Genomic DNA, 144,179 nt, shown 5'->3' on the forward strand with positions numbered 1-144,179 from the left:
TAAAAATCAGAAAACATTAGCAATTGTCGTGTCCCAAAATGTCAGATCTATCAAAATATAATAACTCTGTATCAACAAGATATGTAACCAATACCAGGAAATGTACGAGTTGGTTTAAGGAATCGGTGTAGCTAAAGGATAAATAATCAATATCGAACACCGGCACCGATCTGGGCCGCACACCGCAAAAAGATACAGCATGATCGCCTCCTCCTCCTCTCCAGCACACGGCGGTATGCCCGCACGACGGGCATACCGCATGTGTATGTACCCTTACATATAGGGACTAACAATGTTGTATCTTTATCTTTTACAGACACAACACAGAAGATTTTATATACAGAGAATCACATTAAAAGTAACAACACAACGGAAATGAGATGTCATCTCCCATAGCGATATCCTCCCATAAAGGTTATGAAGACCAGTGTAACCAGCCAAATCAAGATTATCCAAACTGTCTCCTAAAATCTTATGTTTCAGCTTTAAATCCCCCCTATGGAGACCGGCATTAAATACTAAGAGAGGACTAGAACGTAAGATGACCGCCAAACATTAAGAGGGAATGTCGTGTAGCACACACTGTGCAGTGAACAATCCCCTATAAAAAAGCTTAAAAGTTCTGCCCATAAACAATATGGCGGACAGAGTATGTAGATAGTCCATTGAATAGAGGAGATTATGCGCATGCGCCAACTTGTGGTGCGCGGTAGATAGCTGGGAAGTGTCCTGGTCTAAAGAAATTGAGGCTCATTTACTAAGGGCCCGCGGAGCGCATTTTCGTTGGGTTTCCCGATTATTTCAGTTTTGTGCTAAATTGCCCCAAGATTTTGGCGCACGCATCCGCGCCAAAATGCACGCGTCAGAAATCGGGCCGTCGGACAACCCGACGGATTTGAACAACGAGCGGGATTTAACAATTAGAAACGTGTCGCAAGACACGCACTTACATACATTTGGACGAAGAAGGTGAACTTGGGCAGACCTCGGCGCAGAAGCGATGTCTGCAGGAACTCGGGCGCACGATCTTAGTGAATAGCGCTGGACCCGAATCCTCGTCGGACAACGCACCGCAGGATCGCGACAGTACCTGGTAAGTAAATCTGCCCCATTATGCGCATGCGCCAAATTGTGGAGCACGATATATTGTAGGCATAGTAGGGGTGTGACGCAATTGAGGAGCTCTCATTGGCTGCCCACACTAGGATTTTTTTTCTAAATTAGCAGACATGTGGAGTGGGATCTATAGGACGCTGGGGAGCGTCTATGATCTAATAGCCGTGTATAGTGTCAGGTACAATCTCCTATTTCACAGTGTAATAGATGTCATATACATTTGATGATATCCTTAATGGAGAGTAAAACTGAACCTTTGGATGTACACATAATGATCACACGTCATTTATATTTTGGTGTAAACATAAGTATTTGATCACATGATTGTATGACATTTGTATAAAAAAAAAAATTAGCTTGCATCCTTGGATCCGAACTGTGGCTCTTGGGTGACTAGAGTACCCACTTTCTTCTTATATTTTGGTTTGCAGCTTATTTTTGTATTTTTAAGATATAGTAAGTTATTTCCAGCGTTGAAGCCTGTAGCAGAATATGGCGCCCAAATGACTGAAACGCCACTTTTTTTTACCATTTTGAAACATATAAAAAATTGAATAGAAAGTGACCAGAAGGTCGTACGAGCCCCAAAGTAGCAAAGGAAACGTCAGCTGGTCCCGGAAAAAATGACACCTTACGCAGGTCCATACACGAAGTATGAAAGCACACTGCCACTACACAGTGCATAGCGCTATTTCTCCTGGCTTCATGCAGCAGCTGATTTGTGCAGGGTTTGGAGTATGCCCATAAAAAAAATCATGGACAGTCCCTTTAAGGTATTCTGGTCACTGATTTTGCTTGAACAGATTTATTTTTGCAGACATGTGCTGACATCTGTGGGAAGGAAGCTGCTCTCAGCACTTTGCATGCAACTGCAAAGGTCAATTGTGGTGTTATAAAAAAGGTTAAATTCGTTCAGATTTTGTCGTCTGTGCAATATTATCCGCAAAAATATGCATATTATTCGATTTAGGGATAATACACATTGCTGAACTTAGTGCACCTCTGTGAGCTGTCATTTAGGGTAACTGGACATGTCACCAGTGGTGTGACAATCCGGGGCCTGGGATTGATTACAAGCTTGCACAAGCAGACTGCCTGCTCACACTGTATGCTGTTATTTAAGGGAAGAAGAGGTAGATTGCTGAGGTGTGAAAAGTACTGATTTTAATTTTTTATACGATGAGGGGCTATGTCTGCTGCTGGAAATGTTATTAATGAGATGAGGCTGCTTTACACTTTACTAATAAGGGGAGGTTGATGGTCATGTTATTAATAAGGGAAGGCTGCTGGGCATTTTATTAATGAGTGGAGGCTGCTGTTGGGGATTTTATTAATTTAGGGAGGCTGCTGGACATTTTATTAATGAGGGGAGGCTGCTGGACATTTTATTAATGAGGGGAGGCTTCTGCCGGACATTTAATCAATGTGAAGAGGCCACTGGATATTTTATTGATGAGCGGAGGCCGCAGCTTGACACTTTATTGAGTGGTACTATATCATTGAAGGGATGCTGATTTTATTAATGAGGGTAGGTCGCTGCTGGGCATTTTACTAATGAGGGGAGGCTGCAGGTTTAGAGGTTGCAGGGGGAGAGTCATTTCAGAGAACTGTATCTTCAGTTCTTTTGTATCTAGAAACATGCTTTTGGTGTCATATTAAAATATGAATTTCATCTTTCAGATCACACCCGGCTTGTGTTTCTGTGAGGTACAGAACCAGAAACAAAGACATAATAGTTAATCCAAGTTGTATATAAAGATCCAGTTCACTTATTTTACTCTAAAAATGACTCTTTTCAGGCAATACATGACTCCTCTCTCCTGATTTTCATATGAATTTATTGAGTTTATATTGAGTTTATAAGAGGCAATACTAGAAATGACATTCCATACTCTACCTAAGGGGGGTAAGCAGTTAATTGGGTTACAGTCTAGTGACAGAGTCCCTTTAAATCTCACAAGTATTTGACTACTCTGTTAGATATGTGTGATATACTACCCCCGGGCTAGAGGAAAACATGATAGATCACCTTCTGTCTTTCCTGAACACCTTAAAAGGGTTACAAAACTGGACAAAGCCTTTGAGAGGACCGCCCTCCCACAAGACCTTCTTCAAGGAATGAAATTGTGTATTTTTCTCAATGGATGATTAGGCAATTCAACTAATGAGAAAAGTTGTGCAATGTCTTTTCGTGGAATGAATTAGCAAGAAAAGTACAGTACAAATATCTGAAATTCCAAAATAAGTTCCTGTGCTGACATTGCCTATGATTATGGCAGGATTTTGTAAGAGCCCAGGGTGGTGCAAGGAGGAAAGGTTAAAGGATTCTATCCTGTGGACACATCATGGATGGTGTCTCATTACTTACCTGAATGGGGCTCAGGGGCGTAACTGTAGGGGTAGCAGACACAGTAACAGCTACTATGGGGCCCGCAGAGTCGGGGGGGGGGGGGGTCAATCAACCTGACACACTAAACAATGTAGGATGTGCACCATTATATACTGTATATATGTATATAACTGCAACTGTATGAATGTGTGTGATTGTAACTCGCATGTATAAGTGCGAAGGGGGGCCCCATTAAGAAGCCCGCTATGGCACCCTACATCTCCTAGTTACACCCCTATTGGGGTTGAACTACCAAACACCACCCCACAACAGGATAGGTGCTCTTCCTATCAAATTGAAATGTTTTCTAATAACTCTTAAATTTAAAGGATCGAGTAAGTGGATTGCAGAAGTGATGCTTTATTGGATTGGACCTTTTTTGTGGCTCCTAAAAAATTACTAAGGTGGGAAGAACGGATGAGTGAATCTATTCGCTGGTTCATAGATTCGCTACAAATCTGGCATTTTTAAGGGAATGAAACAAATCCAAATCTTTCCTGATTTGCTTCAAACTAATTTTTCAAAATAAGAGCTAGCTACTATGGGGGAAAAAAACAAAAATCTGTTTCAGAGGACTAAAGGGGGTTACATACTGATTTACTGGGAAATTAGAGACACATTGGTTCGGACTGATTCTATTTGGGCCCACACTAAAAAAAACAAAAAAAACTCCAATGAATCAAATCTTGGATGATTCACTTATCAATAGTGGACTACATAATTATAATCTTTTAATAATAATGATCTGTATTTATATAGCACCATCATATTCTGTAGATTTTGGGGAACATATACATATAAAATAAGACATTACAGAGTAATACCAGTTGTATGGAACAATAGGAGTCCTATGTATGCTTCTCATGGGATTATTGGTAGTAAAGCTAAGCGTCATGTGATACATGTTAAGAAAAGTGTAAAAATACTGTGTTAGGCTACATGCACACTGCCATGTGCCCGCCACACCGTAGCACGGTGGGCACACAGCAGCGCGGGGAGAGGAGGTGAGCGCAGCTCACCCCCGCCCCCGTCCATAGCGATATATGAGCCCATAGAAGTGTATGGGGGACGTATATCGGCCGCATATACGTCCCCCATACATGTGTGTGAATGCAGCCTTATCCAAGAAATTATTTCCTCTTGTGGGGTTTGAACTGTGTCCATGTAACCAGGTGATGATGACCTTCCAGTCACTGACACAAGGCCTTAATATTGTACCTGGGTTTATGGCCCATTACATAGACTCACGTCATACCCCACAAGAGACTCCACACCCCTGTCATCCTAGGCCACCCCCCTTATTGCCTATCATTGTGTAACATAAACTCTGATTTTATTGTCCCGGCTGGCAGGATCTGTTCTTCTTTAAGCTTCTTATGCCCTTGTTTTTAAGAAAATAAAAGGCTTTAAAAATTATGCAAATGAGCCTGAGGGGCTCCAGGCTCCATTGACACTAATGGAGCCCAGAGTCCCTCTGGCTCAGTTGCATAATTTTAAAAGCCCTTTTGTATAAACCAGGGCATAAAAAGAAGAACAGATCCTCACAGAGGGGGCACACACCAGTATGTCAGTGTGCTTAGTTTACTGTCCTTCATCCTGGTGTCCTTTAACCCCTTAGCTCTTTGCGCCGTAGCTGTACTGCGCTGGGTCCTGCTAATAGTGCTCAGCGCAGTACAGCTACAATGACAATGCCGGTTCAGCTTTGCTCAGGAGCCGGGCTGGCATCGGGGGTCGCGGGATGTCAGCGGTAAGCTGTTGCAAAGTACAACATGTCCCGCAAAAAGCAAGCCATCAACCAGCTCCGTAGCCAAAAATGTAACAATGTTATGCCACTGGAAGACGGCAATACAAAAATGATAGATTTCCCCCCACATTAGGGTTTTATTTGGCAAATTTAGTAAAACATAAGAAAAAATATTCAAGTCTGGTGTCCCCGTAATCGTATCGACCCATAGAATAAAGATAACACGATAATTAGGCTATACGGTGAACACGGGGGAAAAAAAAGTAAAAAAATCCAGTACAGAATTGATGCTTTCCTACTCCTGCCCTCAAAAACGAGTTCCTAAATTTTCAACAATAGGTGATAACAACCCCAAAATGGTAACACTGGAAAAAGCTTCTCATCCCGCAAAAAAAATGCCGTCACATGGCCCAAATAACGGAAAAGCGAAAAATTTATAGCCTACAAAAGGGGCAATGAGGAAACTAAAATCCTGGCAACTGCAGGTCCCTCCTTCCCCCCTGCGCCTCGCCGTGCCCCCATAAAACAAGTAACAGCCACATGTGGGGGGTCTCTGTACTCTGGAAACTTTCATAACAAATTGTATGGTGGGTTTTCTCTTTTTATCTTTTGCATATGTGTAAATTTTAGGGCTAAATGAAGGTATAATCGACAAAATTTGACCATTACTATGAAATTACTATGAAGATCTCAAGGGGTTAACAATCTTCCTAAAAGCGGTGTCTGATAGTTTGAGGGGTGCAGATTTTAAAATGGGTTGGTTATATAGGTGGGTTTTTTGATGTAAAATATGTAAAATTTCATTCAAAACTGTATTTATCCCCAAAATAGTCAATTCTGAAAATCCAGAAAAGTGATATTCAATTTGTAAGCCGCGCGACATCAAAATAAATTATCCAGACATTTCAAAAATGATAAAAATGTAAAGTAGACATATGGGAAATGTTATTCAGCAACTTATTTAGGTGGTAAATCTATCTGCCTGAAAACGCGGTGATTTTGAATTTCGAAAATGGCAAATTTTTCTAAAAATTCATAATTTTTTTCTTTTTTTTGTAAATAAACGCAAAACTTATCAGCCAAAAGTTACCACTAAAATGAAGTACAACATGTGGGGAAAAAACAATCTCAGAATCGCTGTGATAAGTAACAGTGTTCAAAAGTTATAGCACTTTTACACAAAAGTATTACAGAAGAATATTTGTCATGTAATGTTGATGTCTGCCATCATTCGTATTGGCATAAGGACTGGAACAACCAGAATATATCATGAGACTATTTCATTGCTAGACACACACAGGAGTTCACAGAACAGCGAGGGATCACTCTTTCTGACATAACCAGAAACACCCCATATTTTCTATATTTTCTCACATTCCTTACTGTGGATAAACTTTACTATATGAGTCGTTGCAAATTATTATTTTTTTTTTAGTTATAAAGGGATATATATGTGGCAGATAGTTCCAAAGAGATGTGATTCTTGGTGTGCAGCCGGTAGGGGCATCTTACCAGGATTGATGGGTAGGTTAGGGTTGACGGTTTCCTTGATAAGACGTCAGTATGAAAAGACTGGCTAAACATCTGCAGAGATAAGTAGGGCAAAGCTTGATGTAGGGACAGAAGGGCACAGACGGCCATTGTTCAATTGTACCAAGAAAAAGTTATTTGAGGAGGCATATTTTTCATAGAAGAATTCTCTTGCCCTTTGTGTGTAGCTTTGACTTTCGACCACAGCATTTTGTTCCTGTAGATGTTTTGTTGTTTATTGTATACAAAGATGTTATTAAAGGGAACCTGTCACCAGATTTTGACCTATCAACCGGATGACAGGTTCCTAGAGCTTACAGCAAATGGGAAAGCAAATATGTTTTTCTTTAAAAAGTCCTCTGTGGCATTGAGTAGAAAATAAAGTTTAAAAATATCCCTAACTCATTGCCAGCAAAGAATCTGAGTCAAAGGGGCGGTTCACGGGGCGTCCAGGTCATGGAGTTATCTTCTGAATTCTTTCTCTCGCATCTCGTTCCTCTGCTCCTTTACTCGACCTTTTGAACATTTCTTTCTACTCAAAATAAATGGGACTTTCTGATTGGTTTCTGGCTGTTGTAAGGTTAAAACTTGCTGACAGTTTCCCTTTAAGGAACCAGTGGACCTTGAGAGACCGATGTATTTTTTGTTGGAGACACCCTTACCAGGAATCTAACATGAATAATTCCTCTTAAGAACGTTACATATCACACCCTTAAGACAAATAAAAATATTTTAGAACATTTTTTAACAGTTAAGTATGTCACCCAGAGAAAAAAGGTTCAAGGGTGTTTCAGGAAGAGTTCACATTGACTATTAAAAAATATAAGGGTGTCCGATTTATTTTGCTTAACCCGGTATTCATCAGGTGACTGTCATGACTGGACTGAGGCTCCAAGAAAATAGTCTTTATTGCTTAATATTACACCATCAATTCTAGAGGTCAAAGGTCATAAAACGTATTACTTCTTCATTATAATGTGGGAAATTATAGCCTTTAGACACAGTCACACGGTTTAAGGGAAATTCACACTGTCCAGTCTAGCTGCTGTGTCTGGTCATAATATCTGGGGAAAATCCCCTCAAATTAAAGTAAAAAAAAATGCTTATTTTCAAGACAATAAATACAAGACAAACCTGGCCAAATACAAGGCCCTTGAGCACTTCTTGAACCAGGGCAGTGGATACATGGTGATATAGGTTAAAGGAAAGCTATCATCAGGAGTGCACTAACTGAGGTATTCCTGATGGCAGATACTAAGCTCTAGACCAGTGGTGGCGAACCTATGGCACGGGTGCCAGAGGTGGCACTCAGAGCCATTTCTGTGGGCACTCAGGCCATCACCCCAGGACAGAGTTCACTGGACAGGAACAAATCCACCAAATCTTCCTGCAGTCCCAGGCAACTTAAGAGATGCTGCTCTCAGCGCTATAAAGCGACACTTCATTGGCTGTTTGGAACTGTGGGAAAAGTGAGAAGGTGTTGACAGAACTGCATTATATTTTGGAGGTCCTCCTGCTGGACCCTTCATTCTTCCTGTACAGAGAGACCCTGGAGAGAAGCTATAATGAGAGTCTGAATTTGCCCTCCTTCTTTCAACTGTATTGGTGGCCTCAGGGGGTCGATACGATTGAGAGATGTGGAAGAACAGGTAGCAATAAGTTACTGCTTAAAATGCCTTGTTGGCACTTCATGGTAAATAAGTGGATTTTAGTTGTAGCTTGGGCACTCGGCCTCCAAAAGGTTTGCCGTCACTGCTCTAGACGGTCTCTACCTTGACTTTCAATTATAACTAACTAAAGACAGCAGATGAACTGAACAGGCTACTGAGATGAGGAGTAGTGCAGGGCGCTATGGTTACACCATTCCCCTGTAGCCTCTGAAGTTTTACCTCCATACGCAGCCCCCCAGCACTCTTTGACTATGCAGTTGCCTCCACTCATACAAAGTGACTTCTTCCTCTTTTCGGCAGTGAGACGAGTTACTGCGTATGTGTGGGCACAGCGGAAAAGCCCGAAGAGCGTGCGGGGCTACGTCTGTTGGTAAGATTTCAGAAACTACAGGGGTGTGGTGTAGTCTTAGCCACCAGCGCTTGCCCAGGCTACACCACTTCCCAGTAGCCTCTGCAGTTCATCTGCATAAACAAAAAATAAAGTTTTTAGTTAGTTATGGTTAAAAGTTTAGGTAAAGGCAGTGTAGGACTTAGTAGACAGATGGGTATTTACCATCATGAGTACCTCAGAAAGTGTATTTCTGATGGTCGGTTTCCTTTAATCAAGGGTGAGTTTGTCGAGGGGTTACATGCACATGGAGCTGGCTCTGCTCCTGATGTTACAGAAAGCAGTTGACAAATTTACTACCAAGTTGGGTGGTGAGATATTTACATTCCAGTTTTTTGTAGCATGACAGGTTAAATCCAAATAAAAATATTGAGGCACACAGTACGTTTGCATTTCTCATAGGCATCCTTGACAAAAGCTTTGGCTTTTGTCTCAGTATTGTACGGCGCCACATCGTAGGTCCTTTGCATGACATTGCGTTCTTCAGGAGTTGGTGCTGGGCAGACATTAAAGGGGTTTTCCCACAGAATAAGTTAATCCCTATCCAAAGCGTCGGTTCGGATCATGAGAACAAGGGCTCCGATGTACCCTTTCCAACCCCTTGTCGCTCCTCGAGATGAGTGGAACAGTCTTCCATCTCTATGGAGTTGACAGAGATTCCCGAATGCCATACTTGGCAACTCCATCAGCTCCGTAGAGATGAACAGCTACTTCGTCTGCTCTGCTCATCTTGGGTAGTGAAGAGGGGACTGAAGGGGGTACATCGGACCCCCCATTGTCATGTTCATTGGGGTCTCACTTGGGCCATAACATAGCCCCATGGATTTCAGCAGGACAGGAGGTCCCAAGTGCTTTTTCTTAGGGATTACATGACCCCCGGTTCCTGGTGGTGAATTACCAACTATATCAGGGCAAGTATATGGGTTGATAATATTAGGGTCTTACCTTTATTAATGTTTGCTTTAAGTGGTAATCCTTTTAAGAAGAAAAATAGGGGAAGTAGGGGGTTAAATGAAGATGCTTGTAAGAGTTCATTTACATAACAAAACATTACAGACTTATGGAAATGCCCGATCATCAAAGGAAAATGAAACCTTGAGTTAAAAACAATAACAAGATTTGACGGAAGGTTCTGGATAGCCTCACCATTTTCTAAGAAAATTCTGACAAAAATGAAACATTGGCTTATTCTCAAGGCCACACAAGGCAAGCTTGGCCAGATGTGAGTCCCTTGAAGTTTTAGATCTTTGAGGGGGTGCTTGGTGATCTCCAAAGTTGCGAAAGAGCTCACATGCAAGTGGATCCGGTCCTGATAATATAACAGTGTAAAACCCGGTCAATGAGTAATATTTATAGAATATTGAGATGCAACATTTTCATATGATAAAATCCCAAAACAATGCATTTCCTAGGAATCTCTGCTTCCTGTGCAGAAAGTGTTAAATAGCAGAAAGTCTACCACAAGGGCATCAGAGAGTTACTTGCCAATGTTTCTTAGTCACAGTAGATACAGTTGAATAAGTCCTGGATCAAGTCCAATCTGATAAATCCTTTCATACCGATCAAGATTAAAGCTAAAAAGCCCCATATGAAGTAGCCAAATGACCCACAGTAAAAAAAAACCCCTGGAATAAAAACTCCCCGGGACATCATCCTATCACCGAAATGTAGTTTACATAAGATGATGATTTTATTGTCAAGGTCTCTTCTCCTTCCCTTGTCCTAAACATGGTAAGCGAGATCCACAGTCTCCTTTCTCTTGTCTATGCCATTGAAGATGTCCCTCAATCCTCAACTCACAGAGGATGACCCCTTGTCATATTCACTAACCTAGAGGTTAAATAATTCTTGTATTAATAATAAAGAGACCTCATCTTAAAACTGAATAACCTATGTCTGTATTGAAATCTACCCGCCCACTCTAAGGCCGCATTCACACAATCGTAGGAAGACGTATGTATGGCTGCAAGCTTGATACACGGCAATGGCCGCACAGAGCGATACCGGGCCACACACACATGTCCTATCTTTTCCCCCGTTACGGCCAGTACGCTGTGCATTGCTATGGAGAGGGGAGGGGTCACCCCTCCTGCTCTCCAACGCAGCGGATGTACGTCAACCTAGCCGTAGCCGTGCAGGCATACATCAGTGTGAATTCGCTCTTAAGGGAACCTGTCAGTGGGTTTGGCCTCCAAACAGCTAGCCCTTTATGCAGCTGTAGTTTAGGGTCTCAAATCTTTCCTGTGTCACCAGTTGTGTTCCCGATATTTCCAGGCGATGGGGGTCCAGTGATCTAAGTTGGGAGTCCCGAATGTTGAGAGCAACAAAACATGACGAATAGTTTACAGCAGCACTTGCAGCAAACAGGCCTTCTGAAGGTTTGACCAAACCATCTTGTCATCCAGATCAATAAAACACGATGAAGCAGCACTCCTCAAGCAATGTGTCTTTCATCCCACCAGTGTTCAGACAGGCCATTGCTTGAGGAGTGCTGCTTCATCATATTTTATTGATCTCAATATTGAATAGTGAACCAAGGTGTATTGACCTCGGCTACGCCATGTGCAGTGTCCATGGGCCCAGAGTGGACTCCAGGCAATGGACCGCCTATGCCTTTACTACAAGAAAACTTGGAAACTTGGTCATCAACACAGGTTCCTTTTAAGCTACTTCTTAAACACCAATGTACAAAACTATAACCAAATATTCCACTTGTGGTCTGACTAGTCATGTACTTAAGGAAAAACTAAGGAGGAGATTTATCAGAGGTGTCTGAGGGCAAAATTGTTCTATTTGCCCATGACAACCAATCAGAGCAGTTTTTAAAATTAAATCTGTGCTCTGATTGGTTGCCATGAGCAACTAAAACAGTTTTGCTTTCAGACACCTCTGAAATAATCTCCCCCAACATCCTTATCATTCGCATCTATGCCTACTTGATACACCCCATTATTTTATTTGCCTTGGCAGTAGTTGAGTGGCACCGATACACCATTTTATGTTGCTCAGGTAGGTAGGTCACTCCCACCAATTTTACAGGGTCAAAACAAACCCCAAATATTGTTGTGCAAGTTGAGATACCTTCCAGTAGGCTCTTCTGGATTGTGATGTACACTATTGGTTGAAACAAACAATTATAAAAACATTTTTGGTGGGTGTTGACAGTGGGACTGCCTCATTGTGAAAGGATGATCTGAACATAGTAAAAGGGTTTTTATCCTTAATTACATGTGTGTAAGGGATAACAGAGGATCTGATTACTTAGAACTTAAGTGATTGGCAGAATGGGAGATGCAAGTTACCCCTTGCCTGCCGTATACAGATTAGAACTTGTGTGGTCAGCCACCTTAGAGTTCCTGAAGAAATCAATGGATAAATGTATTGAAAAGGTAACCTGTCACCAGCGACCTCACAAACCACAGAAGTCTTTATACAGGTTTCCTTGATGGCTCCATCCATGGGATAACAGCCGCCATTCTTCTAAAAAAGACTTTTATTGAAGCCCTGTGTTACTAAAAATCAATCCATGGAATCGGGGTACCTCCAGTATACAATCAAGTTACCGCACCTCCTAACTGCTGCTGATACAGCTATCCCTGCCCCCATCAGGAATTAAGCAGTGGAGGAAGATTTCTGTATCTGACGCTCTAAAGAGAATTCCCGAGGGAGGTGGGAGTGAGGAAGCAGATTTTTCTTCAGCAAGAGACACACAGCACACACCTCATCCCCCCTCATGAATTCTCTTTAGCAAGTCACACACAGCCAACGACTTTCTCAACTTCCTCATTCCTGTGGGGGGCTGGGTTAGCAGTGTTAGTAAGGTAGCTCTGCTGCCTCCATGATTGCATCTTTAGTACTAGAGAGCATCATTGAAAGCCTTTTTTTTTTAGAAAAAGGCTCACTCTAATCAGAGAAAGGTCTATAGACATCTAAAATGTACTATGTGTGGTTTGTGAGGGGGGGGGGGTTGTCAATGGTTACAGGTTGCCCTTTAGGTGCATTTTATCGAAAGGACAAGACAATATTGAAATGTATCCTGATCATTTATACCAGTACAGTATCAAATGCCTTGGAAAAGCTCATGTACAGAACTTCCAGTGTCTCACAAATCAATAAGATGAGTCATGAATATGATTAATATGGATCCCACCTCTGGAACCTGAACCTATTTGGAAGACGAGGGTCTGTTGACTCTTTTCCGAGTAGAATAGAGAAGATTTCTGGGAAATCTGAGTGTATGTCAGAAATGCCATACTAGAGAATACCCCTTTAAACTCCTACTCTCCTACTAAACTCCTCCTCTTTGACCCCCTTTTTGAGTATTGGCACCACATTTGCCAAGCGCAATAGCTGTAGAACAGAACATTCTCATGCAATACATTTAGGAAATGAAGCTGTGGTACTTCTGGTTTAAAGGCGGCGCTTTCCTTCTTTTTAGCTATAACAGGTGATATTGAAGGTAATCAGTTGGCAGAAATTAACATTATAAACCAGTACCAGTATGTTGTGAGGCAGAATAACACTTTTAGGTCATGTTTCTTTCATGGTGCGGTGTTGTGGCCTCATTCAGAAAATCTACTTTGAACTGAGATTCTAACTGGTTGTATAAAGTCACAAAGGGAGAGTGTTTATCACTGAAGTCAAGCTCTCCCCACCTCAGAATGTCCACTGTGCTGTGATTGACGTCATGTATCATGCTTCAGGAGAGACAGTTAGTGATGCCACCGGTTGCAGGACTGTTAATGCCATAAAAACCGAAATTCTGATGTAAGGAGAGCTTGACTTCAGTGCTAAACTCTCCTTCTCCTTGACTTTACACAACCAATTTACAACTCACTTCAAAGTAGATTTTTTTTGGATGATGCCAGCTTGCTGGGCCATGAAAGAAACATAATCTGGAAGGTGTTAGGTTGCTTGACATACTGGTATATTAGGTTTTTCTTGTTAAAGAATTTAGGCCATCGCTCCACATATGTGTCAGCATTTACAGGAAACGTGGATCTTAATCGTGTGGGTTGTTGTCCGTTCTAGTCTGTTCTGTGATGTTATCAGTAATACAGAAATGTATCGAGTCCTTGCAGCAGATTCACGTCTATGCAAACAAAGGTCAAAATTTAAGGGAAGCTGTGGGTAATTCGGGGCACTTAACTACCCACAGGTCCTTAAGAACCAGTCACCTAGTGTTCTAAATAAAAAAAAATTAAACTTACCTGTCCTAGGTGTCTAAAGTTGTGGAGCAGTGAGATCTTTGGCGCACATTTATAATAAATAATAATAATTCTTTATTTATATAGCACACACAGATTACGCAGCGCTGCACAGGCATGTCAAATTGGTCCCTGTCCCCATGGGGCTCACAATCTAAACAACCTAACAGTATGTTTTGAAGTGTGGGAGGAAACCAGAGTACCCGGAGGAAACCCACGCAAACACGGAGAGAACATACAAACTCTTTGCAGATGTTGACCTGGGTGGGATTCGAACCCAGGACCCCAGTGCTGCAAGGCAGATGTGCTACTCACTCAGCCACCGTGCCGCCCACCGGATCTATGGCGCATTTTTAGGTTCCTCCCAGATTTAAGGACAGATGTTGACCACTAGACATCTTTTCTTACACCAGGCAGCAATAATTTAGAATTTAGGTCCATAAAGACCAGTGGGTGGGCTTAGCCCCCCGATCAATTTGACAGGTTCTTCTTTTGATCTACTGCTAGAGGAACGAGGCACCCACCATATAACTAAAAGTAAGTACAGTATATTGAAATATTGGACCTTTTCTGAATATTGATTAATTATGCATGGGTAGCCTCAAACCCGTTGTCCATATGTATGGTTGGTCAAACAACCCGTTCCGTGCGCTTGCAGGATTTCCAGGATGGATCCTAAAATCTGAACTCAGAGGGGGAGATTTATCATACTCTGGTGAATGATGGCAGCCATGCCCCCACCCTTGTCCCATCGGATACACCTAGAAGCTTAGGACTCCGGTGGGCGGCAGAGCAACTGGGCAAGACTACGCCAAATCCGACCTGGCGGAAGTTCAAAATTACACAAGCACAGGATGGGAACGCTCCAAACCTGCCTACTCCACCAGTTGCAGGCATGGGCATGGAGGAGGCGTAGTGGCTACCTTAATCGCAAATTCTTTCCCTGCGCCCAGAATTTGCGATTAAGGTACCAGAGATACAACTACCCCAGAATCTTTTCGGTGCAGTGATTGGAGGTTTTGTTCCAGTAAATCTCGAAAGCGTACAGAGTGAGCTTCCCTAACCATTACAGGGGAGGACGGGTAGTTTGGCTGGACACAATACACTTTTCGGCCAGGGTGTGTTTTCTCCATACTGTTAGTGAGGGTAGCCATCATATGGGACTGTTATCAAAGAAATATTAGGTCTCCTTCAGCTTCCATGTCCTTCCAGCTGGTAATATTAGAAAGGCCTACTAAGTTCTGAGTCTGTGCCACTGCAGGATAATTGGAACTTTGCAATGAATTATTATTAAAAGACTGTGTAAATGTCCTCCACCCCTGTGACTCACTCTGCAATGTTCTTTGACCCAGGACGGACTTGGCCTAAGAAGTGTGATAGACTTTTACTGCTCTATTACAGCATTGCATCATGATAGCAGGATAGAGGATACATCATGGGGGGGGGGGGTCTGCTGCCTGGGTCAATGAGGGTCAGAGAGTAAGAGTTCTCCTTACGAAGACGTGTGGAGACTAAGGTCTTAGGACTTTTGCTTCTTTCTAAGGCCCTTACCATCAAGCATGACTTTCACGAAGCCTGCAAATGACATTATGCAGGATTAAATACAAACCAGTATATATATATCTATTCCAGAAGGAACAGATCCCCAACTGTAGATAGCGATGTTTCAATGTGGTTGCGCAATGAGAAGAGCGATGGGCCAGAACTTGTTGCGCGCCATTGATTCTACTTCCTGTCAGTCACATTTGCCCTTGAGGATCTTCTAGCCACATGATTTGGTGTTATGTGTCATAGGGCCTATTTGTCCCCAAAGAGCTCCAGCAATCCAGTCATTCTACATGGCTCCAACGCCAACCTATCCCTAAGGGACTATGAGCATCACTCAGGTATCTCCTGTACGAGTCCCAATGGAGAATTCCCCTCTTCCTGGAAGACTCATAAATCATTCAAACACACGGATAGACATTTATCTTAACCATAGCGTCACCTATGGAAAATCAGCCAAGTTCTTACAGTCCAAACCATTTAAAGGGATATTCCTATCTTGGACATACTGTTGTGGAAACCGCCTCATTCATCTTTATGGGAGTTACAGAAAGAGAAAAGTTCTCTAGACAGTTTCCTAATTTCCAAAACTTCAACTACCTGAGATTGGTCCCTATTGGGTTTGTCTCATTTTTGTTGCCATTTCCTTACAGGCAATTAGTATTTACCCATCATACACATGCTTGAAAATGCCGTGATTGAATTGGCGAAACGTCGCACTATTATGGTGGAATAAATCTTTTTTTCTACGGTAAATTCCGGAGTGCTGCTTCTCGATTGTTTACTACTGCATATTGGGGTCGGGGTCGGACCCCTTAACCCCTTCCCGACGCGCGCCGTACTAGTACGGCGCGCGCCGGGTCCCGGTGCATGGAGAGGGCTCGCGGGCCGAGCCCTCTCCATAGCCGGTAAGTCTTTGCTGCATATTGCAGCAAAGGCTTACCGGTAACACCCGCGATCGGTGCTAGCACCGATCGCGGGTGCTTTCACCGCGATCACCTCCGGCAATGCTGCCGGAGGCTTCAAAAAGATGGCGCCGCATGGGCGCCGCCATCTTGGCGCGGATCTTCGCTCCCCGATGACGTCACGGGGAGCGGTGATCCGTTGCCATGACAGCATCGGGCCTCACGAAGGCCCGAAGCTGTCTCGTTTTAACCTATTCATTACAATGTGCTATCAGCACATTGTAATGATTGAGGAGTAAAATCCCCATATACTGCCATATTGCAGTATGGCAGTATATGGTAGGATCGATCAGACAACCTAGGGTTAAAGTACCCTAGGGAGTCTGAAAAATAGTTAAAGTAAAAGTAAAAAAAAGTTTAAAAAAAAAAATTATATTAAAAAAACCTAAAAATTCAAATCACCCCCCTTTCCCTAGAACTGATATTAATATTAATAAACAGTAAAAATCATAAACACATTAGGTATCACCGCGTCCGAAAATGTCCGATCTATCAAAATATAATAACGGTTTTTCACTGCGTTTAACCCCGTAACGGAAAATAGCGTCCAAACTCAAAAATGACATTTTTTTGCCATTTTGGAAAATATAAAAAAATTAATAAAAAGTGATCAAAAGGTAGCACAGTCCTAACAATGATAGCAATGAAAACGCCATCAAAAGTCGCAAAAAATGACACCACCCACAGCTTCGTACACCAAAGTATGAAAAAGTTATTAGCGCCAGAAGATGACAAAATCAAAAAAAAAATTTTTGTACAGGAGGTTTTAATTTTTTTAAATGTATGAAAACATTATAAAACCTGTACAAATGTGGTATCCCTGTGATCGTAGCAACCCAAAGAATAAAGTAGACCTGTCATTTGGGGCACACAGTGAAAGCTGTAAAATCCAAGCCCACAAGAAAACGTTGCAAATGTGTTTTTTCACCATTTTCACTGCATTTGGAATTTTTTTCCCGCTTCCCAGTACGCGCCATGGAACATTAAATACCGTCACTACGAAGTGCAATTTGTTACGCAAAAAATAAGCCATAACAGAGCTCTTTATGTGGAAAAATAAAAAAGTTATAGATTTTTGAAGGTGGGGTGTGAAAAATGGAAGTGAAAAAACTAAAAAAGGCCAAGTCGTTAAGGGGTTAAGAAGACCTGCACCCGATTTTGTGCCTATACACGGTGCCGCTCTACATACGCTGTTTGGATTGTTACCCATCATACACGTTACTGTGTTCAGTGGTTGCCTAAGCAGCTAAAGGTTGGTGAAGAATCTCAGATCATCTGACTAGGGGACATGTGCGATGATGCAACATCAGTGCCCTATTCTCTTATGACCTTGTATCTGTACAATCTGTTACCAAAGCAAAAGTGACCGACCAAAAGATCCTTCAACTATATTGTGACATAACAAAACCAGCCTGAATGCCAGCATTGTTGTAGAGCTCTAGTCTATGCTGGATAAATCCTGCTGAGCCCTTAGTGAGTACAGGCCACTAGTTAGGAAGAATCTGGTTCCACTCATCTTCACGAGAGAAGAGGTCACTGCCTCTTACAACATCATCCCACTCTGCTTCTGCTGCTATAATCTATAGTTCTAGGATTTAGTATGTACCATAAGCACAAATATGTACATCCACTATAGCTGCATCATCTAAAAGTCACCTCCTACAACATGGACCCGCTCTTCTGCTGCTTTAAAGGGAACCCGTCGCAACATTTTCACAAATACAGCTAGCGACAGGTTCCCATAATAATTCTTTATATAGTGCCCACAGATTACGCAGCGCTGCACAAAGCATGACAAATTGGCGCCTGTCCCCAATGGGGCTCACAATCTAATCAACTAACCAGTATGTTTTGGAGTGTGGGAGGAAACCGGCGTACACGGAGGAAACCCACGCATACATGGAGATACAAACTCTTTGCAGATGTTGACCTGGGTGGGATTCGAACCCAGGACCCCAGCGTTGCAAGGCAGAAGTGCTACCCACTCAGCCACCGTGCTGCCCTAAGGGCCCTATTAACTAATTGATGCCTCAGATCCCCATAAATCAACTTTGTTATAGTAATTAATAATAATCCTTTATTTATATAGCGCACACAGATAATGCAGCGCTGCACAGAACTTGCCAAATCAGTCCCTGTCCCTAATGGGGCTCACAATCTAATCATCCTACCAGTGTGTTTTGGAGTGTGGGAGAAAACCAGAGGAAACCCACGCAAACACAGAGATCATACAAACTCTTTGCAGATGTTGAACCTGGGACTTGAAGGCTGTAATGCTAACCACTAAGCCACCATGCCACCCCTAGTACATTTTCAGCTCAGTTGGCTCTTCCCATCTACTCCTCCCCATGCCCTATGCCTCTCAGCACGTCATGTGACCAGAGTGATGTCATCTAAGGTCTTTTATCCAGTAGGATTTGCAACAGCTACCCCATGTATGTATCTGATCACATGAAATCACAGCGTGCCTCCATGAAGGATGGGAAGGAGAAGTAGTCCATGGAGGCAGCTGCGATTTCATGTGAACAGATTCATACATAGGGTAGTTGTTGCAAATCTTACTGGAAAAAGGAACTTAGATGACATCACTCTGTTACATTAGGCATTTAATGTCATGTGACCAGAGCTCTCAATGTTCCACACAGCAGCATATTTTAGCAGTGAGACCTGTCAAGTAGGCAGTGCAGTGCAAGTATAAAATTTAACATGCAGGATCAAAATTGTCATTGGACTCACCTCAGGTGAGTTGCATATATATTTAGAGCCTGAGTTTTGTAACATTGCTTCCAAGAAAATGAAACATTTAGGGATAAGGGCAATGATTTTTAATCAGTTTTTAATGAAGTATTTATTTTGGGGGGGTGAATTTAAATGTCAGGTTCTATGTAATTCTTATGAGCTATTTTGTGCTCCTTTGGACCTTTGGAAAGGTCTCTTCTTTCAGTGAGATTTACAATTGTCATAGGAAAGGTGATTGGACAAGACAGTTTTTAACCATGTATTTCTTAAGGCGTTTTACCCTCAAACGCATCAGCAGGTCTGACCACACAAAAGCTGCAAACAATATTGGATTTTGGCCCTGGAAACCCGTGTTAGTAATGGCTGGAATCTGAAAATGTATTTCTATTCCAGGATTGTTACTGGATTGGGAGCACTGAAGTTTTAGATTTTTTTTTCAGTATACTACTACTCAATCCCTCCCTCCCGAGTAACTGTTGTAGAATTTAATTAGAAGCTACAGCAGGGGGACGGTCTATACAGAAGTACACTGATCTAGCACCAGTGCACCAATTACAGTTACAATCCTGGAACATGGATGCATTCTAGGCCAGCTGCTACACAATAGGGCAGTGATAGCGAACCTTTTAGAGACTGAGTGCCCAGACTACAACCAAAATACACTCATTTATCACAAAGTGCCAATATAAGCTGTAATTTTTTTTTGTTTTCCTTTCAATCATACCAGCCACCTGAGGACACTGATGTAACTGAAAGCAGGAGGGCAAATTTGTAGTACAGGCCCCATGGGTGTACAGTCATGGGGCCAACAGGAGGACCTTCAAAGGTCATCTCTACACCTTCACGCTTTTCCTTCAGTCCCGAGCAGCCAAGAGATTCTAGGTACCAGGAATCCAAAGTTATGGCTCCTATATTCCAGGACATCTCATACAGTCTTTGCCACTGAGGTGCCTCCTGTGGGCACAAATGAGATTATGGCCTTGGCAACTCAAGGGTTAAAATAGCACTGAGATTAGTAAATCTGGACTTGCCTGGGACTGCAATTAGATTCTTTGTGAGTCACATGTTGCAGTAAAAACTGCATCACAATCAGCTTTGAGGTGGTTTTAGGTGACTTTTTGTCAATTGAACAGGTGAAAGACATGAACTGAACGAGTGAATTTGATTTTGAAGGGGAAACCTGCTCCACAAATGTCATTCACTCGTTCAGTCCATGTCTTTCACCTGTTCAATTGACAAAACTGCACCTAAAACCTCCTCAAAGCTGATTGTGATGCAGTTTTAACTGCAACGTGTGAACGCACCCCGAGTCCTGTCTGGTAAACTCTGTGCTAGGGTGGTAACTTAAGTGCCCAAAGAGAGCACTCCGAGTGCCACCTCTGGCACCCCCATGCCATAGGTTCGCCACCACTGCAATAGGGGATATCCATCAGGGTATGCCATGGAGTGATGGTAAATGCCATTTACTAGACCTCCAGGCCAAGTGAGCGTGAAGGGGGGTGTACAACCGGCAATGGATTGGGTGGAAAGTGAACGCCTGAATTGCAGTTAACAGTGCAATTCTACGCCAGGAGCGGCATGTACCTCCCAATGTATCTGGAGGGGCAGGGTTTTCATCATACGCCGGCTTACATGTATCAGCACATGAAATATGTCCACTATATGGTTACACCGGATTCTGTGTGGTTGGGAGGTTGTGTGAAACAGGAAGGTACAATCAACTGCCTGTCATTACTCAATAGAGCTGTGACCTAGAGACCACCAGATTTCACACTGTTGAATATAGGAACAAGGCCCTTTTTATAGGAAGCCCCTCCCCCTTCCTACAGGAAGCCATGTTTTCCGAGAAGGCCTCGACAAAACGGATATAAACCAAGTGACAGAACACAGATCAGCCAGAATAGTGCAAATCATCCTTTTTATTTTTGTACAGAACATACAGTCAAAAAAGCTTTTCTTTTTTTATTCTTTTAAAGCCAGACAAAAAGGCACATTAAAAATAGAGATTTTTTTTGTTGTTGTAAGTCTTTGTAATGTAACATAAGCGCAGGTCATACGTATAAATCTGTACACGACCCAGTGGAACAATGAACGAAAAAGCAAAACACATTTAAAAGAATTTACAGGTGAATAAAACAACCCTTTACCCTTAATCTTTTCTCCCCGTCGGCTTTAGGTTAAAGGTTTTTATGGACATGACTCAGCGCTACAATCATGGAAGTGTCTGTCAGCAGAACCTGAGATATCAAGCAAATGCAGATGATCTGAATACAAAATTGCACATTGTCCCTTGTGCGGTCTCTATACGATGTAAGATTTTAGAATTTTTCATATATGTATGTTTTTATCCAGCTGCAGAGCTGCGCTCACAATTTTCTGATTTGCGGTTACTGTCTACTTTACATTATACATATCCTGGCTGTGGGTTATATAGAGGAATTATGTTATTATACTCATAGCTCTATATGTTTCCCCTTACCAAGTCTATGTAGGTCTCAGATTTTTGATAGAGGTGCCTGGAGCAATGGTGTGCGTGATGGAGAACATGCATCTCAAAGTCATCCCCTGCTGTTTCAGTGTCTGGATAGAACATATTGTTCTTCATCTGCTAGTGGTCATAACATATTATAATGTGCTGTGTCATGTTATACACCTGTATCCTGCAGCAGGAAATCTATGAGGGAAGTGTCCGAAAGCGGGGGGGAGAGCAAATAAGAAGATGATAATGCGGGAGGAAGGAAATTCATGCGGCGGAAAGCAACATTCTCCAAGACCGGATATAAGAATGTAAGGAAGATTGTAATGAATCTACTCTTCCCACAGCTCAATCACTTCATCTGCATCTACAGAGATAAGTACAGACATGTACTCAGATCCTGCTCTGCACATAACAGGGACAGATGTGTCACACATGTCCCGGATGACTTATAACCTTCACCATGAACACGTCGCAAATTATACAACAAAGGTTTAAAGGATAAAGGGCATTTATAATACAGCAAAAGAAAAAAAGATCTCGTCTACATTCTGCAGGAATGAACAGCGGCTCCAATCTCCTCTACCTGCCGTGTAATGCCAGCCATATCGATTGTTTCCACAAACAGATACAAAAAGTAATAGAAATTTAAAGGGATGTCCTATAATATTAAGGCACCCAGAAAACATGATTTAACTATACTTTAGGCCAATACCTACCTGGTGTCTTTTCTAATACGGCCACAGACCTCTACAAGTTGGTTGGTGTAAGCCTTTAGTGACGTCTCCTGCAATTATCCGAAACTGGGATAACGGAGAAGCGTGTCGGTGACGTTGACCATTCCCAACTTTTTATTGAAAACTGTTCTCCTTGTACAAGTGGGATTTACCAGATTGAACCAAGAACTGCTCACCGTTGTCAGAACAAACTCGTTTTTGGGCAATCAGCCGGCGGCACAGACGCACTCTCCGTTTTTCCAGTTCAGTGTAGTGGCAGGAGACGTCACTGAGACTTACAGGCAGCTACCCTGAAGAAGTCAGTGGCCGTTTTAGGAGAAACCCTATAAGGTAGGTACATTTAGCGAGGGAAGCACCGGATACGTTGACCAATTCAGTTCTCTGGGTGAAGGCTCTATTAACGAAAAATGTCCACATGCAGAAAATGGTCAAATAAATTCAAAAACAGATCTACCACGTTGGTGGCTCCTTCATGTGACGGCCACAACCAGTCACTAGTCTTATGGGCACCTGCCGTACAAGCAAATAAGTGTAAGTGATGTGATGAGATTTGAGACACAGAGGACCCTATGGAATGGACTCATATCCCTTACTTGTAATTTGTGATGTTTTTGTTTCATCATTTATTGCAACATGTTACACAATGTTTGGAAATCAGAATTTCACAACATCCTCTTCCACTTTCGTGCCCAAAGGTTTAACATTATTCACTTTTCACATGGTAGGGAATAGCTTCCGGATCACTAGAGATCCAAGCGCTGGAAATAGGTGTCCAATTCCAGCACCTGCATGACGTGGCAGACCAACCACGCGACTACTGCTCCATTTACTGTCTATGGAGATGCCGGAGTTGGCACATGATTGACCTGCCTCTCCATTATGGGGAACAGGATTCCCTGTCGAAATTTATTCCTTACGGTGTAGAAAAACTTGAGGAAACCCCTTAAAAGGGTTTGTCCAGGCACAACTTTTTAGGGGATAAGCTTGCTGATTGATAGAGATACCAGTGGAGGAAACCCCACAGATCATGAGTGGCGGTCCATAGTACCCCAAATAAACAGCACATGCTCCATTTATATGACACTGATGGAACAAAGTTGAGTTGAGTGCATGCTCAACTACTCCCGCCCGTAAATGGAGCACCAGCAGCGTGTGCAACCTGCACCTCTATTCACAATGGACCCTTATTCTCGTGATCCATGGAGTTCCCATCACTGGTAGCCCCAACAATCAGAAAGTTATCCCCTTTCCTGTAGATATACGTAATTTTGGAAAGGCACCTCATGCATCTGGACAACCCCAAGTACATGGAATCTAAAAAGAGAAAACCTGTCATCTTCTAGTTTTTATTGTCTTGGGATAAATTCACACTGAGCGGTACTGCAATGGGAACAAACCACACTATATCTGTACAGCCAACATTTTTGCACATCGTTTTGGCAAGTTCAACACAGAATCAGGAATGGACATCCCCACCTTCTTCTCTAGTGCCCTCCCAGTGAGTGCAGACAGAATGGACATCCCCACCTTCTTCTCTAGTGCCCTCCCAGTCAGTACAGACAGACAGAAAAATAACACAATGAATAAAGTCTTTATATTGAGAGATGCAATGAGCTGCTGCTTGTCTTCAGTAACAGATAAGCATATAAGCTTAGCGCCATTTATGACCTAATTTGGACCAGAAGTTAGGAGCTGATGGCAAGGGACGTTGCGGGGGGGGGGGGGGAGGGTGTTTCGTGCTCCGTTGCACTGGAAGGCGGAAGTAACTGCAGGTCTATTGTTTAGTGCAGAAGTGAAATATGATAAAGCATCAGTCTTGTAGCATGGTCCCAAGGATCCAGGGCAGAGGTATGAGGTGTCAGCGGGTGCAGTGCAGATCAGAGTCTTTTTGAGAACAAATAGTATTATTATCCGGTTACACAATGTACAATGTGATCCCATCACAGGGTTTACCTGAAGCTTATTTTTTGTACAATCGTATCTTCAAAAGAAGCAAGATGATCTGGGATGAGGATTAGTGAGCAGGGCTGTTATATGATGGCCTCGTGTTCATCGCTGAAAGAAAAAAAAAAACAAAAAAAAACAACAAGTTACTAAGAAGATATTGCAACAGAAGGTTGACCATCCTTGCAGCATTGTCCGCATGGTGTGTGTCCACTTTATGGCTGCTATAATGTTCTGCAGAACGTTTAAAAAAGGAGAGGCGAACATTTTATGAACTAATGGTCATTTTTATACCCCCATAAGTGATGCTTTAAAATCGATTTTTGATTTGCTGCAAAATGAGAGTAGGTCCCGCTGGGGCTACCTTCTGTAGCACTTCCTACCGGATCTTGTGACTGGTTCCATTATGTTACTACCATACTATCAAAAGGTTCAACAATTAAACAGGCTACTCCTCTGATCTCACACCGACTTCTCTCTGACCCAGAACATTGGGGCCGATGTATCATGCCTTGTTATTTGCCATAAACAGCATTAAAAAAAAAAAAAAAAAGTCTCCACAGCCTGGAAATTGCAACTTTTCTACCTTTTTGGTGGGGAGTGGAACATTGGAGATGCCCATTTTACTACAACCTGTGTTAAGTCTTATAGCTACAACTGCAAGGCATGGAGGAGACTTCTTTTCCGTTGGTGGGTGCTGTGCCAGAATGATGAAACCTCTTAAGGGTGCGTCCACACGTTCAGTTTTTCAGATGCAGCTTTTGGCTTTAAAAACAGCATTTGAAAAACTGAACGTGTGGCTGCACCCTCATGGATCTGGCAGTACACATACCAGCTGCCCCAACCCTTAACACTGACCACCCAAGCGGCAGGCTTAATACTTCAGCCCCAATATTTATATCAGAATTACTCTACTGATGGACATGGACCTCCAGCATAAAGTGGAAACCCCAATAAAGTCTCTGCACCCTGCTAATGCTGTCCAAGTCTACACAGCAAAGTTACATGTAAAGACCTGGAAAATCCCTGTAATAACTTTTCACATGCAGGTCCTGCCCAGACTGGATACAGACACTACAAAGTCATCTGTTTCTGCTCTTTTCAAGTTGTAGCAGGTCTTTATTTCTTGTGAACTATCGGTCATGACTGTAAAGTGCTGTAATGATTACCATGTATCTTTACACACATCACCAGTGTTCATAGGGGAGATTCTTCAGCTTGGGAGGGAGCTCATGTGCTCACACAGTTTGCTAGAAACAATTGTGACATAACATTTACATAACGGCTATTTCCATGGAGAGCAGATATGCATCTATGAGAACCCCAGCCACCGAGGTTACAGAAGACACAACTGGTGACACGCGAGACACGCTAAACAGCAACTGCAGAGACACACGAGAAGCAGCAGAAGGTCCAGAACAGGTCCAAGCCCCACAGTTTACAGTAAATACTTGCAACATGGGGTCCTGCAGTGCATATATGCCTTTCTGCCTTCTCATTTGCATTACAATACAATTGTGTGTTATAACTTACCATGACAGAATCCTCTGTGTAGTCACAGGGGTTGGGCTTTGGTTTAGATGCATTTCAAAAAACAACATGTGACTTCTCTGGCCCCCACCTTAGTGCTCCTTATAGCTCCTCCCACTCTCACTGATGTAAGCTCACCATGCTGTTAGCTGTATGAAGAAGCAGAAGGGAGGAGATATACAGGGGCACAAAGGTGGGGGCTGAGAGCTGAGGTGTGAGTAACACAGACAAGTCACTTTTTTAAAATGCATCCAAACCAAAGCCCAACCCAATGAGTTTAAAAATTGCACCAAGAATGTTCCAAGAACGCATCATGTGACAGCACCCTAAGAATATCCTTTTATATGTACTGCAAAGCCCAGCATGCCTTCTAGACCATCACATGATAAACTCAAGAGTTTATAGCAACCATGTATTCCATGCATCTTGCCATTAGACCGCGCTCACATTATTTACTTAAAATGTGATTTGAAGTACACTATTCTGCAAATGCATATGTATTTAGTACTAAATGTTTGCTTTCAGTAAGCAGCAACACAGGCTTCAACTTGTCATTGACGAGGTCAGAGCGTTTCACGCTGGAACAATATGATCTAGACAATCAGCGGCAAGGACTGGCCATCAATGTTAAAATCCGGAAAACCACCTTTCAGACGAAGGTCACAAAACTGCAGTCCTGCACCTGTATCACCCAAACATGCAGCCTGTTCCTCGGCAAGAAACATCTAAAAACAGTCTTTCTGTGCCTGATCCTCAGGCTGCGTTCACACATGCAAAAGAAGAGAGGATTTGCCCATCTACATTGCTGTTAACATTGGTGTTTACAAAATGCAATGCAAAAACGACACATTAACATTGTGTAAACAAAATACAAGTGTGAAGGCAACATTAACCCCTTAAGGAATTTTACCTCTCAGTGACGTTATTTATTATTCCATGCCGTGTACGGGAAGTTGGAAAAAAAAATCCAAATGTAGTGAAATTGGGAAAAAAAACCCGCATATGCGTCACTTTCCTGTGGACTCAGTTTTTACAACTTTCACTGTGCGCGCCAAATAACACCTCTACTTTATTCTTTGGTGCCGTATGATAACGGTGATACAATAAAATCTGTAAAAATTTGGTATTTTAATTCATTTTCAAAATTGAAAACGAATGTGTATGAAAAAAATTTTTTCCCCATCTTCTGACGCCAATAACTTTTTCGTACTATGGTGTACGGAGCTGTGTGAGGTGTAATTTTTTGCGAAATGAGCAGACGTTTTCATTGCTACTATTTTGAGGACTGTGCGACCTTTTGATCACTTTTTATTGTGATGTATAATGGTGTAAAAGTCACGTTTCGGACATTTGTGCACTATTTCCTGTGATGTTCACCGCCGGGAATAACCATCTTTATATTTTGATGGATCTGAGACGCAGCAGTACCTAAATTGTTTGTGATCTTTACAGTTTATTATGTTTTATCAGTTCTAGGGAAAGGGGGTGATTTGAATTTTTAGGTCTATTTAGTTTTTAATTTTCTTTTACTATTTTTTTTAGATCCTTTACAGTACAATAACCCTGGTCTGATCATTCTTATCATATCCAGTAGATGGAGTTTTTACACAGTATTTATTACAATGAGCCACTGGCTCATTGTATCGAAACTGCAGATGCCATGCAGCCTCTGGTCTGACGAAGACCCAAGGCTTTCATGGCAACCAATCGCCACTCCCCCATGTTGATCCGGGGAGCGACAATCGGAACAGAATCTGCAGAGCTAATACCAGTGATTGGTGCTAGCACCGATAGCGGGTATTATCGGGGGGTATTTGTTGCAATAGACCACTGTATGAAGAATGCTCAGCCTGTGAGCCCTCTTCATACAGCACCTGCACCTCTGCGCTGTACATGTACTGTGCAAGAGGATGCACTAAAATTTTTGCAGAAGGGTAATAATGCTTCTCTTACTATTTTTAGGGGAAGAGGAGTATCAAATATTCAGTAATACAAATATATAACTCATAGGTGTATATAATCTTCTGTGCTGAAATAGAAAATTGTGTCAGTAAAGGTAACATTACACCATGCAGTAGACAAGGGGTACACAAGCCTTTTCTTCGCCTCCTCAGACTATGACTTTGTTAAACCTACAGACTATGAGTGACCCTGTCCGCTGCCCCGAACCCCTTACATGTGGCTAATGCCACCAAATACCTGTACTGTACTCACCATCTGGTGCTCCCGATGCTCATGTCCCCGCGGCTCCTCTTCTTTCTTCTCTCTGCTGTAACATCGGGCAGAGGCGCGTCCATGTGCTCTGCCTGCCGGCGCACACTATGATGTCATCAGCAGTGACAGTGCAGCATTATAGAGTGCGCCGTCCAGCATGGACGCGCTTCTGCCCGATGTTACAGCAGAGAGAAGAAAGAAGAGGAGCTGCGCTGAGCATCTGGAGCACCAGAAGGCGAGTACGTTTATATTTTTATACGACAAAGGGCTGCAGGGGGCATTTCAATACTGAAGGAGGCTGTGATCAATGCATTTTCCACCCACGGCTTGTACCCGAGTCAATACGCTTTCCCAGTTATTTGTGCCAAAATTAGGGACCTCGGCTTATACTCTGGTAGGCTTATATACAGTAACTTTGTTATTAGTCTTGTGGACACTGCATCACGTGTCCTGCTGAGCGGCCCGGCACACGCTGCAATACTGCTACTGATATTTCCCTCCTTTGCAGAACTGCAGCCTGTTCCGGACCACTAAGTCTGCAGGGGATAATTGGAGAGCGTACTCTTACGCTTGGCAATGGCTTTTGGGGGTAATGGCGCCCCATCGTGCACCTGTGGCCGCGCGCACAAACTTCCAGAGAAGTACATGAGTTGCAATTTTGAAAAGAAAACAGACAAGTTTTAAAAAAAAACCAAAAAAAAACCTGTACAGCCGCAACGTTAAAAAAAAAAAAAAAAACATAAGTAATAAGTAAAGGCTTAAAGTTCTCATGAATACACTCCTGTGGGTACAATTATGACATCAACCACATCAAAAGCTTCTGGAGAAAACCGTACTCATAAGTACAAGACACTATTGGTCGATTTAAAAAACCGTAAAATGCAGTAGATTTTCATCTAAAGTTTCTGGTTTTGAATCAGAATTTTGTCAATGACTAGGGTGCCCTCTGCTGGTGGAGAAGTAGAGCGCACACAAGATACACTAAGCAGTAATATGCACCCGCTAGTGCAAGCCTTTAACAATTTCAGTACATAGTCTGAGAATTCACTCTATTAAAAAAAGTTTTTTTTTTAGGGAATTAAAAAACATTAACATTTCTGAGATGCGAACATAACTTTGCTAAACAAACATATTTACGGCATGCGGATGGGGTGTCCATGCATATATGATCACAATAGCCATCGATGGATGAACCACTGGACCCCCTCATCAATACTCGCAAGTTCTCCCCAGTCGGTATGTGTGATACATGTTAGGAGCTCACATCAGACTGAGCACAGCGCTCAGCGTAACATCACCCAGCGACCGCTCATCTCAAGGGAGTAACAAAAAAAAAAAGATTCCTCACTGAGACATTCCCATTAATGGGGTTGTAAACTTTAAGTACATTACAGCATCAAATTATTGATATTGTAGATAAGCAGCAGTCCATGGTCATGTGATGTCACACAGGTGCACCGCTCATTAGCATCACACCGTGTTATAATGAGCCGTGCACCTGTGTGACATCACATGACCGTGTTATCAGTGTTTATCTGCAGGAAGTAAACATTGACGCTTCCTGTAGCATGACAGTAAGAAGACAACAAGCAGAGATCTTGTAAACCGTGAAGAATTGATACAGAAAGTATAATGGAAAAACTATACAACTTTTCACTACACAAAGAATCAATTATTAGCTGGATTGTGCTTAAAATGGACAACCCCTTTAAAGGCCGCCTTCTAAGCGTGTGGAGACTTGGAGCCATTGATGGGGATTCAGGGAAAATGCAAATAGGTTATCCAGGATGGATAAGGAAAACATAAGGAAAAAAAATATAAACCAATATAACCCAAGAATCAGGTTATACGTGGCGGGTACAAGTACGTTACTAGGGGTTATAATCTTATCCAGGATTACATTCCCACTGGGTTATACATCCTGTTATTATCAGACTGCACACAGGAACAGGTGAGGAGGCAGCAGCTGCCATGTAGCTTATCACCAGGGAGATGCACTACGGCCATGTTCACTCCTGCGCTGGAGGCTCAGTCCCAGATGAGCAAATAATAATAAGCAAATTATCGAATTGTAGTCTATCGGGTCTTCTGTGCGGTGCTGGGCGTCCAAGCAGAAGGGAGGCAATGGAAGAAAACGTCATCAAAGCACAATTTATATTTGAGAAAAAAAAATTAAAATCGCACTCAAACTACACAAAAAATACTAATTAAACTCAAAATGAGTCTAAGTGAACAGAAATGTTATCTTAACCCCTTCCCTCGATGCCCTTTTTATTTTCAATTTTTGCTCCCCCCTTCTTTAAAAATCCCTTTTTTAGTTTTCCGGGTACGGAGCTTTATAAGGGCTTGTTTTTATGTGTAACAAATTGTAACTTCATATTCGCTGTGTTTTCCATGCTCTATACTGTGAAGCTGGTAAGAAATTCCAAATGCAGTGAATTCGATGAAAAAAAATGTTTTTGTGCACCATTTTATTTTGGGTTCTATTTTTGCAGCTTTGGCCGGCGCCACACGTAGCGCTTTGTCTGCGCTTGCAAACACAAAGTCGCGCCCACCAGGGTGGGCCTCGGCCCGGTCGCATCGGCATTTCTATGGAAACGCCTGCGATCGGGAACGAGCCGCCGGTGTTTTGCGTTAATTTAACCCGAAAAACCGGCGGCTCGTTCCCGATCGCAGGCGTTTCCATAGAAACGCCGATGCTATCGGGCCGAGGCCCGCCCCGGTGGGCGCGACTTTGTCTGCGTTTGCAAGCACAGACAAAGCGCTATGTGTGGCGCCGGCCTTTCACTGTTCGCCCCAAAATGACCTAACCTTTTATTCTATGGGTCAGCAAATTGATATAGGTTTTACAAAAAGACCTTTTGCACGACAACAAATTTCTTCATTTTGCCATATTCTGACGCGAATAACTTTTCCATACTTTGGCGCATGGAGCTGTGCAAAGTGTCATTTTTTGCAGGACGTGACGGCGTTTATATCGATACAATTTGTAAGACCTTTGGATCACCTAATATTTTAGTTTCTTTGAGATGCAAAACTCCAAAAAAAGTGGCATATCGGACATTTAATCACCATTTTCTATTACAGGGTTCACAAAATATTGTTAGTAAAAATCGTAAACATGTTAGGCATCGCTGCGTCCTGTTCTATTTATTTTTATATCAGTTCTATGGGAGGGTGGCGATTTGAACTTTAAAAATTTTTTAAAATTATTTTTGAACACTGTTGAATACTGCCAGCAGCTTTGCCGGTAGCATGTAAAGGGTAAACACCCCTGGTCTGTGTCAGTACCAGTCGTAGGTGTTAGCTGGAACATGCAGCATACACCCAATCTGTATGGAGAGGACTCTGGTTTAGGACAAGAGGTTAAAACCTCCCACATGTAGTGTCTAGTGGTATATCCACACATACAGCAGATTTCACGGCCCCTGAAATCCTCTCCACCAAAAATAAAAGAAAAAAAATGCTGAAGTTTGTGCATTGCAGAATGTGCAATCGGTGGCGACAATCCACAGCAAATTAAGTCAGGCTGTACATTGATATCTGCTATATTTTTTTGCTATACAATGCAGACTTCCCTCCAAAACTTCAAAGTAAAATATCTGCAATGTTTAGGGAATATACCCCAATTACACATGTAATGCAGTCATCCTTTGTGTGTGAATACTGTGGCCTTTATAACTTAGAATGTAACCGACACTCCATACAACCAGTAGCAATCGTACAAGTCACATAGACAAGCCTATACAAAGCCCAAACCATATCAACTGTGGTGTCCATCCAATCTACGCTATAGTCTAGGCCCAGACATGACCATTCATTTTTCATTCCTTGAGCCAACATACATGCCCTGCAGCCGCACCCTCTCCATGCACATCTGATCAGGCAGCGGTGAGAACAAACTTGTACACAGACATCAATCGGCGGGTTTGTCTTTGCAGCAGCCAGCATTCATGTGGTTGTGGAGGATGTCTACACCACCCTCACACCTGATAACACAAATAATGTATTGATTCAAAAGAATCCTCAATAACAATTACCGCATATACTTGAGTGGGTTTCCTCCGGCCACTCCGGTTTCCTCCCACACTCCAAAACATACTGGTAGGCTGTTTAGATTGTGAGCCCCATGGGGACAGAGACCAATTTGACATGCTTTGTGCAGCGCTGCGTAATCTGTGTGCGCTATATAAAGAATTATTAGAATTTTTTTCAGCACTATTTGTGCTGCAAAAGCCCCAATCTTCTTACACTTGAGAATAACAAAAAGAAAAACAAACCAAAAAAAAATATACACCTTTGTACATACCTCCTCTTCTCCCAGCAGTTCCTCTTCTCTCTTTGCTTCCTGTGTGGCAGCTCTGGTAGAAACGGGTCAATGCACTCTGCCCGTGTTCACACTAAGTCATCAGGTGGCGACACAGCTGCGTTATAGACGGACCCAAGCTGCTACACAGGAAGCCAAGAGCTGCGGGGCACCGAGCGAGCGGCGGGTGGCTGTGACCAATCTATTTCCCAGACTAGGCTTATACTGGAGTTAATAAGTTTTCCCAATTTTTTTTGCAGTAAAATTAGGTGCCTTGGCTTATACTCAGGTTCTCTGTATGGTTGGGGACTCCCCTGAATATACTGGAATTATATAAATAAAGAGTAACTATTATTGTGATAGAGTGTCATATTATGATATCATAAAATACAAAAATACTCATCTACTTACATGGTGCGGTAGCGAACGCCTCTTCTTGTGTTATAAAATCTGCACCCAAAATAGACGGCAGCCAAGAGGCCGAGTGTCAGCACAATGCCTCCGATGAAACTGCCCACGTCAAATCCAGATTTCATCTGTAAAGCGGAGGCCACAGAAGCTGTGGAAATACCCAACAGGGAGACAATTAGAGAACATATTCAGTGCAAATCCTGTAGATGGTGGTGCAGAGCGGACCCTCAGAGGTTCAACAGTGTCCATGTGTTATGGAAAGATGTGGATGCGCATGGCTCTGTGGATGCTGAGCCCAGTGATAGAATATGTCTTCAGTGTTGCTCTGTGCAGCATTCCCAAAAACTAGGCTACAAATATTGACCTCTGCATCTTACCTATGATATTTTACTGAGGTACATTGTCACCTATTCTCAAAAGTCTTCCTATGATCAGAAAAGTCAACTTTTTGTTGCCACGCTCATACCAACATATATCTATACTAATAAAATGAAAATAAGCAAACTAGATTTTCCAATTTAAGGGTCAATTTCTTGGATCTATCCTAGGAGGACTGGCTAGGTCCTGTACAGTATTACACAGACAAGCTGCTGAACTGGAGACCAACGCAATGCAAATTCCCATGTGACAGCAGTAATGCAGCACCTACTTGACAGATTTTCCTCCAAACTTTAAAGCTGACTGTGAAGAGGACAATTCAGGTCTCTTGACATTCTTAAAGGAACACTCCAATCACAGCCGATTCAGTGAATTACACTTTGTGCAGGAACTGAAGGGAGGAGCAGGACTCTAGATTCTATCAATACAATGACCATGAGTCCTGCTCCTCCCTTCATGCCCTGTACCATGTATTATTCAATGAATTAGATTTGACTGGAGTGTTCCTTTAACAAGTAGGAATTGTATGGAGCACTTGTTACTCTGTGTTGCACAGTGTCTTATTGCTTAGAAAATAAAGTGGTGGTATCTTGCAGGTGTTCCAGTGTTCCATGTGTAGAGTCTTCCACCAAATCCGGATTCAAGGCGATTCAATATTCTTCTTACTGTGTAGTGTTCAGTCTCAGAAATAAGGCCAACGTATGATCCATATTACACAGACCAAGCACAACTGTTTCCTGGACACTAACGCTGTATTGGGATGTGTGCTAGCCACCGTTTCAGATAGATTTATTTATGGGATATTTCTTGGGTTCATAGACAAGGCTGTGGCTCGCACAGCCCTGTCTGTGAGCAGACTGCCAAAGTTGCAAAACTCAGAGGAGGTCTTATTCCTGCCCCTTCCCGACATTTTTTCCTATGATCATCGACGCGTGTGCAGACACACAACCATCGCATAAGAATAAGGTCTTTTCTATGCGCTGTGTCCAAATCTGGTGTTGGCTCACAATCACTGATGGAAAACATCAAACATTGATTTATGAATGAGCCCTTGAAAGTGGTAACCATTCTGGAGGTCAACAATCGTGTAGCACAGATCACCGAGGGTCTTCCACAGCAGTAGACCCAATTACCGACTACCCAACTCTCAGAAAGTGCAGATCACTGAAGGTCCCTGCCGTTACACAAAGAGGAATGAGCCAAGGAGCAGACTATTTTGGCAAATAACAGTGATGTCTTGTATGGAAATACTTACTGGTGGCAGGTCGGGAGGAGGTGACGGCTGCAGATGTGGTCTTCACTGAAGCTTTAGTGGTCACAGTTGGAGTGGTGGAACCACTTGTCACAGGAGATCCTAAAAATACAAACAAAAGAGAAGTCATATATAAACCCAAAACAGTTCCAATGAAAGTCATATCCCACCCCAGTCCTAGCCTGTAGGTCATGAATAAGTACTAGGAGCATCTTACTTCTATAAGAGTATTACACATCATAGAGGCTACATAGTCCTGGGCAATACACCTGCTGTGTATTACAGGTCTATAGAAAAGGTCTATGGCTGGAATATAAAACACAACGTATCAGGACCCGCAGTCGGAAAAATAATGGCAATCCCCCCAAAAAAAATCTAAACAAAAAACATTTATGTTAACACAATGGAGAAATGTAAAATAATGTTATACATCACAAGACGACAAGGAAACATAAGATGAGACATCCAGGTGCAACAATCCCATGACTGCTTTATATTTTGGGCTGCCCCAGAACCTGTATGGTGTATATACTGCTGGTTTATAGAGGACAGATCACCCCTCTCTACTAGCCAATACCTGGGTTATAAAAGAACAATTCTTCTGGGTACTCTGGCCCCCTCATGAATACATAGAACATTATTTTGGTTAATGGGGCGTGTCCGTACCCTGACTGAACTGGTTTGTGTATTGATTCTGGTACCGGTGTTTGTGATGAGAGGTCCTTGTTGAGCAGTGATGATACTTATGACAAATCTGGAGGTAAACAGTGCCAAATCCTAGCTGGGCTCTACTACATCTGCACAGGCACTATGCTATACTACAATAATTTTCAGAATCAGATTTTTTAAAATACTGATTTCTGAGTGACAAGGCCTTTTTGTATGATGGAGGTGAATGGGTACGGTCTGTAGTGGCCGCACTTACCTTGGTAATGACTGTGTGGTCAGGTCCGTTATGAAGCATGTGCAGAACACAGAACATAGACTGCATGTCATCACGTGTAAAAATAACACCACATATTCCAAATAACACACACCCACAAAACCCACAGCGTACACTTCTCAGCAACATATTGTACGAGGATCCCCTGGCCATATGTAGTGGTTATGATAGGCCTATGGATCCCTATAGAGATACTACAAAGCATGAAGATACAAGTGATGCAGACCACCCGCACCGGATTACTAATAGAGCGCTGGCTAAGGGAGTACAAGGTACTGAACCGTTGCAGATCTGCAGCAGAAACATATGCACACCATGGTTCGTTTTTATGGTGCAGATTAAATTAAGGAGATGCAGCAGATTCCACAAAATGCTTGACCCAAAGCATAAACTAAAGATTACAAAAAACGGTTGCGCAGAATGTGAATATTTTGTAAATTTTTAATTATCCGTTCAGCTCCTCCTGCTCTACAACAAGCTCCCTGCAGATAGGACACTATGTACAATCTGTTCTGTTCCTCCTGCTCTACAACAAGCTCCCTGCAGATAGGACACTATGTACAATCTGCTCAGCTCCTCCTGCTCTATAACATGCTACCTGCAGATAGGACACTATATACAATCTGCTCAGCTTCTTCTGCTCTACAACAAGCTCCCTGCAGATAGGACACTATGTACAATCTGCTCAGCTCCTCCTGTTCTATAACATGCTGCCTGCAGATAAGACACTATGTACAATCTGCTCAGCTCTTCCTGCTCTATAACATGATTCCTGCAGATAGGACACTATGTACAATCTGCTCTGCCCCTCCTGCTCTAAAACATGCTACATGCACATAGCACACTATGTACAATCTGCTCAGCTCCTCCTGCTCTATAACATGCTGCCTGCAGATAGGACACTATGTACAATCTTCTCAGCTCCTCCTGCTCTATAACATGCTGCCTGTAGATAGGACACTATGTACAATCTTCTCAGCTCCTCCTGCTCTATAACATGCTGCCTGCAGATAAGACAGTATGTATAATCTGCTCAGCTCCTCCTGCTCTATAACACACTGTCTGTAGGAAGGATACTGTGTACAATCTGCTCAGTTCCTCCTGCTCTATAATATATCTCCTAGAATACAGAACAGGAAGGTGACAGCTTCTGAGAACAAGTTCCCTTTTATGTTCATCATATAGCTCGATGACTCATTTAGTTTTGCATGTATTTGATTGAAATAATATTCATCACAAAATGGAATTGGGTCGACTGCACCTAGATTAATGCAAATTTCTCCATGAGGCTGTAACATATGGAAATTAGGAGTGCAGGGGCCTGGCCTCCATACACTTTCCCCTGCTTTCATATCTGGCTATAAAATACAGAAAGATATAGAGCGGAGGTCACTACATTATATAGATACCACTACTTTTATAGAAGTCATATCAAGAAAGACAAAATTGTGCCTTTTTATTTGTTTTTTTTTACAATCTGAATAAACCCTCTGGAATCTTTGCAGGAGGTCATGGAAAGATAATGTGTCCAGATGGATCCGGTTACATCTGAACCCTGCCGGCCGCATGTACTCATCTACCTCTAGGGCTCGCTACAAACATGCTACACTGTGTTGTAGGTGAAAACAAAAATGTATCTGATGCAATACACAAAACATACGCACAGCACCGTGATGTAAGAGACTGCAGATAGTGGAAATCTCAGGATACAAAGCAGAGAAAGATGAAGGAAATGCACATAGCACATAAGATGACCAGACACGTGAGAGGTGACCATATAACCAGGCCGGTCCAGGAAGTAACCTCCAGACACCTCTGGGGTCAAACAATAGGTAACATACAGGTTCCCCTGGGACGTTCTATATTAGTCCCCAAATAGATGAGTATATCGATTACAGGTCTATGGCCTGTGATTACCCTATTACAGTGTTGTGCCAAAACTTCTGGACCCAACCAAACATTTTGCAGGGGATAAAGGGACCAGTTACATCCAATGACTGGCCTCTTCAGATACCGGCTGTCACTCCGATGTTGTCCCCTTTGTCCGAGGAGGCCACTCACTGGATGAAGTGATCCCCATCCCCCCCCCGAACTTGGATACAGGACCTAAACCGAACATACCAAGTTTTGTTTTTTTTTTTTTTTTATATACGCCGGCCCACGGAATATGGAAGATGCCTATAATTAGGTAGTTTGAGAATGGGTATAAGTTTTTATTGTACCCAACTAAGCAGATCCCTGTAACGTACCCTTGTTCATCCCCATCCTCCTTCCAGGGGGTTACCTTTTGTGGTTGGAGCAGTGGAGGCTGTGGTAGGAGTGGGGGACGTCGCTGGCTTTGGACTAGTGGTATTGGTGGAGTTGGTGGTCACGGGGATTGTAGCCGAAGTGAGGTTCTGCTTTTCTGTCGGGGCAGCTGATGTGGTGTTGACGGTTGTTGCGACCTTACTTGTCACCGGAGCAGCGGTGCTCGCAGGTGCTATAAAAGAAGAGAAGATATTATATTGTTAGACATTGATATTCTCCACAATTATCTCAGAGTTCACTTTACTAAAGATGGAGAACCACCACTTGGCAAGAGAACCGAAAGCAAGATTTTAAGATACATTTTTATAATATTGACCCATAATGTTGGTGAATAAAGTTAATAATGTTGATACCGATTACCTTTCCTAAGAATGGGTCAACATTGTTAAAGTCTTAAAATATTGCTCATGGTAGCTCCGACATATATCTAATATTGATTGGGACTTGTTGTGGTCGCCATTTAAATCCTAGATAGCCCTGAAGGAGCAGATGAATATATGTCCACAAAATTATTTGCCGATTTCTTACCACAACTTACAGCAATACAAGCTTACATGTTTCAGATACAGTTCTTTTCATGCATAGATCTACACTGAAGAGAACATTTTGTATTTAGACGGTCACCACTAGGGGGAGATAAAGAGATCACCTTTCAGGACCACTATGCAGTCCCTGTACTGAATCACAGAGGGGTATAACATCCCCACACTAACACATGCACATGTTGTACAGGACACATGGAGATGTGTTATCCCGTCCTCTAGTTTCCTCCCTCCACAGTCGAGATGCCTAGAATAGCTCATCATTGTTAGGAGCTCACATCAGTGTTCATGGTCTCCCAGTACGGTCAGGCCCTTGTCTCAGCAATCCCCCCCCCCCCCCCCAATTGTGGGTGATATGAAGAGGATCGCAGCCAGATCTCCTGGACTGTGACAATGTCTGAGCCAAAGAAAACAGTATATACCCCCCCCCACCCCATGTGACTAGACCTGCCCGAACTTGCATCCTAAGCACTTCTCACATGGCTGACAATTCCAGCACAGAGATGTGGGGTTATAGCTTCCATTGTCACCAGACTGTGAGAACAGGGTGCCAGGCCAGAGGCTCCCAGCTAGAATTTATTTTCTTTGTATGAAACAAAGATTAAGAGAATTTGCTACAATGTATCGGTTCAGTTATTTGCCTTTAGAATAAATGTATTCACTGCACAGGACCCCAGACTGATTGTGATAACCTGCAACATTATGAGCAGGATCCGGTCTAATCCACTATCCTAAAATACCATTTTAATAAATATTTACTTTTTTTTTGGTAGCAAGTGGAGTTATAGATTAAGGAATTTACCATTGACTGTAAATTTCCTATAAAGGGGGTTCCTGGGAATAATTATTGCGTTGAATTTTAGAAAGCCCCTTCACATATCAGATAAGAGACGGGCAAAATACAACTTGTACTAAAAAGTTGGTCCAAATCTGGTTTTTATACTGCTGAGCTGTGTACAAGTCTGAGGCACAGAGAGGAAACAGAGTATCACATGTAAGACGGACAAATCAAAGCCGCGCTGCATCAGAAGATGGGAAGGAAATAAGAAAAGTGTGACTGCACAACAAAAATGATATAATCCTCGTGCAAGCAACAGAACAAACACCAAACCAAGTAAAACACTGACAGCTGATATATGCACATAAACGTAATATACTGCTGTGTGACCCAAGACACAGCACGATTTATAGTGACATAGATCTCCAGGGACCATAACCAGCACTGCATTATATGCTCAGATCTATGGTCAGTGTGTATATAGCCCCCATTGTATCATGTGTATATAGTATATACCTATACGTATGAGTGTATATTTAGTATATAACCCCCAGTGTATCTTATATATACCTATCCGTATGTGTGTATATTTAGTATATAGCCCCTATTGTATCATGTGTATATAGTATATACCTATACGTATGTGTGTATATTTAGTATATAGCCCCCATTGTATCATGTGTATATAGTATATACCTATACGTATGAGTGTATATTTAGTATATAACCCCCAGTGTATCATATATATACCTATCCGTATGTGTGTATATTTAGTATATAGCCCCCATTGTATCATGTGTATATAGTATATACCTATACGTATGTGTGTATATTTAGTATATAACCCCCAGTGTATCATGTGTATATAGCAGCGATAGCGAACCTTTTAGAGACAAAGTGCCCAAACTACAACCAAGTCCCACTTATTTATCGCAAAGTGCCAACACAGAAATTTAATTTGTGATTTATACTCGCTTCTCTGTCACAGTTTTCATTGATAGCAGCACCTGAGGACACCAATAAAGCAGAAAATAGGAGAAATTTGGATAATCATTGTAGCTTCCCTCCAGGGTCCCATAAACAGGAACAATTGTCAGGGCCGGAGCAGGAGCTACAATGATAATCCAGATCTGTCCACACTTCCCACTCCTCCAGTAGTCCCAGGTAGAGCTGTCACTTTAAAATAGCTCTGAGAAATGACAGCTTCAATGAACAACCAGTCAGATCTTTTCATAAAAGTGTGGAACCCATGGGACGAATATTGGGCATTATCTCCATAGCGTAACAGTGGAGATGCAAGGGGAACAGGAATCCGTTGGATCAGATATTGGGAGCTACCACCCCCCCCCCCCCTTACCTCCCATCCCCTTCCTAATGTTTGTGTCTATTGTCGTGAATCGAGGTTACTAATGTTGGTATACTGTTTATGGTTGCGGTCCTTGCCATATATAATGGTTAGAAGGGATTAAATATATATGACTTACAGAACACGTACTTTCTATATAAAATATACGTTTTTATTACTGAAGATTGTAATATTAACAATGTCTGCACACCGGAGACCCGGTGGATGTATTGTGTTCAAGTAAAATTTGTACCTTACATGTTTGAAAAATAATAAAAAATTCAGTTAAATAAAAAAAAAAAAAATAGCTCTGTGCACAGCAAGTCCTGGGACTGCAGGAAGATACCTAGAGTCCTCTCTGGTGATGGTCTGGGTGCCCACAGAGAAGGCTCCGAGTGCCACCTCTGGCACCTGTGCCCAAAGTGAGTGAGTGAGTGAGTGAGTGTGTAATATATATATATATATATATATATATATATATATATATATATAAAAAGATACAAAGGGGTTTGTAGACTAAATGCACATATAGCAGAGGTATATACTACATATACACACAAGACACAAATGGAGTTATATAATATATTTATTGAGATTGTATCATGTATATATAGTATATACCTCCGCTATATATGTGTGTATTTAGTATTTATAACCACCTTTGAATCTTGTAATACATAGTATATACTGTACACACATATACAGGGAGGTAAATACTTTGGATATACATTACATATATACAAGATACAAAAGGTGTTATATACTATATAATATACTATATAACTATCCATAAATGTGTATATGTAGTATAAAAGAACCCTTGTATCATGTACATCTGGTATATATTTCCATGTATAATGTATATTAAAAATATATACCGGTACCTACCTGTATACATGTATTAGTATATAATTTCCACTGTATTGTGTACATATAGTATATACTTCCCTGTATAATACTCCCTGCAGTTTTCAACGGGGGGGGGGGGGATTTGGATCATCATTGTAGCTTCCCCGTTCGGGGCGCTATGACCAGGTACAATCATGGGACCCAAAGCAGAAGCTGCTCATCTTAGGGCAACGGCTCGCACACCCATAGAGAAGGGCCCCTGATTGCCATAGGAACCTATGGTCTGACACCACCGTCCTTCTATACACTAATGCATTAGCAGACGCGTGGCGGTGGTCGCGACGGGAGCATTGTCCTCTATAAATGGACAGTGGGAGAAGCCGAACCCCAATGGTGAGAATAAGCTCTTTGTTATTTTTACCGTCTCACACGCAGCCGTGTATAAAAATGGTTTCATTCCTGGCCAACCCCTTTAACTAGAGAAAAGTGTTTTCTCAGCTAAGATATTGTTTTACAAAGTTTCTTTTATTCACTTGTACTACAAAGTTTCCCTTGTGTCAGCCAATAGCACAAGGACCCCATGTACTTCTATGGGCAACCCAAATTTTAAAGCAAGTGCCCGTGAATTTTGGCATTTTTTTCTACTGACCACAAACAATCCACGGATACGACGTTTGTGGCCCGTGACTAAGTAACCTTATTCAAAAAAAGTTTTAAAAAGTTAGTGAACATTACAGTCAATGCACAAAGCAGCGCATTGTCTACCCTGGGAGTAACTTATAGATGTAACTACTGAAAGACAGCAAGCAGAGATCTTGAAAACAGAAACTAACTGAAGCTGTAATCTCCCTCCAGTCACATTACTGGTTAATACTGTACCAGGAATGTAACAAGAGTCACACGGCGGGGATATATATCACCTGTATACGGGAAGCCCCGGCCAATAAACCCGTCAGGTGAGTGAAGGAGAGAGGATTAATCTCCGTGTGAGTAATAACATCCATAACAAGGTGATCCGAGGGCTGTGAGAACGGCAGCGCAGTATCTATCCTGCCTCATGTCATATCTACAAAGATTGGGACTTCATCTGGACATGTTTACCAGCTACTAGATAAGCGCTCAAACAAAGTCATTTACATGCCTGGGTGACGGAGACTGAGGAGGAAGTGCAGATGCTGCGCATGTGGTTAAAGGGACAATGACCCAAGTAACCAAAAACCACAGTGTTCAGTATTCCTGCATCATCCTAAATCAAATAGGGGTCCATTCCCATGGGCTGATCAATACTCAAAGTATGACTTCTCCTTATGGAGACTTTGCCTTTAATGGGGTTTTCCCATGAAAGAAAGTTTGCAAGTTTCAATCCCCTAGTGATGTTTACACAATAAAGATCATTTTTAACCACTTTACTAGACATTTTTAATCAGTTGTTATTGTTGTATTAGCTCCTATCACTCCGTGATGGTCAGTGTAATATTCCAGAGACGACGCGAGACGGCACGTCATGATCTGTGCTATGAGATAGTGTGTGCTGACAATGTGCTTAGATTATCATGGTCCAGGTTTATATACACTTTTATTTAGCTTCTTAACATTCACTAGTATCTGACACATAGAAAAAGAAAGTCGAGACAGATCAGATCCATGAGATGGATATAACACACAATGGCTTACTCAGATATAACACACAAAGTCAGCTCTGCTACATGCCTCCTTCCCCGATATCTTATCTTGCCTGTAGCTTGTAGAGCAAGGCTACAGTCACACGAATGTATGGGGGACGTATATACTGCATACCCCCATATACCCTCATACATGGCAATAGGCCCACGGTGCCATACGATAGCAGTGCAGCACCGTACCGTTCCGTAGCTGGGAGAAAGAAAGGGCATGTCCTATCTTTACCCGGAATATGTCGCTGTGTGCCATATAGTACTATGGAGAGGGGCGGGGTGAGCAACGCTGACTCCCTCCTCCTTTCCCTGGTGCCGATGTATGCCCGCCGTACCGCATACATCGTCTGAATGTAGACCAAGACTGTGTATGCTGCTTTATGGCACAAAATGTCTTTACAGGCGGTCCCCTACTTAAGAACACCTGACTTACATATGACCCTAGTTACAAACAAACCTCTGGATGTTGGTACTTTAGTCCTAGGCTACAATAATCATCTGTTACAGTTATCAAGTGTATCAACAATTAAGCTTTATTGTTTATCCTGGTTCTTATGACAATCCAACATTCTTAAAATGCAATTGTTACTGAGACCAAAAAAATTTTGTCTGGGGTTACAATGATAAAATATACAGTTCCGATTTACATACAAATTCAACTTAAGAACAAACCTACAGAACCTATCTTGTACGTAACCCGGGGACTGCCTGTGACCTTGTAATGGAGGGGCAGAGATGACAATAAATGTTTATAACAATAAGGCCCCTTACACACTTGCAGCATGTTCGGGCTGGATAGACTGGCCTGATTGTGGATATCAGAAACAGAACTTATATGCTGAGTTCAGTTCTGCTTTTCAGCCTTCGGGCCAGACGGTCCAGCACGCGGTGTAAGTTGGACACATCAAGCTTACTAGTGTTTAAGGGTCCTTAAAGAGGCATTGTGATCATGGAATGGGTGCGGCATCAAACAAATGGGCCATGACCAAAGTTGCATCCAAAGTAATTCTACCTAAGTTTTAGTACATTTTTCTGGTGTAAACTAAAAATACATGCGCCCAACACTTTACAAGTCATCAAAGTGTCGAAAAAGTTTAAAAGAGATTCAAAATCCACTTAGTTAAGTCCAAATCTGCAATGCATTAGCTTTGTCTGGGTACTGGAGGGTGCAATAACTCTCTGAACATTAAATTTGCATAATAAATATGAGCGTTGAGAAGTTCCTTATCCCCTAGATCAGTGGTGGCGAACCTATGGCACTGGTGCCAGAGATGGCACTCGGAGGCATCTCTGTGGGCACACAGGCTGTCTCCTAGGCACAGAGTTTGCCAGACATGGCATCTTCCTGCAGTCTCAGGTAGTCCAAGTAGTGCCCTGCTATTGTAAAGTGACCCATCCTGTGCTGCTTGGTCCTGTCCAAAGAGTGAAAAGGTGTCGCATTGGAGCTCAAAGATTCTGGTAGCAATACGTTTGTTATTGCCTAAATTGCTGTGTTGGCACTTTGGGAAAAGCTAGTGGTTTTTGAGTCTCACTTTGGGCACTCGATCTCTAAAAGGTTCACCATCACTGCCCTAGATCCTACAAGTTCTTGCAGATCACAACCCGCACTTCTTCCAGATTTCACCCATGACATGGCGCCCCAGCTCCGACCAGTACACAACATAAACAAGCGGACAACAAAAGCAGCAATGTATACAGAGTGACTGGAGGGTTCTGTCAATAACAAGAGGAGGTAAAAGTCCAAAAAACCTATCAGTAACCAGGTAAATAAAGAAAGAGACAGCTACATGGTACACTGTAGGGTTACAGCAGTTCTCCATAGAGAGCAGGAGACCCCAGTGATCATGACGTGACCCCCACTAGTCATATATAGTTGTCATGTAATGAATATATGGATAATGACATATAAATAAACTCCTTTAACTTTCTAAGGGACAAAGAGACTAAGGCATAGATGTAAATGGCTGCGGTCAGCTCAGGGTGATGAATGGGGCAGCACCCTTCTCCGGTGAGCCATTTAAAGGTACCCCACCACTATGACCAGGCGCAGTATCACAACTTTGGTAGTGGCTGTCCTTTGTACTACATTCGGCTTTGTTGTAGTCAGTTCTCTCTTTCACGTGAAATCTTGCCTGTTTACTTATATATATAAAAAAAACTGTATGTATAAATGAGCAGAGAAGAGTCATATTTTTCCTCAGATGAGTCACCTTTTAAGAGGCTACAGGGGGGAGTGTCACTTCAGATGTCCCTATAATTCGTTGTAAAGTACCAAGAATCATGGCAATAAAAGATAAGAATCTTATCTATAAGATTACATCAGGCTTATGGTTCTGTGAGCTACAGAACTGGATATACAGGCAGTAAAAGGAAGTAGATCACAGAGTCACAAATATGTAGTGATTTGAAAGAGGAGATTCTTATCTTTAAGATGACACCAGCAGCAGGTTTCATAAAACAGAAGACGAGTGTCTGAATTGACCCACTAAAAGTGACCTAAGCTCCTAGGCCTGCGGCGCAAAGGCTTGCGCCCATAAACACCATCTCTATGTGCCCGGCCTTTTCCAACCTGATCACTTTTCTTTATTTGTCATACAGTAATGCCATTAGTATGTTTTCTGTAAAAACAATGTTTATTGTCTTGTTATGTATTATGTTTGTAAATAAAAATGATTCAACATAAAAGTGACCTAAGGTAAAATAGTGACTTGCCTCTGCTAATTCAAATGAAAATGACTTTAAATTAGATTTTTTGTTAATGGGCAAATGGGAGGGATTTCATAGAAATGAATTCTACAAATTGTGAGGGGGGTGGCAGTTTAATTGGGTAAAATTTGGCAGGTTCCCTCTAAGGTGCCATTCAGGACATTTGGGTACGATTGGTATACATCTACATACAAATGAACACTATAGGTAAGTGGTGGCGAACCAATGGCACGGGTGCCAGAGGTGGCACTCGGAGCCCTTTCTGTGGGCACCCAGCAAAGAACTTACCAGATAGGACTCAAGGCTTCCTCCTGCAGTCCAAGACAGCCCAAGCTGCGATTTTAAAGTGACACCTACAGGAGTAGCCAGAAGGTGTGGACAGAGATGGATTATCGTTGGAGCTCCTGCTTTGGGTACACTGATTCTTCCTCTTTAGGGGAACCTGGAGGGAAGTTACAATCTAAATGTCTCCTGCTTTCTATTGTGTTGGTGTCCTCAGTAAACTTGTGATACAGCCGAGATCAGAGGTTACTGCTCACATTGTCATGTTGGCACTTTGCAACATAAAAGTGGGTTTCGGTTATAGTTTGGGCACTCTGTATCTGAAAGGTTTGCCATCACTGCTATAGGTGAAATATGGCACTGCAGAGAGCGCCACCTACAGGCACCTTATATAAACCATAACCCATGGCAGACCCCTGCAGCCGGATGTGGGAGTCTTTTGTACTGGATACGTAAAAATATTGTTGGGTATAAAGGTTACAAAGCAGATCCCAACAAAATTGCTTAACATGCAAGAAATTGACCCAAATAACACTGCGTAGAAGATATACGATTGTAATAAAGAGATTCTGCACTCAGACATCTTACATTGTGGGCAGGAAAGGGATACAATGTGGTCAGGCCCAGCATACACATCACATAGAAGGAAATTCACTAGCGGTTTTGCAGGGAGATTTTAGAGAGGGGGGCCATTTCCTTTCTCCATTTTCCCCTCAGGCCTTGTCTTGTCTTATCCTGCGGCTCAGGAAGTGACAAGAAACCTCACACATTCCTCCCGGGGTCCTCCCTTCTGTTATAGACCCTGAGGTGGAGATGTGACCTCCCGGACCTCATATACATAGAGGCTAAGAGCGGCAACATGAAGCACAAAGTAACCAATCAGAGAGCAGTTTAGATCTTTCAGAACCAGCTTTATGTGTAACAATGTCATTTGTTGCTACAATGTATACAGCCACAACGCACATGGCGGAGCCCCAGCAACAAGATGTCCATAACATTGTGTGTGTGATCATGACACAGCGAACAAGTGGCGCCCCCTGCAGTGCTACCACTACAGAAATCTACCCCATTACAGGATGTGCCTGTGCCACCACAACACTGCCACACCAGAACCTGCCAGTGATAACCCAACCGTGTGCCACCACTAATATCCTCCCCCATCACTGACAACTGCCCAACCATCACAACTTACTGCCGCCAGCCACGCATACCCGCTCCCGTGCCAGCCACTAACAAATACCCTCTATCTTCCCAAGTGCCACCACCAAAGATTAATACCCATCCCCGTGCCGCTGCCACCAGCACCACATTCTCCAAACACTAATACCTGCCCTGATGTGATCACCAACCACAAAATACCTAACCCTGTGCCGCCACCAACCACTGTAAACTTATCCACGTGCCGCCACCAACACCCTCTCCAAAAACTTAAGACCTGTCCCCATGCCACCACCAATCACTACATACCCAACCCCGTGCCGCTGCCACCACCACCACCTGTACCCTCTCCAACCACTAATACCCGCCTTTGTACCTCCACCATTAGCCTCCCCCATCACTAATACCAGCCCCTGTGTCCCACCACCAGTGCACTCTCCTGGGGCACCACGCACATCCATAGCACTACAGGGCATCTTCCTCAAATCTCGGCTCCTCACAACTACTCCATCCTGGCCGGCTCTGCTACGTCACACTACTTTCAGTGACTTGTATCAGCACTTCCCCGCACTACACCCCACCATGACACAAGCCCCCATGACTGTGACAGCGCATAACTCCAGTGACATGTGCCGCCCCCTCCACACTTACGGTCACCGCCCGCAGCAATCACACAACAAGCCGCCAGGAGCACGAATGCCGTCCACATCCGACCCCGGGAATCCACCGGGAACTTCATCTTGTACCGAGCACAGCAGCACGAGCACAGCACGCAGCACCGCCACTGCGCATCTAACCCGCGGGAGCGCGCACTGGGGGAGAGGGCGGGGCCGCGGCGACACCATCTGGAACGCAAACGTTAGGGGTTCCGCTGCGCGTGCGTTTCAGAAGGGACGTCATGACGTCATTGGGACTTGTTAGGTTTCCTGAGGTGAAACGTGATTTTGTTCGTGGTGTAATAAAGTTATAAAAAACATTTTTATATCAGTTGTATATACAACTCCTTTCGTATATATATAACTCATAACTCATATATATATATATAGTACATAACTCCAGTCTGAAGGGCAGATCAAGTAGCATATTTATTTTACCCTTTCAGGGCCAGGGTTTTGCGTTTTCATGTTTATTTCCTCTCTTTCCACAAAACATATATTTTAGATTTTTTCATCTACAGTGTAGTTATCAGTGAGAAAATTTGTACTTTCTGGTGGCACCATTTAAAGGGGTTTTCCCACAAACATACGCAAAAAACTAGGGGACCGATGAGGTCCCACGTACCTCCGTAGGACCCCTCGTTGCTCTGTCGACTAATGGAGCAGACGGCTGCGCATGACCATTCTGCTCCATTAATCTCCTTGGAGCAGACGGTGATCGGCAATTTCCATCAGCTCCATAGAGTTTAATGGAGCAGAAGGGTCATGCGCAGCTGTGTGAGGGTGGTATGTGGGACCCTTCGTTTTCTTGATCTGTAAGGGTTCTCTTTACTGAGACCCCCACTGATCAGCGAGTTAGGCCCTATCCTGTGTATAGGGCCTAGCTTTTGTATGTCAGAAAACCCCTTTAATATTCTGTGCCATATCCCCGGAACTTAAAATTATAAAATTATATGACATGGTGGAATTGTTGTTTGACAGCTTTCACTGTGTGGTCCAAAATAAACATGCCTTTATTTCTTAAAAGGAATTTACCATCAGGAATTCACTTACGTAGCAGATCCTAACAATAGATTTCCCAAATCTATCTAATCACCTTTTATTGTTTACTAAAGCCTAATCTATAATGTTTTATACTTTATTTTTATGTACAACATCCTCCCACTGGGGGTCTGACCTAAGGGCTTGGGGGCAGCTGGATTCCCCTGGTACCTGAGTGGGTGGCTTTAGGGAGGCCTAGTGCTTGCTTTGTCGCAGTCCAGGTGAAACATGTGCAACACCACTGCCAATACAGTGGCAAGGGGGTAGTTGCGAACAGTGCCCTCTGCAGGTTAGGAGCTGTCAGAGCGAGTCGCGAACCCTCCAGTAAGTTTCCAGACCTGGACATCAGGCGTTAGCAGCGGTGGACCCTGCCTGTACAGTAAGGGTTAAACTTATGTGATCTATTATCCAATTGCATTCCTTTATGTACACTAGAGTGTTTTGGGAGTGAGACACCACCTGACCAGGGTTTAACAAAACCCCTGGACAGGGAGGGGCTAGTAGGTTCTTGAGTTCCAGAAACCTCTTAGAGCACAAAGTGTTGGAATCTAGCTCTCTTACAGAGCACACCTCTTTTACCACTAGCTCTCCCTAGAGAGCACCAGTCTGTCATCAGAGACAGAGTGACCAGAGACGGTGTCTGTGCTCCTCCAGTACAGACACTTAACCAACCCAGGACAAAGCTGCAGCTTCCGGTATTGGAGACAGCTTCTTCCTAGCCTGTATCTACTACCAGGTTGGTGAATCTATTCCAGAGGATCACTCTCTATGACCACTCCAGTAATTCGGAATCTAACAATCCGGCATCTGTAACAAGACTGTTTGGCCCGTTGCCTGCAGTTGTTCTAATAAAGAACCGTGAGTTAATACCTGTTATAACATATCTAAGGGAGTAAGATCTAGAGAAATAAGTATCTAGCCAAATATCTTGCACCACGTTGCCTCCATCTGTTCCCTGGATACGGCTGTCACCACCAAGGGCTCCCCATCCATTACCCAGGGACATATACTACGAACACTAAGGGGTTGCCCCAGGGAGAACCAGTACATCAGCCTCTCCCTCTATATTTCTTGCACACACCACCAGCTGGAGACCTGCCAGGCTGTAGGACAGCCCTCCGGTCCCCATACCAAGCACCATGACATCAGCGCAACGAGGCCGCAACCGCCAGCCACTCTGGTATTCTGGGCCCCGGGGGATGGATGTTGCACATGCCTTGTCTACGCCGGGCTGGTCCAGCAAAGGATTGCAAGAAGAGGGGGAAACCGCTGTATAATAGAGGTTCCCTCCTGGGGCATTCCCGGTGTACATGTGTGTTAGCGATCCATGGATAGATGGTAGAAGACAGGCTGGTTAGGCTAGCGGCAGCCTGGGATCACATGTAGAGACAAGATGTATAACATCAACTTACAGTTCCTTTATTCCAGGACTTCAACGCAGCAAGGTAACAGGCTGAGGTAGTGTCGTAACTGCCAATATCCGAGGTAGCTTGTTGGTTGTAGTCTGGTGGAGGAAGCTCACAGCCCAGTTTAGGCAACTTGGGCATGGAGAAGGTAGATCTCCATCAGTTCCATATAGATAAATGGGGCAGCAATGGAAATGCACGGACAGCTGCTTCACTCATCTTGGGGAGCGACGAGGGGTCTGACGGAGGTACCTGGAACCCCATCAGACCCCCGCTTCTTCTGATCTGTGGAGGTCTCATCAATGAGACCCCCTTTGGTCAGCAAGTTTTTTCATGGGCAAACCCCTTTAAGAAGTACTTTAAGAAGTGCCCTGTTCCATCAGTGCCTATATTCCTAAAAATGGTGAGAATCTTGTAACAAAAAAGTTTTGTCACAAAATGTACCCAAAAATTTCAAGCAATTGTGAGGCACTGATACAGGAATCTTTCTGAATATACGAGTATAGGCGTAATGCAGCGCCTGTCCTTACATTGCCTTTTTTTAGATATAAAAGTGACACAGTTGTGAAAAACTGAACTTCCGATTTCCATATTCTGTATTATAAAAGCTTGAGAAAAATCTGAAAGGTTATTTTTATCCATTTGTAAGTTGTTAATTCAGTGTTTCTGATGTATTTCCTTCCTGTCCCTTCCTGACATTCACTGCCTTTTTTTATGGTTCCATTGTCAAGAGGTGTCATAAATGTAACTTTCCCTCCATGGGGGCTTTATAGAGCACTACCCACCTACAGGAAGCACTTCCCTGATTTGAATTTCAACATTTAAGACCTTTGATTTAAAGAGGTTGTCCACTTTTATCAAATCATTGATATTGATAATGAAAAATTATACAATTTTCAAATATACTTTCTGAATCATTTTCCACTGTTTTCCTATATCTCTGCTTGCTGTCATTCTATATAACGCTTCTTTGTTTACTTTCAGGCATTAAAAAGTGGTTCATTACAGGTTCACAGGTTCATCCCTGGTTTTGTGACATCACATGACCAGGGATATAATGAGCCGTGCGCCTGTGTGACTTCACGTGACCAGGGATATAATGAGCCGTGCACCTGTGTGACTTCATGTCGTGTAGCCTCAGCTCCAGCTACTCCACACCCCAGTAGCCTCTTTGGTAAATTAGCATATTGTCTCAATTAAAGGTTAAAAAAGATAAAGGTGACTAAAGGATTAGCCCTAAAAAGGGCTATCCTTACATACATTAGAGGCACCTACCACAGGATCTACCTTAATAGGTAGATCCATGGTGGAAGGGTTTCCTTTAATTAATTAAGATCTCCTAATCTGATCATGTTATTGCCCTGTAAAGTCCTATTTGTACAAATAAATTATATACTGTAGTATGGTATATTTGTCACTAATTTAGTTTTAGAAGATGTAGGTGAGATGTCTCTACAGTGCCCTCTGCTGGCTGATTTAGGGCTTTAATATCTACATCATTTTTTCATTCCCTTTACAGGCGGTCCCCTACCTAAGGACACCCGACTTACATACGACCCCTAGTTACAGACGGACCTCTCTGCCTCCTTTGACCTCTGGTGAAGCTCTCTGGATGCTTTACTTTAGTCCCAGACTGCAATGACCAGCTGTAAGGTGTCTGTAATGAAGCTTTATTGATAATCCTTGGTCCCATTACAGCAAATTACATCCAATTTTGTCCGGAGCTACAATTATAAAATATACAGTTCCGACTTACATACAAATTTAACTTAAGTACAAACCCAGGGAACCTATCTTATACATAACCTGGGGACTGTCTGTATTTTTACAGGGAATGTACAGTCTAAGTTGAACATTTTCATTTAATTGTTATTAATTTAGGACCCCCAGCCACTTATACTATAGAGAAGCTCCACTGCCAAGATCAATGGGGCATCCTATGTCTCTGTTCTTTCTCTTCTGCAAGCATTATGTATTGCGCTGTATCCTTTATCCATCTTCAACTGTTATTTTATCCTTTCAGGATTAATTGCTTACGCAACATAAAACAAAAGGAACTGTCCACAAATTTTATTAATGACTTATCCTCAAGATAGGCCATCAATGTAGGATCGGAGAGATCTAATACCCAGCGCCCGATATCCTGCATGTGTCGCTTCCCCGATCAGGTCCGCCGGAGTTGACCTTCTTCTTCCTGGTGCATGTAAGCGCTTGTTCTTGCAACACAATTTGAAAGTTAAATCCGGCGTCGGATCGTCCGGTGGCACGCCCCCCGATTTCTGCCGCATGAAAGCCGGCGCAGCTGCACCAAAATTGTATAGTGTGCGACACAATCCCTAGCTAAATATCTGCCACAGCCACGCAAAACCCAAAAACGTCAGGAAGTCCGATGAAAGTGCGTCTGCGGAACCTTAGTTAATAAGCCCCAATGTATATCACTGTGCTATGAATGAATGTCTTCATGGTTTTTTACATATCATGTAAAGAAAGCCTCTAATAAAGTAGTATATTATTTATTTCACATCTACATGTATATCTTCAAATGTTGTTGTGAATATGAGAAATCGCAGAAATAAATCTGAAATCTGGTCTCTTCACTTGCAGTTCAATACTTTATAATTAGGGATCATGCGGACGATGTTTTTCCTCCTGGGATTATATTCAATCAGGTTGGCTCCATTGGACAAATACAGGAAATCTAAGACAAAAAAGGGGAGTGAAGAATATGTATTGAGTATTCATATATTCTGTGTTATAAATACTGCAAAAAAAGTGTACCATATTTCACTGATATTTACAGAATAGAGGATAACAATCTGATGAGTGGTGTCCAATTGGGGTAACTTCTACCATTTACAAGAATCGGGTTCCTGTTCTCACTGATTGAAGGAGCCTCAGGTTGAGCATGTGTCCTGCTGCTCCATTAGCACTCTCATAGACAGGGAATAAGAGTGCCAAAGATACCTGAGGGCTATGCTTGGATATTACCCACAATTACTTAGATTTGAATGGAGCAGCAGGACACATACTTGACCTGCTACTCCATCAATTAGTGAGAATGGGACTGTTCTCATGATCTGTGGGGGTCCAAGTAGTCGAACCACCATTGATCAGATTGTTATCCTCTATTCTTTGGGTGAGGAAAATAATCGAACTTAATAATCTAACCTAATGTCAAAACTTTAACAAAACCTTTTTAACCTCTTAATGATACTAAGAAAAAGTTTTGCTGTTGACCAAAAAAAACACACCATTTTCCTGAAAAGCCGCATCCACTCTTTTCCCAATTCCAGGAAATCCTTTTTTAATTTTCCCTGGAGATTTGGAGTCCATTTTGAGACTTACATGGTCGTAGCTGAAAAATAAATTAGGATATAATAAAACAAATTATTCCTGAGTATCCGGAAGATCATTAGGAAGAGATCATCACAAGACTGCAGAATCAGACACATATATGCTGTACACATACCGTATATACTCGAGTATAATCCGATCCAAGCCGAGGTACATAGTTTTAACAACAAAACCTGGGAAAACCTATTGACTTGAGTAGCCAAGGGTGGGAAATGCATTGGTAACAGCCTCCCAGTATATAGCCAGCAAGTACCCTGTAGTATATAGCCAGCGCCCTGTAGTATATAGCCAGCCCCCTGTAGTATATAGCCAGCCCCCTGTAGAATATAGCCAGCTCCCTGTAGTATATACCCTGCCCCCCGGTAGTATATAGCCAGCCAGCTCCCTTTATGTCATGTGTGCCTTATTGTGGCATCCCCTATAACTTTTCACATAAATTTTTATTGGTATTGATATATGACATAATATAGTGTGATTTAAGCAGATATAGTTGGTGCAAATTTGCTAATAAAAATGTGCCATAATTTGTGGGAAAAAAAAATAAAAAAATATACATTTGTGCACATAGAGAGACATTTATCAGGACTTGTATGCCAGTTTTCTCATGCACAAGCCCTGAAATAAAAGCAATTACAGTGATTGCGATTATTTTCCCCCTTTATGCCATCTACACGTCAAGTGGGTGTGGCAGGGGCGTGAAGGGGGCATGACCTGCACTGTTTCTGTTGTGGGCTGTTTCTGCCCCCGTCTGCGCACTAGCTATAGCATGCAAATATTGATACATGAAAGTTTGCAGAATATAGCGCAATTCTAATCAATATAGACCATGGTGTAGGATTGTCTAGCAGCACAGCCCCCCATCAGATACATCAATAGACCAGAGCCTTCTGATGTATATACGTCGTGATGAACTACCACTCTCAAGTCCAACCACAGGGTGCACCTACTCTATGGAGTCCCAGAGTTTAGCCCCTAAGCTCTGCCACTAACACAAAATGGCGTTCTTACACTAAATTTACCCCTAAGTGCTGAGCACCCAGACCAACTCACTGCCACCACCCACAAATCACTTATACTAAGAAGGCCATAGGCACCTCAATTACACAGACAATGCACACTGATGATTCTCACAAAACGTGCAGTCACTGCATGCTATGCTGAAAAATCTGCTAACATAATCCATTTGGAAACTCAGATTCTTTAACCCCATAGCGCAATAAGACGTACCCTTACGTCTTACTGCGCATGGGGGAGTATGAAGAGGGCTCACAGGCTGAGCCCTCTTCATACTCACCGGGCATTTGCTTCATAATGAAGCAAACGCCCGTCGCTAACACCTGCGATCGGTGCTTGCACCGATCGCGGGTGTTAACCCTTTGATTGCCGCCGGCAAAGCTGCCGGCGGCATTAAAGAGCCGGCGGCGCATGGGCGCCGCCATCTTGGCTCCGATCGTCACTCCCCGTGACGTCACCGGGGAGCGGCGATATGTTGCCATGACAGCCTGGGATCACACAAAGATCCCAGACTGTCATGATCGAGGCTATCTATTATAATGTGCGATCTGCACATTATAATAGATGGTATGCAAAATCCCCATATACTGCCATACTGTAGTATGGCAGTATATGGTAGGATCAATCAGACAACCTAGGGTTAAAGTACCCTAGGGAGTCTGTAAAATAGTAAAAAAAAGAAATAAAAAAAAGTAAAAAAAAAAAAATTATATTAAAAAAACATAAAAATTCAAATCACCCCCCTTTCCCTAGAACTGATATAAATATAAATAAACAGTAAAAATCATAAACACAATAGGTATCGCCGTGTCCGAAAATGCCCGATCTATCAAAATATAATAACTGTTTTTCACTGCGTTAAACCGCGTAGCAGAAAATAGCGCCCGAAGTCGCAAATGGCATTTTTTTGCCATTTTGAAAAATAGAAAAAATTCTATAAAAAGTGATCAAAATGTCGAACAGTCCTAAAAATAGAAGCATTGAAAACGTCATCAGAAGTCGCAAAAAATGACACCACCCACAGCTCCATACACTAAAGTATGAAAAAGTTATTAGCGCAAGAACACGGCAAAATGAAGAATTTTTTTTCTGTACAGGAGGTTTTAATTTTTGTAAATGTATGAAAACATTATAAAACCTATACAAATTTGGTATCCCCGTGATCGTATTGACCCAATGAATGAAATAGACATGTCATTTGGGGTGCACAGTGAAAGCTGTAAAAACCAAGCCCACAAGAAATGGCGCAAATGTGTTTTTTCATCATTTTCACTGCATTTAGAATTTTTTTCCCGCTTCCCAGTACACGGCATGGAATATTTAATACCATCACTACGTAGTGCAATTTGTTACGCAGAAAATAAGCCATCACACAGCTCTGTACATGGAAAAATAAAAAAGTTATAGATTTTTGAAGGTGGGGAGTGAAAAATAAAAACGCAAAAACGAAAAAGGGCCTGGTCCTTAAGGGGATAAGGCTACGAGCAGAGGCTTATTAAAGTTAACACTCAAGTACAATACACTCAAAACATAAACTTGTCAGATTAAAATAAAAAAAGAAGTTACAAAACAATATACATACAATACATACAAACAGTTATGGAAAAAAGGAAACAAAATACCCTTCCTATGTGAGCCCCCATGCTTTGTGCAGCGCTGCGTAATCTGTGTGCGCTATACAAATAAAGAATTATTATTATTACTATGAGATAGAGAGAGTCACCTTGGCTGAGGAATACAGCGTGCAGAGGTCCGGGCATCCTTCTAATGAATATAGTTCCAAGACTGACTAAGCCTTTTCTCAGATTCACTCATTTAAACCCAGTGGGTTTTTGACCTCCACCTCCTGGCTGTGATGTCACTGAGAGGGGGAGGTCTGCATTTCCTCCTCCCTCCAGAAAGGTACTTTCTGTGTCTGGGTTTTTATTAAAATCCCATATTTTTTTATTGGAAAATAGTACAACCATGCCATTGGTTGCAGTTATCAGGGTACCTGGCTACCTCTCACCCCATACCAAACTTGGGGTGTCTAGGCCTAACATTAGGGGTGTTCTGCAATTGGACTGGGTTTCCATGTAGCTAGGCTTTTGATACGCAAACCATGAGGGTATCTCGATACTATAACTCTCTCCTGTAACTGAGGACCTGTAATATTGAATTATGTCCCAATTATGGACAGCTATGATATCTCTATTGTCTGTCCTGGATTTTCGGCGGGAATCCAACACACAGATCTTCTATTTCTTTGATCTCTTCTTCTCAAAAGATGAGTTAGCGGAGGTGAATGCCCACACTTGGAGCACAAACAGGCTTCCTCCCAATCTTTGGTCACAAAGAAACCTCTTGGGGTGGTCGGGCCCCATCTTACACTGGCAGGTTGTAAAGAGTAGATACCATTTGCTCTGCCAAATGGAGCCTCGTGCCTGTAGTGCACTGTAGTCAGTAATTTTTTTTTTTTTAAAAGACAAGAAACAATGAAAAAATGTAAAGCCGGTGCAATATTATCACAATCGTCGATCAATGTGTATTTTTTGTCCTATCTGGAACTTACCTCAAGTACTTATTTTGTACAAAGAAAATTGCTTTTCTTTCTTCTTTTAAGAAATATGCAGCATCTATTTTCTTAACAGAACTTGGAAAACCAAACTGAGAGATATCTTGGGGATAGTCTCGGACCAGATCAAAACCTCTTGTAATCCAAAAGTGTCGGCCTGTGGAAGAAAAACTGTTCAGTCTTCCAGTTTATTGGTAAATGGCAATGCATTGGGTGGGAGATTTTTTAAGGGAGAGTTCAGTACAATAAAACAGTAATAGTAAATAAGCAGAAAAGCCATAATTTATTTACAGCAAATTCTCTCCTATGTAAATAGTTTAACCAGCAGTGAAACTGCACTTTCCAAAAAGTGTAACTAAAATTTGCATAGATTAATAGGGCAGACTATAAACCTTCTAATATACGTTATTAAAGAAAATTTTCCTGTGTCCCTCTTTTTTCCTCCCTTTCCTCCAGCTTTTTTGCATTGTGTATAAGTCTAGTTTTCCTCTGACAGATGAAGGGAAGCTGATAAAATGTCAACTCTTTACAGTCACTGGAGAGTCTTAAATAGCTGATTAATTAAATAAAATATATTTTTTAGCCGTGAAAAAAGTTTATCTTCAGCCACCTTTCCTTATCTATCTGCTGTGTACAGATGACTAAAGGTGTTCGGATACAATGCTCACTGCAGGAGAAGAAAGAAGCGGAAAATGGGACAGAGAAACGTATACCCTAATGAATAATAATTAATATATTGCAAAGTAAACTATTATCAGATTCTTTAATCATTTCTGAAAAGATTGCTTCAAAATTGCTTCACTTTAACTTTCCTGAACTCAGTATGCCTTTACAATACAGATAGTCCCCCACTTACACACAGGAAAGGCTCTTTAGGTTTGTTCTTAAGTTGAATTTGCATGTAAGTCAGTAAGTCATGTATAGTTTATACAGCTGATCATTGCAGCCTGGGACTAAAATAAAGCATCCAGAAATCTTCACCAGAGGTCACATTGGGTTGAGAGCTCCATCTGTAACTAGGGGTTGTCTGTAAATCGGGTGTTCTTAAGTAGGGGACCGCCTGTACTGGGATTATACATACTACTTGGTCATAAAATTGATAATCAAAATTCTTTTAACGAACCTTTAAAAAGGTAGACAATGTCTCGCTGTGGAACTTCATAGGCTGCATCAATGCTTTGTAGTCTTGGCCAAGTAGTGTTCAGGAAAAAGGTATCAATATTGCTTTTTGTTGCACTTTTCCTCCATATTATTCTAAAAAAACCAACAACATATAAAATCAATTTTGTATTACACTAGGTGACTGTTTTTGTAGCAATAAAGTCAAACAGTGGTCAGTGATATCTTCAGAACTTCTCTCATGCTGCACCCATTTGGTGGAACTCACTGCCTTGAACATTACATATTCAGTTAATATATTCTATATCTTTTTAGTTTTTATGGGTTTAGCTGAAAAATGTATTCTATCCACTGCTTTATTCCTTGTACCCTTGAATGAGTGGAGTGGCAGGTTAAACACTGTCCTGGGCTATCTCTGACTTTCACATAGAATATTGATATCCTAAAATAAAATCTTTTTTTAATAATATAATTAATAATAATTCCTTTATTTTTATAGCGTAAACAGATTATGCAGCACTGCACAGAGCTTGCCAAATTGGTCCCTGTTCCCAATGGGGCTCACAATCTAATCAGCCTACCAGTATGTTTTGGAGTGTGGGAGGAAAGTGGAGGACACAGAGGAAACCCACGCAAACACCGAGAGAACATACAAACTCTTTCCAGGTCCCCAGCTCTGCAAGGCGGTAATGCTTACCACTAAGTCACCACGCTGCCCCTTTTTACAATGTGAAGTAAAATATTAGTTGAAAATTACCCTTCCTTAAAGTACAGAAGATCGCCCCTCATACTAGTTATTGCATCAAACTTTAAATCTCGATCACATTTCTTTGGTGAGGTTGGTTGAGGTTGTTTTGGTGGTTTAGGTTGAGGTTTCTGTGGTGGTTTAGGAAGGGGCAATTTTGGGGGTTTAGGTTGTGGTTCCTTTGGTGGTTTAGGTTGAGGTTGTTTGGGTGGTTTAGGATGTGGTTGCTTTGGTGGTTTAGGTTGTGGTTCCTTTGGTGGTTTAGGTTGAGGTTCCTTTGGTGGTTTAGGTTGAGGTTCCTTTGGTGGTTTAGGTTGAGGTACTTTGGGTGGTTTAGGTTGAGGTTCTTTTGGTGGTTTAGGTTGAGGTGCGTTCGGTGGTTTAGGTTGAGGTTCTTTCGGTGGTTTAGGTTGAGGTTCCTTTGGTGGCTTAGGTTGAGGTTCCTTTGGTGGCTTAGGTTGAGGTTCTTTTGGTGGTTTAGGCTGAGGTTCCTTTGGTGGCTTAGGATGAGGTTCCTTTGGTGGCTTAGGATGAGGTTCCTTTGGTGGCTTAGGTTGAGGTTCCTTTGGTGGTTTAGGCTGAGGTTCCTTTGGTGGTTTAGGTTGAGGTTCCTTTGGTGGTTTAGGCTGAGGTTTCATTGTTGGCCTAGCAGGTGGTTTTACGGATGGATTGGGTTTTGGCATATTGGGACGTCTTGATCCTGTTAAATATCAAAATAAAAGGATCAGTTCTTTTGTTTTAAAGATAGAAACAACTAAAGGGGTCAAGACCCCAGAAAAACGAAATAATGCAGTCTTGAAAAAGACAATAGAAGTAGTGTACCTCTCTAACTGATGTGCCTATACTGACTACAAAGGAATATATGCAGACATTCAAAGTCTGTGAATGACTTTATTGTGGAGTTGAAATTAAGAATTTTTTAATGTAAAAATTCCATGGCTGGAAAATGTCTGATTTCCTCAGAGCCCCCATGTAACCATTGCGCAATATATAATATATAATTTATTATAATATATATAATAACTGTACCATAGAGCGCTTGGATGCCATCAATGTCATCTTTAAATAATTTAAATTTGGTTGGGTCCACAAATGAATTTTCCAATAACGTTGGATACATTATTGCTTGCTCATATCTTGAGTGCTCCAGTCCCAGAGCATGGCCCAGCTCATGAACAGCAACCAAGAAAATATTGGTACCTAAAATGATCAACATAACATACAGTTAGTTTGCGTCGTTTTATAAAAGGAATTTCTTTGGTGGGATTAGAAAATTTTAGAATTTTTGATGGCCTTACCTTGATGGCCCAATGTCCATGTCTCTGCTTCATCAAAATGAGTGTCTCCTCCAATTCCATTTCCTGGTGCGAAAGCATGTGCCAAAATTCCAAGTGGTCCATCAAATGGAAAGAAATCCCCATGGTCTGCAAAGGTAATGCAATCATTGATTTACAATTAAAGGAAATCTACCATCAAAATCAAACTTGATAAACCAGGGACACTTAATCACAGATCCAGTCTCCGTGACTGTGGTAATCTTCATACATTTGTTATCCATGGCCTCCTTCCTTCTAAAATCAACCTTTAAAATTGTGCTAATGAGTCAGAAGGGCTCAGAAGTTACCAGAGCTTCAAAAGCTGTTAAACTGAGCTAAAACTCCCTCTGTTGTTGTGAGATTACATCACGCAGAGGAAGGGGGAAGTGCTGAGGGAGCATAAGGGAGACAGTGTAACAGCCTGTGAAGCTGTAGCATGAAGGGGCTCCTGTAACAACCTCTTTCTGGCTCATGCGCATCATTTAAAAAGTTGATTTTAGAAGGAATGAAGCCATGGATAACAAATATAAGAAGGACACCGTAGTCAAGGTTCCTGGATTTAAAAGTAAGTGCTTAATTTTGATGGTAAGTTTTCTTTAATTCCAACTTTCACTAACTTTTTGTAATTCGCATTCATATACATACCTCTGTATCCAAAAGATATCATAATATCAGCTTCACCACTATAAATCTGGCGAAAATTCAAGGGAATGACCTCACTCCAGATCCTGAAAGCCTGTGCAATAGCATAATCTACTTCTGAGGTGGTGATGTCGGGAGTGTAGTTGACAATTCTATTAAGAGTAGGAAAAAAATGTCATTATTTTTTATTTCAGAGCATCTAAAATTTGTGTACACAGCTCCTATGCAGAATAATGTTGATTATAGACCTTTTTGTTTATAGACTATAAACAATCCATCTATCCCCTCTACCCTCTGCAGATTAGATGTTTAGTTTAGTCTATGAAATGTGCACCATCTATTATCCATACTGTGCAGGATCCTGGATTCCCTGCCCCCTTAGGACACTATTTTGGGGGACAGTTGTTCTGTGGAAAGCCATGCAGTTCAGGTCCATCATCCAAAGTCTGGAAATACAATGTGGTTAAAGGAAACCTACTATCACAGATCTACCTATTAAGGAAGATCCGGTAGTAGGTTTATCTAACGAATGTAAGGATAGCCCTTTTTAGGGCTCATCCTTTAGTCCCCACAATCTTTTAGAAAGTTTAATGGCCTTGATATGCAAATTTCCTAAAGATGCTACTGGGGCGTGGAGTAGCCAGAGCTGAGGTTATGCCACGCGGTTACACCGCGCCGCAGTAGCCTCTTTGATCCTCCTACCAGGATCATGCGCAGTAGCTCCGGCTTTGGAGCCGAGCTTGCGCAACTCCATGTAGCTGTGCACTGAAGATATCTGCAACCTCTGCTCTGGCTACTCTTGCCCCAGTAGCATCTTTAGAAAATTTGCATATCAAGGCCATTAAACTTTCTAAAAGATTGCGGGGACTAAAGGATGAGCCCTAAAAAGGGCTATCCTTACATTCACTAGAAGCACCTACCATCGGATCTACCTTAATAGGTAGATCCGTGGTGGTAGGTTTCCTTTAATATTTATAGACCAAACATGGCCGTCTCTGCCTCTGTACAATACACTTGATATACCTGTAAGTAAGAGATGTTTTTTCCCATTTAAGTTTCCCTGGAAAATGGCTGAAGCTCTGGACATCAGGGACCCCACATCTGGCTTTCCTCATAATTTGCAGAGTTTCCTTGTTAATTTTTCCGGTGACTTTAAGACCAAAAAAGGTCTGCATGTCTTTGATTTTTTGCTCAGTTGGATTGGACAACATCCTTGATCTAGTGACTGCATTGTAGAATCGATCGATGTATTCCTGGTGTAAAAGATACATGTCATTTTCAATTTATGATTTCAATACATTCATTGGAATATCACCAGTTACCATATATACTCGAGTATAAGCCTAGTTTTTCAGCACAAAAAAATGTTCTGAAAACCCAAACTCGGCTTATACTCAAGTAAAAAAATATATCAATACTCACCTTTCTGGCTTCCTCCGCTGCTGGCTATATACTGGGGCAGGGAGCTAGCTATATACTGGGGGATATGGACTGGCAGGCTATATATTGGGAGATAAGGGCTGGCAGGCTATATACTGGGTCGCAGGTCCTGGCTATATACTATGGGGCAGGGTCCGGCAGGCTATATACTGGGGAGGCTGTGACCAATGCTTTTCCCACCCTCAGCTTATACTCAAGTGAATAGTTTTTCCCAGTTTTTGGTGGTAAAATAAGGGGCCTCGGCTTATACTTGGGTCGGCTTATACCCGAGTATATACGGGTACTTTTCTAGAATCAAAGATATAGGCGCACATTTACTAAGGGTCCTCACACCACATTTCCGCCGGGTTTCCTGACTATTTCCGATTGGCGCACACGATTGGATTAGCCGTCAGACAACCTGACTGATTCGGACTGAGCGCGGGATTTAAAATTCAAATTGTGTTGCAAGACAATGCACTTACATGCACCAGGAAGAAGAAGGTGAACTCCGTCGGAGCTGAGCGGGGAAGCAACACATGCAGGGTATCACGTATTGATATACCCCTGGGGAAGTCACGAGGAGTGACGAAACGCGTAGGGTCTGCCTCCCCCTACCCTGCATTTTTTCCTATCCATTTTCAATTAAGTATTTGAATTTGTACTTGTCACACAACTATTTACATTAGCTCTTATTGTGCGGTTACTGAGATTATTTACTAGCATTTACTCATTTGTTTGATTTGATGTGTGCTTTATTGTATGGTTAGGACTCATCATTTCACTGTTTACATTTTCCATGGCAGGAAATGGGGAGAACTCATGAGGGACATGGCTCTGTACTCATCCTGTCCCCTTGTAGGTGCTGATTGGGTACCTTTTTAATGGTTTTTATATTCTGTGTTGTTGCTGTATATTACTACTAAAAAAGGACTTCATCCTCACCCGACAACGCACCACGGGGATCGCGACAGGACCGGGTAAGTAAATGTGCCCCATAATCTCTAGAGAACTTATTAATGAACTTTACTTCTCCTAAGTGGAGAATTTCTAAAAAGGGCACCCAACTATTTTGTTGTCATATACTCTTCATTAGTCAGCCCTTTTCTCCTTTTCAGTAGTGATGAGCGGGTTTGTCACAATTCAGGTTGCAGAGGACAGCTGAACTTCAAGAGAAAGTTTGATTCCGTACCCGGATTTGATCCCAAACTTGATCATGTACATAAACCCCATTGAATTCAATGGGGACCCAAATTTTAACACACAAAAATGTCTGTAAAATGGGGCTAGTAAAGGCTAGAGGGCTAATAAATGGTGGGGATAATAGGGCAGTTACCCTTACAAAAATGGGCTAGGGAAGTACTTAAAATAAAAATATAACATTAAAAAATTATATAAACACATAAATAATGCAAAAATACTGTTGTTGTCATTGAGGTTAAAGGAGATCTCAGTGTTTAGATGCAGTTATTCTCCCTGTGGTCCATGAAGCAATGGGAACTGTGATTTAAATATATATGGATAGAGCAAACGGAGTCACTGCTGTTTAGGAAAACACAGATGCATTGAACACAGATCTGCAATTTAGGGATGAATAGATTTAGCAGACACAGGGCCTGCTGTTTAGGAAAACATGAATGCAGTGTACACAGGTATGTAATTTAGAGATATACCGTTTTAGCAGGCACAGGTTCTGTTATTTATATATATAAATATACAAATTTAGAAAACATAGATGCAGTGAACATGGAATTGCAATTTAGAAATATGCTGTTGCAGCAAGAGTGTTGCTATTTCTGTAATTGATGATGAAAATACAGTAAGGTTATCTCACTATCACTATTTTTTCACGCTGCCCTGAAAAGGGCAATCTGTCTCTCACAGCATTCTTTCCATATCTGCCCTCAAAAGGGCAATTATGAAACCACTGTACCTTCAGCCTCTCCAAAGCTCTCTCCTGGCTGTATTGGCGACAGTAAATGTGACCCTGCCTCTTACACTTCAGGTTGACATGTCCCTCCTGGCCAATCACAGCCATGCTCAAACTGGGCATGCCTGTGGTTGCCAGTGGTTAAAAGCTTGATGATTGGCTGCTCAACAGCCCATCTACTAGCTTGACCGTATTACCCCCAAACCAAGACCCAAACTTCTGAATTAAGTTTGTGTTTGGACCTGTGACCATGGACAAACCAAATTCAATGCGGTTCCGGTTTGCTCATTACTATTTTTCAGCTTTTATCTTTAATTTGAATTATTTTCACAGCTGCTAGGTAAACACTAGCTGTTCCAGTTTTTGCTCTATTCTGTACAAGGATGTTAAAATCTGCTTCTCTTACTCCCACACTTACAAAAACACTTTAATATTTCTATATAGGCTATAACCTAGCATTACTAAGCAGTACTGATTAGTAATAAAGCACTTATTTTTTGCTGCAGGTATGATGTGTTTCTCTGTGCCTGCATCGTCTCACTCTGCAGATGTAGCACCAGCAATGATATATAAAAGTTAAAACAGGACCTTTATTAAGTATGCATTAAAAAGTACCTATATAGGTACACATACATCTTATAAAACCCAAAGCTCAAAAGAAAACACACCAAATAGTAAATTACTCACACCAATCAGCAATAGGCCTGATTAGAATAGTCGTCACCAATATAATGTGGATAGTCCTGAAACCAGGTGAGAGTATTCAATGGATATAAAAAAATGACTGTCCCTGGCCCCCCACATAATGACTCCCACCCTAACAAGGGCAGTACCTCTTACTGAACCCTAACAGACACCTAACAGTATTCCCCAGCCCTGACGGGTTTCTTCTTACTCAACTGTGCTATGCGGGTCCCACACACAGGGCCGCACGGGAGTTAGTTTTACACTTGAGCACACTCTCTATACACCTTAGGGCAGTGATGGCGAACCTTTTGGAGACAGAGTGCCAAAGCTACAACCAAAACCCTCATATATGTTGCAAAGTGCCAACATGACAATTTAAGCAGTGACTTATTGATCCCTGCTGTATCACCGGTTTTAATCGTATCGGTGTCCTGAGTTCACCAATACAATAGAAAGATGATGGAGAAAATTGGATTGTAACTTCCCTCCAGGGTCCCCTAAAGAGGAAGAATCAGAGAACCCAGAGCAGGAGCTCCAATGATAATCCATCTCTATTCACACCTTCTCGTTTCTCCTGTAGTTCTGGCAGCCAAGGATGTTGCTTTAAAATAGCGCTGAGCGTGGCGCATCCTGAGCTGTATTGGACCACATGAGAAAGCCTTAAGTCCTATCTGGCAAACTCTGTGTTGGGGTGAAGGCCTGGGTGCCCACAGAAAGGGCTCTGAGTGCCACCTGTGGCACCCGTGCCATAGGTTCGCCACCAGTGCCTTAGGGCATGTTACTTATATGAATGCCCCATACATCTTCTTTTTTTATGTGCATCTATTCTAGTGTCCCTCTAAGGAATCTGTTTTATTAGAAGAAACCTGCCAGAGCTGGGGGATGCGGGTTGTATGTTATGGTAAAGTATGAGGTACTGCCCTTGTAAGGGAGGCAGTCATTACTTGGGAGGCCAAAGACAGTAAGTTGCTATATCCATTGAGGACTACCCTCATAATATTGGTGACCACAACCACAAACCACACGTAATAAGCATATCTGGTAAGGCAAAAACTTCTCTTTTTTTTCTCCATATTTGCTGGCTTTTGGTCGCTATTCTAATCAGACCTATTGTTGAATGGTGTGTGTAATTTACTATTTGGTGTTTTCTTTTGAGCATTGGGTTTTTTATGGTGTATGTGTACATATATAGGTACTTTTTAATGCATACTTAATAAGGGTCATGTTTTAGCTTTTGTATATCATTGCTGGTGCTATACCCTTTCTTGTGTTATTAGGGCATTTTTGTGTACTCTCTGAGAACACGTGCTGTACAATTGTGCTATTCTTCACTCTGCAGATGTGTCAGATGCTTCATTTCTCTCTATTAAGTAAAATGGCAATCAACACTGAAGTCCTATATTGCAAGAGCAGGAAGATATTGGGGCCAAAGCTAAGAAAGGAGATTTGGAAAGGAGAAGGAAAACATCCTGATAAATAGGGAAATAAACATTTTCCTCTGATATATCACAATGTTTATTTTGTGGATTTTGCCAACGGTTTTGCATCCAGAAAATGTTTGATCCTCTTTTGCTTCTGGGAATCTCAATAATTCTAATTCTGTCATGTGAATATACCCTGATAGCAAAGCAAGCGGAACATTTCTTTTTGTGGTCACTTGTACTATTGATTCATACAAAGATAACCATACTGAAGATAACCAGCCAGTGCACACTGTCAGAACACATCCCCATGATTGCTTCTCCTAGTTAATCCCAGTATCAGTATTTTTAAAGCCCCCACACAACTAACCAGAGACCATTATACCACCAATAGAGGGCCAAATCCACAGAAATCCAGGGTGTCTTATTTACAAGGACAGGTAACAATAAGGATCAATCAGGAGACAGTGGCAAAGATTCAAGATATACAAATTATATTTTGCAGCATTGCCAAGAACTTAGTAGGTGAGGACCAAATTTTGGGGTGTATTATAGAAGAGCCAGTAACAATCCTATATCTGTATATAGGATTTATCACTTACTTGAGCCTTTATCAAGTCCTCCTTAGTGATGTCTTTGGAGTCTGCAGCTTCCAATGTGGCCAGGTCGTGGACCACTCCTGTCACCACCTCAGCGATGTAGACATTCAGCAGAAGACAAGGTATGAAGATCCACAGGAGAACCATGCTGTCTCCTCACTTGTGTTCCTTTGGGTATAAAAGTTTATGTTCTGCTACTTTTCGTCACCAACGTTTTGATTCCCAACATACTGTAAATGTGTCAGCTCTTCCGGTGCAATGTAAACATTACGCAACTCTTTTCCTTTCCCAGATTTGTGGGAAAGACATGATCCAGCAGGCTAGATTTTTTTTTACTCTTTTGTTCCAGAATTGCAGAGGCCTCTAATGCAAACATTCTTCTATATGAACCTTGAAATTAAACGCGAGCAACATGAAGGCTAATTGTAGGCACAGAAGGGGTGACTATGAATCTAAACTATAAAATGTCTTCCTGATCTGCGGGAGCAAAAAAATATTCCATCAAACATTAATCTGGACATATCGATCATCTGCCCGTGATGTGACCCCAGACTAGAAATGATTGATCTGGGTAATCGCTCCACAGAAGGATGACATAGCTGTAACAAGCAGGAGAAATTTTACTGTGACACTACACAACAAACTTGATTGTGACTTGAGGATCACAGACTTGGAGTTAAAATTTATTAAAGGAAATAGATTGTCAGTTTTGTTCATACAAAGCTACAGATAATGTTAGTTAATGGTACTGGAGGTATGTGTAATCATAATTTCATGTATATAGTAAGTAGCAGCAGGACTGTGGAGAATTAAATGTTAATCTGTGGGTGTGTGAGGTCCTTCAACTTGAAGAACTTTCTACTTGGAGAAAGTAAAGGATATATCCTGCATGTAAAAGCCGTTTCCTTGGCCACATTTTATTACAATGCACAACATGCTTGGATAACCCTGCCATCTTGTGTTATGGCTTTAAAGGAAATCTACCATCAAAATCCAGCATGATAAACCAGGAAAACTTACTCATAGACACTGTGGGGCACATTTACTAAAGGTCCGAATCGCGCATTTTCGCCGGGTTTCCCAAAGTTTTCCGATTTGCACCGAATTGCCCCGGGATTTTGGCGCACGCGATCGGATTGTGGCGCATCGGCGGCATCTTTCACGCAACAGAAATGGGGGGGGGGGGCGTGGCCGTCGGATGAACCCGACGGATTCGGAAAAACTGCAGAATTTAAAAAAGAATTTGTGTTGCAAGAATAGCACTCACATACACGAGACGGAGGAGATGGTCTCCTGCGGACTTCAGCGCAGCAGCGACACCTAGTGGACATTGGGTGCACGACCTTAGTGAATCCCGGCAGAACCCGAATCAGCGTCTGAGAACACGCCGCTGGATCGCGAATGGACCGGGTAAGTAAATCTGCCCCTGTGACTTTAGTAATCTTCTTATATTTGTTATCCATTGCCTCCTTACTTCTAAAATCAACTTTTAAAAGATGCTGATGAGGGCTCTTGGGGGCTGTTAGCAGAGCCCCTATGTGCTGTAGTTTCACAGACGGGGAGTAAATCACATGAACACCTTAAAGTATAGTAATTTTTTTTATTTATGGCTGACACATGTCCTTGATTTCAGTTGGATCCATGATATGCAGAAATGTTAATAGGGGGGAGCCATAACATAATCATTACTCAAAGTGAGTCAATGCTGAATTTGCTGTGTAACCCCAACTACTTAACTAGGATTATGTAGACTTGGATGTTGATCAGGGAGAATTTGCTCTTTGCTCTTTGTTTTCAATGGGGTCCAGTATTTACATGGGGAGTATATATCACCCACTACTGGAACAAACCCTAGACTGGGATAAATACTGTGTCAGTTTCTAACTTATCTTCCTCAGTTACTTCCATCGGCTTTGTTTTGTAGGATTATACAGATGCATGTCTTATATGCCTGCCCGACTGGGGTTAATCTTAGAAGCTGGGTCATGGGCAAAACCAATCATAATGCAGTCCTGAAAGGAATCCACAGAGGTACCTGGGTCCAATTGTATGTCTACAATGGCATATGGCATTTATGATATTTTCCTGTTTGATTTCATAGATGCTTCATCAGATACCGTAACATTCTTGTTTGATATTGCTATTTTTTTGGTGTGTGTGGTCCACTCATGCGCCTATAACAATAGAATAGACTCCCCAGCTCACACAGAGCTATGGAAAACACAACCATGTGTATAAGCTCTTTTCAATACATAGGGCCATGTATTTAAGTAAAGCATCTCGAAGTGAGTGTAAGGGCTGCAGAGCGGGGAGCAAGGAGGAGAGGGTCATACAAAGAGCTACAATACTCAATCAAGACCTTAGCAATATCCTTGGTGTTATGTGCTTGGACCTCCGCTTGGTTTTTAATGGAAGCTGCAGTATGCAAGTGGAAACTTTGACATGAACCAACAATTTTTCACTCTGTGCCCATTGTTTTATGATGGGACAGCTGTTGCAAGTGTCTGGGTGTTGCCCCATGTACAGGCCCCATAAACGAATACTCTCCCCAAAACAGACAATGAGGCATATGTATGTTCTCAATCAAATGATTTTATTGCATCATAGGTAACTAAAAACTTGCTAATTTAAAGCTGTATAGATGATAACGTTAGATTAACTCTGCCATTGTGACTACATTCCTGGCAGTCATTGACCTGCATTGTATATGTAGTAGTCCACACCCAAGACCAGGGACAAGTAAAATTAAAGAGCCATGGTACCAGTTTTTATCTTTATAGCTTAAAGGGATTGTTCTTAATGTATTTTTTTTATCCCAGAAGAGCCATAAGATGTTCCTGTTATAGAAGTTCTGCCCAAATCATTTGAATTGGATGGTATTGCAACAGCAGACAAGGTCATAATAAAGATGTCCCTTAGACTCAACTCTCAGGGGCATAACATCACCAAAGGGGACAGTCGCAACCTGGCCCAAGAGGCTTAGTGGGCCCGTAAGGTGTCACTTTTGATACTGATTTTGCAATGGGGCTCATCAGCTTCAAATTATACCACCGTCCACTACCATTTAATTGTGAAATTTAGAGGGTCATACAGTATATATTTTGTCTTTATTTCACACATTCTGGGAATGTCAACAGCAAAGGTAATGTCAGCTCACCTGGATCGTTGATTTTGCACCCTTGTGGATCAATGGAGCACAGACCCTTTATCCCACCTCCTTTGGATAGCTAGTAACTTGAAACACCATGTCCAGCTTCACGAACACAGATCCACTTGCATTTTTTTGTAAAAACAAATATTCTTTATTGTCCAAATCCAGTATACAATTTAAAATCGCATGGGGTCATCACTCAAATCGACAGATAATAGCCTACGCGTTTCGGGTCGAGGCTCTACCCTTATTCATGGCTAACTTAAGATATGCTGTTCATGGATTTAAATAGATTTAAATCCATGAACAGCATATCTTAAGTTAGCCATGAATAAGGGTAGAGCATCTACCTGAAACGCGTAGGCGATTATCTGTCGATCTGAGTGATGACCCCATGCGATTTTAAATTGTATACTAGATTTGGACAATAAAGAATATTTGTTTTTACAAAAAAATGCAAGTGGATCTGTGTTCGTGAAGCTGGACATGGTGTTTCAACATTCTAGGAATGGTACAATTGTTCTGAAAGACCCCTTTTTGGGTTCATATACATGTGATAGGTGAGCAGCCATTTTTAGTCTTCCAGCCTATGTAGCATACAACCTTATCCAGCTTTATAGGTAGGCATAGGTACAGTTATTGAAATTGCAGCAAGCTGACATCTGCTATGTATATCTGCTTGTAAATATATCTTATATTTGTATATTTATGGCAGATTATACCAATGCATAAGCTTTACACTGTTATCATAGCACTCTTAGATAAAGGGTCATCCGTCTGGTAACTTGAGGAGTTACTTTTGTCTTCTACCGTAAAGAGACTGTATTCCATTGATGTCATCTTGGGACAGGCGGAAATTGTTTACAAAACGATAAGTGGGGAACATCAGGGCCTGACGATCATCGGAGTGACCAAGTCCCAAGGAATGGCCAAATTCATGAGCAGCCACCAGAAAGAGATTGAAACCTAATGAAAAAAAGTGTGATGGAGTTATTCTGACATTTCCTGTCAGCTTTGCTGTGTAGATTGGGACAAGGTCAACAGAGGAAGCCAACTCTTAAAGTGGTGAAGGCCTATATAAAGCCGCATTATAATAGTATACAGTCTACACAAATGTCTGTATTGCTTGGATTTACCAGCCTCAATATGACTCAGCGGAAATGAAATAACATGCTGACTTCAGCAAAAAAAGGTTTTGGACAATAAATCTGACTGAAACATGGACCAAGTTGCACTTGTTAAAGGAAATCTACCACCCGGATGAAGGATTGTAAATCAAGCACATACTGGTGTGTGTCCCCTCTGGCAGGATCGGCTCTTCTTTTAGCTTCTTATTCCCTTGGTTTTTTTTTTAAAGAGGCTTTAAAAATGATACAAATGAGCCTGAGGCTCCAGTCTCTATTAACACCTGTGGAACCTGGAGCCCCTAAGGCTTATTTACATAATTTTAAAAGCTTTTTTTTGTAAAAACCAGGGCATAAGAAGCTAAAAGAAGAGCAGATCCTGCCAAAGAGGGCAAAGGCTAGTATGTCATGGTTTACAGTCCTTCATCCTGGCGGTAGGAACTCAAGGATTTGGTCCTGAGGCTATAACAAAAAAAAATTTGTGACTCCAATGCAGCTGTCTTACTAGGGAGGTTAAAATAAAATCGTAAAAACTGTTAAAAACAATATTACACATTATTTTTTAAATGAATGATTGGAAAATGTTATGCACGACACACTCCATTTAATAATGTGAGGCTTTTATTGACAACCCTCATTAATATTAGGGTCCAAAGGAAATTTGGTAGGCATCCCAAAGTCTGCTTCTGGTACAATTGCGGATTTAATGGGAAAAAGCTGTGACCATAAGAGTTTATACCCTATTAGGGCACATAATAACAGTCTTCTATTTTGGTACAAGAATGGACCCATGGCGATCAATAATAAGGGGATCTCATTGCAACTAATTGATTCAGTGGCAGGTCACACATGGGTCCTGCTACTCCATTTAATACTATAGGGGCATCAGAATTTGTTGCGTGCGCCTATGAGAATACCAATTTCTGACGGTTCCGTAGTACTGAAAGGATCGGTAGGACACACGCTTAACTTGCTGCTCCATCAATTAGTGATAATGGGATCCATGTTTTCATGAGTGCCAGCAGTGATCAATAGAAATAACAGAAACAATAAAAAAAACTTTTGAGAACCCGAAAGAGAGTACTGTAACTTTATATGTTTTTTTTTTTAGCCTTGTACCTGCTTGGTTATTTGACCATCTTTCATCTTCATCAAAATGGGCATCACCACCAATTCCAGAACCAGGCGAATAGGCATGAGCCAGTACACCATTTGGTCCATCAAATGAATTTTGATCGCCATGTGCTGCAAAATAATACAAAAAATATATACATATGAAAATAATTCTTGCCTTCATAAGTCTCTGCTCAATTTGTGAAATAGATTAGGTATCTGAAGCAAATGTAGCTGTGTGTGGAATCATAGTTACAGATCACACGGCCTCAGGTGTAAGACTGGATATGCCCCCAGTACATTTATAATTAACAATTATCAAACTTTGCGTGTTTCTGGGTACCATATTTTTCGGACAATAAGGTGCACCTTATAGTCCAGTGCGCCTTATATATGAACCGTACTTACAGACAACAGCTCCCTTGAACTGTGCACAGGTCTGCCACCTGCTGGTCATTCATCCTTATAATCAGGTGCGCCTTATAATCTGGTGCGCCTTATATATGAACCGTACTTACAGACAACAGCTGCCTTGAACTGTGCACAGGTCTGCCACCTGCTGGTCATTCATCCTTATAATCAGGTGCGCCTTATATATGAACCTAGACGTTTTAGCAGGCATTTAAAAAATTTTGTGTGTTCCTAGTCCTCAATTTTTTTTACACTCCGACTACTCTACATTATGATAACCTTGTGCCCCCACTCCTATAGACCACTATGCTCTAAGCACTGCTTTATACTACAACCCCCATTCCTTCACTACTATACTATCTTCTAAATGCCCTTTTTCCTGGTGTACAAGGCATGAAAAAGTCACAAATCCTGAAACATGGACAGGTAAATTGCTAACCTCTTCCACACTAATCCCATTTTTTTTTTTAGAAAAGTGGCACAGGGTGGGATGGGACATAATTTATTATAGTCTGCCCCAGGATGCTGGTGTAAGTTATTGCAGACATCTATGTCATGCAGAACCTCTTAAAAATGTTGACATTTCATTAAGCTTAATAATTACTTATTTCCCATTTTGACTCTCTGGACCACCTCTGCACCTAATTTAAGGCCGGTTGTACATAAACTAGTATGTTCCGACAAACTTGCTCCCTGTGTTTTCAGGATTTACCGGATCGAACCTAGATCAAGTGAACTGAACTTAGCATATCAATTCAGTTCAGCAGTTTTAGGTTCAGTCCATAAATCCTGCACACACGTGGAGTGGGTAAGGTGAAACCTGCACGTGTACAGTCGGCTCAAGTATGGGGAAGCAATCTCATAAAAGAGGATAGCCCCTCCATAACTGGATACCCTAGGTACAAGCTCTCAAGTGCCTAATGGCAAACACGGCACTGGCTATAGCTATAGTGTTAGTTAGGCATGTGCCTGTCCGTTACAAACTAGAAATTCTTTTCTTCTGTAGTAGACTATTCTATTCCAAGCAGAAACGTACAGCAAAAATGTATTTGTATATTTGTAAAAAGAAAAAAATTCACATAGAAGCTGGGGTGAAGACTTTACTGCACATCTCCGACACTGAATCTGAACAGCGCAGCCAATTACATGACTAGAAGGGATGGACTCGGAAGGACTCTGTGCTTCTTTGGCCATGTTTTTTTTTCAAACTTTTTTTTATACTTAAAGGACATCTACCATTAGTTTAGATGGTAGATGTGTCCTAATAAGAAGTTTATTTTATAGCTGCATATGCCGCACTTGCAGCAATATAGGGGCAGATTTACTTACCCGGCCCATTCGAGATCCAGCGACGCGTTCTCTGCGCTGGATTCGGGTCTGGCCGGGATTTATGAAGGTAGTTCCTCCGCCGTCCACCAGGTGGCGCTGCTGCGCTGAAAAGCATCGGAACACGCCGGAATACACCGAGCTGGACCAAGTGAAGGTAAGTGCTTCCCAAGCGACACATTTTCGGTTTTTAAATGCGGCGGTTTTTCCGAATACGTCAGGTTTTAGTTCGGCCACGCCCCCCGATTTCCGTCGCGTGCATGCCGGCGCCGATGCGCCACAATCCGATCGTGTGCGCCAAAATCCCGGGCCAATTCAGGTACAATCGCGCAAATCGGAAATATTCGGGTAACACGTCGGGAAAACACGAATCGGGCCCTTAGTAAATGACCCCCATAGAGTTCTAAAAGTTATGCTAATGACCCTGGGGCGCTCCGGATACGCAACCGAATCGCTTAAGAGAAATTTGTATTTTGATTTATCCACTCCCCCCATACGCTAGCAGTCCCCCCCTCGGGGAATAGCATCAGTGGAATAGCATAAAGTAAAATAGGAGGCTATGTGAGGGGCTCAGGTGACGTAGCCTGAGCGCCACAGGGTAATTTACCATAACTTTCATAACTCTATATTTCTGCAATCGCAGCATACAGAGCTATAATAAAAAAAGTTGTGAGGAACATGGTAGATGATCTTTAAAAATGCAAATGAACTTTTATGGTAAAACATGTTTGGTATCTATGCGTTCTAAGCTAAAGGAACCTGTTATTAGTCTGATCAAAACCTGCTGACAGGTTACCTTTAATCCAAATCTGATTAGAGCTGCACAACTTATTAATATAGTTAACAATGATTTTTTATTTATTTTTTAATTCGGATACTTACATCGTGCAGTGAACTGGATTAAAATATCTGCATTTCCGCTGTTGACTCTACTGAACCTTAGTGGAGTGACTTGGCTCCAAACATTTAATGCCCTCATGATGGAATCGTCCACCACACGGACTGGAAGATCTGGGGTGTAATTCAGAATTCTACACAGGACAGAAATGTATTCCATTATTTTTTAAGTTACACAAAGGAACACGTACAATTCTTTACAGCTAGCTATGAAACATGTTAAATGATGATTTGTAGAGGGCTGATGACTTGATGGCCCTATATCAATGAAGATTATTATTATTAGTAGATGTGGCAAAGAAGAGCAGTGGAAAGCAAAATTAGTAAAACTATATTTTGCCAAAAAATTCATGTAATTTATAGTGTGGGCTAATTTTTAGATAGTTTTGAACACCTTTTGTACCTTTGATATGTGTATGTTTCTATGTAGATATAGATGGTGTATATAGTTTCTATATGACACCACTAGCGGTGGTGGGAATTTAGTCCACTATGGTGATACACTTGTATACATTTGTGTTATGTATATATGCATATTTATGGATATGTACATACATGTAATGGTGTCTACAGGGGTTACATGTGATTTCCTCTTCCATTGAACATGTAATTCCCCCGTAGCTGTGGCACATTGTTCAGTCCTGTGCCACTGCTAACAAGACATATATTCATCCCGGGTGAGCATACAGCCACGTGCAGATTGGAGGAGCACTCATCCCTCCCCTCTCCATAGAGAAGCAAGAGGCCGACACCACAAGACTGAACAATATAGGACATGTGCTATATTTTTACGTTCTACGGGGTACATAGGCACGGTCCCCCAGGCCACAAATTATGTGGCTGGGTATCAGTCCCCATACGTTCTTGTGTAAGGGGCATTGCACGGTACAAAATGGGCTACAGAAAAATAGATGCATACATTTTTGGGTTAAAGCTCTATCAGATTTCCCTGTGTGTGTGGTGAACCCTATAAACACTCCTGAAAGTGCTAGATATTATTACTGCAATTCTTGTTACACCCCCTTCTAAAATGATTGCATGTCCAGAGGATTTAGGGCACCACTAATAATTTTGCCCAGGGCTCCATTTAGCCTAAAACCGGCCCTGGTTGTCAGACAGGAGGTGTGTGCTTATGTTCACCTAAGGCTCATTATACACGGTGAGGTGGAGGGGTGAGCACTTCTCACCGCTCCCTTCTCTAGCAGCGAGTTCCTCTGTGTTGCTGTGTTACCCGAGTTCCTCTGTGTTGCTGTGTTACCCGGGTTCCTCTGTGTTGCTGTGTTACCCGAGTTCCTCTGTGTTGCTGTGTTACCCGGGTTCCTCTGTGTTGCTGTGTTACCCGAGTTCCTCTGTGTTGCTGTGTTACCCGAGTTCCTCTGTGTTGCTGTGTTACCCGAGTTCCTCTGTGTTGCTGTGTTACCCGAGTTCCTCTGTGTTACTGTGTTACCCGAGTTCCTCTGTGTTGCTGTGTTACCCGAGTTCCTCTGTGTTACTGTGTTACCCGAGTTCCTCTGTGTTGCTGTGTTACCCGAGTTCCTCTGTGTTGCTGTGTTACCCGAGTTCCTCTGTGTTGCTGTGTTACCCGAGTTCCTCTGTGTTGCTGTGTTACCCGAGTTCCTCCATGTTGCTGTGTTACCCGAGTTACTCCGTGTTGCTGTGTCTTGTGTGCCTGTGTTCCCGTTCCCATCTGCCTGTACCTCCCGTTGCTGACCCCGGATTTGGACTTGACCTTGTATCTCTGCCGCCTGCCCTGACCCCGTGCCTGGACCTGACCACGAGACTGTCTTCCGCTAAGGTACCTCCACCTCGGCTGCCACCGCGGGCTAGCCGCACGCGGGAACGACCTGGTCGCACCCCGCCCCAGCAAGTCCAACCTGCTTTGCGGCGGGCTCTGGTGAAAACCAGGTGCCACTTAGACTCTGGTCCCAGGTGTCAGATAGTACCATCTCCCGCGGTGGTCCAGAGGATCCACTGATCCTGACAACAATGCACTCCTATGGCGCCAAATGCTAGCTGCCGTTTGTACAGGTAGCATACGACCGCCATATAGGGTCCACCTAGTGTCGGGTATATTTTTATGATATATTTAATACACACTTTTTGTATAATATTTCATTGTTGGCATTCATGACACACTCCTATTTCTATTGTGTTGGGTTGTAGATTTTTTTATGATGTGCAGGTACCATGGTGTATATTAGAATAAGACTATAAATTTTATGTACAATATATCCCCCCCCCCTGTATAAAATAACAACTTTTTCTGGAGTGGATGACCTAATCCATGGAACCCACCTGTAGGTAATGGAGGTTTTTTGCCATCTTGGTCTTCCGTTGAATGTAGTGAACTCTGCCACGTCCGGCATACCACATCTTGGGGCTTTCATTATGCCCATTGTGTCTCTATCTAACTTTCCTGTGACTTTCATCCTGAAGAATTTTTGCATTGCCGCAAGCCTTTCGCTAAAGTTATTTCTCCCTTTATTGGTGACTGGATAAAATTTTTTAAGGTATTCCTGCGGAAAGTGCAAAATGTATGGAAATATATAAACTGACATATTACAATATTATAATATCAAAAATATATAAAATACAATAAAACCTTATTGATCCCTAAGGAGATTGCAAATAGAAATGTATTTCTATACAAATCTATTGTAATCAATTTCTAATAGAAATAAATTATTTCTATTATCCTAATAGGAATAATTATTATTAACTGCATTTACATGAAATACCTTTCCGGAACTTACAAAAAACTTCCCAAGAAATGTCCCTTTTAAAGCGTTACTAGGTACAGGACTAGGAGATTTGACAAAAGGCAACTTATGTAAGTTGTAAATTCACTACTAAATTTAAAGGACATCGACCATCAGATTTACTTATGGTAGACTGTCCCAACTTTCTTGCTCGTTCTTTACTCTAGGATGGCAACGACTTTATTATCTCCAGGAATGACCAGATTTGTCTAAAAAAAAAGTCTTTATAAAAATATACAGATGAGCTGCAGGTGCTCCGGTGACTCTTGGCTCCGCATGCTCTGGTTCTGTACTTTGCAGCCTGGTCCCAACCATCACTTGAGCAGATACTGTAGATGGTGATGTCACCATCGATGGGCGGGACTCGGCTGCAAAGTATAATGCGGGGGCGTGCATAAATAAGAAGGCGGAGCCAAGAGTCACCAGTTCACCTGCAGCTCAACTGCATATTTTTATAAAGTCTTTCTTATAGACAAATCCGTCCGTTCCTGAACATAAAAAAGACATTGGCATCCTCTAGAGTAAAGAACAAGCAAGTAAATTTGAACAGTCTACCATCAGTAAATCTGATGGTAGATGTCCTTCAGGGCCAGCATTAGGGGGTGGCAAACTGGGCACCTGTCTATCTTCTATTATCTATCATCTGTCTGGCTCTCTCTCTATATAATCTACTTTATATGTCTGCATCTATACATCTATCATCTATCTATACATTTATATCATCTTTCATATTTATCTTCTATCATCCATCTCCCTATCATCTGACTTTCTCCTATAAAATCCCCCTGCAGTCCCATATTACAGATACTTACCTACTACTGTGTGTAACTACAAAGTGTTATTATTGTGCAGGACTAAAGGATCCTCTTACTGACTGGGACTGTTCATAAATTTATTTTGGGGCCCCACTTTTAGTTTTGCCCAAGGCCCCCCTTTGTTTAAAGTCAGCCTTGATGTCCAGTGGGGTAACTAGAAGCTGATGGGCCCCCAGTGCAAAGTCTGTACCAGGCCCCCCGACTATAATGTATGGTTTATAATAATAGTCTTCTCATATGGGAAAATGAAAGGACCCCTTAAACCTCTTGGACCCTGGTGCGACAGCAACCTCTGCACCCCCTTAAGTTAAGCCCCTGATGATGTCCTTTAAATATTACTCTCCCAAGTATAGCACGTAAAACATTTGTAAATGTAACATTTTTTTTTAGAAATCACACTAGGGTTAGTGATTCCTACACTTCAGAATTGCAACTTTTTGGCTCACTCAGTTGTGATTTGCGTTTTTTTTACATGTTTATACTTCGTATTCCAGTTTATAGGGTAGCCTGTTACATAGTATTTATCAACTAAAATATATTTAAAAGTCTCAAAAGTTTGATATTTCCCTCCAATAAAAGGGGGGACTTAGAAAGTGGAGGAACTTAACGGGAACACCCAGGGGCTATTTTGGACACCCCACATATTTGCATTACAATAAAAAAACTTTTCAGCCTTGCCTAGAGATGAGTCTGATGGGGCCCATCGTTGGTGCTCCCAGCACCTGTGCACACCTGGGTGGCTTAGTCTCCCAAATAGCCTCAACAAGATCCCTTTAAAGATGTACCAGATTTATCAAACTCTTCCCAAATTTGGTGCATCTTTAAGTCAGTGGAGTCTCAACTATGTCTAAAAGCTGCATGAAGATGAATATACAATAAATAATTATTGTCTTTATCAATAATAAACCTATAAGTCTTCAATAATAAACCTATAAGTCTTCAATAATAAACCTATAAGTCTTCAATAATAAACCTATAAGTCTTCAATAATAAACCTATAAGTCTCTATTTATATGTATTTTTTAAAAAAAACTTTTTTTTATTTATAACTTACCTGTGCAAAATCCATGTCTTCAGGAGTCATGTCATCGTTGTTGGCAGGTCTGGGCATGGCAAGTGTGCCATAGCATAATGCACAGAGAAGGAAGCAATGTAGTTGCAGCATTGTGGCAGTCGGAGTACACAGCCGCTCTGTGGAGTGTGACTCCCCGTGTGCCATGTTTTATAGAGGGACGTGTGTTGCAATGCTGTGACTCATTTTTTTTTCACACTTTATTTTAACCAGACTCACGTCTCTCCTCATCACATCAGCAAATCGTGCCCGATGTATTTTATTTCATTTCTATGAAAAACCCACACAATTACAAATTCACACAATAGATACTTCCTCATTGTATTACACAACTTTTTACATTTATTTTTGGTTTGATTTTTTTTTCTTAAAGGAAATCTACCATCAAAATCCATCATAATAAACCAGGGACACTTACTAATAGATCCAGGCACCGTGACTGTGGTAATCTTCTTATATTTGTTATCCATGGCTTCCGTCCTTCTAAAATCAACTTTTAAAATTATGCCAATAATTACCAGAGCCCCTCCGTGCTGAAGCTCAGTCCTATTTCCTCCCATGCTGCCTCGGCACTTCCTCCCTCCCTCTCCCTGATGTAATCTCACACAGGGAAAGGGGGAAGTGCTTGTGCACAGTGTAACAGCCTGTGAAGCTGCAGCATGGAGGAGCTCTGGTAATCATCAGCATAAATTGCATAGAAGTTGATTTTAGAAGGAAGGAATCTACAGATCTTTAGACCAGTGCACAGTAGAACTAGACAGTTCTCTGCTGCGCCAGATTAATCACAGTGTATGATGCTGAATGATTCATCTGGTGCAGTTGTGCTTTGCACTTCCTATTAGTTGGTCTAGTTTGTTGTACCACATTATTGAATTTCTGATGCGCAGATTAATTTTTCTGGCATGGCCTTGCCCCCTTTTGGCAAGAACATGCCCCCTTTTCAGCCACAGCGCCCCCAGCTACTGGAGGTCGGTCAGAGAAGTGCCTGCTTCCCTTCTTCGCTGAGATACCTACTGCCGCAAATTACCTGCCTGCTGTTCCAGCTGCAGCTCCAGCTTCTGGGTTTCCCATGTCAGCAGTTCCAGAGCCCACCAGTGTTCCTGAGGTTCCTGCTTAGAGGATTCCAGCGGATGACCTCCAGGTGGTGAGCGCTTCTGTTTCACAGGTTGATCCTCCAGCTGCATTGGAACGTGTTCCAGCCTCATCTGTTCCTGCGGTCATGCTACAGCCACAACTCGCCAGAAGACATCCCGGCTGCTTCTGCATCTGCAGTTCCAGTTTCCACCATCAGATGTCTCCAGACGACAGATCCAACCACTGCTGCCTCCACTCAGGCTGATGATGTTCCTGCGGCAGTTCCTGCTCCCATGCCTGCAGGTGATGATTCTGTGATTGTTCCAGACAAGGAAAAATTCCCTGATGGGCGGAAGCTCATAGCAGATTCTGCTACATTGTATATATTCTCCAGATTTTTGATTTTTCTCCCAGGTGGGCCGAGCCCATGTACCCTCGCTAAGAGACTATCCTGGACTCCTTTATTTATAACCAAGTCAAGAGACTTTCCTTGAACTTGTCCCCAGTTATGCTAAGAAGGCACCCCTCTCTGCTGAATGCAGAACAACAACACCTGCTGCTTCAAAGGACTGTGTTCCTTGAGAGGAGACCCTTTGTATATGATATTTTTTCCTTCTTTTTCCTTCATCAAGGACTGTACCCAGAGGATGGACTCTATCTACGTGAGCTCCCTGAGAGACTTATATTCAGATACTCTAAGGACAAAGTGCCTTTTGATAGTGATACTTCTACACATATTGGGGCAGATTTACTTACCCGGTCCATTCGCGATCCAGTGGCACGTTCTCTGCGGAGTATTTGGGTTCTGCCAGGATTCACTAAGGTAGTTCCTCCGACGTCCACCAGGAGTCGCTGCTGCGTTGAAGTTCATCGGAATGCACTGAAGTTCACCGTCCTATCGTGGGTACAGGTAAGCGCGTGTCAAGCTACACTTTTTTCAAAAAAATGCGCCACAATCCAATCACGTGCGCCAAAATCCCGGGGCAATTTAGGGAATATTGGCCCCAAATCGGAAATTTTCAGATAACCCGTTGGCAAAACACGATTCGGGCCCTTAGTAAATGACCCCCATTATGCCTTTCTTTCAATGGGCATTCCTTTCTGCTACTCACAGTAGCCACTATGTTTATAGTAATGTTATGTAACATTCTAAGCTATTTACCCATTGGGCTGTTTAAGCCAATGTGAATGTTGCTATATGTTAGTTTTCACTTAACCTTTTTAAAGGCTTTGCAGCTTGTGGATAAGACTGTGTCGGACCAAATTTGTATTTATGTCAAATCCTGACAGCAGGCTTACGCCTAAAAATAGAGCTCTGTACTTGTGTGGCCTCTGTAAACCGCAGGTCTCTAGGGGACCGGGGATGTCTAAGCAGTGACACCTAGATATTGCACACTAGGGTAAGACCGTCAGGAGGCAGGTATACTATGTATAACATGTACTGTATGTACTATATACACTCACTGGCCACTTTATTAGGTACACCTGTCCAACTGCTCGTTAACACTTAATTTCTAATCAGCCAATCACATGGCGGCAACTCAGTGCATGTAGACATGGTCAAGACAATCTCCTGCAGTTCAAGCCGAGCATCAGTATGGGGAAGAAAGGTGATTTGAGGCCTTTGAACGTGGCATGGTTGTTGGTGCCAGAAGGACTGGTCTGAGTATTTCAGAAACTACTGATCTACTGGAATTTTCACGCACAACCATCTCTAGGGTTTACAGAGAATGGTCCGAAAAATAAAAAACATCCAGTGAGCGGCAGTTCTGTGGGCGGAAATGCCTTGTTGATGCCAGAGGTCAGAGGAGAATGGGCAGACTGGTTCGAGCTGATAGAAAGGTAACAGTGACTCAAATCGCCACCCGTTACAACCAAGGTAGGCAGAAGAGCATCTTTGAACGCACAGTGGGGCAGATTTATCAAGCTGTCTGAAAGTCAGAATATTTCTAGCTGCCCATGGCAACCAATCACAGCTCCCCTTTAAAATATTCATGAGCACTGGTAAAATGAAAGCTGAGCTCGATCGGTTACCATGGGCAACTAGAAATATTCTGACTTTCAGACAGCTTGATAAATCTGCCCCAGTATGCCGAAGTTTGAGGCAGATGGGCTACAGCAGCAGAAGACCACACCGGGTGCCACTCCTCTCAGCTAAGAACAGGAAACTGAGGCTACAATTTGCACAAGCTCATCGAAATTGGAAAGTAGAAGATTGGAAAAACGTTGCCTGGTCTGATGAGTCTCGATTTCTGCTACGACATTCGGATGGTAGGGTCAGAATTTGGCGTCAACAACATGAAAGCATGGATCCATCCTGCCTTGTATCAACGGTTCAGGCTGGTGGTGGTGGTGTCATGGTGTGGGGAATATTTTCTTGGCACTCTTTGGGCCCCCTCGTTGCAATGCCACAGCCTACCTGAGTATTGTTGCTGACCATGTCCATCCCTTTATGACCACAATGTACCCTGTAACATCTGATGGCTACTTTCAGCAGGATAATGCGCCATGTCATAAAGCTGTAATCATCTCAGACTGGTTTCTTGAACATGACAGTGAGTTCACTGTACTCAAATGGCCTCCACAGTCACCAGATCTCAATCCAATAGAGCATCTTTGGGATGTGGTGGAACGGGAGATTCGCATCATGGATGTGCAGCCGACAAATCTGCGGCAACTGTGTGATGCCATCATGTCAATATGGACCAAAATCTCTGAGGAATGCTTCCAGCACCTTGTTGAATCTATGCCACGAAGAATTGAGGCAGTTCTGAAGGCAAAAGGGGGTCCAACCCGTTACTAGCTTGGTGTACCTAATAAAGTGGCCGGTGAGTGTATGTTTATGATAATGCCACTTAGGTGACATGTCTTTGGACAAATTTCAGGCCTTGGTACAAGGAGTGGTTTAAGGGCGTTAGCTACCAACTGTATGGTCCTCATTCATGTACTTGGTCTGAAACCAACCCCGGTGCCTGTAGCCAGGACCATGGGCGGTTTATCTCCCCTACACTGCACATAGACAAGCCTTTACCCTATAGTGCACTTTATTCTTTCTGCACCCCTACACGCTGTAGTGTGTGTGGACCATCTGGCAGCTTTATGCTGCTGAAAGCTTAATGCTAGCTTTAACCTACACTCCCATCTGGTCCATAGCCGAGCCGTGGGTGGCTCTTTCAATTACCAAGGGGGTATGCAACACCCCTGCCAACGTATAGGCAAGGGGCCCTTCCAGGTCTGTAGGTCAGCCCTCCGGTCCCCATACAAAGCACCGTGACCACGGTGCATGCCCAAGAAAAGGCTAGGCCCAGGTGGGGGATGTCTCACATGTGTCGCCAGTATGAGCTTGGAAGCAAAACGCAGTTAAAAGAAACCAAACACAGTCCTTGTAACAGATCATTGGGAGCGCTTATCATGGCTTCTTTACCAGGCAAAGTTTGTGGTATACAAGACATAAAAAATTCGCAATTTCTGATGTACTTTTGCCCCATTTGGCTCCCTCAAACCCCTTTATGAAAGGTGGGCATGACGGGGCACAAACAAGCTGGGTCTGGACTTGGGTCTGGTCCAAACCTGCTGTATTTACTATACCCTACATGCAGATAGTGGCACAGATTAAAGCTGATAGATTTAATATGGGAGCTGAAATTACTAAGAGGTCCAAACTACGATGGTCTAGACTTAAAGAATTCCCTTCTATTCCCTAAATAGAACACAGTGGCCCAGATCTACTAAAGCCCCTGCGCCAGTTTTCTGTCGGACTTTGCTTGTTCTTTCTGTTACAAACTGCTCGCACAGGTATTTAAGAAGTGTCCAAGACACATTTGTGGCACATGCTGTAATATACCCGACTGTGCACCACATTTAACATGCAAAATCTGACAGAATTATGCTATAAGCCCCATATTAAAGGTGAACCAAAAAATGGTGCACTCTGTTGCCAGATTCATGAAGAACATGCAACACATTTCATGAATCTGGCGCCCTCTGTACACTACACAGGCAAACTGCGCCTAGTACAGACTGCGCTGTTTTTAGTAAATGTGGGCCAGTCTCTTTACACAACTGAGTCTATGCTCAAAGCAACACCTGTAATATACTTCTGATTGAATGCAATGTAAGAGAATTTAAAATCCCTTTTGTTTGAACAATTTGTTAAAAATGTGAACAAAAATGGGCCTTGGGCTGTGACTGGTATAGCAGTTGATTCTCTTTTACTTTAAATATTGCCTATTTTTATTCCTACAGACTGGGGGGAGATGGATCATACCAATATCATACAATGTCTGAAATGGGCCTTACTTACCCAGTAGTTGTGGATCTTTGCTATGGATTCTGTAAGAGAAACTGTCAAAAAAGTTTAGACACACATTTCTTCATAAAATGCAACAGATTATGAAATATATTGGGGCAAGGTGTAAACTTCTTACACATGTATTTAAGAAGTGTCTGGGCCGCTATTGTGTCGCACGCGACCGTTTTGAGGCGCGGCTGAACCAGCCACCATGGGACACAAATTAGGGGGCATTCTGGTGCTCAGTCGGACCGTATGTCGCACGCCTTATGTTAAAGGTGCACCACAAAAAAGTTGGCCAGTGCAGAAAAGCGCCAGATTCATGATTTCTGACGCGTGTTCCTATAATAAATCTAGCGCTCCGAGCGTAATACACAGTGCAGTTTCCTACATTCTAAGTACCGTATATTCCGGCGTATAAGACGACCTGGTGTATAAGACGACCCCCCTACTTTCCTGTTAAAATATAGAGTTTAAGATATATTCGCCGTATAAGACTACCCCTTTTCCAACGCATACAAAACACCGGTAAAAATTTAAAAAAAAAACAGATTTGAATTTAACATGGTCCTTTTTTTAATTTAAATTCTTATGACATGCAGGTATATAGCAGGAAAACTGTCGCTCATAAACATAAGGCATAAGGCAAAATTTTTATTTTATTAAATATTCCATGCCATGTACTCAGAAGCGGGCAAAAAATTCCAAATGCAATGAAAATGGTGAAAAAACACATTTGCGCCATTTTCTTGTGGGCTTGGATATTACGTCTTTCACTGAGCGCGCCAAATGACATGTCTAATTTATTCTTTGGGTCGGTACGATTAAGGGGATACCAAATTTGTATAGGTTTTATAATGTTTTCATACATTTACAAAAATGAAAACCTCCTGTACAAAAATGATTTTTTTGATTTTGCCAACTTCTGGCGCTAATAACTTTTTCATACTTTGGTGTACGGAGCTGTGGGTGGTGTCATTTTTTGCGAAATTTGATAATATTTTCAATGATATTATTTTTAGGACTGTATGACCTTTTGATCACTTTTTACAGATTTTTTTTTATATTTTTCAAAATGGCAAAAAAGTGCCATTTTTGACTTGGGGCGCTATTTTCCGTTACGGGGTTAAATGCATTGAAAAACCGTTATCATATTTTGATAGATCGGGCATTTTCGGACGCGTCGACACCTGATGTGTTTATGATTTTTACTGTTTATTTATATTTATGTCAGTTCTAGAGAAAGGGGGGTGATTTGAAATTTTAGGTTTTTTTAATTATAATTTTTTTTTTTTAACTTTTTTTAATTTTTATTTATACTATTTTTCAGACTCCCTAGGGTACTTTAACCCTAGGTTGTCTGATCGATCCTATCATATACTGCCATACTACAGTATGGCAGTATATGGGGATTTTCCTCCTCATTCATTACAATGTGCTAACAGCACATTGTAATGAAGGGGTTAAAACGAAATAGCCTCGGGTCTTCGAAAGACCCGAGGCTACCATGGAGACGGATCGCCGCCCCCGATGACGTCACGGGGAGCGGCGATCCCAGGTAAGATGGCGGCACCGCTATCTTTTTGAGGCTGCCGGCAAAGCTGTGAAAACGCTGTGAAAACACCCGCGATCGGTGCTAGCAATATGCAGCAAAGACTTACCGGCTATGGAGAGGGCTCAGCCCGTGAGCCCTCTCCGTGCAGCGCGACCCGACCGCCACCATGAATACACGGCGGGCGGTCGCGATTACCAGCGTATAAGACGACCCCAGACCAGACAGAAGATTTTTCAAAAGTCGTCTTATACGCCGGAATATACGGTAAATGTGCCCCATTTAGTTAATATTGTTTTATTCATAGAAGAGAGCTAGTAGGGCACTAGTAATTTAGTGGGGTAAAACCTGGTGACAGATTCCCATTTCTCATAGGACTATTGAGTTTTTCAAACATAGTGAATGTGGCTGATTTTTTTCAAGTGTTGCTTCTGATAGTTCAGCTCAACCACATTCACTGGAAATGTAGTCATATGGAAGGCCAACCAAGTAGGTAGCAGCAATCTTGGGAAGGGTTCATCTTTAACCCTACAATGTGCCAGTAGTACCAGAGCATCTCATCTCCAAATTAGAATGACCAATTCCTGAACAACATTAACATGAGTCATGTACGAAACTAAATTACCAAAATGCCCTAGTTTCGTATAAAGGAATATATACATTTATACTTACCTAGAAATAAGTCCAACGAGCTGCATTGGATCTCTGATACTCCTGGCACCTATGTAATTCTGCAATGAAGCCCGGAAGTACACCTTGGTTTCTTTGCCCGTGTCTGCGGTCCTGCACATTTGCTCTGATGTGTACTAGTCCGGCCTCATTGATCCGCTGCTGGGAGGAGTAGACCCAGGTGCTTTTTTTTGTGCCGATTTAGGGTGATTTCGGACACTAATCCAATGGTCCATAAAGACTTGTGTGTGGCATTGTGTCCAAAATGCCCTGCCAGGTTCACTCTAATATATTTAATAATTCTTTATCATTATTTTCTAGTAAGGCCAAGACATTTCAAAATTCTTTTCATACCCAAGACCAATTGTTTACTCCTATAAACCACGCTATAGGGAAGTCTCTTTTCTTACAAAATCTTAATAAACATTAATGTTCTATATCATAGACAGGAATTATAGGAATCTTTAAAGTTTCTAAGTAATTGAATATTGCAATAACCCAAAGTGATTAAAGAGGAACTGATTTGTCAGGAAATCGTGCCGAGTGCCATTTACCCAACAATTGTGGTTCTTTACTGTGGATTCTGCAAGAGACTTTAAGTGTTTACAGCAAACTGAAGTGTAGACATATATTACCTGTTCCACCATACAATGAGAATGAACATTTAGAAGTAAGAGAAAGGAGACCCCAAACAACGGACCCCAAATACTGGATCTGAATTATGGTGCCTGTCTTTGCACCCTTACAACTTTTTATTCAATTTCCAAATATTTATTCTCATGTGAAGAAACATGCGAAAAAACATGATGCTTGTTAACATTTTGAGAAAAATCAGTTCCTCTTTTATCATGTTCTAATCTTTTAATATTGAAGTAAATACTTTTTTATAGTATTTGATTTCAAATCAAATTTAGCTCCACATGGTGTTGTCTTCATGGTTGGGGGTCCAATAATGTCTCAAAGCTTGAGCAAAGCAAAGCATCCTTGTGTATTCAGGATAAGACAGATTTTTTTGTAGTCTATTCCATTGAGACTCATGGTACTTGATTTTAAAATTTAGCTTGTAATGGGGGTTGTCTTCATGTTTGGGGCATGGTATTGTATCAAAACATCCTTGTGTATTCAGGATACACAAATTTGTTTCTAGTCTGTTTCCATGGAGACACACAGGTCTACATATCTACCTAAATCCTGTGATAAACCCTTGGACTTATCTAGGCTGGACACAGGTGTATCTAAAATGATTATTATGGAATTTAACCTGTTAATGTTCATTTATCAACTGGTTACATTTTTACTAGTTTCTGTTCACTGAAGCCTTAACTGTACCCTTATTTACATTCCCAAAGTTGACAGACCCACCATAATGCATAAGATTCCATTGCTTGGCACCAGTTTTGATACAGTAGTGGGCCCAAAACATTAAGACAACTCCACCTGGAGCTGAATTTGAAATCAAATACAAAAAAACTATAAAAAAATTACTAAAATTCTTTAGATTTGAAGGATCTAAAATAGAATATTTGGTATGTAAAATTTTCTGGATAAATCTTGTATAAAAATAATAAAGGGATATTCCCACAAAGACAAGATTCTTGAATACACTCAGCATAACACATTCTTAATTTACTGTTATTAACAAAAGTACAGAATTTCACAGATATCATTCCAACCTCTCTCTATCAGCCTTGGTGTATACAATTTTTGTTGCCCCAGGATCCAACCGTAAATCTTCTGACTATGGTTGGATTCTTCTCATGAATAGCTTTTCTTGTCTACTCTCTGCCACCCAGCATTACAAGACCAATTACAAGACCACAAGGCCGGATTATAAGGTGGGCCCCCACCACTTTGCCCTTAAAGGGGCCCCCACCAAATGTAGCCGATTTGGGCGGTCACATGACCACCCGAATCGCCCAGAGTGTATTTGGGTCCAGGCTCCCTGGGCCGTGTCCTGCAGATGTGCCCCAACTTCAGTCTATGGCAGAGCGAGGGAACTATAACTTACCTGCTCTGCCATAGACGTTCGTCAGAGGTGTACAAAGATGGCGGCACCCTGCTACTGGTGGCATGGCTTGTGACATCATAGCGATGCAACATCACAGCGCCACCTGACGCCTTGAGGGAATGGAAGGAGATTGGCGCATATGGGGGAATGATGGAAGGTTTGTTCATTTTTATTATTTTACCTAGGGCTGTGTATATTTTTAATAGGAGTCTGTATATAGTTAGTTATTATAGGGGGTTATATATAGTTAGTTATAGGGGACTGTATATAGTTATTATAGGGGGACTATATATAGTTATTATAGGGGACTGTATATAGTTATTATCGGGGGACTATATATATAGTAATTATTGGGAGACTGTATATAGTTATAGGGAGACTGTATATAGTTGTTATAGGGGGCTGTATATAGTTTTGATAGGGGGTTGTGTATGGTTATTATAGGGGGACTGCGTATAGTTATAGGGCGTCTGTATATAGTTATTATAGAGGGTGTATATAGTTATTATAGGGGGGCTGTATATAGAGATTGCTGGGGGGCTGTATATAGTGATTGCTGGGGGAGCTGTATATAGTGATTGGGGGGCTGTATACAGTGATTGCTGGGGGAGCTGTATATAGTGATTGCTGGGGGAGCTGTATATAGTGATTGCTGGGGGGCTGTATATAGTGATTTCTGAGGAGCTTTATATAGTGATTGCTGGGGGAGCTGTATATAGATATTGCTGGTGGCTGTATATAGTGATTGCTAGGGACTGTATATATTGATTGCTGGGGGACTGTATATAGTGATTGCTGGGGTGCTGTTTATAGTGATTACTGGGAGCTGTATATAGTGATTGCTGGGGGAGCTGTATATAGTGATTGGGGGGCTGCATATAGTGATTGCTGGGGGAACAGTATATAGTGATTGCTGGGGGGCTGTATACAATTTGTGCTGGGAGGCTGTATATAGTGATTGCTGGGGAAAGGCTGTATACAGTGATTTCTGGGGGGCTGTATATAGTGATTGCTGGGCAAGCTGTATATAGTGATTGCTGGGGGAGCTGTATATAGTGATTGCTGGGGGAGCTGTATATAGTGATTGCTGGGGGTGTGTATAGTGATTGCTAGGGGACTATATAGTGATTTCTGGGGGGCTGTATATAGTGATTACTGGGAGCTGTATATAGTGATTGCTGGGGTAGTTAAATATAGTGATTGCTGGGGTAGCTGTATATAGTGATTGGAGGGGCTGCATATAGTGATTGCTGGGGCAACAGTACATAGTGATTGCTGGGGGACTGTACTATTGAATATTCAGAAGCTAATTAAAAGATAAACCTGTACCCTGATAATCTAAGCACATTGTCGGCACACAGTCGCTTATAGCACAGAGGGATCATGAAGTGTCTGCTTAGAGATTACCCTCCAACACTGGAAGGGAAAATATACAAGCATATACTTTGGTTTGCTGAATGCGCACATCACTTAGTGACCTGATACAAGAAATTCTCCTAGTTTATCAATAATTTGGTAGACTGACTTGGATGTTGTCATCTTGCTTATATTACCCATCAACTAGGTTGATGGTTAAACAAAAGAGATAAATGGATGGATAGATAGATCAGGGGCGTAGGTACAGGGATATGAACCATAGCAGCTGCTATGGGGCCTGGAGTGTCAGGGGGCCCGGCCACCTGACCTCAAACACTAAAGAATGGAGGATGTACTTCATTATATACATATTATGCAGCACATTATACTATAAAATGATATGATATAACATGTATATAACAGTGAACATCTTCCACAGTAAACTCCAGGGCCGGCTGCGTAGATAAGAATTGTTGGGAGAGGGGACAGCAGGAGTAGTAGTCTCTCATCTCAATATCCTGCCTGCTACTTCCTCATGTGGTTAACAGCTACCGGGCCCTGGGGTAAGCTGGCTGCCTGATAATGAGTATACAGGTGGTCCCCTACTTAAGAACACTCGACTTACATACGACCCCTAGTTACAAACGGACCTCTGGATATTTGTAATTTATTCTACTTGATTCCTAGGTTACAATGATCAGCTGTAACAGTTATCACAGGTGTCTGTAATGAAGCTTTAGTGTTACTCCTGGTTCTTATGACAACCCAACATTTTTAAAATCCAATTGTCACAGAGAGTAACAAAGTTCTGGCTGGGATTACAATGATAAAATATACAGTTCCAACTTACATACAAATTCAACTTAAGAACAAACCTACAGACCCTATCTTGTATGTAACCCGGGGACTGACTGTATACTAAGTGTGTATAAGTCTATAAATGTATAGATATGTATATATGTGTACACATAAATATGTGTGAATCTACAAATGTGTGAATGTACAGATATGTAAATTTTTTGTAAGGGGGGCCTCATAGCAGAAGTTTGCTATGGGGTCCAGCCTCTCCAAGTTACGCCCCTGAGATAGATAATATGAAGATATATACATAAAATGTCACAAACTGAGCTTGAAATTCCTCCATTTCCCCATCACCTGAAATGAGAGCGCTAACCGGATGTTTGTTTTAACACATTTATGTTATTAGGCATGAAATATACTGTTAAAAATTCCTGAGAAAACCCCACAGGGCAGGTGAGGACATTTCCAGCCAGAGGAACATTCTTTTCACAATCTTCTCTTAGCAGACCCCATCATATACAGGCAGTTCCATAGGTTTGTTCTTAAGTTGAATTTGTATGTAAGTCGAAACTATATATTTTATAACTGTAGCTCCAGACATTTTTTGCCCCAGTGACAATTGGAGTTTCAAAATTTTTTGCCTTATTGGGACCAAGAATTATGACTAAAACTTTATTGCAGACACCTTACAGCTGATGATTGCAGTCTGGGGCTATAGTAACATCCAGAGAGCTTCACCAGAGGTCACAATGAGAGGTCCGTCTGTAACTAGGGGTCGTCTGTAAATTGGGTGTCCTTAAGTAGGGGACCGTCTGTATACGTATGAGCTATAGTATAGTATATGAGCTGTCACTGCCAGACCCAGGCCACGTACCTCCAGGTTGTGCTGTTTCAGGAATGATATCAGGTGCCATGTTTGCACCTTGTGACCTCTTTTTAATTTTAAAACCTCTGTGGGTCAGGGAAAGGCAAAAGTAATAAAGTAAAATGTAGATACATTATCTTTTTCATGTCCCTTAGTGGCACTTCTGGATCTGCAGGTGTGATTAAGCTCTAAAATAAAGATTAAAGTTCAACAGTCCTGATGGAAACCCCCATTAGGTACTTCGTCTGTATTACAGTATGGATAATATATCTTTAGTTTGTAATTGAAAGTTGACATGGTGATAAGTATAGATAGAGACTGGGCTTTCAATATAATTTCCAAAATATTAGGCCCAAGGAAAACTAGTCCACTGTAGTAGTTGAAGACTTATGCTTGATCCTAGTAATGTACATCACACAACCAGCAGGTATAAGCACAGGGCCAAATACAATCGGCTGGGAGCAGCACTGGGCAATATACAACCAGCAGGTAGCAGCTCCGGGCCCCCCCACACAATCAGCAGGGAGAAGCACTGGCCCTGCCCACAATCGGCAGGGAGCAGCACTGGCCCTGCCCACAATCAGCTGGTAGCAGCACTGGCCCTGCCCACAATCAGCAGGTAGCAGCACTGGCCCTGCCCACAATCAGCAGATAGCAGCACCAGACCCTGTTCACAATCATTAGGGAGAAGCACTGGACCCTACACATAACCAATAGGTATCATCACTTAACACTGCCCAACTAGCAGGTAGCAGCACAAGACCCTGCACACAACCAGTATGGAGAACCGCTGGGCCCATTGGGCACAACCAGCAGGTCATAGCACCTGGCTCTACACACTGTGAGCACCATCGGGCTCTGCACACAACCAGCAGTTCCAGTCTTCATGTCTTGGTTCTGTATTGCAATATATTGCATGAGCTATCAGACCCTCTAGGGTTTAAGCATCTTAGGAGACCTAAAAATATAATAAGTTAAATAATTATCCCATGAGATGCACATATTATGAACTCATACACTTAAGCTGGGCACTGGAAAGCTAATGGGGTATGGCCAACTCTACTAAGCCAAACTAGGTAATTCTAGCTATTGCCAGCACAATAACCCCTTATCCTATGCTACCATCTAATGGTTAAAGGTGGTATTGCAGCTAAATTGCAATCTGCTTGTAAAAGCCGTGTTAATGTTTACAATGTTTACAAGTAGATGTAACACTATGCTTATCCTTCTTTGCAGTGAGGTCAGCCATTGGTTGGAAGCCTGGAATTCCCCTGAAGTATAAGTTTATAAATACTCCCTCTGGCTCATTTTCCAAGTCAGTCTTGGAGGTTGTGGACTCAGTCTACATCAGAAGGTCTGCAGAGACAGTCATCCTGCTGCTGCTGTCTCCCCTCAGAGGTCTTTCCCTCTACCAGGCCTTCAGCTATGTCTGCATCCCTCCACAGAACCTACCAAAGATTGCTGTCCAAGCTATTCTTCACCACCAGCTACAGGATCAGGGCTGTGAGCTACACCCAGACTGCAAACAAGCCATAGGCTCTTTTGTGGGACCAAGCAGACAGACAAAGCCAGACTTATAATACATGTGCCCTTGTGAGTTATATAGTGAACCCTGTAATCATGTGTGATCCCTGGCTGCCGCTAGCATCATAGGCCTCCTCTTCACCACCTGCATCTCCTTGCTGGCCCTTCTGGGCATGGATAAGGCCTGTTCATCTGGTCCAAGTTACCTGTGAAACGACTAGCACTTGGTCGTGCATCAAGCCAGCCACTCATGTACCAGGGGAATCCAGATGCCCCTCTACCAAAAGTCAGGTCCCAGTGGGAGGACGTTGCGCACACTATAACAGAAAATTACTTGTTGCTTTTTTTTGGCACCCACAAAAAATAAAAAGTCCCAAAATGGTATCTATGAAAATGTTAACTGTTCCCCCAAAAGTGACATCCTACCAAACCTAATTAGAATAAGTTTCAAAAAGTTACCCAGTCAGAAAATGGCAATACAAAAACATTTTTTTGTCCGTATATTATCATCAAATAAAACTTTTAGAAACTTTATAGCCAAGGTAACCCTAAAGCCCCTTCCACACTGGCGTTTTTCACGCGCGAGTTCTGCGCGTGCATTTGACGCGCAGAACTTGCATTGCACTCTGTCCCATTGTATTCAATGGGTCTTTCTTCATTAGCGTTGTTTTTCACGCGCGTGCTTGCGTTCGTTTTCACGCCCCATTCAAGTCTATGGAGATGCATCAAGAACGCATTGCACTCGCAATCATTGCAAGTGCAATGCGAGTGCAATGCGTTTTAAACGTAAGGGTTGCTAGGTGACATGAATAACAGTATTTCCCCTGCTCGAGAACGATCATTTAATTAAAAAAACACAATGAAGAACAGTGAAGAATAGAATAAAAACAGTGAACACAGTGAACACAGTGAACACAGGATCATTTAAGATAAAAACACAGTGCAGAACACAGTGCAGAATAGATTACAGATGTTCGGCACATCTGCTTACTTGTCGGGAGATACGCGCGGAACGGTGCGCCCAAAATAGCATGTGAAGAACAATATATATGTGTGAAGAACACATTGCAGATGTATTTAAACATTTTCATTGTTCTTCACATGCTATTTTGGGCGCACCGTTCCGCGCGTATCTCCCGACAAGTAAGCAGATGTGCCGAACATCTGTAATCTATTCTGCACTGTGTTCTTCTGTGTTTTTCTCTTAAATGATCCTGTGTTCACTGTGTTCACTGTTTTTATTCTATTCTTCACTGTTCTTCACATCTGCTAACTTGTCGGGAGATAATATACACGGGGAACAGTGAAGAATAGATCGCAGATGTTTGCAACTTATCAGAAGACATTATTTTTCAATTAAATAACACATTTTAATCCCAAACCATGGTCCCTTTGAAAAATGCTCGAGTCTCCCATTGACTCGCGCGTGAAAAATGCGCCGAAAACGCAAAAAAAACGCTAACAACACGCGCGTGAAAAACGCAAAAACGCTAATTACTCCAAGGAAAAATGGAACAAAAACGCAGCCAAAAACGTCAGTTTTTCACGCATTGCACCCTGACGTGAAATGCAACGCCAGTGTGGAAGGGGCCTAACAGTAATTTTTTTTTTGTCTTGTAACAGGTACAGTTCCTCTTTATTGACTATAGAGATTCTTAGCAAAATATTCAAAAACATTTCAAAAATATCTTAGGTAATCTTCAAAAACAACAAGGTGATGGTGTAATATTTTAGGCATTTACAAACTGGGGGTTTGTGTAACATTGCTCCAGACAGGGGGAGTTGCAGTGTTATGTCTTCACGCAATCTTCTGAGCTATATTTGTAATGTGTAGTTTTCGAAAAAGAATTCTGCAATATATTGTTTCTCAGCAGCCAATCCAAGAGCCTGATTGTGCAACATTTACCACATCTTCTTTTTCTGGGTCCTATTTGTATGTGTTTGGTCCTAAAAAGAAGTAAATGAAACATACAAGGGATCAAGACAATAGAGATGTTATTAAAGCTCTAAACTCATTGCTCTGTATGTCATTTAGAAAAAACCTGTCAGGTGAATTTTGGACTCTAAAAATACTACAGGTCCTTATGATGGTTTAGTATCCCGAATGGACATTATGGCTCTGTCATAATAATTCTTTATTTATATAGCGCCTACAGATTATGCAGCTCTGCGCTTGCCAAATTGGTCCCCATGGGGCTCACAATCTAATGAACCTACCAGTATGTTTTGGAGTGTGGGAGGAAACCGGAGGACCCGGAGGAAACCCACGCATACACAGAGAAAACATAAAACTCTTTGCAGATATTGACCTGGGTGGAACTTGAACCGAATAGAACATGGATAATGCACGCAGTGATGTCACAGTACAAGGATAATACACACAGTGATGTCACAGTACAGGGCTAATACACAGAGTGATATGCAACATCCGCCACCTGGGCCTAGCCTTTTCTTGGGGCCTGGATGCAGCCGGTGGCCCAGAATACCAGAGTGGCTGGCGATTGCGGCCTAGGGCGTTCTGATGTTACAGTGCTTGGTATGGGGGATCGGGGGGCTGTCCTACAGCCTGGCAGGTCTCCAGCAGGGGGTGTTTGCAAAAAATATGGAGGGAGAGGCTGGTTCTCCCTGGGGCAACACCTGAGTGTCTCTAAGATAGTTCCCTGGGTAACGGGTGGGGGGCTCGTGGTGGTAACAGCCTATCCAGGGATCAGACGGAGGCAACGTTGTGCAAAATAACTCACGGTAGCAGGGAACAGGCAACTGGCCTAAACAGTTAACAGCAGATCTGGTGGTCTGGTGGTGGACAGGAGTGGTCATGGAAAGGATCCTCAGGAATAGTGCACCAGCCTGATAGTAGATGCAGGCTGGGAAAATTTGGATGGAGCTGTGCCCAAACTGGGGAAGCTGCAGCTCCGGATTTGTGTCTCCTGACTCTGGTCCTGGGATTAGGTTAAGTGTCAGCACTGAAGGTGTACTAAACACTGTCCCTATCTTCACTCTGACAGCAGATCTGACTCTCTGCTCTGTGGAAAGACCATGAGGTCTAAGAGGCCTGTGCTCCCACTGCCCAGGGGTTTTATCTTCCTGGTCAGGTGGTAGCAACTCTCCAATCACACTCCAGTTTACAATCCAGCCAACCCATTGGTCAATAACTTACACCCATTTAACTATCGCCTGTTCAGGCAGGATCTACAGCTGCTATTACATAGTGACCAGGTTCCAGAACCTTCATAGAGGGTTTGCGACTCCCCCTAACACCTCCTGAACTGGAGAGGGCGCTATTTGCAACTACCAGCCTTCCCATGTGTTGGCAGGGGTGTTGCAGATATCACAGTACATTTTACAGCAAAACTTTCATCATCCATTTAATTTCCATGTTAAGTGTAACCGCATATAGACCCCATTACATCTTCCTTATCTGCTACCCAAGTAGTTGAACCTATAAAGTTCCTAAACAGACTGTGTGTTAGCATTAGATGATCTTGTATTAATATGCAGATGAATGTAGCACTGGACAGCCATAACCTGCTGTAACAGAGTGACTTACTGTTCACAAGCAAAGGATCCCTTCATGACGTCTTTGTGGCCCTCACAGGATTTCTAAATCAGATTTTGTACAACTATCTAAGAGCCAAATATTTTTCAATTTTGGTTTCCCTGTAGAAATCTTCTCTGACAAAGAACATTGCGGCAGATTTATCAAGCTGTCTAAAAGTAAGAATGTTCTTAGTTGCCCATGGCAACCAATTGCCACTCCCCTTTCAAATATTCATGAGTTCTGGTAAAATGAAAGCTGAGCTGTAATTGGTTGTCATGGGCAACTAAGAACATTCTTACTTTTAGAAAGCTTGATAAATCTGCCGCAAAGTCTTCCTAGAACCTTTCAGGTGGACGGCAGTATCTATCTTCTTTTCTTCTTCACAATATTTGGGAATCCAAAGTCATAAATTTGATGAGGAGGTCCTTGAAACCTCTGGTTGCCCAGAAATGTGGACCTGTAAAGACAACAAAATCTACTAAAAGTCACCCAAAAAAGGTAGTAAAAGACTTCCACCATCAAGACATACTCAGTAAGCCACAGAAAGGTTTCACCTGAATTCTTCTTCTTCTGCTCACTATGAGGTGGTACAAGTCTACACTACTTTCAGCTACATCCACTTCTTTAATGACTCATAGGAATAAGGGAAGTACTTTGGTATTTCTTTCATGGATGATGTTTCCGCTCCGACATTAAATTATTCAACAAAGCGCTAGAATTCAGAAAAGCTTACCATCGTAATTGTCATCTTTAGAATGACACTGGAACTATGCTTTTAAGTGCTTTAGAACCCTATACGCTCCCCATTCAGCCTCTAAAAGGGATTAAACTCAAACAAAAAGTGACTCATTTAAAATAAAAGAGGTAATCCAACCAGCTACCTTGGACTTGGACAGATTGGCCTTCTACCTGTTGCCATTGCTTTATCCAAGTTCTGGAATAAAGGAACTGTGAGTGGATGCTCTACATCTCTTATCTACGTGTGATCCCTGGCTGCCACTAAGATCAAGCGCCTCCCCTCCTCCTGGAGATCCCTTACACACATATACACTGGGAGTGCCCCAGGGAGAACTATGTGCATCTTACCGTGGCTTCTTCCTCTTCTTGCATTCCACCTTCTGGACCTGCCTGGCATGGACGAGGCCTGCTCCACCTCAACCAGGAGCCCATGACCAAGTCAGCGCTAGGCCGTGCTAAAGCCAGCCACTCACTTACCAGGGGAATCCAGCTGCCCCCTTATGTCAGGCCCCAGTGGAGGATGTTGCACTTGCTAAAGTAATCTAATGTCCTACAATGTATTTGATCCACATGGAGCAATATTTTGGCATAGAAAAAGTTGCAGAGTATTAGAAGTTAAGTCTGGTAACGACATACAACCATTAGCATTCATTTCTATAGGAAGGAAGGCTGCGCTATTAGTTGTGAGAAATTTGAATTGTATTACTAATGTCACAAGATTAGGCTCTCTTTCTGCGTCATCTAAAAACTAGCCATTTGTTAGTGTTTTTCCACCACAAATCAATGAAGGACATTATAACAAATCTCCAAAAGTAAACGTGAGAAATGCTCTCCTTTTCCTTATGCACTTTTTGTCTCAAAAATTCTAGAAGTATCTGGAGGAAAAAATTCAAGATGAATCCAAAGTTTTTAGTTCTTTTCCTCATAACTAGAGTCAATCTGGCAAATTAACACCACTTATAACTAGCAATGGCAATGATTGGCCAAGGTGAAAACCGATATGTTCAGCTCGGGAGGAACTTGGCCGTACTTTGGGTCCACTTATCTCTACTCATAACCTTAATCTTCTGATGCCGAGATTTGCTTCAATGCGCCACAAATATTATGCGCTTTTTATCACACTGTGGCAGAGGAAACTTTGGATTTTACAATGCATCAAATCCCAGGTGTAACTGGTACCTCTACATCCTCTTAAGCTACTCCTCGGCTTTCATGGTTTTTTTTATACTTATCCTTCTCCATATCTACAGTACTGCTGGTTATATTATGGCTACCTGTCCAACCGTATCTGCTGAGTAGAGCACTATGTGACACCAGAGAGTAGATTTGTTGATGGAAATGTAGAAGAAAGATATAGATGTAGTAGGCCTCACTATTGAGGCACCTTGTGTTCTTGGTGCTTGGCATTCCTCTACAGCACCCTAGAGTCATCAGGACAGATTCACTGTACAAGGGTAAAATTGTTTAGGCCACTAAGGTGATCTCCCAGTTTCTTGTGCTTATCGGCACAAAAAAGTACAAGAAATTTACAGTACAAGAAACTTTCCTATGTGTGGTAGAAGAGGCAGCAGTGTGGAGCACATAAGTGTTGCACCGTCATTACTAGATACTCAGTACTAGCAGCATACCTCTTTTGGCTTGCATGTTGACCACCTGCCATGGTCTGATAGGTAATCTATAATATTGTTTAAGGAAGGGAATTATTGCATTGGACTTGTCACTTACTGGCACATGTTGCTAGTAGACAATATTTTGGCTCAACAGTCACATTCCCAGGGTCCAGCCGGTCGTGAGTCAGTTCCCTTCATCTAAGCTTCTGATGGTATGTCACCAGTCAAGTATATCATGATAAAGCAGTGTGTTACTAAGAATAGATCTGGTATAAATAAAGTGCTGTATACATGCTTATTGCCCCCAAACTATGACTAATGGAGGAAGTCTGGCTTTGCACTTCTGCTTTAGATGCTTTTGAGTAACACAATATCACCCCATTCTCTTGAAGGTTATCTCACATAGATTGATTATGGAATTGGATTATGTGTAAGGATCTTCTTAATTTTTTTTCAAATATGGCAAATGAAGAGAAGTCTTCAAAAGACATTATTCAAACCCAATCAGAAAAATTAAAAAGATTATCATCTCTAATCTAATAAATGTCCCCTGGCCAACAATGTCCCATTTGTGTTATTGAGCTATTATAGATAGTCATTGGCTTCAGTTGTGACGGTCACGGGTGACCCTGCGACTGGATCTTTGTGCTTCCATGCCTGAGAGAAAGCTTTGTTCCATGCCTTTTGTGATTATCCTGATTTCCCGTTGTGACCTCGATTCCGTTCCTGACTTTGCTCCTGTGGCGCCTGTGCTGACCTACTGCTACGTTCCAGACTCCGATCCTGTGCTGCCTGTCCCCGACTACGCATCTGCCTCACAACTACGCCTTGTGGCGGGCTCTAGTGAAGACCGAGTGCCACTTAGACTCTGCTCCCAGGTGTCGGCTTATGTCATGGTCCGCGGTGGTCCAGTTGGTCCACTACCCCTGGTGCCTGACAGTGACTTGTGGTTGAATGGCACTAAACCAACCAGCTATATACCATTCATGTAAAAACACCATATACACACATACTGAATCTATATACAGCATATTCACACATACATACAGTATATACAGTGTATACACACATAACACGTATACATACAATATATACACACATACATATAACAGCAGATACACACATACACCATATGCATATAAATATATATTTATATGCATGTGTCTACATACTGCACATAACCACACATACAGTATATACAGCATATAGACATACACAGTATATACAGCGATACATATGGTATATACAGGATATACACACACATACACATACATACAGCAAATACACACACACAGCATATACACACATACATACAGTATAAACTGTACAGCATATACACACATACAGCAAATAATCACATGCATACAGCACATACATACATACAGCACATACATACATCTAACTATAAATTCATATATAGGGACTTACTTGCATTCCTTGCAGGCCGGCTGCTGTGCAGTGGGGTGGGTCGGTTAGGAGGCTGGCTGTGGCATCATTCCAGCGGGTGGCTGTGTCTTCGGGCTGGTAGGTGGTTGTGGCATCGTGTAGGCCTACGCACCTGTGAAGCCACGGAAGTAGTAGACTGGGCCGGGCGGCCGCGCATGGAGTAGGTGGGTCCGAGGTCAGCAGATAGAACAAGCCGCTGTTGGAGCCTTTGGGGCGGTCGGCAGCAAATGAAGTGGATGGGCTGAGTGGTTGCGCCAATGAAGAGGCTTAGTCGGGCGGCCGCAGATGAGGTGGGGTGACAGTGGGACGGCACAGGGGCCTGTATTACTATACAAGGGAAGTCCCATGGCCCCAATACGCAGGGAGGGATGGAGAAAATAGCATTTATAAATTTTGTCTCAGCTGTTCATCCCGGGCCTTTGTTCCGCTGGGGCCCTGTAGCAGCCGCTACGGCTGCTGTAGCTGTTGTTACGCCACTGAAGCCAACATTTCCTCCAGTGATGCTGTTGTATAAGATTCATACCTGAGACACATAAAGACTAAAATTCAATGCATAGTCACGGCCCCACCAACCTAATGCCACAACCTATTAAAAGCTAAAGAAGCTTAGTACACAGCATGAATCTACATCACAGACCTTTGCTGTGTACTTGTCCTTACAGGGCCTTGTCCTGTATGAAGTGTACAGAACCGACACAACTGATGAACACTTCCATAAAATAATCCAAGAACATAACATCCAAAAATGAGCAGAGCCCTCCATATCTGGCCCAGGGAGAGTGGTAACCATAAGAACGTCTTTGGAGTCGTAGATGTAGAATTAAAAAATAGCGGCCAGCATCTTTTATACTACAGACATGCAGGGGCAGCCGTAGAATTGCACCAAAATGTTCAACTTTTTACAAATGTTGCAGCTTTCACATCTGGATTCAGGGAACACTGCAGAAAACTAGACAATGGCAGATTTGGAAGGGAGACTGTCATAGGCGCAAAAAAAAGTCCCAAATAAGCACAAGCACCATGAAAAGTCAAAAGTAAAAGGAAAGACAAAAGTTTGATACATGTGCCCCATCATGTCCTGCACACTGCAAATATTTCATGTATACCCTACATGCCTACATCCTGAACCATCTCGTCTTACTCCGTTTTAAAGAGATACTGCCATCCGATTCACTGCTTTACTTATATTTATTGAACATCCTCACTATTTTAATAGAAAAATATTATTTGAAAGAATTTTTTTAAAGGTTTTCATTGACTTATTTTAACATTCTTATACACCTGCAAGAATTGAAGCAGCATTGTAAAATATAACCACTAGGTGGCACTGCATTAAAGCTACAAAATGTCTTGGTATCATCTTAAATAAAATGAATTCATCTTAAAGGACACCTGTCATCAGGTCTGTGTCACTAGTCCTGTCACTACTACCTGTTGGAGCAGCTCACAATGATCCCATCCCAGCCTTTATCTAGTAATTTCATACATTAATCATTGTAAAATCATTTTTTCTCTATTATGTAAATGAGGCTGGTCACATGGTCAGAGGCAGTGGCGTCACCCCTGTTTCCCCTCCCCTCTCCTCCCCCTGCTCATGTCTGTGTGTAATGTATAGTAAAGCATTGCTAGTGTTTGTGCTCTATCTGCTGACATCCTCTTAATACACAGAGACACAGACATCAGCTACACAGGTGCCTGACATGTTCTACTATAACATGGCTGCCTGGAGCTGTTGTATCTCTCCTATACACACACAGGCTGCAGGGGGCGCCAGCACCAGGAAGCACATCATTATACAGGCTGTCAGTCATGCACTGGGGGTGTGGCTGTGCCTCCCACTCATGAATAAGGTGGACAGCATGAATATGCTAATGACTCACTGGACATTTCACAGGTCATTTGCATACAGTTTTACCTCATTGCTTAAGTTTACAGGCATGTAGAGGGACAATGAAGGGATAGAGGCAATGCTCTCTAATGGCAGTTTATGAAAATATATTTAGTTTAGGGGGGTTATTTTGCCTGACGGGTTCTCTTTAAAGTTCCTCTGTCATGGTTAATACTTTTATTTTGAGCTCAAAAATAAGCACAAGCACCATGAAAAGTCTCAAAAATTAAAGAAAAAGGAAAGCCAAAATTTTGATACGCGTGTCTCATCGTGTCCTTCAAGCTGCAATATAATCTTCTCATGGACCAGCTCATTAATTTACATAGAAAGAACAATTGGACCAAATCTGTTATGCAATACAGCAGGAGCAGTGCGTTACGCATTGTCAATAAGGACCATACAGCACAAAAAATCAATAGTCATCAGTATCAATGGTGATGCCAACTGTTCTACTGTGCAGAGTGCACCAGATTAATGAAGACTGGCCCCAGGTCTTCAATAATCTAGCACTAAAATGAATGTGGCGCACGATCCAAATCTTTACCGAAACGCAACTTCACGTGCAGAATTTTGCCGCGCGGACACAAAACTGGCACAGACACTTTATAAATACATGTGCAGGCAGTCTTCACGTTCTTCAGTTATAAAAGTGGCGCAAACGCTTTAATAAATGTAGCCAATCGCCTGCGATAAGTGCAAAAGCAGATAGATATAATGAGGGGCATTTAGCAGTCCTGTCTTAGAAGCGATTATTTTTGCGCCTACACCAGCTCTATGCCATGTGGGCGTGGAGGGGCCTAACCGAGTTGGCAGGACGGAGCTTTCCTGCATACATTCATTTGCATGTTTTTACCTAAAAATACGGCAGGTACAACCTGGTGTAGTCTTACCCATTGGTGCTGCCGCTTCATGTATCTGCAGCGACAGGGGGTTCGCGGTTGTTAGGATAAACCCCCCCCCCTTTCCAATGTGGACATGTCATTTAGCCTCTGATCAGTTAAAAATATAACATTTTCTAATTTTATCATAAATAATTCAGACAATAAAGTGTTCTACAGTCTTTTACGTGTAGGGGAAATATATGTACACAGCAGGTATAAAATTCACTGCTTACAGCTGGGCTCTACCTAATTATAAAGAGGCGTACAAATAACTATATAGCGGTGAATAATATCATAGATAAAATAGCTGACATGGCATGTATAAAACTGTAATTACACAGCCGAACATGTTGTGGCACATTAGCTATTACCACTAGCTGCAGACTTATACTGCATAATATACAATTCTGTCTTTGCGTGGATATAAATAATCGGACAATGATTATTTAATCAGATCCATATGTAGCAGAAATGGAATGTTATAAAGCCACTGTGATAGTGTATGATATGTTTGGTTTAATTGTGCACTGTATGGCAGCACAGCCTATGGTGCCCACAGCAAGTACTATACAAGAAGCGTTACTATTACAGCCAGACACGTCAATATTTACATGTATTCCACTAGATGGCGCTGATGCACTGAAACACATATGAAGAATTCCAAAATACAGGCGGTCCCCTACTTAAGAACACTCGACTTACATACGACCCCTAGTTACATACGGACCTCTGGATATTGGTAATTTATTGTACTTTAGTCCTAGGCTACAATAATCAGCTGTAACAGTTATCACAGGTGTCTGTAATGAAGCTTTATTGTTAATATTGATTCTTATAACAACCCAACATTTTTTAAATCCAATTGTCACAGAGACCAAAAAAGTTCTGACTGCGATTACAATGATAAAATATACAGTTCCGACTTACATACAAATTCAACTTAAGAACAAACCTACAGTCCCTATCTTGTATGTAACCTGGGGACTGCCTGTACTTGAATTTGTTAAAAGTGGCAATTCACATGCTAGTCTAGCCACAAACTTCGCTTTGCAGCCTTTTTTTGTAAATATTTTGCTCCCCACCTTCAAAAATCTATAACTTTTAATTTTTCCATGTAAGGAGCTGTATGGGGGCTTATTTTCTGCATAACAAATTGTACTTCTTAGTGACGGCATTTATTATTTCATTACCTGTACTGGGAAGATGGAAATAAATTCCAAATGTGGTGAAATTGCCAAAAAAAAGGCATTTGCACCATTTTCTTGTAGGCTCCGTTTTTACTGCTTACACGGTGCGCTTCAAATGATACGTCAACTTTATTCTTTGGCTTGGTGCGATCACAGTGATACCAAATTTATACAGGTTTTATAGTGTTTTTATACATTTTAAAAAATGGAAACATGGTGTAGAATAAAAAAAATTTGCTTCGCGATCTGCTGATGCTAATAACTTTTTCATACTTCTGTGTATGGTGTTGTGTAAGGTGTCATTGTTTGCAAGATGAGATTACGTTTTCATTGCATTTCTAAGGAAAGGGGGATTTGAATTTTACATTTTTAAAATTTATTTAACCTTTTTTGTCCAATTTCTTTTAGCCCCTCTAGTGTACTTTAACCCTAGGCAGTCTGATTGTTCCTATCATATAATGCAACAACTCCTACTATTGCAGTATATGGCGTTTTTACACATGATTTATTACAGTGTGCCACTGGCACATTGTAACAGATCTGCACAAACCATAGAGCCTCAAGCCTTACAAGGACCCAAGGCTGTCATGGCAACTGACCACCGCTCCCGATGACATCACATGGAGCAACAACCAAAAACAATGTATATTGGATTTTGAAATCCGCCGGCAGATTTTCACAGCCACAACAGGTGCTAGCATTGATTGCGAGTGTTAACGGTGGGTGTTCGCTGCAAAATGCAGCAAACCCCGAGTCTGTATAAGGAGGGCTAACCCCGTGAGCCCTCTTCTTCCCTGCTTAACAGCTCCATGCCCTAATAGTATGGCGTAGATAATTAAGAGGTTAAGGCATGTACACACATTGGCTAAACATACACCACAATGTAAAATTTCGTTATAATTTACACCAATATTGATAGATCGCCCCATAGTGTTACACTATATTCACACTGCTTATGGTCGTTGTTTATACCCCGGGGAGTATATGAGAAATGTATTTTATTCAATGGTGCCTTATAGTAGCATAAATTACATATAATATTTATATATGTATATATATATATATGAATAGTATATATTTTGGTCCACACTAGCATAGGTCACCGTGAAGCGGTTAGGGGCTTATTGATCAAAATGTAACTAAGAACCTCGAGTTTGTTTTGTAAATGTAGCCGAGCAGCAATAGATCATTGTGGTTAAGGGTTCATTCACACTGATGTGTCTGTTAGGTGTTCTCACCCCCCCTCCCCAAAATGTCTGGTTTGCATAATTTAGATATCAACACTACTAGTTTCCCAGCATCTAGTTACCCCAGCGTGGCCAAACGAAAGCACGACGGATTTGGAAAAACTGCCGCATTTTTTTTTAAAAATTGACGCTCGACGCGCGCTTATCTTCACCCACGATAGGAAGGTGAACCTCAGTGCATTCCGATGGTCTTCAGCGCAGCAGCGACACCTGGTGGACGTTGGAGGAACTGCCTTAGTGAATACCGGCCGGAAACGAATCCACCGCAGAGAACGCGCCGCTGGATCGCAAATGGACCGGGTAACTTGGTAAGTAAATCTGCCCCATTGTGTTGCTAAAACAAATACGTTGGGAAAGGTGATTTTATAAAACTTTCCATTAGGTGGCAGCATTGCACAGCAAGTGGGGACAGGCTATCCGTGGTTAGTGAGTAGACTGGAGAGATCTTTTTGTAATGTAGATTACAGGCAGGTTACGTACAAGATAGGTTCTGTAGGTTTGTTCTTAAGTTGAATTTGTATGTAAGTCAGAACTGTATATTTTACAATTGTAGCTCCAGCTAAAAAATTTTTGGCCTCTGTGACAATTGGATTTTAAACATGTTGGATTGTCATCAGAACCAGGATTAATAATAAATCTTCATTTTAGACACCTTTATTAACTCCTACAGCTCTTCATTGTCGCCTAAGGCTAAAGTACAGTAAATTACCCCCATCCAGAGGTGGTAACAAGGGGTCGTCTGTAAGACGGATGTTCTTAAGTAGGGGACCGCCTGTACTACTACTACTCCTATCCTGTGTATATTTTGTCAGTTTTCAAATTAATTCAAAATGACCATTGTAAATGAATTCCCACGTGTGTGGCGGTAATTTTGATATATGATATATATATATTTTTTTAAATATTTATATGTAATGTGTTTGTGCGTGTTTCAACTTTATATGTCCCCCATGAGGTCATAAAGGCCCATTGGGGACATTTTAAAATGTTTTCTTTTTTTACATATTTAAATATTTTTGTAATTCACCTTTTACTGGGGCATCTGTAAGAGCCCTAGTTACATGGGAAAACGGCCCGCTGTGGCGGCAGGTGTATCAGAGCTGGACTGGGTCCTACAGTCCCTGCGGTCACATGATCACTGGGTCTGTATTGCCAGCAGCAGCGCCGCCTCTCCTCCTCTGTGCATCACGCTACTTCAGTGCCGCAAAATTCTGCACCTAAAGGGGAGTTCTGGTGCCGATTTGGTCCGTGTGCCACATTCATGGCGCAATAAATGTATTCAAATACATAACGCTTATTTCTGATACCTAATTTCTGGGCATTTACTTTTAATTTAATTGATGTGCCGTCTATATACATTTCTGCAATTGCATGTTATTAAAAAAGTGTTCCTGTGTTAAGATAATTTCCCATAAATGTGGCCATGTTGTACCTTAGAAACGAAATAGCTACAAATGGAAACGACCACCCATTCACCATGGCATCGGTGACCAGACAGCTCTGCCTGACCACCTGGATTCATTACCAGTGGAGGTCATATCTAACGGCAACAATCTTGTTTCTATGGGACAACATAAAGAATATAATACTGCCACATACTATGCCCTCTGTATATAATACTGCCATATACTATGCCCTCTGTATATAATACTGCCATATACTATGCCCTCTGTATATAATACTGCCATATACTATGCCCTCTGTATATAATACTGCCATATACTAGGCCCTCTGTATATAATACTGCCATATACTAGGCCCTCTGTATATAATACTGCCATATACTATGCCCTCTGTATATAATACTGCCATATACTATGCCCTCTGTATATAATACTGCCATATACTATGCCCTCTGTATATAATACTGCCATATACTATGCCCTCTGTATATAATACTGCCATATACTTTGCCCTTTGAATAAAATACTGCCATCTACTATTCCCTTTGAATGAAATACTGCCATATACTATGCCTCTGAATATAATACTCCCATAAACTATACCTTCTGAGTATAATACTGCCACATATTATGCCCTCTTAATATAATACTGCCACATGCTATGCTCTTTGAATACAATACTGCTACATACTATGCATCTGAATATAATACTGCCACATACTATGCCCTCTGAGTATAATATTGACACATACTATGCCCTATGAATATAATACTGCCATGTACTATGCCCTCTGTATATGATACTGCCATATACTATGCCCTCTGTATATGATACTGCCATATACTATGCCCTCTGTATATGATACTGCCATATACTATGCCCTCTGTATATGATACTGCCATTTAATATGCCCTCTGAATATAATAGTGCCACATACTATACCATTTGAATACAATACTGCCACATCATATGCCCTTTGAATGTAATACTGCCATATACTATGCCCACTAAATATAATACTGCCACATACTATGCCTTCTGTATATAATAATGCCACATACTATGCCTTCTGTATATAATTCTGCCATATACTATGCCATCTGAGTATAATACTGCCATACATTATGCCCTCTGTATATAATACTGCCATATACTATGACCTCTGAATTCAATACTGCTATATACTATGACCTCTGAATGTAATACTGCTATATACTATGACCTCTGAATATAATACTGCCATATACTACACCCTCTGAGTGTAGTACTGCCATATACTATGCCCTCTGAATATAATACTGCCATCTAATATGCACTGCATTTTTTTTTAGGTTTATTCTGTCAGAATTTGATGATTCCCATGGGAAGTAGGTTTGGCTGTGGCTACAGATATAGGGCCATGGATGAGATATTTTATGCATTTTTTACACAGCATAAGCAAACAAATCCTCAGAAGATAATCACTTATCAGTCTACGGTTTATTACTGTATATCCGCTAAAGATCACATTCGGACATAACCCTTATTTACAGGCTGAGACCAGAGCTGTAAGTGCTCTGCTGTGTCTACATTACAGTGAGACAATACATCCGACCTAATCCGTGCCACATCGTGCCAGAGCCGTGTGCGGGCGGCCGTGCCCATGTATGAGGCAACAACAAATTGAAAATTGTGCGGAGGTGGTGGTGATGTAAGGTATTAGGGAATGACAAAGTGGACTTCACCAGACAGTTAACTATTTCTTTGCTCAAAGGATAAAGCGGATAAACCTGGACCCTTTTACTTTAGAAAAAAAGGTAAAATCACCAATCAATCTGATCAGCCCTTAAAGGGTTTGGCCACTTCACCGCATGGAGGGCCATATGGTCTCTAAATGTCCTTGAGCAATCGCCCTGCCAGGACCTTATGATAGTTTTCATGAATATAAGATTAAGGTTCTGGACAGATGGAGATCACATGACCCTCCATCAGTGGTAATTTTATGGTGATGGATATCTGGCTGAGTAGGTAAAATACAGGAGGCTTCAATTTACTTATCAAGAAAGTGGAGCAAAACTTCAACTAGATGTATATTGGTAAATTACCTAATATGCTGCCCCCCCCCCCCCCCACACTTACACACAGATTACAAAAACATGAGGAAAAGCAGCCATCCAATTTAAGGGGGCCAACCCTTTAAGGCCAACAAATTTAATGGGCTTCTTTGATAATAATTTATACCACAATTGGACAATTTTAAGCCTAAGTCCAGATGTTGCATAAAATTTAAAATAACTCCTAAAATAGTGGTAGTACTATATTACAACCCTGTGCATTGTCAGTTCAATCTAAAAGGGGCTGTGAGATCCAAAAACATGACCAAATGTGGCAGTTTAATGCCTCTACATGCTTGGAAGTTAATGAGAAAACCCGTAGGCCCAGTAGGAAATATGTATATTATCCTGCAGCACACTAGGGCACAATTACTTACCCGGTCCTCTCGCGTTCCCGCTGTGCGTTGTCCGACGATCATGGACTCCGGCGCAATTCACTAAGATCGTGCGCCCAATATCCTGCATGTGTCGCTCCCCACTCAGTTCCACCCGGAGTTCACCTTCTTCTTCCTGGTGCATGTAAGTGTCTTGTGACACAATTTAAATGTAAATTCCCGCGCTCAGTTCGAATCCGTCGGATCGTCCGACGGCCTTCCCCCGGATTTCTGTTGCATGAAAGCCGGCGCCGATGCGCCAAAATCCGATTGCGTAGGACACAATCCCCTTCTAAATCCCTGTCCCAGCGGTGCGATCCCCGAAAACGTTGGAAAACCTGACGGAAATGCGGCTGCGGGACCCTAAATAAATAAGCCTCACTATGTCCCTGAATATAATCCAGCCACACACTGTGACCATAAATATAATGTAGCCATATAGTATGCCCCAATGGCTATAATACAGTAATACACCATGTCCCTGAATATAATACAGTCACACACTATGTCCCTGAATGTAATACAGTCACACACTATGTCCCTGAATATAATACAGACACGCACTAAGCTCCTGAATAGAATACAGTCACATATACTATGTCCCCTGAATATAATATAGGAACACACTATCTCCCCATGAATACAGTACAGAGACTATGGGGGTCATTTACTAAGGGCCCGATTCGCGTTTCCCAACGTGTTACCCGAATATTTCCGATTTGCGGCGATTGTACCTGAATTGCCCCGGGATTGTGGCGCACGCGATCGGATTGTGGTGCATCGGCGCCGGCATGCGCACGACGGAAATCGGGGGGCGTGGCCGAACGAAAACCCGACGTATTCGGAAAAACCCGCTGCATTTAAAAACCGAAAAAGTGTCGCTTGGGGAGCGCTTACCTTCACCTGGTCCGAGGTGGTGCATTCCGGCGCGATGAGATGACTTTCAGCGCAGCAGCGCCACCTGGTGGGCGGCGGAGGAACTACCTTGTTAAATCCCGGCCGGACCCGAATCCAGCGCAGAGAACGCGCCGCTGGATCGCGAATGGGCCGGGTATGTAAATTTGCCCCAATTTCTCCACCAAAAAAACTGGATGATTCCCATGGCTACAGATATAGGGCCATGGATGAGATATTTTATGATTTATTTTACACAACATGAGCAAACAAATCCTAAGAAAACAATCACTTATCAGTCTATGGTTTATTACTGTATTTCCGCTAAAGATCACATTCGGACATTAACCCTTATTTACAGGCTGAGACCAGAGCTGTAAGTGCTCTGCTGTGTCTACATTATAGTGAGGCAATACATCCAACCTAATCCGTGCCAGAGCCGTGTGCGGGCGGCTGTGCCCATGTAACGTGTGAGTATGAGGCAACAACAAATTGAACCTTGTGCGGAGGTGGTGGTGATGTAAGGTATTAGGGAATGACAAAGTGGACTTCACCAGACAGTTAACTCTTTCCTTACTCAAAGGATAAAGCAGATAAACCTAGACAGTAATAACAGCCTATCTGAATACCTCAGGGTCAGATATTTTAAGCTATGTCAAGAACATTGGGGTACATTTACTAAGGGTCCGAAACGTTTTTTTCCGCCGGGTTTCCCGAATTTCTCCGATTTGCGCCAAATTGCCCTGTGATTTTGGTGCACGCGATCGGATTGTGGCGCATTGGCACCAGCTTTCACGCAACAGAAATTGGGGGGCGTGGCCGTCGGAAAACCCGGCGGATTCGGAAAAAACATGGAATTTTAAAAACTAATTGTGTCGCAAATTCAATCACTCACATGCACCGGGAATAGGTTGGTGAACTCCAGCAGACCTCTGCGGACTTCAGCGCAGCAGAGAGACCTGGTGGACATCGGGCGCACGACCTTAGTGAATCGCCGGTAGACCCGAATCCTCGTCGGAGAACGCACCGCTGGATTGCGACAGGACCAGGTAAGTAAATGACCCCCATTGCCACGATCTTGAAGGCCGCTCTATTGCACCAAGCTTCTAAATAGGCAAGGTGGTCATGTAACATATCAAAGAGATCTGTCTCAGAAATCAAGTGCCGTAATCATATTTTTTACATCTCTTGTGATTCAAAAATTATCAACACAGAGCGACACATTTACTTACCTGTTCGATAAAGTTGACCGAAAGTGCACCGAAAGATTCACTAAATTGTGCGCCTGATATCCTGCATGTGTCGCTTCCCCGCTCAGGTCCGCCGGAGTTCACCGTCTTCTACCTGGTGCATTTTAAGTGCATTGTCTTGCAACACAATTTGAAAGTTAAATCCTGCGCTCAGTCCGAATCAGTCGGATTGTCCGACAGCCCGCCCCCCAATTTCTGTTGCATGAAAGCCGGCGCAGCTGCGCCAAAAAACAATCACGTGTGACACAATCCCTGCGAAAACCCTTGTTAAATACCTGTCAAAGCTGTGTAATCCCCGAAACAGACAAACTGTGCGATCCGCGACCACCAGTACGTGAGCCCCAGAAAGTTGCAACAACAACCAGGAACATTCCCTGTGATGCACAGCTATGTGATGTGTTGTCCATGGTGCTGAACACAGCGCTGAAGGCACTGGATCCATTATTATGAACCTATAGGAGAATTTATGGAAATCTCTATAACTTTGTGCTTTATTATTCAGGGATGGCCACTACTTAAACCTTTGACTTGACTGAGGTCTCCCTATGGTTGTGTACATGTAGCTTTTTATTGGATATAATAAAACAAAAAAGTTCAAAAAGATCTGAACAATTGCTGGAATCCATTATCTTTTTCTGTGTATAAATCCAGAGTCTGGTCCTATGCACATGAAGATCTTCGGCTGAATTGGGGAGTGTTCTGTTTGGGCAGAGGGAGCTGATGCTTATATCGTTATCCTGGGACCTCCAATGTCTGACCTGACCACTTTTCAATCTTTTCAATTCTGGATCCTGTTCCCTATACACAGGCTTGTTTCTTCAACTAGGTGGGTCCCAGCATCTATACACTGCCCCAAGCACATAAACAGTAAACTCACTACTCATCTTCTGGTGCTCCCAGCATTTCCTCTTATTCCTGGGATTCTAGTAGCGTGTGGGGCAGACTGACCTCGATCTGCCCAAGCTACTACTGAGGAATGAGTGCCGGAGGGTTAGTACTGAGTTTATTTGTTAATGTGCTGGGGGCAGTGTGTCTATACTAGGGGGAAAGTACTGGATACCTATATACTGGGGGCAATGTGCTGGATACATATATACTGTGGTAGAAATACCACCCAGGGTTTACCACCCAGCCCAGACTACAGCACTTTAAAATCGCCTGTGTAGGAGAGACCCATAAAATGGGGTCTGGAAGCAGCTGCAACCTCGGTAAGTCTGTATGCCCCAGTCGTAATACTGTCAGGTGCACATCAAACATTCATTATATGGCTATATCAGAATGCAGAGATGAAACAATAAAATAGATCAGTTCTTAAAGGGTTTGGCCACTTTACCGCATGGAGGGTCATATGAACTCTAACTGTCCATGAGCAATCACAATGCCAGGACCTTATGGTAGTATTCATGAATATAAGATTAAGGTCCTGGTAGGGTGATTGTTCATGGACAGATAGAGATCACATGACCCTCCATCTGCGGCCATTTTATGGTCAGGAATATTTGGATGATGAGATAAGGCGATGATGATGAGAGGAGGCTTCACGTTACATATCAAGGAAGCTGAGCAGAACTCTTAATAGATGTATATTGGCTGCCCCCCACGCTATTATAAAAAAACATGAGGTAAACCAACCCCTTTAAGGTCCAAATGAGAAAAAACTCTGACGTTCTGATTCTCTAATGCTAATTTATACTACAATTGGAAAATTTGGGGCCAAAGTCATATAAAATTTAAAATAATAATGATAGTAAAACTATTTATTGTCAGTTCGATCTAAAAGGGTCTGTTGGATGCAAAAACATGACCATTTCCGGCAACTCGATGCCTCAACATGCTTGAAAGTTATTGAGAAAACCCATGGAGTCTCATGTTTGGAAACAAACGTGACTCAGTCGGAGCTTATGACCTCGGCGCACCAGGTAGACGTTCTGCGCAATGTAACGAGTTCTTGCCTGTCTGTTCCGAGAAGACGATCCATTACCTGGTAAATGATCGCTATTTGATAGAGAATTAGTGCTGGCGGATAAAACTGTTATTCATAGCTGAGATGTTTACTGTCCCTGATCAATGTTTCTCTACAGATTATGGGATGTTTTGTGATGATTGCTTAACCCCTGATACCAAAGAAAATATGGAAAAAACTTGGCTAGACATTGATGGAAGACAACAACCCATGAGTTCACGTACTTTCTCCATCTGCGTATATTGACACAATATAACAAAAACCTACCTGTTCTCTCCTAATCTCGGGAGATTAAACTTCACAGTACACTTACAGGTTTTAAGGATGGTCGACAGGTATTGATGATGTCAAGTAAAGTGAGGTTTCCATAGTTTCAGAATGTTCTTATTATCTTAATAAAACTTTATACTTGTGATGGTAACAGGTTTTAACCCCCACGTATCGCCATAATGGAAGGGCACAAAGAGGGATCTGAACACTGTGGTCACGGTCGGATTGCCAATTGACTCTACAGGGAGATATCTCAGTTGGTTGGTGTTTCATGAGGCCAGGAAGAACAATGGCATTATTTAAAGGAAACCTACCGTCAAAATCCATCATGATAAACCAGAGACACTTAGGCCCCTCGCCCATGAGTTTTTTCTAGTGTGAGTCCAATGTGATCGGTCATTGCTTTGGACTCGCACAAAACTCTGACTCAGAGCTGTTCAATATATCTTTACACACTTCAGTTTTTTGTCCATCTACATTGCGATGCGTCAAAAATAGAGCATGTCCTACATCCTACAGGAGAAAGATGCCTGAAATCTGAATGAACTTTGAAAATCTCTGAACACAAACAAACTCTGACCACCTCTGATCAAACTTGATAGCATGATTGAAAAGTCATGTTATTTTAAACACGGTTTGAGGGCAACGGGCCTTACTTATAGATCCAGCCACTGTGACTGTGGTAATCATATATTTGTTATCCATGGCCTCCTTGCTTCTAAAACCAACTTTTAGAATCATGCTAATGAGTCTGAAGGGCTACAGGGGTGGTTCTCAGAGCCCCTCCGTGCTGAAGATTCAAAGGCCCTCCCCCTTGCCCTACCCCTCTAGACCTGCTTGGTTCTTATTCCCCCTACTTCAGCTGATGTAATCTCACTGCAGCACAGGAAGTTTCAGCATGCAGTGGGAGCTGGAAGTGCTCCTTCACAGTGTGACAGCCTGTGAATCTGCAGCACAGTGTGACTCTGAGAACTACATTTTTTGAAAGATAATAGAAGGAAGGAGGCCGTGGATATTAAATATAAGAAGATTACCACAATCACGATGCCTGCATCTATGAGTACGTGTCCCTGGTTTATCATGATGGATTTTCTTTAATGGTATTGGAACAGATGTCAACACCCCAAGGTAATAATTCTGTCATCCCGAGCATCTTGTGACCAGAACTAACAATAAAATATACACCAGCCCTGCCACCACAACCAAGACCATATAATGCTTCCAAAAAATGAGACAAGATAAAAAATTGATACCTCATACCTCTTTCCATTGACTGGTAACACATGTTTTAACTAAGTGTGAGACTTCTCTCTATAATAATAATATTTCTACTCCTGGACTGGTATAAAATATGTACCAGCAATATTAATAATGATAAAAGAACCTCGAAGGCTCAAAACTTGAAGCAGTTACATCCTGTGTGGAAACATGAGGGAGATTTATTGGGGCTTTTAAACTCGTTTTCTGGTGTATAAGCTCTGGAATAATTTTGAGCACATCACCAAATTGTGAAGGTTGCATGGCCAAAAGCAGAGTAGGCCAGCGCAGGGCGTTCTTGCCCAGTGCCTGCACACATTCATCGTTTAATGTTTGTAGACCTTAATGAAAAGCTATGCCAGACTCTGCCTCCCCAACGGATACATCAGGAGGTCTAAGCCTCGACAGTGGTGGCGCTGGTGTATGATAAAATCCCCCCAGATGATTTTGAGTTGCTGAGAAAATTTGTATTTCTTTAATGGAAAAATAAAGTTAATTCTTTACTGGCTGAAGGACTGCAGCTCTTTTATATTGATTGAAAATGAATCATTGGTGTTTTTCATCTTCACCAGATTAAAATTTATTGACCTTTTCCACTTGTGTTGGACGTCAGTAGCCTCGTCATTATACGGAGCATGATTTTTATTTTAATAGTGGCCACTTAATAAAGAATGGTTTGGGACACTAAACCACCTGTCCATACCACTGGTTTTTAAATGATTCTGCCGCTATTTTATAGCTATATTCACCCTTGATGTTACTTGGTAGCTCCCAGTGAGGTGAATACAGCTAGAAGCGTATTAGGAGTTGTGTTCAAGTAGTTTAGTTAAAATATTAACTTTAAATCTTTGACTTGAAGTGGAAGCGCTCTATGGGTCATTACCAGAGCTTTTCAGGTCTCTTGGCTCTGGCTCTCTCCCTTCTTCCCTGCTTCTTCTATACCAGTAACGGAGAACCTTTTAGAGACCGAGTGCCCAAAATGCAAACCAGACCCACTTATTTATTGCAAAGTGCCAACACAGAAATTCTAGCATTAAATTATTAAAATCTTCTTGCTCCGTGCTATACCACAGCTTTCAACGGTACTGAGGACACTAATATTATTGACAGAAGGTGGGAAATTCAGATTGCCATTGGAGCTTCCCTGAACAGAAAGAATTGTGGGGCCAAAAGCAGGAGCTTCAATGGCTCCAATGATAATCTGACCATGTCCCCACACCTTCTCTTCCTGCAGTCTCAGGTAGACCCAGATGCCTCACGTCCTGGGCTACCTGGGCCTGCAGGAGGATCCCTCAAGTTCTTTCTGGTGAATTCTATGCTGGGGGAACAGACTGAGTACCCACTGAGAGGGCTCAGAGTGCCACCTCTGGCACCCGTGCCATAGGTTCACCATCACTGCTCTATACTCTCCCCCTCCCTCCGCCTGCTGTAATCTTGTGGCAGCACAAAGTATGTCCTCCCTGTGCTGCCATGAAATTACAGCAGGCAGAGGAAAGAGCAGAGGGAAGGGGGGGAAAGTGCTCCTGGGGGGGGGGGGGGGGCCATCGTCCTTAAGTCCACTTCATTTACATAAATATTAAAGTTATATTTAAACCAAACTACAGGAGAAGCACTCCTAACAAACTTATAGGTGTTTCCAAGATTTATTGTTATCTCCTATTCCCAGCAGTGTCAGATCCCCTACAATCAGATTGTTACTCTGTTTCTACTAATCAATGAAGCAGCCTGTTGTGTATGTGCCCCACTGCCGCTCCATTCAATGATGTGGGAACACTGTTAATTGCACAGTTAAGCCCTTTGGTGTCTATGTCCCTCTCAGTTATGACTATGAGAGTACCGGAGATCTCTGATCACTGTTCTATGCAACTTCACCACCCAATAGATGAAGAATGGACTGCAGGATGGATACTCAACTTTCCACTTCATTCTTTAACGAGAAAGTGACCCATCTACTTGTGATTGGTTGGGGGTCCCAGCAGTTGGATCATCCACTGATTAGATCGTTATTTCCTATCTTATAGATAGCGGGATATCAATAAAACTTAAAAAACCCTTTAATTGACTTAAGTTTTCGGTAATTGTACTAGGAATTGAAGTGCCATTTATACTTGTATAGTACAACAATCTCATGTACTTTTTTCTTAGTTTTTTAGGACGAATGCAGATAACTCTAAAATAATTCATTATAAATACATTTTGTAATTGTTTCTTGAACTGAAGACCAAGGCTCAGCTTTTAATGAAAGGGAGTGAAAAAATTAGTCACAAAAGTTGGAATCATTACTTTACAACCTGAGCTATAAAATTATGGAACATGTTCCCTCAGGATTAGGTCATGGCAAGAAGTGTGGAAAGTCAATTATAAAATTCTCCAGTGATCCGAACATAAAGAAGGACAGTAGTGATAACTTGACCTTACAAAACAATTTTATTCCAAGAACAATAAAAATAAATATTAATATACAAAGTTTCTCCTTTAAAGAAATTCCAAATAAAAATGATACCAAATATATAAAATTATTATTATTATTAGGTATACAATAATTTAAATTCTCAGCATCTTTCTCAGGTTGTTGGCCTTCTTGCTGCTACATTTGAACCAGCTGTTATTCTTTAGTAGACGGGTGACTCTCCTCTTGGCAGAGCTAAATTCATACTGACGATGTCCATCAAAGAAGTAGAGGAATCCTAAATATAAAAAAATGGGATTAATAATACATAAATTAAAAAATGTAATTAAAAAAAATTACTTGTATCATTTACCTTATGTAATACCTGAAAAATGTTGGATCTGGTGTTTAAATAAACTTTGTGTATTATTACGTAATTAAGTTATTTAGTTTTTTTGTTATTTCATGTATTACACCGAAGCTTTGCCTGTCCAGAAACTCTTATTGAGCGCGCTTGTTTTTTAAAATTATTTTAAATGATTCATATTGTAAAAATACATTAAACTACATCCTATAATGTAATATGTGATCTGTGTTCTTAATAAAGGGAGCTCAAGTTTTAAAAAGTTAAATGTACAGAGTATGAGTTAAATGAGAAATTGCATTGTGTTTTGAAGTGGGACTGAGAGTAATGGTAGTGGGAAAATATAGGCTGAATCAGTAATCTCCGCAGTATGAGACTCAACCATTCCTTAATATTTTCCTGACATGGGCACATGTTATGTTTAAGTCAAGTGCAATTGTTTTGGAAGTACAAAATGGAAAAGTTAATATTTATAACTAGCGTTGCTCATGAATCTGGCCATTACAATGATTTAAAAATATCTAAAATATATATTAAACAATTTAAAAAAAACCAAATATTAACATTTTTTAATCTTACCATCTTTCTGGAAAGCAGCGCGAATCTTGGTTAGACCGGGAAAGTTGTCTACAATTTTTTTAGGGAAGCCAGTGTCCATTTTCTGTTTCTGCTCATCATAACTGTAAAGAGTTTTGAGTTATAGTTAACAACATATGAAAACATCTTTAAAATATGTTTGTATTAGTTTGAAATATATTAAAAAATATATGTTTAAAGGAAAAATTATGTAATAATATAAATATATAATATAGTATTATTATTATCGTATAATGGTCCTATAAATAGGCAGATGTTCTGGGGCTGATGTTGCGTACCTCCAATATTTATCATCCACAAAGATATATGATTTTCCAGAGTTTTCATCATAGACAGCAGCATCAATTTTTCTGACTGTTCGTGGGAAACCCAAATCGTATATGCTCTTAGGAGAATCAGCGGTGACTTCATAACCACTAATGACCCAGTATTTTGCCCCTAGGTAAAAAAAATGGAAATAATTTTGTCAATATTAGCCTATTTAGATATCTATCTCTCTAACACCTATCTATATATTTATCTATCTCTATCCACTTACTACCACATTTATTTTTACTACCACATTTATGTTTTCACTACAAACGGAGTGCTGCACGTTTTCTTCAAATCTCTATCCACTTACTATATATCTATCAATCTCTAAAACGTCATACATATTAAAAAGTAATACCTTTGAAGACAATGACTTGATCTCTGTCCTGGATCTCATACGCGGCCTGAATGTGATTTGGTAGAGATGGCCAGAAAGTCTTGATAAAATGAGTTTCAACTTCAGAATTTTTGGAAATTTGGCGCCAGAAAGAGCTGTAAAGTAAAAAAATGTACAATAAGCAATTGCATTAGAAAGAGAGCTTTATGAAACTTACAAGTTGAACTCAGAAAGTCTAATTATTATGTTACTTACTTTTCTTTAAAGAATAAGATTTCTCCTCGCAGAGTTGTCACAGCATCAAAAGTGATGTTTGGCAGACAGTTGGATGGAGTCTCGTCTGGTTGATGCGGTTGTTCTGGTTCAGATGGCTCTGTTCTTGCTCCTACATTAGCAGAAAAATTGTGAAATATAAATTCCTTTTGATAATAGAAAAACCTATACATACATCATATAATATGGCAAATTAATACATTCTAGCCGAGAATCTAGGACTGTGAGAAGAAATCCCCCCCCCCCCCTCCGAATTCCCATTCCATAAATATGATCATAATCTTGTACTTTTCTTACCATATAGTGACTGAATGCCATTGACGTCATCTTCGGGAAGACGGAACTCACTAGGCTCAATAAAATGATAGGTGGGATACATCAGAGCACTGGGGTCACTGGAGTGTAAGAGGCCAAGGGAATGACCAAACTCATGGGCAGCCACAAGGAATAGGTTATAGCCTGCAAAGGAAGGGATTCCATATGTAAGAATGTGATTTTGTATATATATATATTTGCTTCAATTAAGTCAATTTGTTCAAGACCTTTGTTTGCCTAAAAATTGGATTATTATTCACTCTAATTTAAGGAAAATCCTTACAAAGTCTAGTTTTGCTAATATTAAGATTCCATGCTCAAAACTGAGCTCAGGAAAGTTCAAGTAATTAGAATCAGACTTGTTCCTGACAACAATTCCACATGAAAGCCTGAAATAAGTGACCTACCATTGGAGCCACTGGTCCATGTTTCATCTTCATCAAAGTGGGCATCTCCACCAATTCCACTAGAAGGTGCAAAAGCATGAGCAAGTGTCCCATGGGGACCATCAAATGGGTAGAAGTCATTGTGGACTGTGGACAAAAAGAATGACATCTTAATATATGATCCCAAAGCCTAATATAAGATTTTTCTATACGGTTCCACTATGTTATAATGAACATGTCCGGGATTTTACCTTGAGCAGCAAAGGAGATCTCAATGTCAGAAATTCCATCATAGACTCGTTTAAAAGTCAAGGGTGTCACATCACTCCAGACCTTAAAGGCTCTTTGAATGGCAACGTCTACCTCAGATGTGGTCATATCAGGTGTGTAGTTCAATATTCTAAAAGGAGAAAAAGAATAAGATCATTAGGCTTTTGATTTTTGACTAGGAAAGTATTGGTTTGCCCAAAACAAAGTCCTTCAATCTTACCTGTAAGTGATTTCTTTCTTGCTCCATCCCTTGTTACCAGGGAATGTACTGTATTCCCCTACATCGGTGAAACCACATCTAGGTTGGTGCATCAGTTCCATGGTGTCCGTGTCCAGTTGTCCAGTCACTTTCAGTCCAAGAAAATGCTGCATTTCCTTGATTTTTAATACTAATGGACTGTCGCCTTTCTTTCTTGACTGTTTTAAATTTGGTTGAAGATTGTAATATCTCTTCAAATATTCCTAAAATGTAAATATTGGGAAAATGTTGATTTTTTTAAAAAAGCAATAGAATTTGTTCAAAATGAACTTTTTCTAGATAGTTGATTTCACTTCCATAAATAGGGACATATTAGGGCAGATTTATCAAGTGTCTGAAAGTCAGAATATTTCCAATTGCCCATGGCAACCAATCACAGCTCCCCTTTAAAATATTCATGAGCACTGGTAAAATGAAAGCTGAGCTGTGATTGGTTGCCATGGGCAACTGGAAATATTCTGACTTTCAGACACTTGATAAATCTGCCCCATTCTATCTTATAACCTCCTCATTACATACCATCATAACTGAGACCCCATTCTGTAAAGTCCTTAGATTCTTACTATTTAGTTAGACATTAAAGAATATTTAGCCAACAGACCCCAACCAGGGTTGTCCACCTTAGAAGATTTTTTTACTTGTTACGGGTTTGCCCCACCAGTTTGTTGAAAACAGGATATCAACATAGTAGGACTTTGGTAAGTATCAACAGGTGTTTAATTTTTCTGCAGCACCCCCAAAGGATAAAAGAGGCATTGCAAAATATTTGTTGAAATAATGCGTATGTATATGTAAAGTGTAGATATATAGAATAGCTACAAGATAAAAGTCCTTAAATGGGAACCTCCTTCTATAAACCCCAAATACCCTAATATTATGGGCAACCCCTTTAAGTAACTAATTCTCAGATCATAATCAGATCATAGGTAAACTCTATTCATTAAGCAATGTTTAATATCCCCTAAAATAGGAATATAAAAGTAAAAGTGTGTAAAATGCAATACAAAGGAGATATTATAATTACCAGCCTGTAATATAATAACTTACTTCAGCAAACTTGGCATCATTCTCCTCATTGCCTTTCGGAGCTTCCGCAGGGAATGCTGAGCAGTAAGCTACAGCAAGTAGCAGGACGAGGAGCAGGTTCTTCATTGCTTCTTCTTCTTCGGTCTGGATGACTTAAGACTTTCTCCTGATGTGTGAGTTCTCGAGAGCAGAGCCGTCTCTTTATATACTCTACCTGGTGCATTTCCAGTGTGACTCACTGTTTACGACTTCCTACAATCACAGCAAAGAGTCTATATGTTTTCATTGCCAACAAGTTATGACAAAGTGCAAACTAAGTAAAGCCCACACTTGTGCAACATTTTTTCATGATTAATGATCAGGAAGAGGTTTTGGAGAGAAACAAAAAAAGGACACTTTAATACCACAAATGTTATAAATAACGCGTCTCACAAGATACATAAACTACGTGCCCTAGAATAAATACTAATAATGATTACATAGTCCATATATGGGGATTCCTTTATATATACAGGCAGTCCCCAGGTTGCATACAACATAGGTTCTGTCGGTTTGTTCTTAAGTTCAATCTGTATGTAAGTCGGAACTGTATATTTTATAATTGTAACTCCAGACAAAATTTTTTTGGTCTCTGTGACAATTGGATTTTCAATGTTGGGTTGTCATAAGAACCAGGTTTCACAATAAAGCTTAATTGCAGACACTTGTGATAACTGTTATAACTGAAGTACAGTAACTTACCAACATCCAGAGGTCCGTTTGTAACTAGGGGTCATCTGTAAGTTGGGTGTTCTTAAGTAGGGGACCGTCTGTATTACCTGTATAACACAGAATTTATTCATCTCCAGTGACACACATATAGAGAAGGCAGAGTAGCCCAAATGTGATTTAATAGAGATGGCCAGAAGTTTTAACTTCAGTATTTTGGCAAATTAGGCAACAGAAAGAGTTGTGAAGTAAAACCTATCATTAAATCTTTGCACAAGAAACTAGAGCCATATGAGATTACAAGGTAAAATCTAATTTTTTTTATAAATTTACCCCTTATTCAGAAATCCAGGCACCATGACTGTAGTAATTTTCTTATATCTGTAATCCATGGCTTCTTTCCATTTAAAATCAACTTTTAAAATTATGCGAATTAGCCCAAAGGGCTCAAGGGCCATTACCCCTTCACAGGTTTTTACACTGTCTAACCCTTTCTCTTACTCCCTCAGCACTTCCCTCCTCCTTCCGCCTGTTGTAATCTCACTACAACAGAGGAAGTTTTAGCATACAGTTGGAGGGGGAAGTGCTCCTTATACACTGTAACAGCCCATGAAGCTTTAGCATGGTGGAGCTCTGGTAAACCCCACCCAGAATCCTTCTGGCTCATTAGTATACATTTAAAAGTTGATTTTAGAAGCAGTGAGGCCAGGAATAACAAATATAAGAACATTACCACAGTCACTGAGCCTGGATCTTAGAGTAATTGCCCCTTGTTTATCATGTTTGATTTTGATGGTAGACTTCCTTTAAACCGAACCTGTCACCAGCAAAGTAATTTTTAGCTGGTGACAGGTTCCAATAGCCTATGCTATATAGATATAGATTTTTTAAAATGCCTTTGTCAGCATTCTTTAGCATTTACAGTAGCATGCCACTTTAGCATTTACAGTACAGTTATACTTTAATTAGGAGGGGAGGGTTCCTGGTATACTCCTTTTAGACCCGCTGCTCTATACACTATGGGAGGGTGTAGTCTCAGACCAAGTGCCTCCTGACGGCTACCTTAATTTATTTCAAAGATTCAAATTTGAAGTGCTCCCAAGGTGCCTTTTAGGTATTCCATGTTTTTTTGTCAGCATTCTGGATAATTTCAGTGGTTTATAATAGTCTTACATTACGTGGCTCCCTGCTAGCAGTGTGTGGTGAGTCCCAGAGCTCCCTGCCAGAAGCTGCAGCCTGTGTGTGCCTTTGTTTCCTCATGTATTCTTCCTCTCCTCAACATCATACCCTGCCTGCTCAATGCACATGACATGAAGTAGGGAGGGGTGATGGAGCTGTATGAATGTGGAGGAGAGGAGGCTAATACACCTCACCACACACTGCTGGCAGGGAGCCAAGTAATGTGCATTAAACTTATATAAACTCCTGAAATGATTCAGAATAACGACAAAGGCATTTTTAAAATCAGCAAAGCATAGGTTATTGGAACCTGTCATCAGCTAAAATCACATTCCTGGGGAAAGGTTCCCTTTAAAGAATAAGAATACTCCCCGTGGAGATCTCATAGCAACAAAAGTGATGTTTTGTAGATAGTTGGATGGGGTTTAATTTGGTTCATGTGGTTTATCTGGTACGGATGGCTCTGTACTTGTTTCTATATTACTGGAAAAAATAAAGTCCATATATGGCCATTTCCTTATATACTATACCTGTAATACACAGAACACATTGCTTCAAGTAACACACATATAGTGAAGATTGAGTATAGAATCACTGAGTAGGACCACTCACTGGACTCCTTAGTCCATATTTACATCAAATAGTATCTATGGTTACAAAGAGCAAAAATGAATCATGACCATGGTCAGCCAATATGATTTTTTTCTTCCTTACCTGAAAGGTACAGTACTATGTCAGGGAAGGGAAATGGGGATTTATAGGATGGGCCGGTGTATGCCCCGTTTGAGGGGCAATGGGAAAGTCTGACTTGGTGTTTGAACACATGGTCAGTCACCCCATGGTTGTGGACTGGAATCTGTATTATTGTCTGGGATCAATGGGGCAGATTTATCAAGTGTCTGAAAGTCAGAATATTTCCAGTTGCCCATGGCAACCAATCACAGCTCAGCTTTCATCTTACCAGTGCTCATGAATATTTTAAAGGGAACCTGTGATTGGTTGCCATGGGCAACTGGAAATATTCTGACTTTCAGACAGCTTGATAAATCTGCCCCAATATGTTTATTCATGAGGTGTTTATGTCATCTTTGTGTGCTCTGGGGACCTGTGAAGTTGTCTTTATACATATTTGGGTGTTCTGAGAGGATTTGATATTTCATTGATATGGGTTTTGGAGTTGTTGTATATGAAAGTCATCCAATCTTTATAATCTCTGGTGTTGTCCAACTATATTAAAAATTTGGCAGGTGGGCTGGGGAGGGCTGATCAAAAAAATAAACCTTTACTTACCTCCTCCGGCACTCCCAGTTTCCCATGCTGAAGTCCATCAGAGCCGTTCCTTTGTTTATCTACAGGGGCACAGCACCTCCCCTTTGACATCTTCCAGCGGCATGGCGGTATCAAGCGCTGGGACAGGAAATGTGTCAGGGTGTGCCAGGCCGTCGACAACTGTTAGAGCGGAGGTGCCATGTCCCTGTAAGCATGCATAGCTGTTTTTGGAACCCCTATTGAAATATTTGTAGAGAGTTGTTTATGTGTGAACTTGGGGGGGATGCCCCAAACCCTGTTTTGAAGATTTATGCAAGTCAGATGCATCTAAACCCTATAATCAGCTTGTAATTTATTCATATATGTTCTGGACTTAGCAGTCATCTAGTCATGAGGGAGGTTACTGACAATGACCGTCAATGAGGGTTTGCATTTTCAGTGCATTTTCATAAGGTATCCATAGGATAGTAGAATGGTGACCACTCTACAAGCAATCACTAGAATATAGGTTTTTACCGTATACCCTGCATATTATAGCATTAATATATAGCATTAAGCTTTTTTTTAACCCAGGGTATTGCCCTAGCCCAATATTTGGATACCCTGACCAAAGATAAGTTGGTTGTTTCTGGAAATCCCCTTTAAACTCACCATCCGAGGCACTTGCCCCTGTTACCCCCCCCCCCCATAGCTACGCCCCCTGATCTCAGCAATCACTCCTCTTCCGCTGATACAATATACATATCCTATGAGACACTTACACAATCTAAGTTACTCATGGTGTCTCACCACCTTCCCCCCCGAGCTGTATAGAAGATGCTATTTTAATGATGAGGAATCTTCGTTGTAAATATTCTCACTTCTCCTTTTTAAAAACGGGGGCTAATTATTCATACAGGATTGGAGGAAGTCCTACTGTATGTTCAAACCACAAAAATGTCGCTTAAGGCAAATTATTTACAAAACAGCCATGAATTTATTCTGTGTCATGTACAACGGATTTATTACCATCTGTCAGAAGCAAGAAAATTATATGTTGTTTCGATGTGATCTTTTAACTCCTTACGTTTGCAGCCAAAGTTTATATCCTACAGGATTGGCAGTACAGTAGTAACTTTTTTTGTTGGCGTAGCTGTTTTAATTTATATTTTTTTCTTTTTATAAATGAGTGCTTTTGCTTTTAATTGTATTACTTTTATGTTACCTTTTAATGATAACCAGGTAAGTTAAAGGGAGTCAAATCCATTGAAGAAATATGTGTCAAATTTCCAAAGATAATTCTTTTTCCCAATGTGAACAGGGTCGGCTCCAGGTTTCAGTAGGCCACTTGGCGACAGAGCCTTAGTAGGCCCCTTTGCAGGGAACTCACGTGGCGGCATTAAAAAAATCAGAAGCTAAAATAGGCTCCTGTTGCCTAAAATATTCCCTAGTTTATCATCCCAAACAGCCCCCTTGTGATTGTTTTTTTACAAAATCCTCTTCACCCCCTATGGATTCATTAGATACTGCCCCCTCACACCCTATGTATTCATTAGATACAGTCCCCCTCACCTCATTCCTTATATACAGCCTTATATGGGCCCCACCCAGAAGCTCTGGGCCCCTGGCACTTGCCCAGGTATGCCCTGTCCTGGCGCCGGCCTTGCATGTGAACATACCTGTGAAGGGTTCTCATAGATTGTAAGCTCTTGTGAGCAGGGCCCTCAATCCTAGTTATAAATGATTGTAATGCCTTACTTTTTTGTATATGTCCCCCATGATCTGTAAGTATATGATGAAGCTATAGAAATAAAGAATTTTTAATTATTGTTATTCCTGGAAAATGTACCCTTGTATAAATCATCCAAGCATGAACTCCTGTTTCGCTGCTTCCAAATAATCTTTATTCCTGATGCTGTCAACAAACATTTATTAATTATTTATTGGGTCCACTAAGAAGTTCTGGCCCGTCCTCTGCCCGCTCCACTCATCTACGGAAAACCAGAAAAGGCTTGGCATGTAATATGCCTCCTTTGCCAGAAAACTGTTGGATAAGGAATAATAAATCTGCACCAAAATCTCAGGAAAATCCTATTTAGACAATCACTGGCCACGACATTGACCTTATTCAGCCAATGATTGAGAAATTTCAGTACTCCAAAAAATGTGGAAAAAAACCTGTGGATATATTCTATAGTTACGGTATATTTCCGCTTCCATCTCCGAAGCCTTTGTCAAGCCCAAAGTGCAGCACAGACATCTAGAGGCAGAAGCCAACATTGCAGACACACACTCAACACGTTAGCTCATGTACAGATGGACAATGTTGTAAGAAACTCCTTACGTAAAGAAAGATTTCCGGAAATTATGGTATTTTTTCTTTGAGTTTGACTTTATTTTTGAGATACACATGTTAAAATACAGCATTTTTTTAACTATAAAAGCACTTTTGCTCCTAAAGTCAGGAGGATCTAGCACTGCTTCCCTAGAGAGCAGACAAGGGAGAGATTCATTAACACCAGTCTTAAAACTCCCCCTGCCGGTGGTCCGGTGCCCATATACACAAAGAGGCTGTGAATATGGGTGGAAACTATGTAAGTCCCAATTTTTACACCAGATAGGAACTGGCGTAGTATGTTGCTATTGAATCTGCTAGTTTTCCGCCGGAGACTGTAGTAAATGTAACAGGTTGGGCGTTAAAGCCCCTACCCGCCTCCACCGGACCTGCTCCCTGCCTTGTCTCCGACCCTGACGAGCACATAGATCGGAGAAATGTGAATCCATAATGAATCTCCTCCAAAGAGTTTAAATCGATAGAAAATAGCCCCCCTCACCACCCTCTCTCTTCTTCCCCATCCCAACATGACTATAACCTTCAGCATAAAACGGGTTCAGTCACATGCTGGGGAGGAGCCACGCAATGGGACAAAAAGTTTTCTTCATACTGCCACTGGGAGTGGGTATGTAGTAGAGCTGTGTGTGTGAGTAAATGTATCAGAGCTGTATGTGTGTGAATGTAGTAGGTATGTGTGTCCGTGTGTGTATGTGTATTCAGCAGTGCTGCACTTGTATGTATGTTGCAGAGATGTCTGTGCGACCACCATGGAATTTTTAAAGGGCGTCAAATATATATATTTCCTTTTTTTCATGACTAAATCAGGGGTGCGTCTTACAGAAAGTTACTTCTAATAGTGTGAAAAATATAGTAAGTATTGTGTTAGACGACATATTCATGGAAAATATCCACCAATCTGATTGTAACAGCGATCAAGGTACATATGGTTGCATAGTTGATTTTATTTAGTTACATCCCCAGAAACGTGGCCACATCAGTCTGTAGTGGAGACCCACATCCTGCAGAGCTTGTGATAGACTCTATAGAGAGTTTGTACTCAGTAGGCAATCAGGAGGCAGTGCTGTGGGAGAGGAAAGAGAAAGCAACGGTCTAAACCAATTATAAGACAAGGGGTGTGTCTCAGGATACTTGCTTTAAACTGTGTGTAGACACTGTAGGTAAAGGAAACCTGTCAGGGCATTTCGGGACACTTAACCGCACACAGGTCCTTATGGTCCTGTAGTTTAGTGACCAGAATTGCCGTGTATGAGTGCCAAGGTGGTGGCAGTAAAAAAAAACAAAAAAACAAACAAACACTAATACTTACCTACACCAGCACGGTGCAGCAATGAAGCCGGAGTAGTACAACCCGGCTTCACTGTGCATGCGGCATGGGTACAGCGCATACACATCCCGCATCAGGAGAGGAGGAGGACGGAGGTGTAAACTTCACATGTGAGTCTGATGCTCTCCATCGGACTCATATCTATGTGAGTATATATATCTCAGAAAGGATATATCATACCCAACTTGAGGGTAAGTGCTAGCTTAGTGAGGTAAAAGGAGATGACTTTGTAATCTGATATTACAAAGAATGATAGTTTTTTGCTAGTGTAATATATTATATCAGTAACTGACCAATAGACAATCCTATGTATGTTATATGGCAATGGCAATCACAGCAATCACTTTTCTTCCACACTAAACCATATCCTATGGGCCTTACACAATCTATATTACTCAGGAAGCGTCACTTCCTTCCCCCTCAGGCTGTGTAGAAGATTCTATATTAATAGTGATTTCTTTAATGGTGATACATTTTAATTCAATTGTTGCGAGTGGTTAAAAAAAGTTTTTTTTTTTTTAACAAAAAACATTTTTTTATTATTGTTCCTAAACTTTTCCCACATACAGGATTAAGCAGTCACAGTATTCAGATGCTTAATATAGTATTAGTATAGTAGTATAGTATTAATATAGTAGCATAGTATTACAAGCAATGTATATTTGTTATGTTTTATCACTATTATTTAAAGGGAACCTGTCAGCAGAAATTGACCTAAAGAGTATCACTATCAGTATGTTGTCAAGCAGATGAACACCTTCCAGATCACATTTCTTTCATGGTCATGGCATCATTCAGAAAATCTACTTTGAAGTCAGGTAAATTGGTTGTATGAAGTCATGAAGGAGGAGACTTCAGCAGTCAAGCTCTCCCTGCCTTAGGACGTCCCCTATGCTGTGACATCATTCACCAGACCGCAAGAAAGCAGGTTAGTGCACTGGATGCATAATGAAGAGGACCAGGATGGGGAGAGCTTAAAATTTAACTTTAAAGTAGTGATGTAAATTGATGCCACCACACTGGGTCATGAAAGAAACATTGGGGCAGATTTACTTACCCGGTCCATTCGCGATCCAGCGGCGTGTTCTCTGCGGAGGATTCGGGTCCGGCCGGGATTCACTAAGGTAGTTCCTCCGACGTAGTTCCTCCGACGCTGCGCTGAAGTTTCCCGAAATGCACTCAAGTTCACCGGCCTATACCTAGTGAAGGTAAGTGCAAGTCTCGCAACACTTTTTTTTAAAAAATGCGTCGGTTTTTCCGAATTCGTCGGGTTTTCGTTCGGCCACGCCCCCCGATTTCCGTTGCATGCATGCCAGCGCCGATGCGCCACAATCCGATCGCGTGCGGCAAAATCCCGGGGCAATTCTGGGAAAATCGTCGCAAATCGAAAATATTCGGGTAACACGTCGGGAAAACGCGAATCGGGCCCTTGGTAAATGACCCCCATTATCTGCTTGACAATATACCGGTAGTCATTTATTAGGTCAATTCTGCTGACAGGTTCCCTATATGGTATATAATATTAAATAAAAGTCTTTTGTTTATGTTAAATTTGCAAACAAATTTTAATACCAGTTATGTGGATTTTCAATTAAAACTACTGCATTATGCCTTGGGGGTTTTATGTATTTCAAAGCCTCAATACTAAATAAAAACTGGTGGGCATCTATTGGAGGGCATACCTTGATTTAAAGTGACTAAAATTTATATGAAAAAGAGATATCTAGGAGACCAGTAACATAACAAATTGGTAGGTACCACTCTCCCACCACTCCTTCACCACTGCTTCAGCCCCCCCCTGCACTAATTTATGGATCTCTCTTGACACAATAGGGAGGGCCCCTCAGGTGGTTCAACATCAGTGTTTGCTGTGTTTATAATCCCAATAAGCTTACATACATGGCAATATGAGACATAGATCAGAACTTTAAGAAAGGTGCAAGTTTTTTTGGGCTCAGATTTAGGCCTCCTGCACATTTCACGGGCTGCAAACAAGAGGCGCAAGGCCTCACTCACACACTCAAGCACCAATTATCCCAAACTTGGGCAGGAACAGGACCTATTCTAAGTTTTTTTGTCTTGGGCAGTAAGACCTACATATGAAAGAGCCCATCATGGTCTTCATCCTTCATGTTTCTTCATCATCATTTGCCAGTCGCTGTTACTTCTATCTGAAGTCTTCGATCCGGGAACTCAGTGATTATTCTATAAATCACTATATGGGGCGCTGTAGCCAATCACTGGTCTCAATGGTTATGGTCAATAGTCACATACATAGCAGCCATGGTCATATTGAATCAGTGACCCTCCATTATGGATAATTCTGGAGGATACCACCATTAGTGATGTTTTTTTGCCCGTGTAAAGGAATCCACAGTAAAGTGACTCCACTTATAGCAAACTGGGGGGATTTTTCATGTATTTCTCCCGGACATGTCTGTTTTAGGTTATTGGGTTTACATTTCATATCACAATTTCCAATCTTCCATTACCTCCTTTAGCGTTTGCAGTACGTGTTTGTGTTGAGTAATACAATATATACATTGACAGCGACAAGCCCCGAGGCTGCATCCTAACTAATCCTCTCTGTTCACCCTGTCGGGATTTCCTAGAGGACTTGTATACCTTCGAGCGAGGGATGGATCATGTTACTGGCAATGAGTCTGAGCTCTGAGCAAAGCGGGAATTTTCCCTAGTAAAAGGTTTACAGAAATTTCATGCTTGCAATTGCCAAACACAATAGTGCAGTCTCTGCAGATCTTCCCCAGTGATTGGATACATGCCGACTGATCCATGGGAAACCACCGCTGGAAATTATGAAGTAAATGACAAGTTAAAACCAAGTTTTACCGAAAAGTGGAGTTATTTTTTCTTATTCCTAACACTTCACTACTGCTTATTTAGGATGCTGCTAACACATTTTGGAAATACCAAGAGGTTATGCTTAAAAGCCGTATGCAAAATCTTGACCAACCATATGTCATTAAAAATACTGGTTCCTTCTTCTATGCCACATGGATATTTGGGCTGCTATCTATGCACCAGTTACACTCTTAAGAATGGTTCCACAATATCATATTATTGACCATCACTTGAATCTTTAGAGAAGATGCATGCATATCTTCCATGTATTCCTGTGCGGTGAACACGTGAAGTCGGGCCTGCAGCTAGTACTGGTTTCTGGTGTACATGTGGTGCACACATAATGATGGGACCTAGATTCAATTTGTGCGGATGGACAGGAAGTAGTGTTTGTATGGATGTGGGTCTTGTTTCCCACAATGGTAAAAATTAGTAAAAGGCTAAAGTACCCGACATTGTTGCTGATCTAGTAACCATTGAGCAGTCTAACATGCAATGTAGTAGTTGGGGCAGAGAGCTAGGGTGCAGGACTGCAGTTGTTCGGTAGGGAATACCTGGAAAACTTAGAAGAGAGCAATTGTTTGGAGATATAATGGGGGTCATTTACTAAGGGCCCGAATCGCGTTTGTACGCCGGGTTACCCGAATATTACCGATTTGCGACGATTTTCCCTGAATTGCCCCGGGTTTTTGGCGCACTCGATCGGATTGTGGCGCATCGGCTAGCCGTGAGAAAACCTGACGGGTTCGGAAAAACCGCCGTATTTAAAAAAAAAAGTGTCGCTTGACACGCAGTTACCTGCACCCAGCAACGGATGGTGAGCTCCAGTGAACTCCGACGGACTTCAGCACAGCAGCGACACCTGGTGGACATCGGGCGCACGACCTTAGTGAATCGCCGGAAGACCCGAATCCTCCACAGAGAATGCGACGCTGGATCGCGAATGGACCGGGTAAGTAAATCTGCCCCAATATGTATAATAAAGCAAAATGTGATGTAGCGTGTTGGACATCTCTTCGCCTAAGCTGCCAGTCAGCCAGAAGTAGAGTCGGCCAGAGTCCTGAGTAAGGGCAAAAGGGACATTAGCTTGATACCAACCATGAGAAAAACTGAAGTAAGAGGTGCACATAGAAGAGAAGCCACCAAGGCAGCACAGTCGCTCAGTGGTTAGCACAATAGCTTTGCAGCACTGGGGACATGGGTTCAAGTCCCAGGTCAACATCTGCAATGTGTTTGTATGTTCTATTCGTGTTTGCGTGGGTTTGCTCCGGGTCCTCTGGTTTCCTCCCACACTCCAAAACATACTGGTAGGTTGATTAGATTGTGAGCCCCATGGAGACAGGGACTGATCTGTGCAGCGCTGCGTAATATGTATGCACTATATAAATAAAGGAATTATAATTATAGGTAGCAGGGACTACAGGAGAACTGGTTTTGTAGCCAGCATACCATTGCCTCCACCAGGTTAGGGGCACTAGAGACTCCGTGATAACAGTGGCAATGGGGACACAGTGAACACACGGAATCTATTATGGAATTTGGATTGAAAATCCAGCAATAATGCATTTAAAAGTGAAAAAACTTTCTTATGAACAAAGGTGGGCCTTCATATTTCAGACTACATGCTAAGTGATAGCAACGATGGCAGAGTTATCTTTGTAGGTTTCTTATCTCATTGTGTTTTCTTCCTCAATATAATTGCTGTGTCCTTATTAGGTCACATTGATAGATGTCCGCATAGCTATGTAGCCATCATAGATGTCTGATTAATCACAGTCACCTTGACAGCTTCCCATTATAAACCACAGATTTGAGGGACATTTCATCATCCATCCTTCTTCCTTGATTTTACTAATATAATGTGTACAAGTGGTGATATTTAGTGCAGTGACATCACTTCCCCCTTAACTGTAACTACATTGCATGTACATGCAACAGAGGAAATGATAGTAATCACAAACAGAATCTTTATTATAGGGATATTATACATTTACACAATTTTTGGGAGAAAGTGGGATTCATGAGGATTTGGGCCAGTGGGTACCCCCTGATACTCTACTTTGATGTAGCAATGGTTCCTATGTTTTCCCAGTGCTCTAGGGATTGGAATAACTTTGTTCTTGAATATGGATACTGTGATTCTCTCTGGGGATAAACTGGCATTTCGAATGATAATAGTGTTTCCAGTGCCAGTGCATGTGCCCAGGACATTGGGGCAGATTTACTTACCCGGCCCATTCGCGATCCAGCGGCGCGTTCTCTGCACAGGATTCGGGTCCGGACGGGACTTATGAAGATAGTTCATCCACCGTCCACCAGGTGGCACTGCTGCGCTGAAAATCATCTTAACGCGCCGGAATGCACCGAGCTGGACCAGGTGAAGGTAAGCGCTTCCCAAGCGACACTTTTTCGGTTCTTAAATGCGGCGTTTTTTCCGAATACGTCGGGTTTTCGTTCGGCCACGCCCCCGATTTCCGTCGCGCGCAGGCCGGCGCCGATGCGCCACAATCCGATCGCGTGCACCAAAATCCCGGGGCAATTCAGGTACAATCGGCGCAAATCGGAAATATTCGGGTAACATGTCGGGAAAACGCGAATCGGGCCCTTAGTAAATGACCCCCATTATGTTTACCAATCACCATACACTTCACCTTCCCCTATTCTAAAAAGTACCAGTGTCTTAAATAGGCCCTCCTTGTGTCACAGTCTCACTGTCCTGACTGTTTGGTTGTATGTCACGAGACATAAACTCAATCGGCATCCTCTGGACTTCAGCTCTCTGTATTATCACTGTGCTTCTCCTTCTGCTGTGTTTAGCAGAGGCCGGCATGCGCAATATGATGATGTCATCTACCTGCCCGCTTCAGTACTAGAAACAGCAGAAAGAGAGGAGAGAGGTAGAGCTGGACTGAGCACAGTATGAGGGTATCACCCTATCAGGGGGAACTGAGGGCTGCAATATTAGGGGAAACTGGGGGCCACAATGTGAGAGGGAGCTGGGGCCATAATGTGAGAGGGAGCTTGGATCCACAATGTGAGGGGCAGTTGGGCACAACATGAGAGGAAGCTGGGGTCCGCAATGTGAGCATGATCCCGGGACCACCATGTGAGCTAGAGGGCACAATGTATGGGAGACCTGGAGGCTACAATGTGAGGGGGAGTTGGGCACAATATGAGTTGCTATAATGTGAGGAAGACATGAGGGGTGCCAAGGTGGAATCATAGTGTGTGCGATGTGTGCCACATTTTATGTTCCTCTCTCACCTCAACACAACTAGGGAGGTTTCTGGTGGGTTTCCATTCTAGTGTTCCCCATAAGAATGGTAGCTCAATGTATATAGTTGGAGAGGCTTTTTAAATTAAAATCTGCAGTTTATGTGTAGATTGATGGTGCCTCCAAAGAATCTTTTCCACTCTAGTCTGACATTAGATCTGTTTTAGGCAAAGGTAGGGGTTTCACTAACATTACCCAATCATCTCTACAACTCCCTCTGCTTCTCCATTATTTCCCAAATCTTCCCAGGTTCCCCCATTAAAATTACATTACAAGCGATTTGTACATATTATACATACTCCTAATCACTCTCTATTCCTCGACCTGTATTATGGATTAGGACTTTTAAGGTCTTCCTAATATTTTCCTGGTTCCATGCTATAACTACATATGTATGAATGGAGTTTTGAGGATTTTAGTATTTGATGGCCTATGATTTAGATCAACATAGACCATTGGTATTTGATAATTCTCAGTAGGGGCCTGACTAATATTGGATTAGCCGTGTTATCTTCGTAAGAAAATATCTTTCAACATTCCCCGAGGGGACATTCCTCTCCCTTGTGATAAGACTTACCCTAATTTTTAAATAAAACTTTGAAATGAAAAGGACGGAGAAAACCTTCCTAATGTATTGAGAACGTGGCCTTACTGTACATATAAAATTCCACCCCATACACTGGGTACCACCTTCCAGTCAAATACAGTATTATTGTATCTCCATTGAAAACCCTTAGGTGGTTGACTCGTCACAGCCGATTTCAGTTTTATTGCTGAGCACTGACAAAACTTTCATCACTATTATTACGGTAAGTATTACCGTAAGAGACGATTAACATCCTGCACACAAACTGTGGCAACAACAATACAACACCATTGCATCATAGACCACACAGAGATAATGCAATAGGTTTAAGATAATCCTTAAGCCTTGGATACATGTGTTTTCAGTGGTGAAGTGGCCATTACCAGGGCTGATCGGAATGTAGAAGCAAAGTCTGTAGGAACGTAATCAAACACTGAAATACTATAACAACTTTGATAAAGCTAAGTAAAGAAATATGTAGTTGATACTTGTCTGCCTCCGTGTATACATGTGTTTCCGAACGTAATAGAGGATGAGTTAACAAGTCAATTTTAAAGGGGTCCTATAATTAGAAGCTACAGTGGGTTACATAAATATTCATCCCCTTGAAGAGTGCATAGTTTTTAAAAATTACAAACTAAATTGAAAAACCTGAAAATTGTGGTTTGCATATGGATTCAGCCTCCTGAGTCAATACTTTTTGGTAGGACCACCTTTAACTGCAATGACAGCTTCCAATCTGGTGGGAAGCTCATCTAGAGACTGGAATTTTTGCACATTTTTCTTTGTAGCTCTGTCCAATGATTGGACATTGGTGAACATGAAATTTAAAATCAAGCCCCAATGGCAATTAGGGTCACTGTCCAGCTGAAAGTGAATCTTTACCCCAGACGTTTCCAGCTTCTAACAGATTTTCTCTGTATTTAGCGCCATCCATCTCCCCATCAACTATAATCACATACCCAGTCTCTGCTGAAGAATCCCAGCAACATGATTCTGCCTCCAACAAGCTTCACAGTAGGGATAGTGTCTACCAGAGCACCATATGTTTCCTGTGTCCCCTTAATGTTTCCCCTACAAAGCTTTTTGCCAATTCCAATTGTGACTTCTTATTGTTGGATTTTAACTTTCAAATTGTGTTGCAAGCCCAAGCACTTACATGCACCACTAAAAAGATGGTGAGCTCTGTCAAACCTGAGTGGGAAAGCAACGATCTTAGCGATCGGTACAGTAATCGGCACAGTGCATTAGAGTTCTGTGAACTCCGGTGACCGGGTAAGTAAATGTGCCCCAATGTCTCTGCCGTAACAGCACCCGCCTGAAAACAGGAAAAGGTTAGCAGGGACATGTGGACATGTGAAACTAATGCATATGATGACCTCACACGGTTAACGGCATTGTAATGAGACAGGATGGTAACATCAAATGGTCAATGTCAAAGGTTTTGGCTAGCCCTAAATAATCCGGAAAGGCTGGGGAAGCAGTAGAGTGGTAAATGATGATGTCACAAAAGTTTCCTTTTTCTATAAACTGAACTGTACATGAACATGAATTTGGGTGTAAGGTGGGGGAGTTGCTGGAATCCTTTTATATCCCCCATTATGCTTTACTGCAGGTGATTATATTGTTAATGAAAAACTCTTGTTTTCTATGCTACTAGCCCACTTCCTCTTTTAATTGGGGAGGGCTGATCTGCCCGAAACACTTCCTCTCTAATTATTTGTTGTATTCTCTACACTGTCTGCCTGCTATAACCACTGGTATAGGGGCCACTGCCATTGTCCTCTAAAACATAGACTGGGCCTTTAAAACTTTATTTTCTTTTTTTTACCTTTTTTAGATTATAGGTAGCTGGGTCAAGTGATCCAAGTCTGTCATCCACCCATTTAGATAATAGGCCTATTATCCCATTAACGATTACAGAATCTCCAGTGTAACCTATGAGATGCAGCTTCACTTTACTCTCAACTGCCTCCTGCTTGTAAGAGCTGACAGAGTAAAACCTGGTAACTCCTGGTAAGTAGGAGGCTTCATCACATAGTATATACTGATACTCTACATGGTGAGTTATGGGACAAACTCCCATAAGTCACTGATCTATCACTTGTGGCCCTTGGACAAGATAAAGAACAGAGCAATTATCATTTGAGGAGACTCCACTATGTAGAGGCAGACGCAAAAGCTAAATGAAATCATATTGTAGGGAAGAATTATCCAAATTTGCATATAACCCGTAATTGCCACAAAAAGGGGTATTCCCAAGAAGACAAAATTCTTAAATATACTCAGGATAATAAAAACATTTTGTAATACAATGAGCTTAATAAATTTACAGCATTTCACAAATATAATTCCAACTTGATCATCAGTCCTGGAGTTTATATTTTCATTGTCCGTGGATACGACCATAAACTCCTGACTGGGGTCGGGCAGATTCCTCTGGCATTTATAGATTCCCTTGTACTGCAGGGGGTGGGGCAGGGGATAGAGATTATTGCATTACTGTCCAGCAGCAGCTTGCAGAGGAGCTACAATCTCTACAGAGAAGATAAGGTCTTGATCTGAGAAAAGGGGTGCATAGCACAGTTTGTTTTATTGATTAGGTCAACTGGTAAAGCTAAGTGTGTCATGGTGTCTTATATCCATCTCATGACTTTGATCTGTTTATTCTCTTTTTTTCTCTGTGTCAGATACTAGTAGACTTTTCAGAAGCTAAATGGAAGTGTATATAAACCTGTATCCTGATAATCTAAGCACATTGTCAGCACACAGCATCTCATAGCACAAAGGAATCATGAAGTGTCTGCTGGTGTCCGTCCATTCTGCTGAATCTTAGTGACCATCCTAGGAAGTGATAGGAGCAAAAAACAGCAAATAATTGCTAAGTAAGGGGTTAAAATGATCTTTATTGTGTAAACATCACTAGCAGATTAAAATTTGAGAAATTTCTTTCATGGACAAACCCCTTTAACCAAAACTGGTTTAACCAGAGTATACCCCCAGACCAGACTATACCTGGGGTAAAAGTGACCTAGCCCAGATTATACCACAAGTATACTGTTGTCGACCGTGGCTAACTTACCTTCCAAAGGGCACTGCCATCTTGGAGGGCCAATTGCCCCCCTCCCTCGATGTCATCATAGAGTGGTATTTGGTTACCATGGCAGCCTACAGTCTCATAGGGACTCGTAGGCTTGCCATGTGTAATGATATCCAATAGCTTGCAGATGGCAGCTATCTTCATCAAAATTGCTATGTGCTGCAATACAGTAGTATTGAAGTATATAGTATGAGCAATCAGACCTGGCAGGGCTAAAGTACCCTAGAGGGTCTGAAATAATAGTAAAAAGAAATATATAAAAAATGTGAAATTAATAAAAAGTTTAAATCCCACCCCTTTCCCTAGATCACATATAAAAATAAATAAACGGTAAAAATCACACACATCACCTCTTAAAATAACCATTCCTACAAAATATAAAAAAGATTAATCCCGGCCATGAACACCGTAGCGGAAAATAGCGCCCAAATGCCCGAATCGACACTTTTTTTGTAATTTTTCCATCCATGAATATTTGAATAAAAAATTATCAAACAGTCATGTAGGTCCCAAATTGATATAAACTAAAATGCCAGTACATTCTGCAAAAAATGACACCTTGCATAGGTATATCAAATGCAGAATTTGGCAAAAAGCCAAAAATTTTTTTGTAAAAAAAATTTAAGTTATTTAAAATCTACTAAAACCTAATAAAACCTATATAAATTTGATATCCCTGTGACCATACAGACCCAAAGAATAAAGAGATAGTGTGATTTGGAGCACAGAATGAAAGCCGTAAAAATGGAGCCCACAAGAAAACGCCACAAATGTGGGGGTTTTTTTTGTCGATTTCACTGCACTTGAATTTTTTTCCAGCTTTCAAGCACAATGCATGAAATACTAAACGATGCCACTAAAAAGTACAATTACTCCCACAGATAACAAGCCCTAACACATCTCTGTTAACGTAAAAATAAAAAAGTTAGCACTTCTGGAATGCGGGGAGTAAAAAACAGAAACACAAAAACTAAAAAGGTCCTGTAAGGGTTAAATTAGTGCTATGTAACCACTATGTTAATACAACGTGTGACCGTAGCCTAACATCATGCTCACATTGCGTTTATGCAAACACGCTATAAACATAGGGGCTTATTTACTAAGGGTCCGCGGGCGCACTTTTGTTGGACTATCCGACATTTCAGGTTTTGCGTGGCTGTGACAGATATTCAACAGGGGATTGTGTCACACGTGATTGGATTTTGTCGGACATTGGAGTATATCTGCCCTTACACCTTGCTAAGGATTAGATTTCTATGATGGGTGGCCTTAGCATTAACCACATGGCACAGATTATTTGGTGCAATATACATTAAATGCAAACTACAGTTCATCTGGCCATTCCATAATTTTTAGTTAGGTCCCTCGTTACCTATAGCCTACAAATCTCCAAACAATGTCCGGGTATGACTTTTCAGTCTGCATCTTTTTGCTAAAATGATCAAATTATGAATGGTTTACTGTATGTACCAATAAAGATTGGTATAATTTTTACAATAGTATTTATAGCCTGGCCTTCTTTCTCCTCTTTGAGGGGTACAATTGGGTATATATTTATAGTCTTTCCTGGCATTGGACTAGGTGCTATCACTAGTTAGGGGTGACATGCTGTCATAGAGCTGTTGGAGCTTCCCCATTCTTCTGTTTCTAATTTTTGTTCAAATATGAGATTACCAAAGTGGATAACGCCTTAAAAATGACTAAAAAAATCTGATACATTGTATTAAAAAAGCATATTTTATTAATATAAAATATAATAGTTAACATATATATAAATGATAGGTATCCGATTCGTAATAAATACAATGCTACATCAAGCTGTGGAAAGTGCTGGTTGGGAATGAGAAAACTACGATGTAAGGGTTACTGAGAGGCTTCACAGTCGGGAAGGTCTGCACGCGATAAGTCACATCATGTGAATAGTTACGTGACGTGTAATTGACTTCACAATAAACAAGTTTTAGTCTTAACATGTGTTGTTTTAACATCCCAGCCAGCTGTTGCTTTTGAGAACTTGCTGGATCCTCTTGGTTCCAGTGTTAAATTCATACTGCGCTTCTCCCTGGAAGAAGTAAAGAAGACCTAGAAGAAAGCAAAAACATAACGTAAATAATGGGCTAAGCTTTTTGGAAATTGTCTATAATACAAAAATGTTTAGTATCCAGACCATGGGTGGAAGATGGGCCAAAAGGAAATAATGGTCTTGGGTTTTTCGGAAGTGTATTTAATCAGGATAAGGATAAGGGACTGTATGTAAATGAGCCTGAGGGGCTCCAGGCTCTATAGCTGTTAACTGAGCCTGGAGCCCCTCTGGCTCATTTGCATACTGTCTTTCATCCTGGTGGTAGATGCCCTTTGACCATTATTACCATTCCCTTATCATAAAAAAGTTTTTAAAAAAGCAATAAAATACATTTAGTACAAATTTGTTGTTTTCTGAATATCATTTTTTTGAGAAGCTTTGATACCGAAATGTGAATTCATCGATCATCCATTAAAGTAAAGGAGCTTTGGACCAATATCGGTAATGAAAAATAAGTTATAAATGGTGCCAACTCCTATTATAACATCTGAGAAATGCACATATGTGACATTCAGTTTTGGTATTCCCAAAAAATTAGCTTGACTGTGATTTTTAGCTTTGGTTGTATTTACCTTGGTAATAAAATGCTGCGTCAATCTTTGGTCTCATTCCTGGGAAGTCTTTGGCAATAAACCTTGGGAATCCTTTATCCATGGCTTGTTTTTCTTCATCATAACTGAAAGTTAAAAAAAAAAATTACCAGATTTATACTAAAGCCAACAAAAGATCCTAAAATAAGTCGTTTGTATGAAGGTTACTGAACAAATGACATTGAGTGATTGTTTTATGGTATATGATTTATCTCAAATATAGTACAATTACTGGACCTTGTTGAAAAATCTGCCCCAGGCCCTCAACTATAATATATCATTTATGATTGTTCTGTTTGTATGGGGAAGAGACACCTTATGGGCTGGGGTAACCCTAAAATTTTTTCTGCTGCCTGAGGCGAGCTATAGAACATCGCCCCCTCTTCCCCTTCTAGTAGTAATATATCAGGTTATTTTTTAGTGTGTGGGATCTCCATGCAGTATCTCACACCCATGCTGAAATCTGGTGTGCAGTAGCAAGTTATACTTTGTAGCAGGGGACTTCTCCCCACTTGTTGCATATGGTGCTGCCTGAAGCAAGAGGCTCAACTTGCCTCATGGCTGGTGCACCCCTGTGTATTGGCCTTTAAAAACTTCCATGTTTGGGTACAACTGCAACCTATGAACCCGGTCTAGTTATGCATCTTATGCCTTATTTAATGATAATGGGCTATTCTAAACCCTTCAGTAATCTAAAAACATATATCAGCAGGTGCGACTTTAATTGCTCAAGAATTCCCTCTCCTTCTGTAAGAGAGTGATTCCTCTATGATTCCTCATTTGGCCACTTGGTGCCTCTGAGTCAACAAGGTTATTTACGAAAATAGTTTTTAAAAATTTACTTTTTCTCCATTTTGGTACCTTTTTGAAACAGCCTTCAATTGTTTTGAATAGATTCTGTTGTCATTCCTACCTGTAATACTTGTTATTCACAAAGAAGTATGTTTTGCCCAGATGCTCGACATTGACAGCAGCATCAATTTTTTTAACGTTCTTGGGAAATCCCAGTTTCATGATGCTCCTTGGTCCTTGGGATACATCAAACCCACTAAGGGTCCAGTATTTGTTGCCTAAAGTCATAATAGAAGATTGTTATTATATCATAAATCAATTCATGACAAATGTTTATTCACTCTTTACCACTTTTTGAATTAAACATCTCCGTTACCTTTGAAAACAATGTTCTCCCCGGTAAAAGGATTCTCATAGACGGCATCAATGTCATTTGGTAAAGACGGCCATAATTCCTGGATGAAGAGCAAGTCGGTTTCGCCCACTCGGGGATGTACACGAAGTACAAATCTAATCAATAATGAAATGAAAAAAATATTAAATAAGATTTTTTCACCAAAACTTCAACACTCCAATAATGTCAAGGTCAATGTATAGAAGCCAGAGTTGTTATATATCAATAGGAGCCAGGGGAAGCTACCATAATATTCTATCCCTTTTTTGATTAAAGTTATGAAAAAGTCCTTAAAGATGATGGTCCTTTAAAAGAATATTCACCCCAAGTCTATTCAACAGACTTTTTACATGGACTTGTTTCCAAATAGTATTTAAAGGGAACCTGTCACCAGGAGACCCATTTTTTAGCACTCCCCCAGTCCCCACAGAGCATAGTACATACACTGCCAAAGTGTTTTTGTATTAAAAATTGGCTATACAGAAAAAAAGATATGTTATATTGTACCTTTCATTAGCATCTGCAGTGTGACTAGGCAGTTGCCAAAAGGGAGGAGCTGGAAAGGAGCAGTTCCCCCCAACCTTGGGGAACAGCTACTCCATGTGACCTTTTCAAATATATGAAAACACCCATCACTTGGCTTAGCAACGCCCCCCCTATTATTCATATATTTGAAAAGGTCACATGTTTCCCAAGGGTGGGGGTGAACTGCTCCTTTCCAGTCCCTCCCATTAGGCAACTGCCTAGTCACACAGCACTAATGTTAATGAAAGGTACAATATAACATATCTTTTTTTCTGTAAAACCTAGTTTTTATACAAAAACACTTTGGCAGTGTATGTACTATGCTCTGTGGGGACTGGGGGAGTGCTAAAATGGGTCTCCTGGTGAGGACCCACAAGGGTTTGGGTTTACAAAAACTCAGTCAAGTTAAGCCATTTTAGGCAAGTAGAATTCAGGCCTTCCTCAGGGTACCCTGAGAATCATGTGCAATACTTAACTTTCCCTGTTGATGTGCATAGAGAAACACTTTAAAATGGTTCCCAACACATGACACCTACAAACTGTAGTATTATAGTCCAATAAAAGAAAAACAGGTAGTAGAAGGCTTTACTGTAATTTACCTGTTAACAAAGAAAAACAGTTCTCCTCGAAGAGTCATTGCTGCATCAAAGACAATGTTAGGATCACATTTGGAAGGTGTGGTAGGTCCAGTTGGCTGAACGGGATTTGTTGATTTTCCTAAAAATAATTATATGGATCCATTAATATTCCAGAAG

General features: G+C 41.7%; 5 protein-coding genes across 6 annotated transcripts in view; all 5 read right to left on the reverse strand.

Moving 5' to 3' along the window:
• Positions 1 to 21,194: 21,194 nt before the first annotated feature.
• TMEM123 (transmembrane protein 123) lies at positions 21,195 to 47,974 on the reverse strand. 2 transcript variants are annotated; one of them, XR_011853021.1, is made up of 6 exons: positions 47,776 to 47,974; positions 37,769 to 37,963; positions 34,545 to 34,643; positions 32,912 to 33,059; positions 24,034 to 24,561; positions 21,195 to 23,982 (listed from the first exon to the last, which is right to left on the reverse strand). XR_011853021.1 is itself a non-coding variant. In XM_072134199.1 (5 exons), exons 1-5 carry the CDS (start codon positions 47,861 to 47,863, stop codon positions 24,537 to 24,539), a joined length of 555 nt encoding a protein of 184 aa, XP_071990300.1. In that variant the 5' UTR covers positions 47,864 to 47,974; the 3' UTR covers positions 21,195 to 24,536. The 2 variants fall into 2 exon arrangements, 1 of the variants encoding a protein (XP_071990300.1); XM_072134199.1 differs by having other exon boundaries at positions 21,195 to 24,561.
• A 4,694-nt stretch (positions 47,975 to 52,668) lies between these two features.
• LOC140117446 (stromelysin-1-like) lies at positions 52,669 to 67,479 on the reverse strand. Its single transcript, XM_072134200.1, has 10 exons — positions 67,031 to 67,479; positions 61,995 to 62,224; positions 60,975 to 61,123; positions 60,312 to 60,437; positions 60,043 to 60,213; positions 59,026 to 59,713; positions 58,273 to 58,403; positions 57,147 to 57,306; positions 53,479 to 53,582; positions 52,669 to 52,925 (listed from the first exon to the last, which is right to left on the reverse strand). The coding sequence occupies exons 1-10, from the start codon at positions 67,172 to 67,174 to the stop codon at positions 52,822 to 52,824; spliced, it is 2,007 nt and encodes a 668-aa protein (XP_071990301.1). The 5' UTR covers positions 67,175 to 67,479; the 3' UTR covers positions 52,669 to 52,821.
• Positions 67,480 to 70,615: 3,136 nt separating this feature from the next.
• On the reverse strand, positions 70,616 to 79,830 carry LOC140117447 (interstitial collagenase-like). Its single transcript, XM_072134201.1, has 5 exons — positions 79,678 to 79,830; positions 77,345 to 77,565; positions 75,035 to 75,183; positions 72,422 to 72,547; positions 70,616 to 71,144 (listed from the first exon to the last, which is right to left on the reverse strand). Exons 1-5 carry the CDS (start codon positions 79,786 to 79,788, stop codon positions 70,972 to 70,974), a joined length of 780 nt encoding a protein of 259 aa, XP_071990302.1. The 5' UTR covers positions 79,789 to 79,830; the 3' UTR covers positions 70,616 to 70,971.
• Positions 79,831 to 118,283: 38,453 nt separating this feature from the next.
• On the reverse strand, positions 118,284 to 122,590 carry LOC140117449 (matrix metalloproteinase-18-like). Its single transcript, XM_072134202.1, has 10 exons — positions 122,425 to 122,590; positions 121,339 to 121,580; positions 121,100 to 121,248; positions 120,870 to 120,995; positions 120,445 to 120,606; positions 120,130 to 120,259; positions 119,896 to 120,029; positions 119,504 to 119,663; positions 119,208 to 119,308; positions 118,284 to 118,562 (listed from the first exon to the last, which is right to left on the reverse strand). Exons 1-10 carry the CDS (start codon positions 122,527 to 122,529, stop codon positions 118,420 to 118,422), a joined length of 1,452 nt encoding a protein of 483 aa, XP_071990303.1. The 5' UTR covers positions 122,530 to 122,590; the 3' UTR covers positions 118,284 to 118,419.
• An 18,166-nt stretch (positions 122,591 to 140,756) lies between these two features.
• Positions 140,757 to 144,179, reverse strand: part of LOC140117451 (matrix metalloproteinase-18-like) — a 6,983-nt gene continuing 3,560 nt past the window's right edge. Inside the window, exons 6-10 of the mRNA XM_072134204.1 lie at positions 144,024 to 144,141; positions 142,882 to 143,015; positions 142,627 to 142,783; positions 141,696 to 141,799; positions 140,757 to 141,122 (exon numbers count right to left, since the gene is read on the reverse strand). Of these exons, the coding sequence (XP_071990305.1) occupies positions 141,022 to 141,122; positions 141,696 to 141,799; positions 142,627 to 142,783; positions 142,882 to 143,015; positions 144,024 to 144,141 (614 nt within the window). The 3' untranslated portion in view covers positions 140,757 to 141,021. The remainder of the gene's footprint in view (positions 141,123 to 141,695; positions 141,800 to 142,626; positions 142,784 to 142,881; positions 143,016 to 144,023; positions 144,142 to 144,179) is intronic.

Source organism: Engystomops pustulosus, chromosome 2 (assembly GCF_040894005.1).
Source record: "Engystomops pustulosus chromosome 2, aEngPut4.maternal, whole genome shotgun sequence".
Classification (NCBI taxonomy): domain Eukaryota; kingdom Metazoa; phylum Chordata; class Amphibia; order Anura; family Leptodactylidae; genus Engystomops; species Engystomops pustulosus.

Coding starts and splice junctions, on each gene's coding strand:
- TMEM123 (XM_072134199.1), bottom strand. CDS start 47,863: ATGAAGTTCCCGGTGGATTCCCGGGGTCGGATGTGGACGGCATTCGTG. Junction 37,964..47,775: donor GATTGCTGCGGGCGGTGACC/GTAAGTGTGGAG, acceptor CTTCTTTTATAG/CACCTGCGAGCACCGCTGCT. Junction 34,644..37,768: donor CACTGCTCCAACCACAAAAG/GTAACCCCCTGG, acceptor TTGTATTTTTAG/GATCTCCTGTGACAAGTGGT.
- LOC140117446 (XM_072134200.1), bottom strand. CDS start 67,174: ATGGTTCTCCTGTGGATCTTCATACCTTGTCTTCTGCTGAATGTCTAC. Junction 60,438..60,974: donor GATATCTTTTGGATACAGAG/GTATGTATATGA, acceptor TTACCTTTGCAG/ACCATGGGGATTTCTTTCCA. Junction 58,404..59,025: donor CTTCTGTACTTTAAGGAAGG/GTAATTTTCAAC, acceptor TGGTTTTTTTAG/AATAATATGGAGGAAAAGTG.
- LOC140117447 (XM_072134201.1), bottom strand. CDS start 79,788: ATGCTGCAACTACATTGCTTCCTTCTCTGTGCATTATGCTATGGCACA. Junction 75,184..77,344: donor AAAACCTCCATTACCTACAG/GTGGGTTCCATG, acceptor TGTCCTGTGTAG/AATTCTGAATTACACCCCAG. Junction 71,145..72,421: donor ATGGTCAAATAACCAAGCAG/GTACAAGGCTAA, acceptor TTTTTTCATTAG/GTTTCAATCTCTTTCTGGTG.
- LOC140117449 (XM_072134202.1), bottom strand. CDS start 122,529: ATGAAGAACCTGCTCCTCGTCCTGCTACTTGCTGTAGCTTACTGCTCA. Junction 120,996..121,099: donor GATCTCCTTTGCTGCTCAAG/GTAAAATCCCGG, acceptor TTTTGTCCACAG/TCCACAATGACTTCTACCCA. Junction 119,664..119,895: donor TCAAGTCATTGTCTTCAAAG/GTATTACTTTTT, acceptor TTTTTTACCTAG/GGGCAAAATACTGGGTCATT.